A 108,907-nucleotide genomic window follows, 5' to 3' on the forward strand; every position below is an offset into this window, starting at 1 on the left:
TATAGAGTTTGGGATATATTCACCGTATAAGACTACCCCTCTTCCAACGCATCAAATTTGACTTTAAAAGCATCAAATTTGATTTCAATATAGTAATTATTATCCTATTACTTTTTCCTCCTTCTCTGACTCTAAGATCTCGCACATGCGCACCTGCTTCACTGCAGTCTTCAGGAGGGAGATCTGAGAGGCAGAGGAGGAGGTACGGTAATAGGATACAAGGGAGGGGCTGACAGGTAAAAGAGGTGTGTTTTTCTGGGCCCAGAGCCACTCTATCTCTTTTTTCCATACCCCGGGCGCCCCGGACACCTGCAGCTTGCTCCGCCCTTCACTTACACCTTCCCGGTGAGGCGCCCTTTCACCTCACCATTGGGACTGCATTAAGTCCACGAATCCTGTTGAATGGATTTTCTTCTACTGTACTTGTACAGTGTCGCCCTTAATGTTTTCATACAGTCACTGCATAGGCCAGGGACGCGGCCACTGCCATTTTTGAGCTCCCCTCACAAGATGCAGCAACCACAGATTCTCCAATCCGGATTGGAAGTTTCAGCACCGATGCTATAAGATGACTCCCAGCATATAAGATGACTCCTGCGTATAAGGCTACTCCCATATATAAGACGACTCCCACGTATAAGACAACCCCTGCCTTTTGCGAAGATTTTTTGGGTTAAATAGTAGTGTATAGATTACATGTAATGGTGTATATATTACATGTAATATTACTAATAATATTACAATGTAATGGTATAGTACAATATAGTAATATTTAATACTAATATTGTACTATGCTAATAATATAATATATTTATTATTTATTCATTTACAGTATTTGTATTATTATTATTATTAACTTTATTTGTACCCCGCTAACATCTCCCGAAGGACTCGATGCGGTTTACAAAGGCCAAGGCCTCAATAAAACAATAGCATAACAAATACTATTTGTATACCGCTTTTCTCACCCCGAAGGGGACTCAAAGCGGTTTCCACATAGATAATGGCAAAATTCAATGCCAGCACAACAATTACAATTATACAATTACAGTTAGACATAAATCAAATTAAAATACATCCATAAACAGTAGAACCATCATTAAAACAGTAAAACAGTCTCATCCATCGAATTGCTGTTCCAGTCATGGTCTTTCCGAAATGCTGCATAGATTTGCTTCTACTGCCCGAAGACCTGGTCCCAAAACCATGTTTTAAATTTTTTCCTAAAAGCCAGGAGGGAGGGAGTGGATCTTACCTCATTTGGGAGAGTGTCTCATAGGTGGGGGGCCACAGCTGAGAAGGCCCTGTCTATCGTCCTCACCAGGCGCATTTGCACTGTTGATGGGAGCAAGAGCAGGGCCTCCCCGGATGATCTTAGATTACAAGGTGGGACATAGGGGTAGATGCATTGGGACAAAATCTATCTATCTATCTATCTATCTATCTATCTATCTATCTTGTAAGCCACTCTGAGTCCCCTTCGGGGTGAGAAGAGCGGCATATAAATGTCGTAAATAAATAAATAAATATTACACCACTGTATATAACAGGACTTGAGTATACACATATTTTGCTATCCATAGATGATTCTAGAACCAAACTCCAATGGGTCCATAATTAGAAAGCTTGACTTATTAGAACCAGAGGACAAGTTCTGAGCATTTGTGTAATTTGTTTGTTTGTTTTTTGGACGCAAATATTTCTGTTTCAAAGGTTTTTGATTGTTTTTTTTAATGTGAGAAAATTCAAAAGAGACAAACATAATGCAAACAGGTTAAGAGGGACTCCAGGAACAGAAGAAAGTCCTTTTCCTGTCTCATAGTAAAATTGTAGGACTATGTGTCCTACAATTCACAAGAACAGTTGTTCCTGCCAACATTGAACTCAGTCTGAAAAGAGCTTCAGAGCACTGGTTATTTGAGAAGGAAGCAATTCTCAGGACAGCTGCAAATTTGAAAGGGAAATTCCTTGAACTTTCATAGGTTCACCAGTTTCCTGTAACCCCCCCCCCCCCCAACCTCTTGACCGGAATTATTTGTTCAGGTTTTCTATGGAAGCCTCTCCTTATTATACCTTGTTTTCAGAAGTATCTGAAATATATCCTATCGGTACTTGAGGAAGCTGGCATCCAAATAATGAGATGTGTACAAATGAGGGCATATGTGACACGGCAGTTCAACATAATTGATCAAAAGGAAATCTTATGTGAATTATTAAACTCTGTGGAGAATCAGCTCAGTAAAGTGATGAATACGTTATTCATTCAAGCATAAGGAAAGATCAGTAAAATAAACAGTAATTACCTTGCCTGCCCCTATCCCTCGCTCCACCAATATTTACCAGCTTTTTCCTGAATTGCAGCAGTCAGAATTTTTGCCCTCCAAATGGCTCCAAGTGGGAGATTTTTGTCAGGTTTTAGCCTCAGGTTAGATCTTTTTTTAATAAACAGTGAGCAGGCATCTATCCTGTTGTTTTAAATAGCCCAAAGCCTCCCAAAATTGGTTTAAATGTTTGCATGAACCTCTGTAAACACTTAGAATGATTGTTTTCATTTTTCTTTAATTGCTCAGGACTCTGGGAGCCAGAAAGACATGTACAGCAGGGCTCTACTATAACACCCATCACCCTGGACCACATAGCCTAGAGTGCGGCTTCTTAAACTTTTTCTACTTGTGGCCTCTTTTTACCCAAGAAACTTTTACATGACCCCAAATATAAGGATGCTTGCCATAGATGCAGGCGAAACGTCAGGAGAGAATGCCTCTAGACTAGGGGTCCTCAAACTAAGGCCCGAGGGCCAGATATGGCCCTCTAAGGTCATTTACCCGGCCCTCGCTCAGGGTTAATATAAGTCTGAAATGACTTGAAAGCGCACAACAACAACAACAACAGCCCTATCTCATCAGCCAAAATCAGGCCCACACTTCCCATTGAAATACTAATAAGTTTATATTTGTTAAAATTGTTCGTCATTTTAATTATTGTAATGTTTTTAAGTGGTTTTTTTTTTGCATTACAAATAAGATATGTGCAGTGTGCATAGGAATTCATTCATGTTTTTTTTCTAATCTGGCCCTCCCAACAGTTTGAGGGATTGGGACCCGGCCCTCTGCTTAAAAAGTTTGAGGACCCCTGCTCTAGACCATGGCCATATAGCCCGAAAAAAACCTACAACAACCCAATATTTTTAATGTATACATGGCAATTGACTAAGGTAGATAGGCATGTATTACACCTATACTAAAGTCACTCCACTGGTTGCCAATTAGTTTTTGGACAAAGCACAAAGTGTTGGTTTGAACATTTAAAGTCCTACATGGTTACTACAGGATCGCCTTCTCCCATACAATTCACCTCGCACACTGAGGTCCTCCCATACAATTCACCTCGCACACTGGGGGTAGTTACTGCAACCAGCTAGAACATGACTGGTGACCATCACCCAGACGACCTTTTCATCAGCTGCCCAAAGAAGACTGCGGGATGACCTGCCAGAAGAGCGCCAACAGTTGTTGGACTGTGTTGGAATTTAAAAACCATCTAAAGATCTATCTCTTCCAGAAGGCCTACCCAGGCAGTTTTCATCATGAGTTTTAAATTTGTGTCTGATGTTTAATTTTTGTTCTGTGTTCTTTAATATTTGTCAAAATATGTTTTAATATGTGTATTTTGTAGAATGTGGGTGTTTTAGAGATGTTTTACTACATCTCAAGATATGAGGCGAGGCATCTAAGAATTATTATTATCTATATAAATAAAAATGTAATGTTCGTTTGTAGGATTAACAGAACTCAAAAACCACTGGACGAATTGACACTAAATTTGGACACAAGACACCTATCAGACCAATGAGTGTCTGTCACCCCTAAAACACACACAAAAAACCCAGCAGAATCGACTTGAAACCTCCCAAAATAAACTATATATACATATACACATGCACACATATATACATACACACACACATATATATACACAAGCACACATAAATATATATACATACATATACACATATACACATTTACATATACATATGCACACATACACATATAGACATACACAAGCGCACACATATACACAATATACATATACACATATAAACACAGAAATACACAAATATATACACACATATACACTCATCTATATATATAAAAATGCTCTGTGCATAATGAGTACCTTAAAAACAAAAGAACCAATTAATGAAATCACACCAAATTTGGCCACAAAATGTCTCACAACACAAGGAGTGACCATCACTCAAAAAAATTGATTTTGTCATTTGGGAGTTGTAGTTGCTGGGATTTATAGTTCACCTACAATCACAGAGCATTCTGAACCCCACCAACGATGGAATTGGGGCAAGTCTCCTACACAGAAACCCCTTGTGGGCCACAGCAACGCATGGCAGGGGACTATATATAGACTATATAGTCTATATAAATAAAAATGTAAAGTTTGTTTGTGGGATTAGCATAACTCCAAAAACCACTAGGTGAATTGACACCCAATTTGGACACAATACACCTATCAGGCCAACAAGTGACTATCATTCATAAAAACACTGAAAAACACAGCAAAAGAGATGTTAAAAGCCAAAATATAAAAAATACATTACAACACATACACATAACCACATTGTTCCCCTGATAGAGTTGTGTCCAACTCTGGGAGTTGGTGTTTATCTCAATTTCTAAGCCAAAGAGCCGGAGTTGTCCATAGACACCTCCATGGCCAGCATGACTGCATGGAGCACTGTTACTTTCCCACCGGAGAGGTACCTATTAATCTACTCACATTGGCATGTTTTCGAATTGCTAGGGGCTGACAGCGGGAACTCATGCCGCTCCTCGGATTTGAACCTGCGACCTTTCAATCAGCAAGTTTAGCAGCTCAGCAGTTTAACCCACTGCGCCACCGGGGGCTCCGACATAACCACATGTGTATTTATGCATAACTACATAAATACACATATACACAAATACACACACATATACACATATATATACACACACAAAACACATATACACAGACTGGGCCACAGCAACGTTTGGCAGGGGACGGCTAATTATTAATATTATTATTAAACAACTATAAATATCAAAACTCATTTGAAAGAAAAAACTAAACTAAATATGCCAATATATATCTTGCTGGTGTTCAAAACTGCACAAAACTGCACAAACTTCTCCACCAAGCAGGCAAAGATAATAAAGTAGTAGGGGTGAAGCCATGTTTAGATCACAATGCTATGTTTTGTTGTGAGATAGCAAATAACAGCTGCTGAACATATTTATTACTACTATTGTTTCTTAAACACTGATAACATGTAACTGGGTGCCTACTGACAATGATTATGTAAAGAAAACCAGTAAGATAAGGTCGGCTGCATTCAAACACATTTTAAAGGGTTATATGATTATATATTTGTGCATCCTTCATTTCAAAAAGGATAGAAAAAAGAAAAGACGGAAGGACAGAAGAAAAAAGGCAGGAGGGAAAAATGGAAAGGAGAAAAGGAAAGGAAGCTTCAGAGTCCAAAATCTTTAACAATACATCTATTAAATAGATGTCTCTAGACCAAATGCACTATCATTCAGGTTAGGACATGGCAGACTTTTCATATCCCCCTGACTCCTTGATCTCATTGTCTTTATATACCTGTTAATATTTCTTTTTTCTTGCTGGAAACATACAATCCTGTTCTTACTTTTTTTTCTCCCTCTTGAATAATGCTTTAGTCCAGAGTGTCCACTATGTGACTTTATGTCTTTAGGGAGAAGGCTTCCAGAGACCCAAACATAGGTAAAGGTAAAGGTTTTCCCCTGACATTAAGTCCAGTCGTGTCCGACTTTGGGGGGGTGGTGCTCATCTCCATTTCTAAGCCGAAGAGCCAGCGTTGTCCATAGACACCTCCAAGGTCATGTGGCCGGTATGACTGCATGGAGCACCCTTACCTTCCCACCGGAGCACTACCTATTGATCTACTCACATTTGCATGTTTTCGAATAACAAGGTTGGCAGAAGCTAGGGCTGACAGCAGAAGCTCATGCCGCTCCCCGGATTCGAACCTGTGACCTTTCAGTCAACAATCTCAGCAGCTCAGTGCTTTAACCCATTGTGCCACCGGGGACTCCCAACAACACCAACAAATATTTTTGTTTAAAATTTGACAGTTATTCTAAAAGCATGATTTATCTTTAAACCTTGACTCACAACTCCTTGGGTATCTTACTTTAACTTTTGACAGGTGAAAAATGTGGGAAGGAGAGTTATGGAATCCCTCTATCACTCTGTTAATTCCACGAAGATCGAATTCTGGCTACTTCTGCGTTCAATTGGAAGGGTATGATATGGTCCATGCTGTCTACATCACTACTTCATAAACTGTGGATCCCAACCCCAAATTGGGTTCCATCAGCTCAATGTTGGGGTCATAAATAATTATAAACGTTTTCTGGACACCACACAGTTTCACAAATCTGTCAGCAACAATATGCAATGTTTACAGTGTATTCCGCAGAAAAAACTTCCACTGTACTACGCAAAGAGGAAATTCAGCCTGTTTAGTAAGCCTTGAAAATGTTGATTTATTATCGGTAAATGTTTGGTTTTTATACCTGTTTTATATATATGGGGTTGCATAAAAATTTGTCTAGCAGGAAGAGGGCATGTGTGGAAAAACCTTAAGAAACCCTGGTCGAGATAGGTACATTCATCTAACATCCCACACGGATAGATGTCTGAATGTTTATTTATTTATTTACCATATTTATATACTGCCATTCTCAGCCCGAGGGCGACTCAGGGAGGTTTACAAATGGCATGATTCGATGCCCGCAATAACATAAAAACATTTAGCATAAATAACATTTAATAAAATAATAAATGTTGGAGACCAGATTTGAATTCACACTTGGCCATGGAAAGACAAGGGGTGATTTTTCTCAAGCGAAGAGCGAGGCAGTGGCAATCCTTTTTTAAACAAATGTGGCCAGGAAAAACATATGATAGATTTGCTTAAGGTTTGCCATAAGTGGAAAATGACTTGAAGGCGCACAACAAAGAGTTGTTGCTTCCAAACACTGACATAATTGAAAACAACATTCTGCACATGTAGTTGTTGCATTTAATTCATTCATTCTGGCTCCCACTTTGAACAGCCAACTTAGCATAGTGGTTTGTGTGTTGGAATAAAATCCTAGATATCACGATTTGATTCCTCACCTGGCCATGGAAAACCACTGCATGATCTTGCACAAGTCACATTTTCTCAGTGTAAGAAGAAGGCAAAGGCAACCCCCCTCTGAAAAAACTCTTGTCAAGAAAAACCTTTACAATAGGTTCTGTAGCTTGTTAGAGAACTGCAGTTTTGTACAACTAAATATGCAATTGAATAATTACAAACAACCATGCAATATATTCGGCACTCAGGGAGCATACTACTCCTCTGTTGTGCCAGCTCCACTGGCTACCAGTTTGCTATCGGGCACAATTCAAAATGCTGGCTTTAGCCTGTAAAGCCCTAAACAGTTCTGGCCCTACTTACCTCTCTGAACGCATCTCCTCCTATGAACCGACTAGGACACTAAGATCATCTGGGGAGGCCCTGCTCTCGGTCCCGCCTGCATCACAGGCGCGCTTGGTGGGGACGAGAGACAGGGCCTTCTCAGTGGTGGCCCCTCGACTGTGGAACGCCCTGCCTGCAGATATCAGATTGGCCCCCTCCCTGCTGGCGTTTCGGAGGAAAGTGAAGACCTGGCTGTTCGAACAAGCATTTGATTAAACAGTGTAATTGAACATAGGAATACGGAATAATGGATGACGAGACTGGATTCTGATTTTACTGTTGAGGCGCTAATGACTGTTATACGGATGTTAATGATTTATGTGATAATTGTTTTTTATTGCCCTATACTTGTTTTGTGATATTTTGTACTGATGTTGTTCACCGCTTTGAGTTGCCTGAGGGTTGAGAAAAGCGGTATAGAAATAAAGTAAATAAATACATACATGATGAACAATTTCAAAAATATGAGAATAAAGAAATGGTTACAGAGAGTTCTCATGGGAATTGCTTTCCAACTGTGCTTCCATTTAGCCACCTGTATGTCCATGGCTCCATTTGTTTGCAGCCCTCATCAGCTTTTTCAGGATTTTAAAATGAGCACAAGCACTGTAGCAGTTCACACCAGCACATCAGAAAGAAGTCACGTGTTTTCCTTGAGTCCAGGGATGAGTGAATAATGAATGAATTGAATTGTTACAGTCACAGACCAAGGGTATATAAAATTTCAAAACTTTACAACACTGAAAAACATTTTTTTTAAATGTCAACGTTAAAACCAAAAATTCAAATCATTAACAGCAGAAAGTTTGTGGGTAGTAAAATGAGTAATAAAATGGGTAATAAAATTAGTAAGTTAAAACTTCATCTGCTAAATTCATGCATAAACTGTTTCCTTTTTTTTATAGCTGCCATAGGGATACACACTTATACAGTATGCAGTTTGCACATTTTTCAGTCAAAATCGGATTTTAAGTGCATCTTTTTAACACATGTTTTTGGTCATCGATGCGATCCAGCATGTGTTTTCAGCAAATGCCATTTAGCCATCCCTCTTTTATCCCAGATCCTTCTGCATTTAAGGACTGTGTAGAAGGGCCCTGAATGCATGTGTAACCAAAATGGTAACTTTTGTAGAAAGGGTGAGATTTTGGATTTATCTAGAGTGGTTGCTTAATCTGTGACCAGTCTGGAGCAGTAATACAGCCATGAAGATGGCCACACGTTCTGTTCCTAACCTGCAGCAGTGGCAGGACAGAGGAGCTTTTCCAGCTGGACTGAGATTTGTTTGGCCCCACCAGCCCTTAACATCCTTGTCACAGTCACCTCTGTCAGTGAGATGTATGGAACTCTGTTGTTTTCTGGCAATATCAGCATTGACAATATGTGCCCAATCCATCAGCTTTTCCCCAAGTGTATCAGTGCAGAGAAAGTGGGATGCTGACAGTGGCCAGCGTGGGAAAAACATCAGAGCATCTCCCAACTTTCTGTAATGCAGGGATTAACCCAGTTTACCCCACAATAAGCATTAAAAAAATCTCTGAATATCATTACGATAGTTAGGAGAGACTTGGCAAAGAAGGCTAAAAAATCTTGTGAAGCTACATCTCCCTTGGTTCTATAGCATAGAGCCATAACAGTGAGAGTGGTATCAAACTGCATTAATTCCAGTGTAGATATACCCATCATGTTACATTGGATTTCAATGTATTGTGGCGCAGTTGGCTGAGAGTCAGCTGCATTAAGATCACTCTGACCAAAAGGTCATGAGTTCGAAGCCAGCCCGGGTTGGAGTGAGTTTCCAACCAATTGTGTGTAGCCTGTTGTCGACCTTTGCAACCCGAAATACAGTTGCATCTGCCAAGTAGGAAAATAAGGTACTACCTTAAAGTGTGGGGAGGCTAAATTAACTGATTTATGAGGCCATAAAGAAGACTCCAGCAGAGCATTCCAGCGGGGGAGCATGCGGGAATGCGGAAGTGCTTCATCAGCGTCGCAGATGGACAATGAAAGCATCCCTGGCGGCCAGAAAAGTTAAAAAGCCTCTGTGTATGTCTGTATATGTTTGTATGTCAAAAATTGGCATTGAATATTTGCCATATATGTGTACACTGTAATCCACCCTGAGTCCCCTGCGGGGTGAGAAGGGCGGAATATAAAAGCTGTAAATAAATAAATATTCAGTTTTTAAAATGATTTTCAATAGTTTTCTGAGGTATGGGTATGAGAAAGGGGGAGAGCCCAAAATGTCATGTTTTGTGATGATTTGAGCCCCGTTCCGCCCAGAAGGAGTCCTCGGTGGCGTAGTGGTTTAAAGCACTGAGCTGCTAAACTTGTTGGCCGAAAGGTCACAGGTTTGAATCCAGAGAGCGGCACAAGCTTCCGCTGTCAGCCCCAGCTTCTGCCAATCTAGCTGTTCGGAAACATGCAAATGTGAGTAGATCAATAGGTACCGCTCTGTCGGGAAGGTAACAGCGCTCCATGCAGTCATGCTGGCCACATGACCTTGGAGGTGTCTACGGACAATACTGGTCTTCGGCTTAGAAATGGAGATGAACACCACACCCCAGAGTTGGACACGACTGGACTTAATGTCAGGGGAAAACCTTTACCTCCACCCATAATAAAAACAAAAGAAATCTAAAACTAATTCTTGGCAATTTTGGCAGTTTCAGAATTCCTGGAGAGCTCAAAAGGGCAGAAAATAGAAATGGGGTTTTTTTTTGGTGTGTGTGTGGGGTTACCACACAGTTTATTTGCCACACGGTAAGTGGATTTCATCAAGCTAGATTCACTATTGGGTGTTTGATGGTGGCTCCGCTTCTTTAGTACACTTCTGAAAGGAAAATGGCACAGCATATTGATTAGCAGATTAGCAGAGGATTTGAAAAAGGACAAAAGCATTATTCATCTGTTTTGACAGATGGAATGGGTTCTTCTGAAATTTCCTTATAGCTCAACCCAACCCCAACCCCCAACCACATACCGATTAAACATTAAACTCTTGCCAAAGGGTTTGGCTTAATAACAGGATGCTATAATAAAAACCGGAGTTGCAGCTCTCTCTGATACCTGGCCCTCCAGTTCACGATGGAGGGGTCTGCCCTCTGTTTGGTGGCTGCCCTCCTGGTCTGTTTCCCGATTTCTTCCCACAGTCAACTGTAAGTACATGATAGAATTCAGCAATCCTCTACATTTCCAGTTTGTATGCTAAACAAGATCATTGCTCTGACCAGCATTTTATTTTGTTCTCTCTCTAAAGTTAAACACTATGGAGAATCATTCACTTTAGGACTCTCCTTCCTCTAGAGCTGGTTTGGGGTGCACAAACACTAAATACCAGGATGTAATTTCAAGTAATCTGATGGGATCCCTTATGGGTATCTCAGGATTTTCATAGGGTTTTATTAGGGAACTTCATCTCATAGATGAGGTCCCTAATAAAACCCTATGAAAATCCTGAGATACCCATAGATGACGTCTAGATGAGGTCGAGTGTTGTGAAAGGAGATTCCATCTGAACATGAGGAAGAACTTCCTGACTTGTGAGAGCCGTTCAGCAGTGGAACTCTCTGCCCCGGAGTGTGGCGGAGGCTCCTTCTTTGGAAGCTTTTAAACAGAGGCTGGATGGCTATCTGTCGGGCGTGCTTTGAAAGCAATTTTCCTGCTTCTTGGCGGGGGGTTGGGCTGGATGGCCCACGAGGTCTCTTCCAACTCTGTGATTCTATGATTCACCAGCCTGTGACAAAATTGGGCGGCAGTGGTGCAATCCCAGTGTCCCAGCCACCAGCTGATGCTTCTCCATCTAACATGGGAAAAGGTTGCCACATAGCTTGAGTCCATGTTGGCAGATTATATGGCAGTGTAGGATGGTGGCAGCAGCGCCCCACTGTGCTGCTGCCCCAGTTCACCCACAGAGCTCCATCAGAAGTCATCCTACATCATCTGCTGAGCTTTGTGGGGCTCCATGGCAGAAGTGTCCTAGGATCTCTGAGGATGATTGCCATAGATGCAGGCGAAACGTCAGGAGAGAATGCCTCTAGACCATAGCCATATAGTCTGAAAAAACCTACAACAACCCAGTGATTCCGGCCATGAAAGTCTTCGACAATACATTGTCCTAGGATCCTTTTTTGCCCTGTGTGATAAGTCTGTAGGTAAAGAATTCACAGATGATTTTCCCAGTTCTTTCCTCTGAAATACAAGCTATAGTAACTAGGATTCATTAGTGGTCTCCCATTCAAGGAGTAACCAGAAATGCCCCAGCTTAACTACCAAGATCAGAAAGGGTCTGCTGTTTTTAGGTTTGCTTGCTTGCTTGCTTTTGCATTCTCAAGTCTACCCCAAAATATAAGTCTACCAGGGAATGCTAAAAATATTGATGACAGGAGGAAGGAGTCCAGGTATGTAGAATCTACAGTCACTGGCCCTTTCTGCAGTGCCGTTTAAAATCCAGATTATCTGCTTTGACCTGGATTATATGGCAGTGTAGGCTCATAAAATCCAATTCAAATCAGATAATGTGTATTGTCTGCTTTGATAGCCTGGATTATAAGGCAGTGTAGAAGGGGCTAGTGTTTTATTAGAAGAGCTGTGCAATTCCCACCTGTGCCTTAGAAAATAGAGACATGGGGCAGATCAGTGCTGGTGTGACTGAAGAAAAACAGCAGAACAACTAAGAGCTTGAAGAAGGGCAAGATGGATGTGACTGGAAGTTCCATCTGAATTTCTTTATGCAGCTTTTTAACTTTTAGCGTTTAACTTATTTGTTGTATGACTTTTCCAAATATTTAGTACTCTGTCATTTGGGTACTGCAAACTAACTCAGCACATAATGTTTTCTTCCTTTGTAGCTGCTCCATGGTTGTCCCCGGTGTCATGTGGCTAGAGACTGAAGAGCAGATTGTGGTGGAGGCTCATGGGCTCAATACTGCCACAGAGGTGACCGTCTCTGTCCATGATTTCCCACAGAAGAGGAACGTCTTGTACGAGATCAAAGCTACAATGAACCCAGACAATGGCATGATAGTGACTCCGATAATAAAGGTAGGTATGCAGTGATACTTACAGAGGGTGCTAACTGTGAATAGAAAAAGTCAGACTGCACTCCAATACATTTATCTGGGCAGAGTCTACACGGGCATGACAGACCTGGATTCACCCTGAGGGCTCTACTACACTGCCATATCATCTAGATCAGTGTTTCTCAACCTTCTTAATGTGGCGACCCCTTAATCCAGTTCCTCATGTTGTGGTGACCCCCAACCATAACATTATTTTTGTTGCTACATCATAACTTTAATTTGGCTACTGTTATGTATTGTAATGTAAATATCTGATATGCAGGACAGATTTTCATTCAAATTTGGCACAAATGCCCAATATGCCCAAATTTGAATACTGGTGGGGTTGGGGAGGGGGGGTTGATTTATATGTTTTAATTGTCTTATAATTTGATGTGTTATATTTATTATTTGTTGTATGATGCGGCATTGAATGTTGCCATAATCTGTAAGCCGCTCTGAGTCTCCTTCGGGGTTGAGAAGAGCGGGGTATAAATACAGTAAATAAATAAATAAATTGATTTTGTCATTTGAGAGTTGTAGTTGCTGGAATTTATAGATCACCTACAATCAAAGAACACTCTGAACCCCACCAATGATAAAATTGGGCCAAACCTGGCATACAGAACTCCAATGGCTAACAGAAAATAATGGAAGGGTTTGGTGGGCACTGACCTTGAGTTCTGGAGTTGTAATTCACCTACATCCAGAGAGCATTGTGGACTCAAACACAATGGACCAAACTTGGCTCACAGACTCAATATGCCCAAATGAGAACACAGATGGAATTTTGGAAAAATTGACCTTGACATTTGAGAGTTGTGATTGCTGGGATTTATAGTTCACCTACCATCAAAGAGCATTCTGAATCCCCCCAATGATAGAATTGGGCCAAACTTCCCACAGAGAACCCATGACCGACAGAAAATACTGTGTTTTCTGATGGCCTTTGATGACCCCTCTGACACCCCCGGCGACCCCTCTGGGGGTCCCGGCCCCCAGGTTGAGAAACACTGATCTAGATTATCAAAACAGATAATCCACATTATCTGTTTTGAACTGGAATACATTAGTCAACACTGCCATATAATCTAATTCAAAGCAAAAAATCTGGATTTTATGTTGCAGTGTAGACGGGGCCTGAGTTGGCTCCTGGCTGTCACCATGTTTTACTTCTGGTGAGTATGGAAAGCTATCCTGGGTTATAAGGACTCTGCCCTGCTTCATCCTAAGGCCAGATCTACACTGCCATATAATCTAGTATCTGATTCCACATTATTTGCTTTGAACTGAATTGTATGGCAGTGTATATTTATATAATACAAATCAATGCGGATAATCTGGATTATGCAGCATTGCAGATACATCCTACACTGCCATATAATCCAGTTCAAATCAGATAATCTGGATTTTACATGGCAGTTTAGATGGGGTCTATGTTGGGTGATACCTACAGCTTCAGGGCAGTGTTGACAGCTGAATCAGCTCCACTTTGGACCAGTCTGCTGACCACATGAGACACCACTGTCTTCTTCTTTTCCTCATGCTCATTGACATACAAAAATGATGGCATGTGGCCAAATTGCCATTCCCAGCCAGTAACAGAACTCCATACAAGCTCCTAGCCATCACAGGCACTTTGCTCTCATATCAACATGAGCACACAGAAGGAAGAAACTCTGGCTTCTCCTTCTGCATCATGGAAGCACTTCTGCAGATCAAAACGAGGCACTCTCAAGAACCTGGAGCTCACATGGAGATCTGTGATTAGCTGGGAACAATAATGGTGACATGGAAGTTGAGGTGACACTCCAGTGTTGCCAATGTGGTCTTGGCCCTCCTGGACCATGTCGATGCCATCCCACTGCTCCATGGCCAATTAGGGAAAATGTTGAGATATAAGCGGATGGGGAAGGAAAGAGGAGATCATCTGTTCAGCTAAGATCAGTAATACAAAAGGAAAATACGATGACAGTATGACTCCCTAACCACAGATTCAATACCCACTGTTTTAATTGCCCATGTTCTGTAAAATATTTCTCCCTGGAAATGTGATATTATTCATTTATCACCAAGACAGACTTTCAAATTCTTGAGGGGTCCTCAAACTAAGGCCCGGGGGCCGGATACGGCCCTCCAAGGTCATTTACCCGGCCCTCATTCAGGATCAACCTAAGTCTGAAATGACTTGATAGCACACAACAACAACAACAATCCTATCTCATCAGCCAAAAGCAGGCCTACACTTCTTATTGAAATACTAATAAGTTGAAATTTGAAATTGTTCGTCAATTTAATTATTGTATTATTTTAAAGTGTTTTTGCACTACAGATAAGATATATGCAGTGTGCAATGTGCGTAGGAATTAATTCATGTTTTTTCAAATTATAATTCGGCCCTCCAACAGTTTGAGGGACTGTGACCTGGCCCCCTGGTTTACGCTTACCAAGAAAGGAGAATATAAATCCCTCCTAGGAGAGGTGGAAGAAGCGTTCTTTAGCAGTCCCAGAGTTCGTGAAACCACTCTAGCTTAGTTTTTAGGCTTAATGCTATATACTGAATAATTTGAACTGAATACAAAGAAACTATGAAATAGTCTAATGTGGGTTTTAATGGAAGTCAGTATATATACATCTAGATATTTTATAATAAATGTTTGCAAGGAATGAGGAACACAATTACTACACTTCTCATTATTCTTCCACAAATGGAACCCATGGCAGATGGATCAGACTGGATTTGGATTGATGCAGAAGGAACCAAAGCAAGATCCAAATAGTTCAACCAAGCCGTATGTTAATTTTTAAAAGAAAAATATCGTCCATTGCCTAATTGTAGAATTGGGTTACTTGTTGTGAACTGTAGTTGTCACCATAAAGTTACCAGTACACAACATATATGGCAATGTTCACTCTGCTAGAAAGGACTAGGGCCCCTTCCACACAGCTGTGTGGACTCAGATAACCCAGTTCAAGGCAGATGTGGACTCAGCAGTGTGGACTCAGATAACCCAGTTCAAGGCAGATATTGTGGAATTTTCTGCCTTGATATTCTGGGTTTTATGGCTGTGTGGAAGGGCCCTGAGAGGGATTGGTTTTCTAATTCTTGATTTTTCCCAAACAGGTTCCTGCAAAAGGCCTAAATAAGAACTCCAAGAAAAACCAGTATGTTGTTGTCCAGGCTTCTTGTCTTCATTTCACACTTGAAAAGGTGGTTCTGGTTTCCTTCCAAAGTGGTTATATCTTCACCCAGACAGACAAAACCATCTACACACCTGGATCTTCAGGTAAAGCCTTCTGCAGGTTCCACTTGAAAACCAATGGGATACCATTTGGAGTATGAAAAGGATAACTTCAGAAAGAGTTGTCATTGATTTTAATGCTAGATCTTTATTCTCATGTTAATCTTCTTTGGAAATGGATCTAGAAACCAAGGTCATCCCCCCCCCCTCCTTTAGAGGCAGTTGATGTTTGTTTTTGTTTTTTTTTTGTTTTTTAAAAAAGTTGCCTCTTTTCTCAGGAAAATCTGTGCTACATGGGGTGGCTACTAGTCTACATAGAAAAGAGACCCATGTCTTTAAGCATTTTGTGAAAAAATAATTTCAAGAAGTAGAACTTCCATAAAAAAAATGAAATCTGCTAAAAATCTATGTTCTCACACTGTGGTTCTCCAGATGTATGAGACTTCAACTCCCATAATTCCTGTGTACTGACCATACCAACTGGAAATTCTAGGAGCTGAAGTCCAAAACATCTGGAAGATCAGAATTTGAGAAACACTATTCTATCCGTGTGGTCCTCAACCTCTGACCCCCTAGATCAGTAGTTCCCAACCTTTGGCGCTCCAAGTGTTTTGGACTTCAGTTCCCACAATTCCCAACATCTGGTAAAATGGTTGGGATTTCTGGGAGTTGAAGGCCAAAACACCTGGAGGACCAAAGGTTGGGAACCACTGTCCTAGATGCTTTCTACTTCAATTCACCTATAATTTCAAACAGCATAAGAATTGCTTTTCAGTCAAATGATTAAATATCCAGGGGACCTGCTTTCTTTTTCATAATAACTACCAAATTCTAAGGAATTTCAACATTTTCAAGCCAATTTAACTGCTGCAGCTCTCATTATATGGCAGTGTAGGCGGGGCCTTACTTTCCAATGATATCACTGTCTAAAGTGGTATGAATGACTTTGGAGTGCCTAAGGGCACATTTTGGTGCCTTGGGACTCTCTACAACCCTGAACAAGAAAAAAAAGATCAATAAAATAAATACCAGAATAAGTGGAAATCAATTGCTAGTTTAATATTTAGGCAGTGTTTGTCACCAATTTAAAGCTCAAAACTATTATTTCTGGATATCTCTCCCCATTATTTGGTTGTGGGGAATTCTGAAGAATGCGGGACGCTGGGTGTGCAAACAAAAGGCCACAGGGCTGCACTTTTGCATTGTCACATGAATTTGTAGGGATTATGAGAAGTGTCATCCAAAAAGTCTCATTTACAAAGGAATGGGGATGTTAAGTTATTTTCTAGGATGCCAGCATACATCTTAGTCACAAATAAATAATGCCTCTTCACTCTTCTTTTTTCAGTGCGGTACCGTGTCTTCTCTATGGGTCATGGCATGGAACGTTTGGACAAAAATGTGATTGTTCACTTTGAGGTGAGAATCTTATGGACAAGTGTGTAATGTGGACATGGGTAGTCAGTGATTCTTCCTTAGACATTCACATTAAATATTACAATGATACAAGTATAGTTCACATTGTGCTGGTACAGCTGTACCAGAAGCTCCAACTTTATTTGCTTTGTATTAAGTGTTTGCTTGCAGCCCAAGGCTTGGGATTCTGCAGAAGGGTGGCTTCCTGTTAAAGTTTGCAGTTATAGGGCAGGACTCCTATCCATCATTGTTAAGTTTGGTTCCGCCCCCTGTTCAGGACAATTGAGAAGGGAAGGGAGCCATTTTCAGTTAGTCTGAGCAAAGGAAGTCAATGTACAGGACGTGTACAGACTTTCTCCTGTACAAAGGCTTCAATCCTTAAGACCTCCCGAGGAAGAACAGTCTTAAGAGTAGAAGGATTCCCAAAGGTTCCCAGGGAAACAGCTTTACAGCCCCGAGGAATTTCGGAGGGAATAACAGCTTTAAACATCAAGAACTCCAGCTAAGTGACTACAGGCCTACTGGTAGGTTCACTCGGTTTTGAGATGCAGTTCAGCCCAGTAGTGGATCCACATCAGTTAGGTTTAGGTTCACAGTCAGCCTGGGAGAAGTTTGGAAAGGGATTTTCCTTTAGAGTAAAAGTAACAGTTAGAAACCACCAGTTGCACAAAAGCCTGGAAGCATTTGTTTAACCTTTTGAAGACAAAAGAAGTTTCTGTTGATTGTTCACCAATAAAAGACTTTCTTATATTTTACAAGCCCTCCAAAGACTTTATGGTGAAAACCCTTACGAATTTCTCTTCGGGTCCCCTGGCTTCCCGCTAGACTACAGTTGCATGTCCTGTTTTAAAAGCAATTCGTTTCAAGCCCAGCGCGCGACAGAACACACACCATGTTGTATAAAGTGGGGAGGGGGGTCTTTTTCTCTCTCCCCACTGGTTTCCTGGCATCATCAATATGGCTTACAGTCTTGGAAATTATTCAAATCACAGCATATTCTACACAGTCTGCACTTTGATCTACCCCTCCTTTTCTTTCTTCATATTTTTCACATACCTTCCATATTATAGTATGTTTCAAAGCTTCAAGGAAATGTGGAAATGTTGGCCATTAGCAACTGGAGACTGAAAGTGTTACACTAAAACTGGAACAAAGAAAATCTATTTCTTAAATGTATATCATGCCCCCCCCCCCCCCAAAAAAAAAGACCAGTGTAGCCTAACTTTTACCCTAAAAATAATTCTGTCTGGGTGAGCTTTATGGCCAAACTAGGATTTGAATTCAGCCATTGCTGGTTTGAATTCAGTGTTCTGATCTGCTATATCAGTTTTTATTTCCATAATGTGATTGTGCACAGTCTACATCCAATGGAAGGCTTTAAAACCTCAAATACAAATTTCCGAAATGCTTAGGACCAGGGCATTTTTTTTACATCTTGAAAGTTTTTGGCTTTTGGGTTGCTTGCATTTGCATTTGTAATGAAAGGGGGAAAGGGGGCTAGCTACATATCCAGTTCTCACTCCACCACTTTCAGAAATTTGATGTGGAAAAGAGGAGGGGGTGGGGGAAACTATGCACTACATCTTGACTCAGACAAAAACCCTGTAAAATGGAGACATCAGAGGAGACAAAATCTAAATGCATCCAACCATTGTGGACCTGAGGAATGTTGAAAAACTGTCAATCCGCATGCCCAATTTCCAGAGCTCCTGCTATGCCATGCACCCTAGGTAATTTTCAATGGTAAGCAAACAGTATTTTGCACCCCACCCCCAAACCAATCATTGATATATATTTTCTGTTCGTCGTGGGAGTTCTGTGTGCCATATTTGGTTCAAATCCATCATTGGTGGAGTTCAGAATGATATTTGATTGTAGGTGAACTATACATCCCAGTAACTACAACTCGCATATGTCAAGGTCTATTTTCCACCAAGAGCACCTCAAGAGCGCTCCTGGGCAAAATCAACTATACTGCGAATGCTTACTTTGCGTAGTGGGTTGAGCCGTCCCTGCATGCACCACTATTGTCCAAGTAGAAGGAGAGTGAAGCTCCTGAATTTCGGAATGGAGCAAGCACTCTTTAAGGAAAAAAATAATGGGCACAGGATATGTAGCTACTAGCTAGCCCCCTTTCCTGTTTTGTTTTCATTTGTTTTTGAAATTTTCAGATTTTAGATTTCTGGAAAAGGGAAACCCAAACTGTATGTCTAATACATCCAGGAATATTGTGTTCTTTGAACACCCTCATAAACATTTTTCTCTCTTTTTAGACACCAGAAGGTACTATTGTCAGCCAGAATACTTTTAATCCTGCAACTCCGCTGACCCAGTCATTTAATCTACCTGAGACTGTTAGGTAATTATGAGAATTGTCCTACAATAAGCATGTACAGAAACGAATCTGAAACAGCAATTCGTGGAGAAAGCATATGTGTGCGTGTGCATGCATATATATATATACATATATATATATATATAGAGAGAGAGAGATTATTTGTTCAGTCACTTCCAACTCGTCAAAACCTCATGGACAGCCCATGCCATAGCTCCCTGTCTGCCGAGGCCACCCCCAGGTTTCCTTCAAAGTCGAGCCAATCGCTTCAAGGATACCATCCATCTATCTTGCCCTTGGTCGGCCCCTCTTACTTTTTCCTTCTATTTTCCCCAGCATCATTAACTTCTCCAAGCTTTCCTGTCTTCTCATTATGCGACCAAAGTGTTTCATCTTTGCCTCTAATATCCTTCCCTCCATTGAGTAGTCAGTCTTTATTTTCTGGAGTATGGACTGGTTTGATCTTCTCACAGTCCCCATACAATCAAGAACTTGCCACAATTTATTATGATCCAAAGGCTTTAGAATAGTCAATAAAACAGAAATAGATGGGTTTTTAAAAACTCCCTGCCTTTTTCCATTTTCCAGCGGATGTTGGCAATTTGGTCTCTCATTCCTCTCCCTTTTCTAAACCCAGCTTGTACATCTGGCAACTCTCTCTCCATGTATTGCTGGAGTCGTCCTTGCAGGATCTTGAGTATTACCTTACTGGCGTAGGAAATAAGTGCCATTGTTTGAAAGTTTGAGTATTCTTTAGTGTTTCCCTTTTTTGGTATGGGGATTCAAGTTGATTTTTTTCCCAATCTAATGGCCATTCTTGGCATGTATCTGATGGCATATGGCATGTATCACCTTGACAGCATCCTCTTTCAAGATTTTAAACAGTTCAGCTGGGATCTCATCATCTCCTGCTGCCTTGTTGTTAGCAATGCTTCTTAAGGCCCATTCAACCTCACTCCTCAGGATGTCTGGTTCTAATTCACTCACCACACCGTCAAAACTATCCTCGATATTATTATCCTTCCTATACAGATCTTCTGTATAGTCTCACCACTTTCTCTTAATCTCTTCAGCTTCTGTTAGGTCCCTGCCATCTTTGTTTTTGATCATACCAATTTTTGCCTGAAATTTACCTCCAGTGTTTCTAATTTTCTGGAAGAGGTCTCTTGTCCTTCCTATTCTACTGTTTTCTTCCACTTCCATGCATTGCTTGTTTAAAAATAGTTCATTATCTATCCTGGCTAACCTCTGGTATTGTGCATTTAATTGGGCTTATCTCCTCCTATCAGTTTCCTTTTGCTTTCCTTCATTCTTGGGCTACTTCCAGTGTCTCAGCAGACAACCATCTTGTCTTCTTAATTTTCTTTTTCTTTGGGATGTATTTTCTTGTCCTTTATTCCTTGGGTGGGGGAATTCTGATTTCAAACTGAGTTATGGCTACATTAACCAATGTGACACAGATTTTATTGTTGAAATCATAGAGTTGCAAGAGACCTCGTGGGCCATCCAGTCCAACCCCCTGCCAAGAAGCAGGAAAATTGTATCCAAATTGTCAACTCCATTTTATTTCATTTTTTCCTAAAAATATTGGGATAGTGCATAAGAAGCATTACTTCATTTTACTTATTTTTTAAAAACCTGCAAAGTAGGGTAGATCAACAGTGAGAATGAAGAAATTTCTACCAAATTACCCATGAGTACCATGGGCAAGTGAGAATTTTAACTCAGGGTTTTGGAAAGTGTCCAGATTTCAGCTTCTTCATACCTAGGTCATAAAACCTTTAAGTCAGGCATCCTATTTGAATATTGAGTTTTCCCAACCACAGATGAAAGGCAAATATCATAAAATACATGCATGTTCGTTGTGACTCTTTAAGTGCCAGAAAAGGGATGTATGGTTGGCATTTTATCCTTGTCATGGATTAATAAAGCAAAACAGTGAGAAATTCTCCCATTTCCTTTCTCTAGTTTGGGAACCTGGAATGTTGTGACAAAATATCAAGACTCACCCCAGGAGACCTTCAAAACACCATTCGATGTCAAAGAATATGGTAAGAAGAGCAGCCTTCCCGGTTCAGAGTCTACTTGTCTGATCCATGGCTTCATCTTCTCTTCATTCTTCTGACTTATTTTGTATTTTATTAATGCTATTCCTATTTAGTCTGACTTATTTGAAATATTTAAGGACAACAATCTTCTCAAGATGACTTATATAATAAAGTCTCATGGAATCCAGAAGGCAAACTAGCATTCAAGCATGACAGACATAGTCCCGAGTTATTCACCCATCAAAAGCTTGTCGGAAGAGAAAGGTTTTACAGGCTTTCCAAAAACCAAGTAGGTCTCGGATAATTCGGGTTTCAACTGGCAAGGCATTCCATAAATAAGGGGCCACAATCGAGAAGGCTCTCTTCCTAATAGAGGACAGATGATAAGTCCGGATGTTGGGGACTTCAAGAAAATTTTGGTCTTCAGACTGAAGTAATCTCTGGGTTGGTAGGGGGATAAGTGGGCCCTCAGGTATGCCAGCCCCAGACCATATAAGGCCTTAAAGGTTAATACTAGCACCTTGAAAGTAACCCGGTACTCAATCAGTAGTCAGTACAGCTGTTGGAGAATTGGGGTGGTATGACACCTCGCCGGCACCCTGGCGAGAAGACGAGCCGCCGCTTTTTGCATCAGCTTCAGTGACAAAGGAAGGCCGATGTAGAGGGCATTACAGTAGTCAAGCCTTGAGATGACCGTCGCCTGGATCACCGTAGCCAGGTCGTTCCTAGATAGGTAGGGAGCCAGTCGCCTAGCCTGACGTAGATGGAAAAACGCAGTTCTGCTCACAGCAGAGACCTGGGCCTCCATTGTGAGCAGAGGGTCCAATAAGACACCAAGGCTTTTTACAGAAGGTGACGGACGTAGTGTCTCGCCATCCAGGGTAGGCAGATGGATCTCCCTCCCACCTGGATGTCCCAGCCAAAGGATCTCCGTCTTCGCTGGGTTCACCCTCAACCTGCTGGCACGCAACCATCCAGTAATGGCCTCAAGGCACTGATGGAAATTTTCAGGTACAGAGTCCGGCCGGCCCTCCATCCTCAGAATGAGCTGAGTGTCATCAGCGTGCTGGTGGCACTCAAGCCCAAAGCTCCACACCAGTTGGGCAAGCAGTCGCATATAGATGTGAAATAATAGAGGAGAGAGAATAGCTCTCTGCGGGACCTCACGAGTTAGTGGCAATCTCTCGGAAACCATCCCTCCCCTCACCACATGCTGTCCCCGATTCTGGAGGAAGGAGGACACCCATTTAAGGGGTATCCCCCTAACCCCAGTCATGGCTAGGTGGTGGGTCAATAGATTGTGATCAACCGTATCAAATGCTGCAGTGAGGTCCAATAACACAAGCAGCGCTGATCCGCCTTGATCTATCTGGCAGCGAAGCTGATCTATGATAGAGCAGCAGAAGTGCAGCTAGGTGGGATGATGAGCCTGTGCAGAAAGAGGAGCGTGGGGCCACATCTCTATATGAATATAGATAAACATGATATCAAGGGTGCTTATGCCAGTACTTAGCTGTGATCATTTGTCGTACAACTGCAGTGGAATAACAGCTTTGTGTGATCTCATTCAGGCCCCTGCTACACTGCCATATAAAATCCAGATTATCTTGTTTGAATTGGATGATATGGGAGTGTAGACTCATATAATCCAGTTCAAAGCAGATTGTGTGGATTATCTGTTTTGATAATCTGGATTATATGGCAGTGTAGAAGGGGCCATGGTAATAACTCCTTTCATTAAAGTTTGCTTCCTCTTGTTCTCCCTGTTGTTGTTTTTTTGTCCAGTATTGCCAAGCTTTGAAGTTGACATTGAACCAGCAGAGAAGTTTTATTATGTTGATGCCAACAGAAATTTCAAAGTGGAAATAGCTGCAAGGTGGGTGTATGTGCATTTGTGGGAACGTATGGGAAAACTACACTGATATCTGTTCAACTTCGGAAGAATGCAATGGCCTCATAACATTTAGAAAAATATAATTTGCATCCAGAATAAATTCTTGTTTTACAGTAGCCTTTCCTCCCTCACACAATTTTTCCAACAGGAAAGTAGGTTGTTCAGTGGGAAAAACATACCTTCAGTGTACAACTCTCCTGGTAAACACAGTTATTTTAAATGTGGTGTAGTGACTTCAATGGTTGACTGTGGGCGCATCTACACAGGATTGAAAATGTGTGCCCTCCCACGTTTTTACCTGGGGCATCCAAACAACACCTCAGGTAACAATAAATTCATAATTTGAGAGCTGGAAAGACCCAGGTCTTTCAAAACACTCGGGTCTTTCCAGCCGTAGGTGCTGTGTGGATTGGTCCTGGGGATTTCATTGCATGACTTCCAGTCCCAATCCACACATCTGTCTTGGGATTTTTTGGCTCCCAGAGCCTGAAAAACCCAATACAGCCCCCACCCTTTCCCAAAATCCCTTAGAAAAGCCTTTAAAAGAAAAAAATAACTTACCTGGCTGGCATTTTCCTGCTGCTGACCTTCTCCTGGCATGTAGAAATGATGCACCAGGAGAAAAGGGAAGGAAAATCGCTCCGCCACCCCTTCTCCTGGCGCGTCATTTCTATGAGCCAGGAGAGGGCCAGTAGCAGGGAAATGCAGGCCGGGTAAGTTATTTTTTTCTCTTCTTTTTAAGGCTTTTCTGGGGCTGGGGGAGGGTTCTTTTGTGTTTGGGTGCTCTTTTGGAAGGTCCTTTCATTATTGGCTGCAACTTCCCAACGGATGACAGGTGGTGCAATACTGGCTAAACAGTTTAATTTCTCCAGTGGTGTGGGGCGTAGACATCCTGTGATAATACAACATGTCTTTATTAAGAGCCATATCCACTGTTTTAAAGTGGTGAGATATGTTCCACACTGGACATGCATATTCAGCAGCACAGTAGCAAAGCATAAGGGCAAATGTCTTCACTGTGTCTGGTTGTGATCCCCAGGTTGTGCTAGTCAGATTTCGTATGATATTATTTCTAGTGCCCACTTTTTTGCTAGATAGTCAAGCAGTGTTTCTTGTAAGTCAGAGCACAGTCCAGGGTAACTCTCAGGTATTTGGGTGTGCTGCAGTGCTCCAGTGGAATTCCTTCCCAGGTAATCCTCAAAGTTTGAAATGCTTGTCTATTCTTAAGGTGAAAAGCACACATCTGCATCTTAGATGGATTAGGAATCAGCTGGTTTTCCCTCTAATAGGCAGTAAGCGCACCTAAAGCTTCAGACAGTTTTTGTTCAACCATTTCAGTGCTCCCTGCTTGAACGGTGATGGCACAATAGTCAGCATAGTATTTTTACTGTATTGAAATTTGCTGTTTGGGCTTGGCCTCATGTAAGCCGCCCCGAGTCTCCGTTGCGGGAGATGGTGGCGGGGTATAAATAAAGATTATTATTATTATTATTATTATTATTATTATTATCTTCAGGTATTAATCTGGACATTAAGGGAACTACATGCAGTCCCAAAATTAAGGGCAAAATAAGGTCTCTAAGCTTGTTCTTAAGTTGAATTTGCATGTAAGTCAGAACAGGTACATTTTTCAGTGTAATTCCAGCCAAATTCTTCTTTTTTAAAATTTTGGCTAGCACAAGGAAGGTTAGCATGCCTGTAACATTTGTTTTGCTGTCTGTGCCCCTGCTCTGAAGATTTCACCTCACTTTCAGGCCCTGTGACAATTGGATTTTGAAATTTTGGGTTGTTATGGAAGCAAGGATTGGTGATATAAAGCTTCAGTGGAGACACATTTTCCCCATAATAACTCTTTCAGAGTAAATTTCCCTTCCTAGGGGTACAGCCCAGAAACCGCACAACACTCCAGATTTTCTCTCACTTCCTGTTGTCTCCCCCTTGTTGTTAAGTATGAGTTGGAAGTAAGTCGGATGTCTGTAACTTGGAGACTGCCTGTATTGAGTTTCCCCCAACAGAAGACAACATGTGAGTGATGTTTAGCTACATTCACCTAGGCAGGCTCAATGCAAACTTCTTGGCACCACGTTCTGTCAGTGTAAGATTAATGTATAATGTGTGTTTAAATGTAATTTTATGTACAATGGCTGTGATTGTAACAGGATTGTATTGCCAGAGAGTATTCTGCTACAGAAAGGGTTAAACAGTAGAGTTAATAAGCTGTGAAGATGTGACCCTGAGCATTACCTTGAGCGAGTAGGGAGGATATAGAGATAAGTCCTTATAGCTTCAGTGAGTGTGTTCGTCATTCCTTCTTGTTCCTGTCTGTCTACTGATGGTGTATGCTGTATATTTGAGCTGCTTAGTAAAGCTAAATATCTGTTTTATACTGAAGTCTCAAGCATCCATTTCTTCAGAGCTTCAAAACCTTCTGCAGCACTCTGACATTAAGGTTATGGGCCCAGCACGCTTCCACTGTGCGGAGCAACATGTCTTGTTTCATTGTGTTGTTCCAGATACCTTTATGGAAAGAGAGTGGAAGGTGTTGCCTTTGTCCTCTTTGGAGTGAAAATTGATGATGAGAAAAAGAATATTCCAGACTCACTCAGGAGAATTCCAGTAAGACGATCCTTGTATTTGGGAGTGAAAGAGAGTGAGAGGGTGAGAGAAGTTTAGAAAGGTATACAGCTTTGATATCCTTTTTATATACTTTGTCTCCTTTCTAGATTCAAGATGGGGAAGGGGAGGCAGTGCTAACAAAAGAAATGCTTCAGACCCGATTTCGCAACCTTAATGAGCTTGTCGGGCACTCTCTCTACGTCTCTGTAACAGTGATGACAGAATCAGGTGAGTTGTGGCTCCTCTGAAGAAAAAATACATTCTAAAGATGAATCTTTCTACCCAGAGTACCTTAATAGTAAGACCCCCCTTTTGACTAATATCCAGATCTTTATCTACCTTCTGTCCACCTTTGCCTTTTAACTTCTGTGGAAAAAGCAAGGGCTCTTTGGGCCAAAAACAAGAATATTTGTGGTTCGGTTCTACACAGCCATCTAAACTGAGTCAGGAAGGGGGTTAAAGTGAACCAGTTTGCTGCAGAACACCTACACAGACACCTTAGGACCTGGTTGGAGACTGGGAGAGTAGCCACAGAGATCCATGAAACCCAGGATTATTTTTTATCTGGTTTGAACTGGATTATATGAGCCTACACTGCCATATAATCCAATTCAAAGCAGATGATTTTGCTTCAGATACTGAATTATATGGCATTACAGTTGGGTCTGACACCTTTTCTATTCAGTATGCTTGGTTTTGTGTTAGACAGTAGAAGTAAATATACACTTAATTCATTCATTATAATTATGGTGACATATATTTCTGCAGAAATGCCACCAAAGGAGGACTAATCCCAGGGAGAATTCCCCACACCCTCAATGTCTAACTTGACCATTCACTAACTCAGAATCCTATATAATGTACAAGAATTCTGTGGTGCCTCTGTCGTTTTTTGCTCACAATAATAGCGCAGTGGGTTGCAGGTTCAAATCCGGGGAGCGGCATGAGCTTCCGCTATTAGCCCCAGCTTCTGCCAACCTAGCAGTTTGAAAACATGCAACTGTGAGTAGATCAATAGGTACCACTCCAGCAGGAAGGTAACGGCGCTCCATACAGTTATGCCAGCCACATGACCTTGGAGGTGTTTACGGACAACGCCGGCTCTTTGGCTTTGAAACGGAGATTAGCACCAAACCCTGGAGTTGGACATGACTGGACTTAATGTCAGGGGACAACCCATACCTTTACCTAAGAATACATCTACACTGTAGAATTAATGAAGTTTGACACCAGTTTCACTGCCATGGCTCAATGCAATGGAATGATTTTAATTTTATAAGGTCTTTAAACTTCTCTGGATACTGCACAGATCTTATTTGTAATGCAAAAAACATGAAATAATAATAATAATAACAACAACAACAACAACAACAACAACACTTTATTTGTACCCCGCTACCATCGCCCCAAGGGACTCGGTGCGGCTTACATGAGGCCAAGCCCGCAATACAGCAATAAACAAAACATCAATAAAATAAAACATCAATACACAATCAATACAATATAAATCATACATCACATACAGAGAAGCCATTGAAATCCACAAGCATGTGGACAACTTCAACAGAAAGGAGGAAACCATGAAAATGAACAAAATCTGGCTACCAGTATTTAAAAAAACTCTAAAATTACAACAGCACAACAACAGAGAGGAAACAAACAAGGACATCTAATCACCTCTCAACAAACGTTTGCTCCAGGCACTGTCAGGCCATTATATGCTAATCATGGTGCTCAGTGGAAACATTCACACCTAGCTCCAGCAGGCAAGAGTCCTTTGTCCCACCCTGGTCATTCCACAGATATATAAACCCTTTTTCCTAGTTCCAACAGACCTCACTACCTCTGAGGATGCTTGCCGTAGATGCAGGTGAAACGTCAGGAGAGAATGCCTCTAGACCATGGCCTGAAAAAACCTACAACAACCCATAAATCACATAAACAAAATAGACAATAAGCAATCAACAGTTGGAAAGGGAGCTGGAAACAGTTGGAAACAACATAATATTGAAAATGAAGAACAATTTTAACCAACATAAACTTACCAGTATTTCAATGGGAATTGTGGACCTGCTTTTGGCTGATGGGACAGTCAAGTAAATTAGGATTGTTGTTGTTGTGTGTCTTCAAGCCATTTCAACCAAAAGTCTAAAGTTTAGGGTGGAGGCTGGTAAATGAATTGACCTTGGAGGTCCGCATCCAATCCTTGGGCCTTAGTTTGGGGACCGCAGGTCTAGATACATATGGTGTGAGCTGCCTATCTGTTAATTATTTGAGATTCCCTTTTTTGTATTATCAAATAATTTGTTTTATTACCTTTTCTGCATAAGCCCCTTATTATTGTGGGCTAACATCAGGGGCGGCTCAACCATTATGCAAAGTAAGCATTCGCAGTATAGTTGATTTTGCCCAGGGGCGCTCTTGGGGGAAAATAGACCTTGACATATGCGAGTTGTAGTTACTGGGATGTATAGTTCATCTAAAATCAAAGAGCATTCTGAACTCCACCAATGATGGAATTGAACCAAATATGGCACACAGAACTCCCAATACGAACAGAAAATATATATCAGTGATTGGTTGGGGGGGGGGGGGCAAAATACTATTTGCTTACCATTGAAAATTACCTAGGGCCGCCTCTGGCTAATATTTCTTTGTGATACATGTATTTCTATGTTTGGTTCAATTCAGGCTTTCTTTGGGAAGCAAACATATGTAGAAATGGAGATGGGAGATTTATAAATGGCATGAATTACAGTTGTATGTACTGCATGTATCCTCTTAACATTTTTCTCCCTTTCCAACAACTTAGTTTCATTTTTTTCCTCCTTGTTGTCCTTTCCCACTCCTCTTTTTCCAGGAAGCGATATGGTGGTGGCTGAGAAAGGCGGCATTAACATAGTGACATCTCCCTATCAGGTCTTCTTCACAAAAACCCCAAAGTACTTCAAGCCGGGGATGCCCTATGAACTGATGGTAATCTTAATTAAATTCTCCTTTCATCTTATAGTCCAGTTTCAGACATGCTAATACTGTCTTCAGATTAAGACACAGAATCTGTCTTTAGAAATCTTTCTAAATTTTGGATAACATGGGGATTTAGCCTCTGGAATAACTTCTACATTTCACATTCAGTCACATTTTTTGGAATTGCTTCACAGGTTTTTGTCACCAACCCTGATGGTTCCCCAGCTGCCCGCGTCCCTGTCATAGCCCATTTGATGCTACCAAAGTCCATTCAGTTTGAGGCAACCACCCAAAACGATGGGACAGCCAAGCTGATCCTGAACACAGCAACAAACGAACAAGAGCTAAGAATCATTGTGAGTCACCCTGAGATTATGTTACATTTTTTTCCAAAGCACAGTGAGTGAGGGGATGCCTTATTTCTAAGCACAGAACCAAAACAATTGGCACACTTTTAAGGTAAGACCTATCACTCAGTGGCAAAATGTATGCTTTGTGGTCAACTAACTGGCTGTTCTAGAGCTGTATTTTCATGTGGCTTTTTTTTTTTTTTTTTTTTTTGTGGATGTGGCGTACCTGGATTTTAGTAAGGCCTTCGACAAGGTCCCCCATGACCTTCTGGCAAACTAGTCCAATGTGGGCTAGGCAAAACTACGGTGAGGTGGATCTGTAATTGGTTAAATGGACGAACCGAGAGGGTGCTCACTAATGCTTCCTCTTCATCCTGGAAAGAAGCGATGAGCGGAGTGCCGCAGGGTCCCATCCTGGGCCCGGTCCTGTTCAACATCTTTAGTAATGACTTAGATGAAGGGCTAGAAGGCATGATCATCAAGTTTGCAGACGACACCAAATTGGGAGGGATAGCCAATACTCCAGGGGACAGGAGCAGGATTCAAAACGATCTTGACAGCTTAGAGAGATGGGCCAAAACTAACAAAATGAAGTTCAACAGTGACAAATGCAAGAAACTCCACTTTGGCAGGAAAAACGAAATGCAAAGATACAGAATGGGGGACAATGCCTGGCTCGAGAGCAGTACGTGTGAAAAAGATCTTGGAGTCCTCGTGGACAACAAGTTAAACATGAGCCAACAATGTGATGTGGCGGCAAAAAAAGCCAATGGGATTTTGGCCTGCATCAATAGGAGCATAGTGTCTAGATCTAGGGAAGTAATGCTACCCCTCTATTCTGCTCTGGTTAGACCACACCTGGAATAGTGTCCAATTCTGGGCACCACAATTCAAGAGAGATATTGACAAGCTGGAATGTGTCCAGAGGAGGGCGACTAAAATGATGAAGGGACTGGAGAACAAGCCCTATGAGGAGCGGCTTAAGGAGCTGGGCATGTTTAGCCTGAAGAAGAGAAGGCTGAGAGGAGATATGATAGCCATGTATAAATATGTGAGAGGAAGCCACAGGGAGGAGGGAGCAAGCTTGTTTTCTGCTTCCTTGGAGACTAGGACGCGGAACAATGGCTTCAAACTACAAGAGAGGAGATTCCATCTGAACATGAGGAAGAACTTCCTGACTGTGAGAGCCGTTCAGCAGTGGAACTCTCTTCCTCGGAGTGTGGTGGAGGCTCCTTCTTTGGAAGCTTTTAAACAGGGGCTGGATGGCCATCTGTCAGGGGTGATTTGAATGCAATATTCCTGCTTCTTGGCAGGGGGTTGGACTGGATGGCCCATGAGGTCTCTTCCAACTCTTTGATTCTATGATTCTATGATTCATGCAGCCCTTGTCCTGACCTCATACCAAGACCTTGCTGCATGTTTTCAGTTCAGTTCTTTGGCAACAGTGACCTCTCCCATCTGTGAAAAGATTATTCATAGGAAGGAAGGAAAGTGACTTTGCGGTGTGGGGGATGGCAGAAATGGGGAGGAGAAAAGAGATGATGAAAATCCAAATGGCCTCTGCAATTAATACCAGCTTCATCTCCACACAACCCCACCAATATTACGGTTAAACCCCTGAGCCGGCAAGACTGAAGACCGACAGGTCGCAGGTTCGAATCCGGGGAGAGGCGGATGAGCTCCGTCTATCTGCTCCAGCTCCTCATGTGGGGACATGAGAGAGGGATGATAAAACATCAAATCATCCGGCCGTCCCCTGGGCAACATCCTTGCAGACGGCCAATTCTCTCACAGTTTCTCAAGTCGCTCCTGACACGACAAAAAAAAAATCTCCACACAATAGATTAGCATTGAAAAAATATGGTCCTTGATGAGAACGTATTTTCAGCCTTTTTGAAGTATATTCCAAATTCACTCACAAGTGTTTCCATTGTCAAAGGGCTTCTCTACTGCTTTGTTGAGTTTCTCCACAACTGTGACATCCTACCCTTTATATTTACTATATTTACTGAAGTCATTTGCTGTTCTCATGATAGAAAGTAGTCCTTTCATCCCAATGGTCTATAGGCAATCACTTGTGGTCACTTGTGGTCATGTATGCTTGCCTCCCAAAGGTAGAATCTTGGTAGTGGGTTCTGATGATACATACTATGTCACATAGGTACAAAATACTTGCTATATTTTTTTCTCCCTTGGCTATTATGTCTTTCTTCCCTGTTTGCGCATTATGGATTGGTCAGTGGTTAAGTTAAATTTCTTTGAAATGTTATGTATCTTTCTCACCTCCTCTAGGCAAAAACCAACCAAGCAGGATTGCCAAATGAACGCCAGGCAAACAAGACCATGGTGGCTACAGCATATCAAACCCAGGGAAAACACGGAAACTATCTCCATTTATCGGTCTCAGCTACAGATCTCAAGGCTGGGGACAACTTATTAGTCAACTTCAACATAAAAAGCAACAATCCAGATATATTGGAAGGAATCCGTTATTTCACCTACATAGTAAGTGAAATAGAGCTGGGCACAATGGAAATCCATGGTCCATGTTGCTATTTGTTTGTTGACTTTGTGTTTGTTTTCAAAAGGAGGAAAACATCTTGTCATGTGCCAAGTCCTTGGGGAAAAGCTGGATCCAGGAATCTTTTCTATACTCGCAATCTTCTTTAAAACTCTCAGTGTAGAGCAGTTTCTAAATATAAGAAATTACTAAAATTACAACAGCAAAACAGCAGAGAGGAAACAATCTGGGACATCTAATCACCTCTCAACAAAAGATTGCCCCAGGCACTGCCAGGCCATCAAATGCTAATCAAGGTGGTCAGTTGAAACATTCACACCTAGCTCCAACAGACAAGAGTTCTTTGTCCCACCCTGGTCATTCCACAGATATATAAACCCTTTCCCTAGTTCCAACAGACCTCACTACCTCTGAGGATGCTTGCCATAGATGCAGGCAAAACGTCACGAGAGAATGCCTCTAGAACATGGCAATATAGCCCGAAAAAACCTGCAACAACCCAGAAATAAGAAAACCTTTTAATGTCATAGTGTTTTGTATGAATGAAAAACATATTTATTTTGCTTATAGTGTATATGTGATGTCAATGCCTTTTTCTTATCCTTGTCAGTCTCTCTTTTTTAAACCAAACCTTAACCTTCTTAATTAATCAATATGTCTTTTTATCATCAGATCTTGAGTAAAGGGAAAATAGTAAAGGTTGGGAGGCAACCCAGATCTGCCGGGCAGCATCTAGTGACTATGTCTCTGCCCATCACCCCCAGTCTCATCCCTTCTTTCCGAATTGTGGCTTACTACCAAGTGCAAAACAGTGAGATTGTGGCTGACTCTGTCTGGGTGGATGTGAAGGATACCTGCATGGGAACGGTAGGCCACCCTTTCTGCTGATACTATTTATCAATGTCAGTGCAAGGACCTCTCTTAGCGATACTGGAGCACAAGTGTACAAACTCTGCCATTTCTGAAACAGTGTGCCTGTTCTCCATTGTAGATTAAGCAATCTGTACTGAGGAAAGTATTTTGTCACAATGTTTGGCTTTGAGAGAAGGAAATTGGGTAGGGGACTTTAAGACCATTTTTCACTTCACTTCACTTTATTTCTTAATTAGTCGCTCTCCACCAAGGTGCTCCGAGCAACTTACAGTCTAAAATAGCATTTACACGATATAAAAACATTCAACATAAAAACATTCAACAGTGACTATTTGGCAAATTAGATCTGATTACTTAAATGCACAACCAAACAGCCAAGTCTTGAGTGCCTTTACAAAAGGTCGCAACTCCGACATTGCTCTAATGTATGGAGGCAATGAGTTCCACAGAATTGGAGCATAGGTCGAAAAAGCTCTACACCTTGTAGCTTCCAGGTGTACCTCCCTAGGGCCCGGTATGTATAGGAGATTTTCCTGGGTGGATCGAGGTGACCACTGATGGAGAAAAGGAATGAGGCAGTCCCTAAGATATAAAGGTCCTTGGCCATTTTGAGCTCTAAATGTCAGGATCAGTATCTTGTAAGAGATCCGATGTTCTATTGGTAGCCAATGCAGTTGTTGCAGAATCGGTGTAATATGGGATCTTATAGATGATCCCGCTAGCAGCCTGTCTGCCGCATTTTGGACCATCCGAATCTTCTGGGTTGCTGACTTCGGAAGGCCAGCATATTAAGGCGTTGCAATAGTCCAACCTCGCGGTGACTGTTGCGTGGATTACTGTTGCCAATGCTTCTACCGAAAGGTAGGATGCCAATTTCCTTGCCTGCCGAAGATGAAAAAAGGCCTGCATACTAGGGCTGGGCGGTTTTGTTCATTAATTTCGTAATTTGTTATTAATTTGTATTTAAATTAGCTTATGATCCGATATTGAGCCATGCAGGAGCAATTAAAAATCGAAACAAATTTTTCAATTTATTTCGTAATTGTTTCGAAATTGTTTCGAAATTGTTTCAAAATTGTTTCGTAATTGTTTCGAAATTGTTTCGAAATTATTTCCGTATGTCTGATGCAAATTTTAGGGTTGTTGTTTGTTTTATCAGTAATAAAAAATAAATTATCACACCAACAGTCAACAACAGAGGGAGAGGGAAGCTTCAGAAGTTCCCCCTGTCCCATTTGGAGGGTTTTTTTTTGCATATTGCGCAATCGCATCCGCCATTAACGAATCGATTCGTAATTGTTTCGTAATTGTTTCATAATTTACGAAATTTTGTAAATTTCGAACTTTTTTAAAGAAAAAATTCGGAATCCTTTTAAAAAACGAAACGCAAAAACCCCCTAAAAACGACTCGAGTTTAGAAACAAATTTTTCCGTGGTTACCCAGCCCTACTGCATACTTGTGGCAGTGATCTGGGCCTCCATCGTCTGCGATGAGTCTAACACAACCGCAAGGCTTTTAACAGTGGCAGACGGAACCAGAGCTTCCCCATCGAAATCAGGCAGAGACTGGATTAATTCTGCCGGCTGGCCGGGCCAGAGTATCTCAGTTTTAGCAAGATTCACTTTTAGTCTGCTCACTCGCAGCCAACTCATCACTGCTTCCAAACACAGTCTAAAGTTCTCAGGAATCGCGGTTGTCTCAGGTTCGAGATGCAACTTATTGAAAAGCTGTTCACAGGAAACGTACGCTTTTGTCAAAGTACACCAATCAATTTTCCATGTTTTCGTTGCTTTCCCCCAAACAGTTAGTTGTGAAAGGAGCAACTAAGGCTGACAATCAAATTCGCAAACCAGGAGATGCAATGAAAATCAAAGTAGAAGGGGATCCAAATGCTCGGGTTGGCCTTGTGGCTGTAGACAAAGCCGTCTATGTCCTGAACAAAAAGAATAAGATAAGTCAGACTAAGGTAAGGCCCAGGACTCCATGGAATTTGATACTCACAATGCTGAAGATTTTCCTGACTTGGAATTTGCTAAGTCTGTACATTGTTTCATGGAGCCTATTCTCTTCCAGATCTGGGACACAGTAGAAAAGAGTGACATTGGCTGTACTGCTGGCAGTGGTAGGAACAATGTGGGTGTGTTTGAAGATGCTGGGTTGGCCCTGGAGACCAACAACAAGCTTTCCACAAAACAGAGATCAGGTAGGATTTGGGCATGTCCACAGCATGAAATGTTGGAAAATTAATGAGATAACATTCAATATTAAACATCAGGAAAATTAATGCATTGACACTAATACTAATAATTGCAATCACGCTTCACCTGGAGTTCTGTGTTCTGTTCCCGGTGCCTAATTAGCTGGAGCAGGTTCAGAAAAGGGTAAAAAGGATTATTAGGAGTCCAGAGAACAAAACACATGGGACAGGTTGAAAGAGCTGTGCATCTTCAACTTGGTGAAGAGCAGATTGAAAGATGGCTTGACTGCACTCTTTAAAACCTCTCACAAGAGATGGCAAGCCTGTACCCTATTGCTGCAGAGGGTAGAACCAGTTCTAGTGATTTGAAAGTACATGAGAATAGATTTTAATTTAACATTAGAAGGAAGTTATTGACAGGAAAAGTAGTTCGGCAAAGGAATTGATTACCCAGAGAAGTGGTAGAGTATCATTCTCTGGATGTCTTCAAAATAAACTGTATAGCTCTCCTGATGCTGCTTTAACTGGAGACCTATACTGAGCAGGGGATTGCACTCGATGGCCCATGAGGCCCTTTGAAACTCTATGATTATTTAATGTATTCATTTGGATGGACAACTGGGGCAGCTCTTCAAATTCTACAACACTGCTGGTCACAGCTGACCTCCAGCTGGAGCGCTCAAGGGCCAGGGCTTCCCCGTTCTCAATGTCTATGCCAGAGTTTTTAAGGTTGGCTTTGAGCCCATCTTTAAATCTCTTTTCCTGCCCACCTACATTCCGTTTTCCATTCTTGAGTTCGGAGTAGAGCAACTGTTTTGGGAGAGGGTGGTCGGGCATCCGGACATGACCGGTCCAGTGGAGTTGATGATGGAGGACCATCGTTTCAATGCTGGTGGTCTTTGCTTCTTCCAGCATGCTGACATTTGGCCACTTGTCTTCCCAAGAGATTTGCAAGATTTTCCGGAGGCAGCGCTGATGGAATCGTTCTAGGAGTTGCATGTGACGTCTGTAGACAGTCCACATCTTGTAGGCATATAGCAGGGTTATGAGGACAATAGGTTTATAGACAAGCACCTTGGTATCCCTATGGATGTCCCGGTCCTCAAACACTCTTTGCTTCATTCAGAAGAATGCTGCACTCGCAGAGCTCAGGTGGTGTTGTATTTCAGTGTCAATGTTGACTTTGGTGGAAAGGTGGCTGCCAAGGTAGTGGAAATGGTCAACATTTTCTAATGTTACCCCATTAAGCTTTATCTCTGACATTGAAAAGGGATTAGCTGGTGACTGCTGAAAGAGCACTTTGGTTTTCTCGATGTTCAATGACAGGCTGAGCTTCTCATATGTTTCTGCGAAGGTGTTTAGAGTGGCTTGTAGGTCTTCTTCTGAATGAGCACAGACAACGTTGTCATCAGCATGCTGGAGTTTTATAACAGATGTTGTTGTAATCTTTGTTTTGGCTTTCAGGTTAAATAGCTTGCCATCTTTTCGATAGATTATTTCCATTCTGTGTAAACCCCCATGATTCCATAGTATTGAGTCCTGACTGTTAAAACACTGTCAAATTGAATGAATTCCAAAGTGTAGGTGCACAACCCCAAAAAGCAGTTTTGATTTTGATGTATCATGTCAGAAGCAAATTGAAATTACAATTATATATATATATATATATATATATATATATATATATATTAATCACAAACAATGTTAAAAATGTGGCATTATACTAAATTTCCTTTGACCAGAAGCTGGCCACTTCAAGTGCCTCTGGTGTCACTGCAAGAAGGTACTCCGTTGTGCATGTGGCAGAGCTCAGACTGCATTGTAATAGGTGATCTGTGGTTTGCTCTTCTCCACACTCACATGTTGTGGACTCCACTTTGTGGCCCCATTTCTAACGTTGACTCTGCATCTCATGGTCCCAGAGCACAGTTTGTTCAGCGCCTTCCAAGTCACCCAATCTTCTGTATGCCCAGGAGGAAGTTTTTCATCCAGTATCAGCCACTGATTGAGGTTCCGGGTTTTTGCCTGCCACTTTTGGACTCTTGCTTGTTGAGGTGTTTCTGCAAGTATCTCTGTAGATCTTAGGAAGCTGTTTCTTGATTTAAGATGTTGGCGTGCTGGTTTTCATTGCTGGCTGCTTTGCTGCGTTTTGATTATCTAGATCAGAGAAATATTAGATTAAACATGGCTTCATACTGCTTACCCTATACCTGCCCAACCAGCACCCAGTGTAAATTCTGTTGGATTGCGTTTGCTGCCATCAAGAGAGTAACAGATGGACACGTATCATGGAAAGGCTTAAAGTTACATTTCTGTTCTGTTATGGGAGTAAACCATGTTCACCTCTCAACAAATCTGCATAGGAACAGTTGAAACATGCACGAGATCGTAGAATTTAGTACTGTTTTCTTGTTTCATGTCAGGTCAATAATATCTTCTTTTTAAATTCTCCCACCCATTCAGATCTGAAGTGCCTCCAAGTTGCAAAGAGGAGACGCCGTCGCTCCATACAACTTCTGGAGTCTAAAACAGGCAAAGGTATGTGACAAGTGACAAAAAAACCCAGGGAACTTGGGTGTTTCAGCTTGAATGAATCATGTTGCAAAATATGCAATATAATAGAATGATATTCAAGTCACAAGGCTATAGAAGGGATTTTCTTTAGGGAGCTACTTCCAAACACTGTAGATGATACTGGGTTAGCTATCTGACTCAGCATATGAGGACATTGCTAAGTGACATTCCTTGGGCTCTCCAGAGAATATCAGGTCACTATGCTGATCGGATGGGTGACATAGACCAGTGGCCTAGGTCTAGTCCTTAGAAGGATCTCAAGTTGCAAAACTGGGAAAGATCTGTGTCTAAGATCTTGGGAAGGAGCTTCCAGCCATAGAGGGCAATGCCAGACTTAGATGGACAGGTGGCCTGACACATTCCCTATAATTTCAAGATTGGATGGTATAGAAACAGTGCTTGGGAAACTTCTTTTGTCATACTACAACTCCCAATAACCCCCAGACAACATGGCCAGTGACTGCTGACATGGAATTCCTGGGCATCCATTTTACAGAAAGCCTTTCTGTAAAATCTATATAAATAAAATGTAATGTTCGTTTGTGGGATTAACAGTACTCAAAAACCACTGGACGAATTGACACCAAATTTGGACACAAGACACCTAACAACCCAATGTATATCCACTAAAAAAAATGATTTTGTCATTTGGGAGTTGTAGCTGCTGGGATTTTGGTTCACCTACAATCAAAGAGCATTCTGGACCCCACCAACGATGGAATTGAACCAAACTTGGCACACAGTTCTCCCATGACCAACAGAAAATACTGGAAGGGTTTGGTGGGCAGTGTCCTTTGGTTTTTGGAGTTGTAGTTCACCTACATCCAGAGATCACTGTGGACTCAAACAATGATGTGTCTGGGCCAAACTCTATACGAATACTCAATATGCCCAGATGTTCACACACTGGTGGAGTTTGGGGAAAATAGAATCTTGACATTTGGCAGTTGTAGTTGCTGGGATTTGTAGTTCACCTACAATCACAGAGCATTCTGAACTCTACCAGCAATAGAATTGGGCCAAACCTCCCACACAGAACCCCCATGTGGGCCACAGTAACGTGTGGCAGGGGACGGCTAGTGTGAAATATAGAAGCATGTAGAGCAGTAGCCTTAAGAACTATTGGAGCAATCCTTAGATATATTTTTTTTCAATGCTGCAGGGGCACCTGGTTGTCCCAGTACTGAAAATATTCCAGAGAAAGGTCATTTCCCAGATTCTGTATCGTGCTGCTCTCTGGGAATGGGATGATTCTTAGGGCCCTTCCACACAGCCATATAACCCAGGATATCAAGGCAGATAATCCACAATATCTGCTTTGAACTGGGTTATCTGAGTCCACACTACCATATAACCCAGTTCAAAGCAAATAATATGGGATTTTATACAGCTGTGTGGAAGGGGCCTCAGGAGGCTGGATGGAGATAATCCATGCTGTTGTTGCATCCCGAATAGATTACTGCAATGCAGTCTACATAAGTTCCCTTATGTAATTTTATGTAATTTATATAATGTAATTGGTATTTTAATGTTGTGTATTATGTTTTACATTTTCAGTGTTAGCATTGAATCTTTGCAGTTAGCCAGTCTGAGTCCCTCTGTAGAGGTAGAGAAGACTGGGATATAAAAGTTTTAAATAAATAAATAAATAAATATTATGCCCAGGCAGAAAGGTCAGTAACTGTGTTGACATGAAATTCTTTGAGGTATAGACCATATAGCCCAATATGGGATCCCCCCCCCCCCCGATGGCACAGTGAGTTAAAACGCTGAGCTGACCAAAAGGTCGTAGGTTCAAATCTGGGAAGCGGCGTGAGCTTCCGCTATCAGCCCCAGCTTTTGCCAACCTAGCAGTTCGAAAACATGCAAAATGTGAGTAGATCAATAGGTACTGCTGGAGTGGGAAGGTAAGGGTGCTCCATGCAGTCATGCCGGCCACATGACTTTGGAGGTGTCTACGGACAATGCCGGTTCTTCAGCTTAGAAATGGAGATGAGCACCACACCCCAGAATCGGACACGACTGGACTTCATGTCAGAGGGAAACCTTTACCTTATAGACAATATACAACTGCCCTCTACATTTGTGTGTCTGATTTATGCAACTTCATGGATTTGAAATGTTCTCACAGAATCTTGAGTTCCTCCATCATGGCTCTCTGGTCAGTTTCTGCCAGAAGATGAACACAGAGTTACACTGGAGGACCATGAGATTTTCAGAGAAACTATCTCTCTAGGATTTTTAGTTGCACTTCCACATAGCCCTGTAACTCAGAATATCAAGGCAGGAAATCCCACAATATCTGCTTTGAACTTGGGGTGGATCTAGACAGCCCTTTATTGCAAAAACTTCCGCAATAAAAATGGGGCTGTCCAGTCAACATTCTGGCCTACCCAGAATTATTTCGCCACAAACCAGTAAAACCCTGGTTTGTGGCGAATTAATTTGATAGTGGGTTTATTCTGCACCTTCTTGGAAGGCGTGGGATACTTCCGGTGTCTCACGGTTTTCTGGAAAAAAATTAAGGGAACATTTTCTGATGTTTAATCAAAGTTACATATTTCAGCGGCCCAGTATCCTGACAAAAGACTGAGAAAATGCTGTGAAGATGGCATGTTTGAAAATCCCATGGGTTACAGCTGTGAAAAGCGTGCTGAATATATAGACGATCAAAAGGAGTGCAAGACTGTTTTCCTTGAATGTTGCAATTTTATCAAAGACATACGGGATCAGAATCAACGAGAGAAAGAACTGCAACTGGCAAGAAGCAAGTAGAACCTCATTTTTTTTCTTTGCAAAATTCTCTGCAAGATGATATCATGTCGGCATGTAAAATAGGAATGGAAAATGATTATCTCTTTTGGAAAATGACTAAAAATGGTGGTTTTCCATAATGTATATATGGGATCAGATTATGACAATGGAGTGAGGGATTTGAGGTGAGCAGAGTCTTGGTTAAGGCCTTATATAGACATGCGGAAGAATATTCTGAGATGGTTAAAATGCGTGACCGCATTTCTGTATACGAACCCACACGATCTCTTCGATCATCTGGAGAGGCCCTGCTCGTGCTCCCACCTGCATCACAATCGCCATTGGTGGGGACGAGAGAAGGGGCCTTTTCGATGGTGGCCCCTCGACTCTGGAACTCACTTCCTAAGGACATCACGAATGCCCCAACTCTGGCAGTCTTTAGGAGGAGCTTGAAGACGTGGTTGTTCCAGTGTGCCCTCCCAGAATAATGATCCCATAGCACTTTGTCCTCCAAAGCACTTTATATTGTTTTAGGTCTGCTTGTATGTTTCCACAAACACCCCATCACTTTTTCGCCCATGTCCAGCATTATTTTTAAATTTTAGTTATATTTGGCCTACCCATAGATTTTAAAGTGTGTTGTCCTATTGTTAATGCTTATGTTATTGTTTTATTGTCTTGTTTGATTTTAATTGCTTGTATTGTTGTTGTTATTGCTTGTATTGTTGTATTCTGGGCTCGGCCTCATGTAAGCCGCACCAAGTCCCCTGGGGAGATGGTAGCGGGGTATAAATAAAGATTATTATTATTATTATTATTATTATTATTATTCTCCATGAGCATTGTCTAAGGACATTGTTTAAGGATGGGTCTGCCTTTGTGAAAAGGTGAAACCATTGTGTTTGTGGCAATGTCTGTTTATCAGTGAATTTATGAATTATGAACCTCAATTATTCTGTTACAGTCTATCTATATCAACTAGGCCTGGGTAACAACGGAAAAATTTGTTTCTAAAATCGATTCGTTTTTTGCGTTTCGATATTTAAAAGAATTCCGAAATTTTCCTTAAAAAAAGTTCGATATTTACGAAATTTCGTAAATGGTAAAAAAATTACGAAACAATAACGAAACAATAACGAATCGATTCGTTAATGGCGGCCGCGATCGCGCAATACGCTAAAAAAACTTCTGAAGCTTCCCTCTCCCTCTGTTGTTGACTGTTGGTGTGATATTATAATTTTTTTTCACTAATTAAACAAAAAACAACTATAAAACTTGCCCCAGACATGCGGAAATAATAACGAAACGACCTCAAACCAATAACGAAACGAATACATAACAAAATACGAAGCATTTACGAAACGAATTGAAAAATTCATTTCGTTTTTAAGTTGCTCCAGAATGGTTCGTTATCGCTTTGTTAACAAAAAAAATAACGAATTTTTAACGAATTACGAATTAACGAAACGAAACCGCCCAGCCCTAATATCAACCTATGGTTGCAGATAATATGGACGCCACAAAGATCATAAACAGTGGTTGCCAAAGCATAGTACAATGATGTCCATTTTTCCCCTAGACCACAACTTTATTCTTTGCACAAGATAGTCTCCAAAAAAACTGATTTTTGAATCTATATCACACACTAAAGGAGAAATCCCAATACCAGGATAATCACAACCATATCTGTGTCATGTTTTCCTAGGTGACAATGACGAATTTATCATAGATGAGGATGAGATTGTCTCCAGGACTGAATTTCCAGAGAGTTGGCTATGGGAAACAAAAGTACTGACAGAACCTCCTAACCATCAAGGGTATTGCTGTTCTAGATCCTTCTCTCTTTAGCAGCCTACCTTTCAGTCTGGAGGCAAATTGAATTCACCTACAGAACTCACCCAGGGATACAAAATCAGTTTTGACTGTAGACCACTAAGAGTGTTGCTACAATGTGTTGTCGAAGGCTTTTCATGGCAGGAATCACTGGGTTGCTGTGAGTTTTCCAGGCTGTATGGCCATGTTCCAGAAGCATTCTCTCCTGACGTTTTGCCCACATCTATGGCAGGCATCCTCAGAGGTTGTTTGGTCTGTTGGAAACAAGGCAAGGGAGGTTTATATATCTGTGAAAGGTCCAGGGTGGGAGAAAGAACTCTTGTCTGTTGGAGGCAAGTGTTAATGTTGCAATTAATCACCTTGATGTGCTATGCAAAGCCTTGCAGCTTCAAAATCTGGCAGATTCCTGCTTGGGGAAATTTATTTATTTATTTATTTACAGTATTTGTGGACCGCTTTTCTCACCCGGGGGGGGGGGGGGGGCTCAAAGCGGTTTACACAAAAGTAATGGCAAAATTGCCAGTACAAACAATTACAATTTTTTAAAATCCTTTTTACTCCACTGGGATAGATGGATGAAATAAGAATATTGAGCATGAAGGGTAGGAAATAATAAGATATTATATAGAAACAAACTAGGAGCCCCCGGTGGCGCAGTGGGTTGAACCCCTGTGCCGGCAGGACCTGTCGGTACAGGTCACAGGTTCGAATCTGGGGAGAGCGTGGATGAGCTCCCTCTATCAGCTCCAGCTCCTCATATGGGGACATGAGAGAAGCCTCCCACAAGGATGATAAAACATCAAAACATCCAGGCATCCCCTGGGCAACATCCTTGCAGACGGCCAATTCTCTCACACCAGAAGCGACTTGCAGTTTCTCAACTCACTCCTGACACGAGGAACAAAAAGAAACAAACTGTTGAAATATAGTAAGATCAATTTAAATTAAAGGAAAACTGGAAGGGAGATATTGAAATGATGAATAGAATAGGAAATTACAAGAACTGAAATAGGTGACTATGACTTTAATGAGGTCAAACCAGAGCAGGACATTGTGCACTGGAGCTGGGGATCAGGCCTCATGCTGATTTAGTCTGAAAGTTGGAGCCCCCAATGGCGCAATGGGTTAAACCCTTGTGCGGGCAGGACTGCTGACCAAAAGGTCGGAGGTTCGAATCCAGGGAGCGGGGTAAGCTCCCCTCTGTCAGCTCCAGCTTCTCGTGCAGGGACATGGGAGAAGCCTCCCACAGGATGGTAAACCATCCGGGCGTCCTCTCGGCAATGTCCTTGCAGACGGCCAATTCTTTCACACCAGAAGCGACTTGCAGTTTCTCAAGTTGCTCCTGACACAAAAAAGTCTCAAAGTTATAAAATCCAGGCAATAACATTGCTTGCCTCATGAAGAAACCAGTAGTAGTTTGATAGCTTGCATGATGTATTTTGGTTTGCCGAATAAAGATATTGCTATTTTGTTGGCCATTTAGTAAAATACAATACTACAAATCCACAAAATAGCAATACTGGAATTGGATGTTCTGCTGTGGTTGTAGCTGTTTCTGGAAACAGAAAACACAAATACAGCTGCTGCCACCCATCTTTAATGTGTGGATACTTTTTGTGGGGGGGGGGGGTGCCTGGGGAAGTTTACCTATGTGCTGGTGTGTTAAGTGTTTCCCATTGCCACTCCATTTCACTGCTGTCCACTGGCAGGAATAAAAAGAAAGTTTCCATATAAGCACATAGAGAAGTTGCCCATATAATGAGCACATCTACTTCCCACTTACTTTGCATACTGTAACCACTGCTTTCAAATATGACATGATTATCTTTCTTCTTGTACTTAGGATCTCATCCAAGATAGTGTCTTTTTACCTGAAGGATTCCATCACAACCTGGGAGGTGTTGGCTGTGAGCATTTCAGAAACAAAAGGTAAAGCCATGCTCTGGTTACATCCCGTATAGGCTACTGCAACACGCTCTACGTGGGGCTGCCTTTGAAGACTGTTCAGAAGCTTCAAATAGTCCAACGGACAGCAGCCAGGTTGTTAACAGGAGTGGCACTCAGGGAACACACAACTCCTATGTTGCGCCAGCTCCACTCGTTGCTTGTTGGCTACCGGGCACAATTCAAAGTGCTGGCTTTAGACTTTAAAGCTCTAAACGGATCTGGAGCAGCTTACCTGTCCAAACGCAACTCTCCCTATGAACCATCTAGGTGCTTAAGATCGTCTGGTGAGGCCCTGCTCTCGGTCCGGCCTCTTCACAGATGCGATTGGTGGGAACGAGAGACAGGGCCTTCTCAGCGGTGGCCCCTCGGCTATGGAACAGCCTCCCTAGGAATATTAGATCGGCTCCCTCCCTTCTAACATTTTGAAAGAGAGTCAAAACCTGGCTGTTTGAGCAGGCATTTGCAGATACAGTGTGACAGACTAATTTAGATCTACAAAATGATTGTACGATGCGACAGAAAAACGATTCTACTGATGAGATGCTGAGGACTTGTGTTTTATGGTTTTTATTGTTTTATTGCTTTTATTTGGTTTATATTTTATGTAATGTTTTAAACTGTATTTATGTTGTTTGGGGGCATGGACTGCCGACTGTAAACCACCTCAAGTTACCTCCGGGTTGAGAGGGGCAGTATATAAATATGGTAAATAAATAAATAAAGCATCCTAGGTGGTCCCAAGAGTGAACTATTATGCTAGGCTGCAACAAGCATACCTTGCAAACCCTAAGAAATGCTTACAAGACAGAGGTCCCATGTATGAATGCTTTTGATCCTTTGATTTTCCTTACAGGCATCTGTGTGGCTGATCCTTATGAAATAACGGTCATGCAGGACTTCTTCATTGACCTAAGGCTGCCTTACTCAGTAGTCAGGAATGAGCAGGTGGAAGTTCGGGCTATCCTCTACAACTATGGAATGAGTGATATCAAGGTAGGCTTTGAAATCTGGACAGATCTTTGTAACCTCTAATAGTAAGGAGCAAGTAAGGTTGGGGGGAGGGGAAGCAGGGAGAAATAGAGACAACACAAACACTGAGAAGAAACAACGTATCTTTATTGGCTGCAGTCCCATTGTAACACTTTGGTCTTCATAGGGACTGAACCCCATGAATGGATTCGTGCATTGGCTAAACAATGTCCTGCCCAATCAACCTAGTGCACAAACTGGGATTGTGGTTATTTGTCGATACATCACACAGTCCTAGACACTTGGGAAGTGTCTGACGTGTGATCCAATTCAACAGCCAGCAGAGTGCCTGTTGTTGTGTTTCTGATGATGATGATGATGATGATGTATTTGTATTCCACTCTATCTCCTCAAAGGGACTCATAGCGCTCATTTTTACGTACCTGAGAGACTGAATGTGACTTCACCACTTGGATAGAGATAGAGCTAAATGTGGAGGCTGGAACGGAATCTAAGTTAGGTAGCTGCTTGAGGGAAAGCAAAACAGCCATGGTGTTGATCCAAGGGGAGGAACTGCCTTCTCCCTTGGTCATGTTTCTTACATTGTGTTCGAAGATCTTTTCCTTCTGTCTTTTGTCTCCAGGTACGAGTGGAGCTGATTCACAACCCAGCCTTCTGCAGTGCTTCCACTGCCAAGCAGCGCTACAGGCACAATGTCAATATTAGGAAACAGTCCTCTGTGGCAATCCCATTTGTCTTGGTCCCACTCGAACTGGGATTCCATGACGTCGAAGTCAAAGCGGCTGTCTGGAATGTGGTGGTGTCTGATGGAGTGAAGAAGAAGCTCCGGGTTGTGGTAGGTGTTGCACTAGACCCTCCCATTAAATCAGCAGAAAGAGAGGTTGTGTCCAGGACGGTCTTGTCCTTCAGGCAGCCTAAGGCTGAAGGAGTAACATGGGCGGGTGTGTTATCATTGTGGCACAAAACATATGCCAGGTTGGGCAAAGCTTCTCCTGTTTGTCCTTATGGCACACTGGAATGCAAAGGAACAATAAAAATGTCTTATTACCGGGATTGTGGCGCAGCTGGCTGAGTGTCAGCTGCATTAAGATCACTCTGACCAAAAGTTCATGAGTTCGAAGCCAGCCCGGGTTGGAGTGGGTTTCCAACCAATTGTGTGTAGCCTGCTGTCAACCTTTACAACCAGAAAGACAGTTGCATCTGTTAAGTAGGAAAATTAGGTACCACCTTAAAGTGTGGGGAGGCTAAATTAACTAATTTATGAGGCCATAAAGAAGATTCCAGCAGAGCATTCCAGCGGGGAAGCATGCGGGGAATGCAGAAGTACTTCATCAGCGTCGCAGATGGACGATGAAAGCGACAGCTCCCCTGGCAGCCAGGAAAGGTTAAATAGCCTCTGTGTATGTCTGTATATGTTTGTATGTCAAAAAGTGCCACTGAATGTTTGCCATATGTGTACACTGTAATCCGCCCTGAGTCCCCTGCGGGGTGTGAAGAGCGGAATATAAAAGCTGTAAATAAATAAATGAATAAATAATGCTGAAGGTGCCTGTGTAGAATGAATACAGTTGGACACCACTTTAATCTTTGTGCTTCAATGCTGTGAAATGATGGGACTCATAGTATTACAATATCTTTAGGTTCCTCCACCAAAGAGTGGTTTTGCCTTGCCAAAAAACAGCTCTTATGTTTGCATAGCATTGAGCCATGCCACTTAAAATGGTATCAAACTATGCTTTGATGCAGCCTGAGTGGGTTTTTAAAGGCTAGTGGGAATTTCAGTGTGTTGAGGTTCAGAGTCAGAGGATCCTTTCCTACAATCCATGTGTAGCAGTACAATTCCACTTTAGCTGCCATGGCTGTGTCCTGTGGAATTCTAGGCTTGGTAGTTTGGGAAGATTTGGAGCTCAATAGCACAAAATTCAAAATATCTTGTGGAAGTACCAACAACAAGACTCCATAGGATGGAGCCATGAGGTTAAAGTGGAATCCTAGTGCTGTGATTGTATGATGTGAAAGACTCCAAGGTTCATAACTAAGAATACAATGTATACTTTTTGTCCAGAGAGAATTCCAACATGTCTCCAGTCCCCAATGCAGTGATAGAAAATTTAACTCCTCTGCTCATCCATGCAGACCCACTTGGTGACTTTGGTCAAGCCACACTCTCTCAGTCTAAGCCAGTGGTTCCCAATCTTTTTTGGCCATGCCCCACCTAAACATTTCTAACCCCCCCCCCCTAATGACACATAATTTTTATTATTCAAAAAGAGAACTCCTTTTCACGTGGAGGAAGCCTAAAAGTCTGTTAAACCAGTGGTTCCAAACCTGTGGTCCATGGACCACCAGTGGTCCACAAGAACTAAAATATGGTCCACGGCCTCACCACTACTGCACCATTGCAACGAGAGAGACTGGTCTCACAAAACCATCTTATAGTGCCGACACTTATTAAATATGATTTTCTGTGGGCGAGCAGGTGGCGACTACTGGATGGCATATGTTCTGTATCAGAAGCTAGAGCTGATGTGTTCTATCCTATGCAATTTTCTGAATCAGCACCCCAAATAACCAAACTGAATCTAAACTTGACCAAACACTAATATTGGTACGTACCAATATTGGAGAGTGGTCCCTGGTCAAAGTGGTCCCTGGTAAAAAAAAAAAAAAGGGGGGGGGGAGCTTCTGGTCTAAACAATCTTCCCAAGAACAAGGCACTTCTTAATAAATTTTGCCAAGAACACTACATGATAGCTTTCATGGCTTAATGTTCTAGAATCATGGTAGTTGTAATTTAACAAAGTGAGACATTCTCAGTGATTTTTGGACTTTCTTTCTTGCCAGCCTGAAGGGATACGGCAATCACTTGTGAGCACTATTGAACTGGAACCCTCTAAAAAAGGAAAAGGTGAGTAAACACCATTATTCAGCTGTGTTATCTTTTTTTAAAAAAAATATTGAGTCCTGAGAAGAACTCTTTCTTGCTTAAACCATTCATCCATCTTTTTTCAATGTTTCCGGACAAAGCAGATTTCAATGTGTCTGGATAAAATAATGATAGGAATTATTTCTGTTCAGGGAGATGGCTGAAGGCATGTAAATAGATGAAGATGATTGCAGATTGAGACAATGTTTTGGACAGTCCTGAATTAATTCACTACAAACCAGGAAAACCCTGGTTTGTAGAAAATTAATTTGATAGTGGATTTATTTCACGCTAAATAAGGCCGGTAAACTGTGGGAATACCCACCCCCTCCCCCAAGCCCCCAGACCCCTTAGAAAAGTAATAAAAACTTACGTGGTGTCCATTCGGAACCTCGGCCAGCTCTCCTGGCATGTAGAAATGACTGGTAGTATGTTGTATTCCTTTCTGTCTCATACATTTTCTGGGGGCCTTCCTTCCTTTCTTCTTTTGTGTGTTATGTGTGCCATGTGCTACTTCCTCCTCCTCTCCTTCTTTCCATCCATGGTTGAGAAGACAGTTGCCCTCCAACTCTCCAACTCCAGGCAGTCTTGGATGACACACTCTTCCTTAGCCCATTTCAAATCAGCTTTAGAACAGGATACAGAGTTGAGACTGCTATGGTCACCTTAGTGGATGATCTCTTTAGTAGTTTAAACTTGAAAAGCTGGTGTGATAAGGTGTTTTGTCCCCGGATTTATTGTCCAATTCACAAGGTCTACACTACACTGGCCACTTCATGTATGTAAAGATTAGTAATCTGGGTACAGATATATTGGGAGTCTAAGCACCAACAGACCTACTGAATCAACTGAGTTTATCTATTGCTTCAATGGATCTAGTTGCTATTACCAACATGATTCAGGCTACTGTACTATGTACACTGAATGTGAGGTGAATATGTCTTTGCTTTGGAATACAAATCTTTGTGAGTCCTCATTTTAATTCCACTTGGAGCTCATTATCAAAAATAATGCCAAAAGGCTTGAATGCGGGTAACATATAGTGGTATTTCTTGGTAATTTTCCTCTTTTTTTGTCTTTTTCTTTCCCCAGATGGAGAGCAGACTGAGCTGGTGAAAGCTCGTCGTTTAGATGATATTGTTCCTAGAACTGAAGTTGAAACGAAAATTAGCATCCAAGGCAAGAACTTGATTTAATACCGAACTTTAGGACTGTAAAAATGAACAGGGCCAGAATCCCTTCCAGCCCAATCCCTTGCTGGAACCCAACAGCAGCAGGAATGCACCCAGTACACTTTTAGCCATATATCAGGGTTTAATCTCAGGCTTGATTTCAGCTAGCATAAGCATGTACAAAACAATTCTCATCAGGTTTCCAGAGCAGTGAGGCAATAATTCTGTTTGAAGTGATCCAAAGAACTAAGTCTATGTTCAGCACCATAGACAGCTCATTTAAAGTTTAAATTGAAACTGAGATCCGTTTCTTCATCCTTCTGACACAAAAATCACAATATCTCATAGGGAAATGGCTGTATCCTGTATAACAAGATATAGTAGACTTACATTAGGTCAGAAAACTGAAATTATACCAGCTTTTGCTGTCCTGTGAGTGACTTTTTTCCAGGGTAGGAGAAGAGAGATTCAGGAGGGCTCAATCCACAAAGGGTTGTTGTAGGTTTTTTCGGACTATATAGCCATAGTCTACAGGCATTCTCTCCTGACGTTACACCTGCATCTATGGCAAGCATCCTCAGAGGTAGTGAGGATGCTTGCCATAGTTGCAGGCGAAACGTCAGGAGAGAATGCCTCTAGAACATGGCCATATGGCCCGAAAAATCCTACAACAACCCAGTGATTCCGGCCATGAAAGCCTTCAACAATACACCAATCCACAAAGTTCCCAAGGCTGTCCTCGGAGATTAACATGAGTTTTGTGTGTGTGGATAGGAGACCCTGTGGCTCAAATGGTTGAAGAGACCATTGATGGAAGCAATTTGAAACATCTCATCATAACACCAGCCGGCTGTGGAGAGCAGAACATGATCACCATGACACCATCGGTTATTGCCACCCACTACCTTGACACCACAGAACAATGGGAGAAGATTGGGGTGAATCGCAGGGCAGATGCCATCAAACAGATCCTGCAAGGTAAAGCAAGCAAGCATCTCTGGATTTGTTCTTCCACCAGTGAATGTGGTGATTTTCTAGACTGATTCATTCAAACCCTGGCTAGATTTCAGACAATTTCAGGGTTGTTCATTTTTGTTTGTTTGTTTTGCATAGGGAGCTACCTAGATAAGGGAACTGATTCCCTTGCAGTGGTGTGTTTGTGTCTGAATCTTAAATCAGATGACCTGGGTGCCAATTTTCACACTCAAGACCACCCATAGAGCATGTCCAGCCTGGAAATGCATTTCTTAAAAAAATCCAAATCAGAAAGTTCTGAGAGCAGCTTCTGGTTTTTGTTTATTCGTTGTTGCTGAAATTCTGGGTAAAAGCTCTCAAGGTTTGGCGGGCGCTTATTTATTTTATTTATCGTGTCAAGGCAACCAGTCGATTATATTACATTTCTAACAGAACAAAGCAAACAAAAAGACAAAATACAAAATTTGTGAGTTTGGTAGTTGATTAAATGTCCTTTGACCAGTATCTGGCCACTTGGAGTGCTTTTGATGTTGCTGCAAGAAGGTCCTCCATTGTGCATGTAGCAGGGCTCAGGTTGCATTGCAGCAGGTGGCCAGTGGTTTGCTCTTCTCCACACTTGCATGTCGAGGATTCCACTTTGTAGCCCCATTTCTGAAGGCATCTCGTGGTGCCAGAGCACCAGAGGTGTTCAACGCCTTCCAAGTCGCCCAGTCCTCTGTGTGCCCAAGGGGGAGTCTCTCATTTGGTATCAGCCATTGGTTGAGTTTCTAGGTTTGAGCCTGCCACTTTTGGACTCTCGCTTGCTGAGGTGTTCCAGCGAGTGTCTCTGTAGATCTTAGAAAACTATTTCTAGATTTAAGTCGTTGACATGCTGGCTGATACCCAAACGGGATGAGCTGGAGATGTCTCTGCCTTGGTCCTTTCACTATTGGCTGCTACTTCCCGGCGGATGTCAGGTGGTGCAATATCGGCTAAGCAGTGTAATTTCTCCAGTGGTGTAGGGTGTAGACATCCCATGATAATGCGGCATGTCTCATTAAGAGCCACATCCACTGTTTTAGCGTGGTGAGATGTGTTGCACACTGGGCATGCATACTCAGCAGCAGCGCAAGGGCAAATGTCTTCACTGTATCTGGTTGTGATCCCCAGGTTGTGCCAGTCAGCTTTCGTATGATATTGTTTCTAGCACCCACTTTTTGCTTGATGTTCAGGCAGTGCTTCTTGTAGGTACGGTTCATTTAGCAGGCGCTAAGAACTATTTATACAGAAAACCACAACTGATGTAGATATCCAAGACTGGGAAACAAGTTTCAAAAGAAATTTTTTTTCTGTTGTTTGAGGGGAATTCAGGGTGTTTTGGGTCCTCTTGTGGTCCACAACCACACTTCATTCACTGATGGCCTAAATGCTGGCAGTTTTTTAAAAAGCAAATCTCACATTATTCTGATGGGAAAAATATTGTAGTCATGCACTGTCAAAAATATGTTGTTCAATTCTCAAGAAGAATCCAGGATTTACAAGATTTTTGCAGGTCCGACTTTATTCTACAAAAAAATGTGTTTTAACCCCCAAAGGAGAATAACATTTTCACTCTAGAGAATAGCATATTCCATGCTGAAAATAATGTAGTTTGTGTATTGTCGAAAGCTTTCCTGGCCAGAATCACTGGGTTGTTGTAGGTTTTTTTCGGGCTATATGGCCATGGTCTAGAGGCATTCTCTCCTGACATTTCACCTGCTTGCCATAGATGCAGGCGAAATGTCAGGAGAGAATGCCTCTAGACCAGGGGTCTTCAAACCTTTTAAACAGAGGGCCAGATCATAGGCCCTCAAACTGTTGGAGAGCCGGATTATAATTTGAAAAAAAACATGAATGAATTCCTATGCACACTGCACATATCTTATTTGTAGTACAAAAACACTTAAAAACAATACAATAATTAAAATGAAGAACAATTTTAACAAATATAAACTTATTAATATTTCAATGGGAAATGTTGGCTTGCTTTTGGCTGATGAGATAGGATTGTTGTTGTTGTGTGCTTTCGAGTTGTTTCAGATTTAGGTTGACCCTGAGCGAGGGCCGGGTAAATGACCTTGGAGGGCCGCATCTGGCCCCCGGGCCTTAGTTTGAGGACCCCTGCTCTAGACCATGGCCATATATCCCAAAAAAAACCCTACAACAACCCAATGTATTTCGTGCAGAATTTTATTTGTAGAAAATTATGTTTTCTGTACCCAAAACCAAACTCCATGTGTGAGTTTTGCTGGGAGTAAGTCTTCACTGCAGCATTTTCTACACAGGAAAGAACATTTCTTGCATGCACAAAAATCTTTAGAGAAATATTATTTTCTATTCTGAAAAAGCTGTTCTCTGTGCAAAATAACAACACAATACAAAAAACAAACATAAGAATTTTGTGTAGAAAAAGTCACAAATTGCAAATAGTTTTTGTAAACTATTTGCAATTTGAGACTTATTGCTAAAATTACATGTTGCTTTCTTTGCAAATGAAATTAGTGAAGAATTACTCGTATTTACTCGAGTCTGATGCACTATCAACACTAATGCACACCTCAATTTTCAAAACCCCATAACAAAAAAAAATTGCTGGTGAATGTAATGTGCAGTGGCAAAAAGTGCATGCTTCATAATTTGGACAAAAAACCCTGCAGATTACAGTGGTTGCATGCTTATAATGTCTTCTTTTAAAACACTACTATGAGAACACCAAAGGTTTCAGCAATGGAAAAGAAAACCTTGGGGTGCTACAAAATGAATCAACTTTAACTTTAATAGGAGCTCCAGGCACTCCTGAAGTAGCTTCCCCTTTTTGCTTTGGCTCAGCACTAAGATTTCCATATTACATACCCTAATGCATACCCTAATTTTGGGAAGGTGAGCATTAAATTTGAATAAATACAATATATGGTTATAAGGAAGGGAATTATCCTCTGTTTTTGAAAAAGCTGATTCTAGAAAATAATCTGATACTGAGATGCCAACTGACTTTCCATTTTTAAAAAGAACTAGCCGTCCCCTGCCACACATTGCTGTGGCCCAGACTGGTGATCTGGAAAATAAAGTAATTGGTTTCTCATATATATAATTTGTTTATGCTTGTGAGTAAACATTATTTCTTGCTATGTCTTTGTCAGTGTTGATGTGGAGATTGTTTTGTTTGCCTACTCTGGAAGATGCAACATATCATTGTCCTTTAGGGGTCCCTTTCAAATCTATGATACTATATGTTTGTGTGATTCATATCTATCTATCTATCTATCTATCTATCTATCTATCTATATCTATGGCTGGATGGCTCTTTGTCAGGAGGGCTTTGATTACATTTTCTTGCCCTGGTGAAGGGAGTTGGAGTCGATGTCCTTAAGTATTTTCTATTGGTCATGGGGGTTCTGTGTGGGAAGTTCCCCCAATTCTGTCGTTCATAGAATCATAGAATCAAAGAATTGGAAGAGACCTCATGGGCCATCCAGTCCAACCCCCTGCCAAGAAGCAGGAATATTGCATTCAAATCACCCCTGACAGATGGCCATCCAGCCTCTGTTTCAAAGCTTCCAAAGAAGAAGTCTCTACCATGCTCCAGGACAGAGAGTTCCACTGCTGAAAGGTTCTCACAGTCAAGAAGTTCTTCCTCATGTTCATTGGTAGGGTTCAGAATGCTCTTTAATTGTAGGTAACTACAACTCCCAATTTTCAAGGTCTATTTTCCCCAAACTCCATCTGTGTTCATATTTGGGCATATGGAGTATCTGTGCCAAGTTTGGTCCAGATCCATCATTATTTGAGTCCACAGTGCTCTCTGGATGGAGGTGAACTACAACTTCTAAACTCAAGGTCAATGCCCACCAAACCCTTCTAGTGTTTTCTGTTGGTCATGGGAGTTCTGTGTGCCACATTTGGTTCAGTTCCATCATTGGTGGAGTTTAGAATGCTCTTTGATTGTAGGTTAACTACAAATCCCAGGACGGCAACTCCCACATTACAAGATCATTTTTTAATGAGTGATGGTCACTCCTCGGGTTAGTAGGTGTCTTGTGGCCAAATTTGTTGTCAATCCATCCAGTGGTTTTTGAGTTATGTTAATCTCATAAATGAACATTACATTTTTATTCATATAGATTTAAAAAATCAAGCTCGAAGAGAGTACATTCTCTCATCTTTAGCCACTTCTTAATGAAATCTTGTGGGTGGGCTGGTGATGAGTTCAGCTTTGGTCTGGAATGGAAGTTGTGTGACAGAGAAAAAGGGGGAAAGAAACCAAAATCAAGTGAATGAGTAAAAGAAAAACAGCACAGATGAGGAAGTGCCGCACAAGAAAGGGAGGAAGCACAGGACATTTTTCTGCTGGATTTGTGCGGCTGATGACTGTTTGCCTCGATACATATGCTGGACTAGCACCTTATTTACTGCTCTTTTTCTTCCTGCTTCTCTTGTGTTTTCAGGTTATGCCCAGCAAATGGCATACAAGAAACCAGACCACTCCTATGCTGCCTGGATACATCGCCCATCTAGCACTTGGTAGGAGTAATACAGCTGTAGGACTGCACTTAAATCTGTGATAGGCTTGCCAGAATCTTTTATCTCCCGTCACACTGACTTTTGAATGTTTTCATTGTCTTAGGACGTTTTTACTTTGGTGCCGTTTTGTCAGCAGTTGCCGGGGAAATGGCAGCTGCCAGGATGCTTCCCTCCTTCTCCATCACATGGTGGGGATGAGGAAAGGCACGTTGCTCCTAATATGGAGGAAAGGGCAAACAAATTCAGGTAGCACCATCAGAGCTACCCAACATAATACTTTCCTCTCTGTCATGGCAGAGGAAGTGTCTTCAATGCTTCCCCTCCACTTCAGGAGGAATGGGGCAGGACCAAATCAGCTGTTGTCTGATGGCTCTCAGCAGACCCCATCCTGAAGAGTGAAAACAGGCCATAAAAACCCTGTGTGAAGAGGTCCCTTGCTTTCTTGTTCTATTACTCTTTGTTATTTTTTGAGAGATCTTCTTCCTTAAGAGCAAGTGAGGCTCATACATTGTTGTTATCTGCTGACAGGCTGACTTTGACTTATGGTGACCCCATGAATGAGAGACGTCTAAGGACAAAACAAGGAAATGAAACAGAGGAGGGGAAAAAGCTAGGCCAAGACATCATACTTAGTAGTCTATGGTATCTGTTGAACCCTTCTCCAGCACCGCATTTTAGTCCCCAAGGAAATAGAATTAAATGTTTAATTCCATACTTGGTGAAAGATATGACGATGACTAAATTAATTCCTGTTTCCTTTTCCTTGCTCAATTCTACTGCTTATTATTCAACTCTGAGACTCTAGTCTAGTATGAGAAAACTGTAGCCCTAGGATTGTATATAGTATTTTTTTAAAATAATTTGAAGTCCCACCCCATGTTTTACATTGATTATAAAAACCATACATTGAATTATAGGACTCTGCCACTCTGCACAAATAATTCATTCTCATTCCATTTCCGTGGCCATTCCATGGAATCCTGTAATTTGCAGTTTAAAGAGAGAACTTGAAAATCTTTAGCCAATGGACCTCTTCACATGGGGAAAAATAGCCCCGATTTGTCACTTTTGGCTGAGGCTTCGACAAGGCATGCTGAGTTCCATCAGATGACACATGGCAGGCACCACCCACATTTCTCCTGAAGTGGAGGTGAAGTGCCAGAAGGTGCTTCCTCCACCACCATGGGGAGAAATGCGTTTTTTGGTAGCTCCAATGGAGCAACCCATACTTTCCTCCCCTTTTCCTCATACAATGGGAGAAAGGGCAGTGCTGCGCATTACGGCACTTTCTCCCATCTGATGGGTGCCAATAAAGGAAGGAAAGAGGCCGCGCCTTGCCTTTTGCCGACGACTGCAGGCACAACAGTACAGCCCAAGTGGGCCATGTGAAGTCCAAGGAGCTGCTCAGGAGCTTCTAACAAATCTACAAATCCCAAGTTTTCAAAGGACACAGCTATTTCACATCAAGTAGAATTGCGTCATTATTTTGGGTTATATGGAAGAATGCCTAGCATAGGGTTGTTGTAGGTTTTTTCGGGCTATATGGCCATGTTCTAGAGGCATTTCTCCTGATATTTCGCCTGCATCTATGGCAAGCATCCTCAGAGGTAGTGAGGTCTATTGGAACTAGGAAAATGGGTTTATATATCTGTGGAATGACCAGGGTGGGACAAAGGACTCTTGTCTGCTGGAGGTAGGCGTGAATGTTTCAACTGACCACCTTGATTAGCATTTGATTGCCTGGCAGTGCCTGGAGCAATCTTTTGTTGAGAGGTGATTAGATGTCCTTGTTTGTTTCCTCTCTGTTGTTGTGCTGTTCTAATTTTAGAGTTTTTTAATACTGGTAGCCAGATTTTGTTCATTTTCATAGTTTCCTCCTTTCTGTTGAAATTGTCCACATGCTTGTGGATTTCAATGGCTTCTCTGTGTAGTCTGACATGGTGGTTGTTGGAGTGATCCAGCATATCTGGTTTTCTTTTGTAATAGGTATTTTTCCCCCATTTTTGAGAGGCCATTTTTGTGTGTATGTTTTTCTTTTATAAGGTACGAGGTCTTTCTTGCTTTAACTTTTCCAATAAAGGCATGTTTCCCTTTTGGATCACACTTTTCAGGAAATTGGCAAACATTGTTTTAAAGCTTCAAACCATTATAAGGCAATTTCCAGCCAACAACAAAACAAAGTAAACTCTTAACTTGTCGATGGACAGAATTCATTCTTTGAAAATCCCAATTTTGGCCCATACACAAATAAATTGGCCAAAACACTTTTGGCTTTTTAAAGAATACATTCAGTCTGTCTACATTTTCATGGACATGATTCTCTTTTTTCTGCAGATTTATTGCATGTACTCTCTAGCCTCTAGTCTCTGACTTTTATATAATTTTTATAATGTGTGCTAATATTTTTAATTGTGTTTCATGACTGTTGTGGCATCGAATTGCTGCCAATTTGTAAACTGCCTTGAGTCGCCTTCAGGCTGAGAAAGACGGCATAGAAATACCGTAAATAATAATAATATTCTTACTACCATTAAATAAATCTCAGCTGATGTATGTTGTTTATCTTGCAGGCTAACAGCGTATGTAGTGAAGGTCTTTTCCTTGGCTTCCAAAATTGTATCGACTATTGATGACCGGGTTGTCTGTGGAGGTGTGAAGTGGCTGATTCTGGAAAGGCAAAAGCCAGATGGGATTTTCAGTGAAGATGCCCCTGTGATTCATGGAGAAATGGTGGTATGCTTTCTTTTTGCTATTTCTGCAGTCCAGGGGATTTTATATCCAGAAGAACATAAAACTGATATTAAGTAACTGGCTGTGTTGTACCAGATAGACATAATGGGTCAAAAAAGGAAATAAAAGTAGTAATAGAATCTGATGGGAAAATGGAGACAACGTATGAGTAATTTATGTACAGTTAAGATAAGGTAGCTTTCAGAGGAATTGAAAAAGGAAATTGAATCACCAGAAAACTGAAGGCTGTTTCAGGTGTAGACAAGAGAAGAGCAGGAAAGAGGCAGAGGAGAATTAAAACATAATACTGAAAATGTTCTACACAAGAGTAGTCAAGAATGTCGAAAAAGTTAAAGCAGTGGATATATCCAATGGAGAAGAAGTGGGGATTTTTGACTAAGACGCCTAGGACTGTGAAGTTCATTTAACCTAGCGCAAATATCTAGTTTCAGCACTGGCTGTTGGAGGATTCTGTGGGCCCTTCCACACAGCCCTATATCCCAGAATATCAAGACAGGAAATCCCACATTATCTGAGTGTGGACTCAGATAACCCAGTTCAAAGCAGATATTGTGGGATTTTCTGTCTTGATATTCTGGGATATAGGAGTGTGTGGAAGGGCCCTGTGTCAATGAAATGTTCACTCTAACTATCAAAAGGGCTGAATTTATTTAGGAGCTCCATTAAAGTCTGTCACCTGCATTGGATTTGTGCTTTCTTTTGTCTTCTGCTTCCTTTTAGGGAGGCTATAAGGGTGCTGAACCAGAGGTGTCATTAACAGCTTTCGTCCTGGTTGCATTGATGGAATCCAGAAGCCTCTGTGAGAGACATGTCAATGTAAGTACATCTGTAGCAAGAAAGATCACAAGAGGTGGCAATTTATTATAAACTAGCCATCCCCAGCCACGCGTTGCTGTGGCCCAGTCTGGTGATCTGGAAAATAAAGTAATGAGAAAGTGTTGGTTTCTAATATATGTAATTTCTTTCTGCTTGTGGGTAAACAGTATTTCTTGTTGTTTCTCTGTCAGTGTTGATGTGGAGATTGTCTGGTTTGCCTACTCTGGAACATGCGACATATAATTGTCCTTCTTTCAAATCTATGATACTATATCTGTCCTATACATGTGTGTGTGTGTGTGAATCATCTATATCTATCTATGGCTGGATGGCTCTTTGTCAGGAGGGCTTTGATTATGTTTTCTTGCCCTGGTGAAGCAAGTTGGACTGGATGGCCTTAAGGTGGCATTTTTCAATCTGGGGGTCGAGACCCCTGGGAGGGGGTCACAAGGGGGTATCAGAAGGGTTACGAAAGACCACCAGAAAACATAGTATTTTCTGTTGGTCATGGGGGTTCTATGTTGGAAGTTTGGCCCAATTCTATTGTTGGTGGGGTTTGATTGTAGGTGAACTATAAATCCCAATAACTACAACTCCCAAATGTCAAGGTCTATTTTCCCCAAATTCCATCTGTGTTCATATTTGGGCATATTGAATATTTGTACCAAGTTTGGTCCAGATCCCTCATTGTCTGAGTCCACAGTACTTTCTGGATGTAGGTGAACTACAATTCCCAAACTCAAGATCAATGTCCACCAAACCCTTCTAGTGTTTTTTGTTAGTCATGGGAGTCCTGTGTGCCAAGTTTGGTTGGATTCCATTATTGGTGGAGTTCAGAATGCTCTTTGATTGTAGATGAACTATACATCCCAGCAACTACAACTCCCAAATCACAAAATAATTTTTTTGAGTGAAGGACATACATTGGGTTGTTAGGTGTCTTGTGTCCAAATTTTGTGTCAATTCGTCCAGTGGTTTTTGAGTTCTGTTAATCCCACAAACGAACATTACATTTTTATTTATATAGATAGATACCTTATTCGTTCCCATTTTGTTCCTTTTTTAATCAATACATTAGTTTGTCTTCAACATTACAGTCTCTCAAGAGCCATGACCAACCCAACTCACTGCATTCTCAATCCAAAGCCAGGAAATGAATCATGTAGCCATCCAGAAGTTGTTGGACCATAACTCCCAGCATTCCTTGCCATTGGCTTTTCCTGCTCGGAACTACAGTCCAACTACATCTGGAAGGTCACATGGTTCCCATCCCACAGTAACGTGAGTGTTTTTGCTTTTTAATCTGTTACACAAATAGTTATATACTCTATGAATTATTCACCAATTATTTGGAATGGGTCAAAAGAAAAGGATAGATAACAGACAGGAATGATGCCCACGTGAACTTTGATGAAACATCTTAGAGAAGTCTTATGATTGTATTACTTTCTGCTTTTGTTTTGATGAAGGTGCAGATTTATTTCCCCCCCCCCCTCTAATTTTTTCCATATGTAGTCTTAGATGCATCATTTTGCAAGAAAATTAAAAACCAACACCTGGCACCCATGGGGAGAAATACAATGTGGCCAAGAGTGTGCTCAAATTGTGTTGCTATTGTGTGCCTTCAGGTCATTTTCAACCAATAACAACTCTAACACAAACTTAACACAGGGTTTTCTTCTCAAGATTTGTTCTGTGGGGGTTTATCTTTGTCTTCCTAGGAGGCTGAAAGAGCATGAGTCACCCAATGGGTTTCGATGCCTAAGAGGAAATTCGAACTCTGGCCTCCAGAGACATAGTCCAAAGCTTAAAACACTATACCACACTGATTCTCATAAGTTCATCTTCTTGTACGCAGGGTTCTTCTTCTATTTCACTTTCCGCAAATGAGGTTGCCAAATGGGAAAGCATATTGTAGTTTGTTAAACAGGGTTAAAGTAATGTAACCTACAGCCTTCACTATAAATCTGTCCATGTTACAGATATATAGAGCCTTTTCACACTACACAGTTACATCACTGTGATTCCCCTTTGATTGCCATGGCTGCATCCCATAGAATCCTGGAGTTTGCAGTTTATGGAGGACATTGACAATTTCCCAGCCAGAGAAAGTCTCTGGTCTCTCTCACCAAATTACCAGTCTCAGGGTTGCATTTATTTATTTATTTACTTTACTTTACTTTACTTTACTTATATACCGCTGTTCTCAGCCCAAAGGCGACTCACAGTCGTGTACAACAAACAAGACAGCAAAAATTCAATAGTACAATATAAAAACAGTTAATAACCTAACACTATGCACAATTAATAAACAATTACTACAATAACCATTCAATATCATCTCATCAACAAAAACATAGTCCAGAATCGTCGTTCATTGTCATATTCCTATGTTCATTACCAATCATTGCACTAATTATTCGAACGTCTGCTCAAATAGCCAGGTCTTCACTTTTTTTATGGAATACCATTAGAGATGGTGCAAGTCTAATGTCCATGGGAAGGGCGTTCCACAGCCTAGGGGCCACCACTGAGAAGGCCCTATCTCTCGTTGCACTGGATCTTAATTTAATTAAACCCAAACTCTTCATGTTGTTCACATCCAAGTGAGCCCAGTAGAGCTGCCTCTAAACTTCTTTCCTCTCAGAAGTGAAAGCCTTAAGATACTGTACCGGCCAGACATAAAAACTGATCAGTGCAGTTGGTGTTGGAACTGATCAGAGAAAGAAAATGTTAGCATATGGATAATGCAGCCGATACTATTGTCATCTAGTGATGAATCATGGGTGTGTGTGAGAGAAAGGAGAACAAGGGGGATGTTACAAATTTCAAAACCTTTTTTTAAAAGAAATTTTATTAAATTTTATATAGAATACAACGAAAGAGTGAGAACAATAAAGTATAGAAAAGTGAAGAAAAGAGAAAAGAGAAAAGTAGAAAACATCCTAGATAAAACCCTTAAGAAACCCTTAAAAATATAAACTACAAAAATACACACACACACACACAAGATGACTTCTATTCCATCTTCTTGGATAATGTTTTCTTATTACTCAAAAATACAAAAAGAGTTTTTGAGCATAATAAAATTGTCTCTCTTGTTTTTTTCTTTTCCCAAATTATCCAGATAGTCACGGAGATTATCCCAATTCATTCTTTTTATTATCTTGCCTGTATTTTTCTTCAACAAAAAAGTCAATTCGTCCATGTCCTTTATTTCTTTGATTTTCTCCATCCATTCCTGTATGGGTGGAACTGAGCCTTGCTTCCATTCTCTAGCAAAGACAATTCTAGCGGTGGTCGTAATATATGTAAAGAGTTTGTCCTCTTATTCCGTCAGTTGTAAATCTAAATCTGTGAAACCTAACAAATAGTACTCTGGTTTTCTTATAAAAGTTCTTTTTAAAATCTTTTGTGTCTCTTCATGAATTACCCTCCAAAACTTTACTGCTTCTTTACAAGTCCACCACATATGGTAGAAGGAGCCAACTTGTTCTGAACATTTCCAACACTTATCAGAAACCGTTTTATACATTTTAGAACAGGTAAAAAACTGTATGATAAAATGGGCCCAAAATCTAAGAAAACCAATTCAAATGAGGGAGTGGGAGCAGATGTGGAACAAAAAATTAAAATATACATATGCAACAGATTTAAAAGAAAATTGGATAAAAATGTTCCACAGATGGTATACCACACCTAAGCAACTTGCTAAAATGTACAAATTTCAAAACCTTAAACAGAGGCTGGATGGCCATCTGTCAGGGGTGCTTTGAATGCAATTTTCCTGCTTCTTGGCAGGGGGTTGGACTGGATGGCCCATGAGGTCTCTTCCAACTCTATGTTTCTCTGATTATTCAGACAAGCTTTGCTCTGAAAGAACTGGGTGGATAACTTTAAAGCATAGGTTCTTTTTATTGTAATTTTCCAGTATGAGAAAGTGTATCAAAACTTTTACACAAAGAACAACGTTGGACATACAGACATACAGATTCTATGTAACTACATTGAATCCACAACCTACAAATTACATTGGCTAACAAACAAAAGGGAATTACATTTTTGCTCATGATTGAAATATGCTTCCTAAATTGCCCTAACACATGAATACCATCTTTCTCTTCTCCCCACTGCAACTTTCAATGTAGGTTCTAAATAACAGCATCAATAAAGCTGCTAATTATTTACTGAAGAAATATAAAACACTGCAAAGGCCTTATACCACAGCGCTGACAGCCTACGCTTTGGCCCTGGCAGGGAGATTGAAAGATGACAGAGTCCTCATGGCAGCATCAACAGGTACCTTTGGAGCAAGACCCTGAACAGAATGAAAAGGACAGGCAGTTTCTGTTAGGAGCTGAATGAAAGACTAGTGAAACTAGTCATGGCTGTTGTGTGAGCAGCAGCCAAGCCAAAGGCTGCCCATGTCAAGTGGAAATTTGCATTCTAAAATTTCTTCTCAAGATAATGTGTGCAAATCACTCTAAGGCTCTGAATCACTTAATCATTTGTCTAATAGACTGCAGTTTATTTATTTGTTTTCCTTCTGCTCTGGGTGCCTATACAAAGTTGCATTGATATCCTTGACTCAGAGAATTCTGCTAAACTCCTGGGCAGATCCATTGAAAATTATGTGAAATACCTTATATCTAATTTATTATTATTTATTTACATTATTTCTATCCCGCCCATTTCAGCCCGAAGGCGACTCAGGGCGGTATACACAGTTGGCACAATTTGATGCCGAAACAAAATACATACATTGATAAAGCAAAAACATTAAGTGCAATTAAACATAAACCTCAGTGCATAATAACAATTTAAAAAGAAACTATGTCCTCTCATTCAAATCTTCATCTGTTACATTGTCTTGGTTGTTCCTGGGTCAATTTCCAACTCTAGTTTGTCTGTTTACTACAGGGTTCCGAATGCTTGCTCGAAAAGCCAAGTTTTTACTCTTTTTCGGAAAGTCAGGAGGGAGGGGGCTGATCTAATATCCCTGGGGAGAGAGTTCCATAGCCAGGGGGCCACCACAGAGAAGGCCCTGTCTCTTGTCCCTGCCAGACGTGCCTGCGAAGCAGGCGGGATCGAGAGCAGGACCTCCCCAGACGATCTTAGGTTCTGGGGGGTTTGTAGGGAGAGATGCGTTTAGATAGATAGACTGGGCCAGAACCATTTAGGGCTTGATAGGCTAAAGCCAGCACTTTGAATTGAGCCCAGTAGCAGACTGGCAGCCAGTGGAGCTGATTCGACAGGGGAGTTGTATGCTCCCTGAGCCCAGCTCCTGTTAGCAACCTGGCTGCCGCACGCTGGACCATTTGAAGCTTCCGGGCCGTCTTCAAAGGCAGCCCCATGTAGAGTGCGTTGCAGTAGTCTATATGGGATGTAACCAGAGCATGGACCACCGTAGCCAAGTCAGACTTCCCAAGGTACGGGCGCAGCTGACGCACAAGTTTTAATTGTGCAAATGCTCCCCTGGTCACCACCGAAACCTGAAGATCCAGGCTCATTAATGCATGGTTTTCTTAAGTAGTGCCCATGTTACCATTAGCAGAAAAGATTGAAAACAGCTCATTCCCCCCTTAATTACCATGACATTTTTGGAATGATTCAGATATCTCAGAGTATACATGTGTATATTTCAATATCTATAGCTAACTCTATCAGCATTGTAGAAGCATTTCAATGGCTAGGTAGTAGTTGGAGAGAAAGGGACTTTAAAATCCAGAGGTAGGTGACAGTCTGTTTCTTATGGGGAATGATGGTATTTCAAGGGCATTGAGAAGTTTAGGACTATGAGTTCATATGCCCTGAAGAGCTGTTCAGCCAATATCTCTTTCTATATATTTAGGCAATAACAGGTGGGAAGAATATAATGCCCGAACCTACAACATTGAAGGCACCTCCTATGCCTTGCTGGCTTTGCTGAAAATGCACAGGACTGGGGGCACTGGCAATATTGTTAAATGGCTGACGGAGCAGAGATTTTATGGAGGAACATACGGACAAACCCAGGCAAGCATTTCACTTCTGTTGTTCTGTGACTGGCATTTTCCTATTAAAAACTAACTTTCATTTCAGGCTGCTATCTGGTCTCTATCCGGTCCTTCCACTTTAGTCTGCAGTTGGGGCTTCCATACAGAACAATTCCCTGCATATATAAAACTAGCATGTAATTAAGGCAGTATTTAAGATGGAGTATTCTCTGACATACCATATGGAGAGATTTTTTTCATACACCTGCAGTTTCAAGTGGTACAGCCCAATTACAGGGATTGCTAAACCTGAGTGAGGGCAATCTCAGCCACCCATAGCATGAGCTTTCTTGCCTTGGGAAGGGAGTTATGCAGAAAAGAAAGAATACAATAAAGTCCTCCCTGCCCATTATCATAGAAATACTTGCATGTTTCAATCTGAAAGTTGAATAAGTAGTAAGTTTGGAAAAGAAAGTAGCTTGTCAAAAATAGGAATGGTTCAGCCTCTCTTCAGTGTTGAAGTCTGAGTCCAAAACCATGCTGTCAACTCTGGAGCTGCAGTCATAAGTACATTAAAGAAAATGTGACCAGAAGTGTGGGACTGCTATGCTTGTCCTACAAGCCCCCGGTAACCCCCTAGCCAGAGGTTTAGCACAGCTGGCAAATTACCAGCACCTATAAGATCTGTCAACTGAAAGCTTGCATGTTTGAAGCCCCGGGTCAACATGAGCTGCTGACTGTCAGCCCTGCTCACTGTTTACCTAAGCAGTCTAAAAAAGCTTTAGCTGTAATTAGAGAAATTAGTTACCACTAAAAGCGGGAGAGGTATTGTACGACTCCATAAAGAAAGAATATCAGAAAATGCTGGGCGACCAAAAGGAAGGAGGAAATCCTGATGGTTGTCATAGAGGAAGGAGCGACAGCACCCCCTGTGGCTGTAAATACCTTCAGTGGCACCAAAAGCAGCTGGACACCGAGTTGAAACAACAACATCCTTTCTGTTCTGTGTATTGTCCATACAAAGCAGCATTGAATGTTTGCCGTGTCTGTGTACTGTGATCCACCCTGAGTCCCCTTCAGAGTGAGAAGGGTGGAATATAAATAAAGTGTTGTTGTTGTTGTTGTTAGCACCAGACTTTGGCTTCCTATTCTCTTCAAGGTGAACTGACTCCCCTTTCTTCCTGCCATTTCAGGCAACCATCATGGTGTTCCAAGCTCTTGCCCAGTACGAGATTGACATACCTTCTCATGAGAAATTGAACCTGAAGGTTGCCATCAAATTGCCAGAACGTCAAGATCCAATTAGTTATGTAATCGACAATGAAGGTGCCCTTCTGACCAGGACAGCAGAGGTATAGCACTTTTGGAGCAAGTATAATTTATTTATTTTACCTATGAGCAGGCTATATACATTATTTCCGCTCCGGAAATAGTTGTTCATGTTTTATTTAAATTTCTTATCCACTTATTGGAAGGGCTGAAGTCCGGTTAAATTCTGCTGTCTATGGTTTCATTTGCAAGTGTCCTGCATATCTCCACCAAAGTGCAGTTGGCTTAATGCTACTATTAATAAAGTTCTTGCTTTTCCAAGAAATATTCTATATTTGGTGAATTATCCTGAAGGTGTTTATAATATAGCTGTAAACAGCCCATAATATTAGCGGGATGTAGTTCTGATATGACTCCTCCCTGTTTTCATGGTACATGGAAGGTAAACCCAAGAAGGCAGTCTTGTAGGCACTTGCTAACTATTGCATGGAGTTCAGGATCAGGATCAACCACCTAGGGCAATGGTAGACCTGTGTATTTAAAAATGGATTGGCTACAATTTTCTATAAAGCAGGGCATGTGTGTTTGAGGAAGATTTAAACATATTGTTTTAAAGCAGGGTACTAGAATAATATCATCTCTGTAATAATAACACTATTAGATAAAATCAAACAATTTGTGAGAATCCATTAGAAGGGGATACTAACTCTGGTTGTTTTTCAGACCAAGCTCAATGAAGATTTCACTGTTCGTGCCTCCGGCCAAGGAAAAGCAACAATGACAGTTGTGACACTGTATAATGCACAGATGAAAGAAGATGCAGCTCAATGCAAGAAATTCACCCTTGATGTTAGTGTTGAACCCCTTGAACTGAGTAAGTTGGAGTGGTAACTCATTTTTGATCAAAACTGTAGCTTCTAATGAATGCTAGATTTGGCCCTCTAGTTCAAATGTAGCACAATCCATAAATCTTAGTGTTCTGTCGCGCACTGGGCCTGTAAAGAATTGTCTTTAAAATAGGACGTGCAGCCTTTGCCCAGCGGGAAGGCAGGGGGCCCAAAGAGAAATTCTCAGAGGTTTTCACCACAAACAGTCTTTAGATGGCTTGAGAAGTACAACGAAGTCTTTTATTAATGAACAATCAAACAGAGACTTCTCTTGTCTTCAGTAAAGTTAAGCAAATGATTCCAGGCTTTTATGCAACTGGTAGCTTCCTAAACTTGCCCACGAAGGACAGGCAACTGTCTTCAATAACTTCTTTACTTTAAATGGAAAGTCCCCTTTATAATTTCTCCCAGGCTGACTGTAATCTAACCCTTACTGATGTGGGCTCCGCTGCTGGGTTGAACTGCTTCTCGAACACCGAGTGGACCTACCAGCAAGGCAGTAGATGTTCTCCAGCTGGAGTTCTTTGGTCTTTAGGGCTGTTTTCCTGGAAATTCTTCAAAGCTTTGGGGATGCTTCCCTGGAAATTCTTTCCCTGGAAATTCTTAAAGGTTGAAGCTTTTGTACAGGGGAAGTTTACACATGTCCTGTACATTGGTTAACCTTGCTGAGACTAACTAAAAAATGGCTCCCTTCCCTTTCCAATTGCCCTGAGCAAGGGGCAGGACCAAACTTAATGATGATGGACAGGTGACTTGCCCTATGACTGCAACCAAAGGAAACCACCTATCTGCAGAATCCCAGGAACCTTGGGCTGCAAGCAAACATTTTATACAAAGCAAATAAAATTGGAGCTCATGGTACAGCTGTACCAGAATACTTAGTGACAGTGTTTTCAAATTGTTGATCTGGAGGATGTATACGCATGTTGAACAAGACACACCAGTTCCCCGTTTTCCTGTTTGATTGTTTTCAATTTCAGATTTGTCTTTTGGGTTTTTATTATTCTCTTTAGAGCATTGCAGGCTAAGATTGAAAAATCTAATCGACTAATGAAAGGGACTCCCATAATGAAACAGAATTGTTTATTTTCCATTTGAAAAAAGAATATAGGGGCTTATAGGGATAACAATACGAGCGCAGTTGTACAAATTCACAATTTAAACCAGGGGTCCCCAAACTAAAGCCCGAGGGCTGGATACGGCCCTCCAAGGTCATTTACCTGGCCCTCGCTCAAGGTCAACCTAAGTCTGAAATAACTTGAAAGCATACAACAACAACAACCCTATCCCATCAGCCAAAAGCAGGCCACCCTTCCCATTGAAATACTAATAATAATTGTATTGTTTTAAAGGTTTTTTTTTTGCACTACAAATAAAATATGTGCAGTCTGCATAGGAATTCATTCATTTTTTTTTTCAAATTATAATCCAGCCCTACAACAGTTTGAGGGACTGTGACCTGGCCCTCTGTTTAAAAAGTTTGACGACCCCTGATTTAAACACTTAGCTAGGACAGCAAGAGGACAAAAGAGAGGCATATGACACAGAGTAAATGAGAACAAAAATGAGACAGGAGAGCCAAAATAGTTCAGAAAATAAAGGAATGGTACAATGCCAACAAAGGATAACACCAGGATTTATTCTAGACCAAACTTTCATGCAAGTATCCTTTTCGTGAATTAGAACACAAATTAGAATGTAGACCTTTAACAGATCTTGGGGTACTTTGTGAAAATCTGCCAATGAGGATAGAAGAAGCCTATTATTGGGTTGTCAGAAAAGGAGGGAGTGGGTGACAGATGAATACTTTTTTCATGGAGACCATTTCTTCTAGGACAATCAAGGATTTTCATTGGAACACATGGCCCCATTTAATGCTGTGGGGAGGTTTTTTTATTTTGTATCAAAAGCATTGCATAAATTAGTATAAAACCAATAAAAATAGAAGGAGCACAGGTGACTAAACATCTTTTGACCAAAAACTGGCAACAGCAATGGCATTGTCTGTAGCCTCCAACAATTCTTCCTCTGTACATGAGGGCACAGTGGACAAGCATACAGATGTGGAGTTGTCTGTTCTGCTCCACAGTCACATAAGGTGTGGGATTCTTTTAGGTAGTGCCATTTTGCCAGGTTGTCTTTTGATCTGCCCACTCCACTTCTGAGTCTGTTCAGGGACTTCCAAGTTGCCCATTCTTGGTTTGCCCCTGGAGGAAGACCCTCCTGGGTGGGGGGGGGGCATCCAGTTGGGATTTCCTGGTTTAGCTGCCCAGAGGGATACCCTTGCTGTTGCTGGGGGGACGCCAAGAGGAGTGGTAGTTCTCATAAAGCTTTTCCTTGAGTTGAATCTACTGAGAGGAAGCTGGTAGCCATGTAGTGGGTGGCTTTCACAGTGTTCAACCTCATTTCTCTCACATTTAGCAGCAACTTCCCATCGCACATCAGGGGGGGCAATGCCAACTAGCTTGTAGAGTTTATCAACAGGTGTAGGTTTAAGACATCCTGTGATTATTCTGCATGTTTCATTCAATGCTGTGTTCACCTGCTTTGCATGGGCAGACCTATGCCAAACAGGGCAGGCATACTCGGCAGTTGAGTAAGACAAGACTAAGGCTGATGTTCTTACTAATTTTGGGTCTGCACCCCATGTGCTGCCAGTAAGTTTCTACAGGATGTTATTGCGTGCAGCTACTTTGTGCTTGGTGTTCAAGCAGTGTTTCCTATATGTTAGTGTTCGATCTAAGGTGGCACCGAGATATTTAGGATGGAAACAATGTTCAAGTTCTTGACCTTCCCAGGTGACTTTCAATTTCCTGTCGGCTTCACGGTTGCGTAGGTAGAAAGCACACACTTGCGTCTTGGCAGGGTTAGGCTTCAGCGGGTTATCTTTGTAGTAGCTGGGAGGTTATATGAACACTAATTCTTTCCCTCTTTGTCTTAACAATTTCTAGGTCAGAAGGAGCTAAAGGGATCCCTCCAGATGGTCAAGATGAAAATCTGCACCAGGTAAGAGTGCCAGAGATTTAGCTGAAGGAAAAGAAAGTACTGCTTTACAAGGAACATGTCCCTAAAGGTTCTCTGTTTTCACAAGTTCAAGATATCTCATTTGCAAAGCAGTTGAATATATCCTACTCCCAGCCCAAACTGGTTGGAGAAGAGAAGAACGCATTAGAAACTAAAGGGCAGCACTTGGAAAAAAGATTCACTGAAGTTGATAAACTGTCACCTTTGCCTTCTATGTGCAAGATTACACCATTTTGCCTTGAATGGAGAAAAAATGTTTATTTATCCCTCCAGATGTTGACAAACTGCAGTCCTTGTCATCTCTACTCATTGAACTTTATGCTTAAGGCTGAAGGGAACTGCAGTCTCCTGCATCTGGATGACTGGGGTTCTTCACCTTGGCCTATAACAGGCCCGTAGCCAGGATTTCGTTTCGGGGGGGGGGGGGGTGAATTTTTTTCAGGGGGGTTTCGGGGGGGGCTGAGTTTTGGGGGGGCTGAGTCTGAGTGAAAGAGGGTCTAGCCTAGCAAACCTTTTGTATCATTACCCCAATACCCCCATGCATATGGGATATATTGAGTATGGTGATCAGATCATGATATGAATAAACATAACAGCCTAAATAATGCACCAGTAAGGCCTTTTCGTGAACCACCATGAGAATTTCGGGGGGGGGGGGGGCTGAAGCCCCTCGAGCCCCCCCCCCCCCCCCCCCCCCCGGTTACATGCCTGGCCTATAATGAATGGAGAAAGTGAGGACAGCAATTGATTTTAAGTGCTGCAGATTTTCAAATGTGATGTGATTCCCAATTGATGATTGGCAATAGACAACTACATAAAAGCCAGCCAAATGCTTCTTGTGCATTTAGGCAAGCTGTTCACCTTATACAAATAATGATCCTTAATGATAATCTATATAAATAAAAATGTAATGTTCGTTTGTGCTATTCACAGAACTCAGAAACCACTGGGGCAATTGACACCAAATTTGGACACTATGTCCCTAACAACCCAATGTATGTTCTCCACTCAAAAAACAATGAGAAAAAAAGCAGAAAGAACTTCTAAACTGCATGTCCACAAAGGAGAAACTGCATGTCTACCGAGACCCATGGCCATGCCCCCTCTTCCCCCTCGCAGGGAAACAGTGGCCGTTAAAGCCAGGCACACGTGCATGGCCACACACACACACACACACACACAAGCGAGTGGAGTGGAGGTAGAGGCTTGCCACATGCAGCCCCTTCTCTTCCCCTCCTATGTCAGGAGAGCAGTCTCCTCCCCCTTTCCCTGTTGGAAAGTGCCAGCAGCAGCAATGGAGTGCTCCACGCAAGGAAGAAGGGGAGGAGGAGGAGGAGGCAAAGAAGGTCCATGGTGCTTGAATGAAGAACCTTCCTTCTCTCCCTCCCTTCCCTTCTTTCATCCCTTTCCCTTCTTTCCTTTTCTTCTTTCCTTCTCCTTCCTTCCCTTCTTTCCCTCCTTCCCTTCCTTCCTGTCCCTCCTTCCTTTTTCCTTTCCTTCCTTTCCTCCCTCCCTTTCCTCCTTCTTTCCCTTTCTTCATTTCCTTCCCCTTCATTTCCTTTCCTCCCTCCTTTCTTCATTCCCCTCCTTTCTTTCTTTCCCTCCTTCCTTCCTCCTTCCTTCCTTCTCCTTCCTTCCTCCCTCCCTTCCTGTCCCTCCTTCTTTCTTTTCCTTCCTTCTCTTCTTTCCGTCCCTCCCTTCCTTTTTCCTCCCTTCCTGTCCCTCCTTCCTTCCTTCCTTCCTTCTTCCTTTCCTTCTTTCTATGTAAGATATAAATACAATATTAAATGGAAGGGACAGTCAAGAAGTAACGAGAGAAGGAGGGAAAGAGGGAAGGAAGGAAGGAAGGAAGGAAGGAAGGAAGGAAGGAAGGAAGGAAGGAAGGAAGGAAGGAAGGATGTAACCAAAGAGCAAAGAAAGGGAGGAAAGAAACAGGTAGAGATGGAAGAAAGATGAGATATAGGGAAAGAAAAAGAGGAAAGGAGGGAAAGAGGGAGGGAAGGTTGGTCACAGCAACGTGTGGCGGGTACAGCTAATAATAATAATTTTTATTTATTTATTTATTTATAATTCGTCAGCATCTCCCCAAGGGGACTCGGGGCGGCTTACATGAAGCCAAGCCCAGCAAAACAATACATCAATATAAAAATAATACAGCAATAAAATGTAAGAAAATAAAGTACTATTCCATTATAAATAACACTTTAACACTATAAAATCACAATGTTTACAACACAAAAGTCAATCACTGTGGTCAGGTCCAATCTAATAGATAAAAAGATTAAAAACACTGGGTGGGACTGTCATGAATGACTTTTCAATGACTTTGAAACATAGGTTCTTTTTATAGCAATTTCCAGTGTGAGAGGGTATATCAGATTACAGAAAGACATTTAAACAAAGAATTGACATTGGACATACAGATTCTATGCAATTATATTGGATTTACAATTACACTGGTTAACAAACAAACAAAGGGAAATTACATTTTCACTCAACATTCACACACATGTACATGCATTCATCCACATGCATCCCAATATTACCATATCCTTTCTCCCTCCTTGGAGAAGCACCTGTTAGACCAGACCTTGTGTTCCTGCAGCCTGCCAACATACAGTTCCCAAACTTCCATAATGCCATAACTTAATCACACTGAAATGCCAAAACTTCTTTCCTAAGAAAAATGCCAAGGACCAGATCCCTGTTTCCCATACTGCAGAACCTGACTCCCTGCACAAAATCTAAGACTCCAAAGGTGCACTTCTTCCTCTTCCCTTAAGAAAGAAGCCCCAAAGTGACCAGACTGCTCCCGTGCAGATCTGCCACTATCCATAGGTATTCTATCTTTTTCCTTCCCATGGAGCAGAGCATAGTGGGTGAACCAGACTCCTCAGGTCGGTCACAATTTGAGCATTATTAGACTGAGTCTTTTATAGGAATATTCTGCTGATGTAGTCCCAAAGTTGCAAAGTTGTATTCTGCTGATGTAGTCCCAAAGTTGAATGATAGGCGTCTTCCATCCTGGCTCCATCTCAGTTTCCTGGCCAGATGTTGATCTGCTTGATTGGTGTTGATCTTATGTTGACTTCCTTCTTAACATAAGGAATGTTGCAAACATTTCTGTTATCACTGTCCCAATTCTTATCAGAGTTTACTCTTCAGATCTCATTAACAGGTTTTAATCACATGCCAGAAAGCAGGTAGTTAGTTATTGCAGGCCTTAATATTATACTGGTGTTTCCAAAATTATTAACTCCATCCATACAACTTCCATTCTTCCATTCATTCCCACACATCATATTAAATCCATATTTGTCAAATCTGCACATTGGCATTCTTGTGACAAGACGGCAGTGTAATGTATCTGGACATGTGCACAGGTTTGGACAGAAGTGCACAGGTTTGGACATTTTATAAGTCTTTACCAGAATTATTTTGTTCATCAAGTGCAGATGTCTTGGTGAGTCCATGGGCATTCATCAATAAACATGTGCTAGATCTCACTTTTCACTTTTCTAACAGTGTGCTGGTATGTCTGTACCAGGAGCTCCAACTTTATTTTCTTTCTATTAAGTGTTTGCATGCATTCCAAAGTTTCAGGGATTCTGCAAAAAAAAGGTGGCTTCCTTTGGTTTGCAGTCATAGGGCAAGCCACCTGTCTATCATTGTTAAGTTTGGATCCGCCCCTTCTCCTAGGGAGATGGGAAGGGAAGAGGGGGCCATTTTTAGTTAGTCTTAGTGAGGAAAGCTAAGTTAGAGGACGTGGACAAGCTTCACCTGCAGAAAAGCTTCATTTCACAAGACATTCTGGGGGGAAATTCCCAAAGCTCTGGCTGGGAGCTTGCAGCCTTTCAGCCTTACAGCATCTGAGGGAAACAGCCCTAAAGTCTTAAAGAAATTCCAGAGGGAAAACAGCTTTACAGACCCAAAAAACTCCAGCTAGAGAATCTACAAGCTTTGTCTGGTAGGTTTACTCGGTTCCAAGATGCAGTTTGGAATCAGTAGTAGATCCCACACCGTCAAAACTTAGATAACAGACAGCCTGGGAGAGGTTAAAAAAGGGTTTTCCTCTCAAAGTATAAGAACAATTAACGAAGGCAGTTGCCTGTCCCTTGTGGACAAGATTAAGGAAGCCACCAGTTGATTTAAAGCCTTGAAGCATTTGTTTGACTCATTGAAGATTTGAGAAATATCTGTTTAATTTGTTCAATAATAAAGGATTTTGTTTAACCTTTCAAGCCATCTAAAGACCATTTCTTGAGGAAAATCCTTGAGGGCCTCTTTCGTGGGGTCCTGGCTTCCCGCTGGGCACAAGGTGCACGTCCTATTTCAAAAGACAATTATTACAGGCCCAGTGCGTGACAGAACAGACAGAATCACTTTGAAAATATGAAAAACCGGTCTTACTGGCCTGAAAGCAAATCCAGTGCTAAAATCTTTCTGTGCCATTTTTATCTGCTCCTGATTTTAGGTATCTTGGTAAAGTTGATGCCACAATGTCCATCATTGATGTCTCCATGCTCACTGGTTTTGCACCTGATCTTAGTGACCTTAATAGGGTAAGTAAGTCTTGTCATATGCAAGAAATGACTGCTTAACTTTGCACTCAATAAAAGCTTTTGAATATGAAAATTGCACCTGCAGAAAGAGTTTGAGATAAAATATAAAAACCACAATTTCTCAGGGTTAGTTCTTTTCCCCAGAGATAATTCTGTACAGTTATATTTTATTTTTAAAAAATCTTATCCTTTTTATTGTACTATAGATGGGCCCCAGCCAGCAGGGAACATTCAGTGGAAAATTAACCATGAACGAGAGGAGGGAAAAGAGGAAGGAGTGAAGAAATGGCATAATTGGTTGGATGAATGGGATCAATTAAGTTAAATATAATTGAAACTGTTGGGAATGTGGACTAAAAATCCTGGGAAAATGTGGCATTTTAAGAAGGAACTGACATGTGTAGTTGGCGTGTACATTTTCATTCTAAAAAGAATGAATCTTCTCATTATTCTAAGAAAGTCATCAAAACTGGCATAGTTTTGCAAGATTATTCACAGTGTGGCAGCTATCCTTTGTGAATCGTTTTGCACAGAAGATAGCATTTTGGTGCAAAATTTGCAATATAACATTTTCTGTGCAGAAAACAAGTTTCTCACACAAAAAGCAGCACATAAAAAGCTGGTAAGTTGCTGAGCCAAATTCAAGGTGCAGGTTATGACCTATAAAGCATAAATGGTTCAGGCCCCACTTATCTCCGTGAACGCATCTCCTTCTATGAACTCTAAAATCCATCAGGGAGGCCCTATTCTCACTCCCGTCACCGTCCCAAGCATGGTTGGTGAGGATGAGAGAGGGGGCCTTCTTGGTGGTGGCCTCTGGAACACCCTTCCCAGGGAGATAAGACAGGCTCCATCACTCTCTTTTCATAAGAACTTGAAGACTTAGTGGATTCATGAGGCCTTTCACAATGATTAGTTACAAGTCCCAGGCCCTGGCCATTAGTTAGGACCTATTACCCCGGACCAGATCTTTTATAGTTCTCTAATAGGCCCTTGAAATGAGTAGTCCCAGGCCCCACTATGGCCATCGTTGGGACCTGGTCATTGCACTTTACCCATTTTCCCGGTCCCCCATGTTGTCTTTGCACTATCTTCAGTCATCGAGGTTCTGTTCCAAACCCGGTAAAACAAGAGAAATAACTTTGAATTTTTGCTGTGTATGAAATGAAAATCCAATTCTGTTCTTGTGAGATGGAGTATACCATGTATCAACAATGTCTTTTGTACTTTTTTCCAATGTTTAGCTTCTGAAGGAGTCGACAGATTTATCGCCAAATATGAAATTAACAAAGATACTCTGAAAGAGGAAATTTTGTTATTTACTTGGACAAGGTAAAGCTGGAGTAGATAAATTATAAAAACAGCTAGACAGGATCTGGTGTGTTGCAGTAAAGATTGTAAATTAAGGCAATGGAATGAATTTGAATGGAGGGAATGGGGGGAGATTAGAGTTTAGGGCCTATAAAGCCCTAAACGGTTCTGGCCCAACTTACCTGTACGAACGTATCTCCCCTTATGAACCATCAAGGACCTTGAGATCGTTCGGTGAGGCACTGCTCTCGGTCCCGCCTTCGTCTCAGGTACATTTGGCAGGGATGAGAGACAGGGCCTTCTCAGCAGTGGCCCCCGGCTATGGAATGCCCTCCCTAGAGAGATTAGGGAGGAAAGAAACAGGTAGAGATGGAAGAAAGAAGAAGATAAATAGGAAAGAAAAGAAAAAGAGAGGAAAGGAAGGAGAGAAAGAGGGAGGGAAGGTTGGCCACAGCAACGCGTGGCGGGTACAGCTAGTCTATATATATATCTATATATATATATATATATATATATATATATATATATATAATCCCATTTTCTCTTAGATTGATATTTGTTCCTCTATTTTCATAGTGTGGCTGCTTAACATTAAGGAAACATTCTGATATTTCTCTATAAACATTGGGTGGAACACAATATATGCCCAAAGTGCCAGGCCCTGCATTTCTCCCTGTGATTGATAGGTTCCTATTGGCGAGGCTGAATGTACAGATCATTTTGATCTATTAGTGTTTCTCAGAAGTGCATGACCCATTCTTCTTATGTCTTTGAGGCTGATGAACTTTTGATCCCATTTAAAACAATGACATTATGGAAGCACTCCCAGTCAAATCCTCCCCTCAAACAAAATTTCCTCAAGATAGCTCAGGAAATCTGTAGGGGAAAAGCTTCAGTTGGCAGGATGGTACCCAAAAATTTATTTTACCTTTTCTCTCCCCATCACAGGTCTCTCACTTAAATGATGAATGTGTTCAATTCAAAGCTCACCAGTTTTTCGAAGTTGGTCTCATTCAGCCAGCATCCGTGAAGGTGTACAACTATTATAATCTAGGTAATGGCTATCACACTTCTTTCAGTGGATTCAGCACAAGGAAGGCCAGCTATACACTTAAGCCACTTGAGATGTTTCTGGCAGTCTCTTCTCCCACCCCCACCCTTGATCCTGGAGAGAGGCAGATGAGCTCCCTCTATCAGCTCCAGCTCCTAGGCCTGTCGGTTTCGTTTCGTTAATTCGTTATTTCGTATTAAAATCGTTATTTTTTGCATATCCGAAGCGATATCAAAACATATTTTTAAACCCGGAAGGGTTTAAAAAATATCGAAGCAGCAGCCCCATGTATTTTACGAGCTGAAGCTCCGCTCGTTAATGGCATGGGAGGCTGCTGCTGAGCGCGCCATCCGGCTCTGGCTCCTCCTCTTCCTCCGGAGCCCATTGGATGGCGCGCGGCGCGCTTCACAAGCGGCCTCCGCGCGCCATCCGGCTCTGGCTCCTGCGCCCCCCCCCTCCTCCTCCTCCTCCTCGAGCCAGAGCCGAGATGGCGCGCGGAGGCCGCTTGTGAGCCCGCGCGCGCCATCCAATGGGCTCCGGCTCCTGCGCCCCCCCCCTCCTCCTCCTCCTCCTCCTCCTCCTCCTCCTCCTCCTCCTCCCAGCTGGGAGGAAGAGGAGGAGGAGGAGGAGGAGGAGGGGGGGCGCAGGAGCCAGAGCCGGATGGCGCGCGGAGGCCGCTTGTGAGCGCGCGCGCGCCATCCAATGGGCTCCGGAGGAAGAGGAGGAGCCAGAGCCGGATGGCGCGCGGAGGCCGCTTGTGAGCCCGCGCGCGCCATCCAATGGGCTCCGGCTCCTGCGCCCCCCTCCTCCTCCTCCTCCTCCTCCTCAGCTGGGAGGAAGAGGAGGAGGAGAGGAGGAGGGGGGCGCAGGAGCCAGAGCCCATTGGATGGCGCGCGCGGGCCTCACAAGCGGCCTCCGTGCGCCATCCGGCTCTGGCTCCTCCTCTTCCTCCGGAGCCCATTGGATGGCGCGCGCGCGCTCACAAGCGGCCTCTCGCGCGCCATCCGGCTTGTGTGACTTTTCAGGGCTGTATGACCATGTTCCAGAAGCATTCTCTCCTGACATTTTGCCCACATCTATGGCAGGCATCCTCAGAGGTCTAGGCAAATGGTGAGTTATATATCATCTAATATTATCTATGGAATGTCCAGGGTGGGAGAAAGCCATTCAATGCTAATCAAGGTGACCATTACTGCAACATTCACACTTAGCCTGTTTGATCAAGAAAAATTTTTTTTCTAAAATGTTTTGTAAATAATAACGAAAATTCGTAAATAACAAAACATTTTTTGGAAAGTTTTGTAAATATTTTAAATATCGAAACAAAAAAACACCCCAATTAAGAATCGAATTTAGAAACAAATTTTTTCTTGATCAAACAGGCCTACCAGCTCCTCATGCGGGGACATGAGAGAAGCCTCCCACAAGGATGATAAAAAGATCAAATCATCCAGGCGTCCCCTGGGCAACGTCCTTGCAGACGGCCAATTCTCTCACACCAGAAGCAACTTGCAGGTTTCTCAAGTCACTCCTGACACGACAAAAAAAAATCCTTGATCTATGAATTCAGAAATTAAAGTGATTCTTAAAAGAGCACCATGACCCACTCAGGAGCCCCCGGTGGTGCAGTGGTTTTAAAGCGCTGAGCTGCTGAGCTTGTTGACCGAAAGGTCGCAGGTTCGAATTCGGGGAGCAGCGTGAGCTTCCGCTGTCACCCCCAGCTTCTGCCAACCTAGCAGTTTGAAAGCATGCAAATGTGAGTAGATCAACAGGCCACATGACCTTGGAGGTGTCTACGGACAACGCCGGCTCTTCAACTTAGAAATGGAGATGAGCACCACACTCCAGAGTCTGACACGACTGGACTTCATATCAGGGGAAAACTTTACCCTTTACCTTTATCTATGACCCACTCTGGTTAAGGACCCTGCTTAACTCTTCAAACATCAGGTTGTTGTAAGTTTTTTCGGGCTCTATGGCCATCTTCTAGAGGCATTCTCTCCTGACATTTCGCCTGCATCTATGGCAATGCCTCTAGAACATGGCCATTTAGCCCGAAAAAACCTACAACAACCCAGTGATTCTGGCCATGAAAGCCTTAGACAATACATCTTCAAACATCTTCCATAAAAAGAAGTATGTTGACCTAATACGCCAGATGCAAATCGCTATCTGAGGGAAAGTCATAAAACCAAGACTTCCTCTTCTTTAGCAAAGTTTTTTTTTTTTTGCAAACACAAATAAAAGAGTTGAAAGAGACCACAAGGGCCATCTATTCCAACCCACTACCATGCAAAAATGCACAATCCAAAAATTGGATTTCTGATACATAAAGTCTGAGTGATGTGTTATTAACATTTATATGGGGAGCAGTAAGTTGTCTCAGCGATATTCTATGTATTCCCTAAGTTGCTCCTTTCTTAAAGTGTACTCCATTTGAACTAAAGGGCATCTTTTTTTCATTCCTCTTTTTCAGATGAGCAGTGTATCAAGTTCTACCATCTTCCCAAAGAAAGTGGTCTCTTAAGTAAGATATGCCATGGGGATGTTTGCCGATGCGCAGAAGGTAAGAAGGGGTCGAAAGATGGTACTTCTACTCACCCAGAAGCAAGATTTTTTTTTCCAGAGTGAATATAAGAAAATTGGAATGTTGTGTTTTCTGATATAGAGATTGTGATTCTGGATATATCAATAGCAGTACTCCCAGAACCAGGCCCGTAGCCAGGATTTCGTTTCGGGGGGGGGGGGGGCTGAGTTTTTTTTCAGGGGGGGTTTCGGGGGGGCTGAGTTTGGGGGGGGGGCTGAGTCTGAGTGAAAGAGGATCTAGCCTAGCAAACTTTTTGTATTGTTACCCCAATACCCCATGCATATGGGATATATTGAGTATGGTGATCAGATCATGATATGAATAAACATAACAGTTTAAATAATGCACCAGTAAGGCCTTTTCGTGAACCACCATGCAAATTTCGGGGGGGGGGGGCTGAAGCCCCCCGAGCCCCCCCCCCCCCCCCCCCGGCTACATGCCTGCCCAGAACTGACCCCTTCCAGATGTTTTGAACTACATTGCACTCACCCTGCACATTTGACCATGCTGAGTTGAAAATGTGTTGAAGGATTGATACTAGGGAAGGCCATTCTTTGAGTTATGTGTAAGTAATGACAAAAAACCAGCAAAATAACCTAAACCGAATTAATGTTTTGCTGGTACTCCAGTAGTAGGAATCCTTAATTTTTGGGGAGGGAGACAGACGAGTTCATTAAATGTATGAAAGATAAGCTCAGAGGGAGGAGAGAGAAATAGAAAGAAGGAAAAGGGGGTTGAGAGTAGGGGTATGCAATTTGGCAAATCCTCTGCCCAGTTTTTGGATGCCCCCCTCTTCTGTTTTAGGGAATTTCCCAAATTTGGGAGAGGTTTCGGTTTTCATGCCGGAAAGATTCAGTCCATTGGCTCCAATGGGGAAACTTTAGAGGCCCAGTTCTCCATTATTTTTAAGTCTATCAGCATGAAACTCGCCTTACCTGTAGGCCATATTTACTCCTCAAGCCTACCAAGTTTCAGAACATTTCACCAATCCACTAATTTTTTGGAATTTTTACCATAACTTTTTAAAAAATAATGGTTTTAAAAGCTCACAATGCTTGCGCTGCACAAAGTGCTGCTGGGAAAGCGGGTTCCCATTTGCCTCAAGCTGGAGTGGGAGGAGGGCCTTCGGGGATGGAGGAGGCTGCGGGGGAAGAAAGCAAAGGAGGAGCCTCAGCTTTCCTGGTTTGCTAGACTGCTCTGCCCACAGGCTGCGGGGTATAAATAAGGCTTCAGTTTCCATGTACCTGGCTAGTTTTCATGTATTCGGCAACCAAATCCACCAAATTCTCTGAATATGGTACACAAAAACTAAATTGTACACACCCCTAGTTGAGAGTACTGTAGAATCATAGAATCAGGCATGTAGCCGGGGGGGGGGGGGGGGGGGAGGGGCTTGGTGTGCTTGAGCCCCCCCTGGCCTTACTGGTACATTATTTTAACTGTTATGTTTATTCATACCCATGATCTGATCACTATGCTCAATATATCTCTTATGTATGGGGGTATTGGGGTAACAAAACAAAAGGTTTGCTAGGGTAGACCCTCTTTCACCCAGACTCAGCCCCCCCCCCCAAATCAAACTTAGCCCCCCCCCCCCCCCGAATCGAAATCCTGGCTACGGGCCTGTGTGGGAAGAAATGTCCTTGTGCGCTGTCACTTCCATTTCTTCAAAGAGTCAGTACTCCCCATTCTGACTTACTCACAGGCACTTTGAGAATAGTACCATAACACCAAATTTCTGGGAGGATCTTCATGGGCCATCTAGTTCAACCACTGCTCAGTGCAGGATCTTCAGAAATAGCATCCCCAGCAGGTGGCTATCTGTCCTCTTTTTGAGGACTTCTAGAGAAGCAGATCCCACACCTTTTAAGGAAAAATACTAAACTGCTCTTATTTTAAAGAAAATTCTTTAATGTTCAATTGAAATTTACTCTCATGTAACATAAAAACATTACACCTAACCCTACTCTCTGGAGCAACCAAAAACAGGGATCATGTGTTGTACTTTCTGTTGTCTTCCTTCCTTTGTGTTCTTCCCTCAAAGAAAGCTGCTCCCTTGCTCAACAATGTAAAGGAAGATATCGATCTGAATCTACGAGTTCAACTGGCCTGCAAACCAGGAGTAGATTACGGTGAGTGTATTATTATTATTATTATTATTATTATTATTATTATTATTGGAGCCCCCGGTGGCGCAGTGGGTTAAATCCCTGTGCCGGCAGGACTGAAGACCAACAGGTCGCAGGTTCGAATCCGGGGAGAGGCAGGTGAGCTCCCTCTATCAGCTCCAGCTCCTAATGCGGAGACACAAGAGAAGCCTCCCACAAGGATGGTAAAACATCAAAAAAAACATCCGGGCGTCCCCTGGGGCAACGTCCTTGCAGACATCCAATTCTCTCACACCAGAAGCGACTTGCAGTTTCTCTTTTTTTAAATGATATTTTTTATTATTTTATCATGATTCAGTACATTTGTTATACATTGTTTGTTTTATAGCAGATACATATTATTCAATACAACCTACCATGCTTTAACTTTTGGCATCTAATGTTATTTTTCTGCTTATACATATTATCTATCCCTCACCACTGTGCTCCCCTCCCCCCTCCCAAGCCACAGCTTTTACAGATCATCTGTTCAAAATTTCAATTCTTCTTGTGGAGGTAACTTTTCTTCTTTATTTTTTAATCCTTTTTCAATAAATTTTCTCCATACATCATCAAAATCACTTTGTTTCCATATAACTCTTTTAACTTTTAATATACATGTCAACTTATCATTTATTGCCAATTTCCAAACTTCCTTGTACCTCTATTCCTCTATTTGTATATTTATTTCTTTTTCCAGTTCCTTGCTATAAACAGTCTTGCTATTGTTAATAAATTTGTTATCGCATCTTTATCCTCTTTTTTCAATTGTTTATTATTATATAATGATAATAAAGCTATACTAGGACTTCTTTCTATTTTAATATTATTATAATTTCTATTTCTCTAAATACTTTCCCCCCAAAATTATTTACATATTTACATTGCCACCACATATGTATATATGTTTCTGATTCTTGACATCCTCTCCAGCAATTTTTTGAATAGTTTTTATTTATATTTGCTATTCTTACTGGTGTTAGGTACCATTTCCATATTAACTTATAATAGTTTTATTTAATAACACCCTCAAGGAGGTCTGGGAAGAAGATTTAGGGATAAAAATAAATGAAACAGAGTGGCAACAACTATGGAGACAAAGACATCTAAAAAATGTATCATACGACTTGCAGTTTCTCAAGTCGCTCCTGACACAAACAAATTCTTCTTCTTCTTCTTCTTCTTCTTCTTCTTATTATTATTATTATTATTATTATATTATTATTATTATTATTATCTTGATAATAATAATAATAATAATAATCTTACCTTTCTCCATGAGGGGACTTAAGGCAGCTTACTTTCACACACTTAAGTCAATTTAAAACAAAGTGAATATAAAAATTTAAAAACATTAAATAATGTGTGTGTGATTAAAAATACAGTTAAAACATAAGAAGTACAATTAAAATGCATTTTAAACACACATTCTCCCCCCCCCCCCCTAAAAAATCCTACCCACAACCTCCCCAGCAGCGTGCCTATTATCCTTCTCCAAATGCCTGCTGGCATAGAAAACTCTTGACCTGCTTGCAGAAGGCCAGCAGAAATGGGACCATCCTGGTCTGTCTTGCGAGGGAGCTCCATAGCTTTGAAGCAGCCACCAAAAAGACCTTGTCTCACATCTCTGAATGAGGCAGTAGCCTAACTAGAATGCTATTATTATACTTTATTTATACCCCGCTACCATCTCCCCAAGGGACTCGGTGCTGCTTACATGAGGCCGAGCCCACAATACATCAATACAAGCAATAACAACAACAATACAAGCAATTAAAATAAATCACATACACAATAGCATAAACATTAACAATAGCACAACACACCTTTAAAATCTGTGGCTAGGCCAAATGTCATTGAAATTAAAAAAAATAAGGCTGGACATGGACAAAATAAGAAAGTGGGGCATTAGTGGAGAAATACAAGCAGGCCTAAATCAGTATAAAGTGCTTTAGAGGACAAAGTGGCCGGGGTGGTCCATGTCTTGGTCACCTCTAGATTGGACTACTGTAATGTGCTCTACGTGGGGCTGCCCTTGAAAACAGCTCGGAAATTTCAGTTAGTCCAACGGGCGGCCGCCAGGATGTTAACTGATGCTCCTTACAGAGAGAGGTCAACCCTCCTGTTCAAGGAGCTCCACTGTCTGCCGTTCATTTTCCGGTCCCAATTCAAGGTGCAGGTGCTCACCTACAAAGCCCTAAACGGTTTGGGACCTGCCTACCTGTGTGACCGCATCTCCGTCTATGAACCCATGCGTTCTCTTCATTCATCTGGATAGGCCCTGCTCGCGATCCCACCTGCGTCGCAGGCGCGTCTGGTGGAGACGAGGGACAGGGCCTTTTCTGTGGTCCCCCGACTTTGGAACACCCTCCCCAAGGACATCAGACAAGCCCCTACATTGGCAGTCTTTAGGAAGAGTTTGAAGACCTGGCTGTTCTGGTGTGCCTTTCCAGAATAGGAAACTCCAGCAATATGTCCCAGAAGCCCTTTAGTATAGATTTAAGATTGTTTGCACATTGCACTTACCCTACTTTTCACCTGTCATACTCAGCACTTTTTAATCTGTACCTATTACATTTGGCCCGGACCTAGTTTTATCGTGTTATGGTATATTGTCTTATTGTTTACTGTTATTGCTTAACGTTTTGATTTGCTTGAAATGTTGTGTGTATTGTTATGCTGTTGTTTTTATTGAGGCCTTGGCCTTTGTAAGCCGCATCGAGTCCTTCGGGAGATGTTAGCGGGATACAAATAAAGTTAATAAATGATAAATAAAATAAAGTGCTAAGGATTCATTATTCTGGGAAGGCACACTGGAACAACCAAGCTTTCAAGCTCCTCCTAAAGACTGCCAGAGTTGGGGCATGCCTGATGCCCTTAGGGAGTGAGTTCCAGAGTTGAGGAGCCACCACCAAAAAGGCCCTCTCTCTCGTCCCCACCAATCGCGCCTGCGATGCAGGTGGAAACGTGAGCAGGGCCTCTCCAGATGATCGAAGGGATTGTGTGGGTTCGTACACAGAAATACAGTCACGTAGGTAGGAGGGTTCCAAACCCAAAACAGTCAGCACACAATAGCTCAGGTCCAGCATTTGGGGCAGCTGCTGGTTACCTTGTTAATGGTTGCTTCTTGGTGTGTTTGGGGCCTCTTGTTAACAAAGCAAATCTTGTACATGATAGTTAAATCTGGCTATCAATTATTTCCCACCAATTGCTAAAAAAAAGTTGAGGTCTCTGTGAAGAAAATCATCTTAATATTTTAAATTTTCTTTGTTTTAAGTATACAAAGCCAAGTTGGTTCGAATAGAAGAGGAAAATGGTTATGACAACTACTTCATGCAAGTTCTGGAAACAATTAAAGAAGGTAAAGAGGGTATCTTGTAATAAATGGCATACTGTATATAAGGTGGTGATGTTTTCTGTAAACAGTAGGCCTGGGTAACAACGCAAAAATTTGTTTCTAAAATCGATTTGTATTTGGGGGGTTTTTGCGTTTTGATATTTAAAATAATTACAAAATTTTCCTTTTAAAAAGTTCGATGTTTACGAAATTTCGTAAATGTGAAAAAAATTACAAAACATTAACGAATCGATTTCCGAAACAATAACGAATCGATTCGTTAATGGCGGACGCGACCGCGAAATATGCTAAAAAACCTCCAAAAACTTCTGAAGCTTCCCTCTCCCTCTGTTGTTGACTGTTGGTGTGATATTATAATTTTTTTTCACTAATTAAACAAAAAACCTGCCCCAGACATGCGGAAATAATAACGAAACGACCTCAGAACAATAACGAAACGAATACAATAACGAAATACGAAGCATTTACAAAACGCGTTTAAAAATTCGTTTTTTAAAAAAATTGCTCCAGAATGGTTTGTTATCGTTTTGTAATTGAAAAAATTAACGAATTATTAACGAATTACGAATTAACGAAACGAAACCGCCCAGCCCTAGTAAACAGCTATTGCTTTGCAACCTTGTATTTGATGTTGTTCTTTGCTATCAAGTCAACTTTGACTTCTGGCATCTCTATCAATGAGAGACCTCCAAGAGCCCTGATCAACAGCTATCTAGCTCAGGTCTTACAAGCTTAGAAGTAAAGATTCCTTAACCGAGAGAAAAAGCAAATGCAGGAAATGTTTTTGCTGTTTCTGTGGTTCAGGTTCTCAGAAGTTTTGAAATCAATGATGTTTTCCTTTCCATGACATTATGATTCCACTATGAGACGAAGCAGATTTTTAGTGTAGTTTTGTAATTGTTATGTAGTTTATATGTTGTTGTAATTGCTCTTTGTAAATTGTCTTTTACATGTGTGTACACCGCCATGAGTCGCCCTAAAGGGCTGAGAATGGCGGTTAATAAATGCATCAAATAAATAAATAAATAAAATCAAATAAATATTGTTATATATCTTCAAGGTATGGTGACCCTGTGATGACACTACGGGAGTTTCTTGGCAAGATTGTTCAGAGGGGGTTTGTCTTTGCCAAATACCCCATGGGAGACAAAAGGGAGCATTTTACCATGTCATTTTTTTTACTTCTTGCTCCCTTCTGTTCCAAAAATATCTGTCTTGAGTCTAAAGTGGGTCAGTGTGGGGCCCAAGATATACTAGAAATTGCCTTCTCACTTTGTTGTTCATTCGTTCAGTCGTCTCCGACTCTTCGTGACCTCATGGACCAGCCCACGCCAGAGCTCCCTGTCGGCTGTCACCACCCCCAGCTCCTTCAAGGTCAGTCCAGTCACTTCAAGGATGCCATCCATCCATCTTGCCCTTGGTCGGCCCCTTTTCCTTTTGCCTTCCACTTTCCCCAGCATAATTGTCTTCTCTAGGCTTTGCTGTCTCCTCATGATGTGGCCAAAGTACTTCAACTTTGTCTTTAGTATCCTTCCCTCCAATGAGCAGCCGTGCTTTATTTCCTGGAGGATGGACTGGTTGGATCTTCTCGCAGTCCAAGGCACTCTCAGAACTTTCCTCCAACACCACAGTTCAAAAGCATCGATCTTCCTTCACTCAGCCTTCCCTAAGGTCCAGCTCTCACATCCGTAGGTTACTACAGGGAATACCATGGCTTTGACTAGGCGGATCTTTGTTGCCAGTCTGATGTCTCTTGCCTTCTCACTAGCTACATGGTAAAGCTACCAGAGGATGTTTGTGGCGGTTTTCTGAGTGTTTGTAAGGAAACTGTGGGCCCCTCGAGGCTAGGAAGGAGGCTCGGAATGGCTGTGCTCTCCCCGCTCCTTTTCTGAGGGGTTCGGGCTCTTGGCCTTGCTTCCTTGGCTTTCTCTCCCTCGCAGAAAAGGCTTGGGCCTAGGAGTAGGAAGCGGCGGCGGTGGCAAGATGACAGTGGAGTCTTGCGTTACTCAGGAGGAGATCAAGAAAGAGCCCGAAAAGCCCATCGACCGCGAGAAGACCTGTCCCCTCTTGCTGAGGTTTTCACCACCAACAATGGACGCCATCACCGAATGGATGAGTTTGCCTGTGGAAACGTACCCTCCAGTGAACTGCAGATTTGCACTTGGATGAATGCAACTCTAAAGGAACTCACCAGTTTAGTGAAAGAAGTCTATCCAGAAGCAAGAAAGAAAGGCACACATTTCAACTTTGCTATAGTTTATCCAGATCTTAAAAGGCTTGGTTACAGGGTGAAGGAAATTGGTAGCACAATGTCGGGAAGAAAGGGCACAGAAGACTCCATGACGCTTCAGTCTCAGAAGTTCCATATAGGGGATTACCTCGACACAGCGATTACTCCTCCAAATAGAGCACCGCCTCCATCTGGTTGCATGAGACCTTATTAATTTTTGCATTTCTCTCAGTGCCACACCACCTGAAGCCTGGGAAATGCTGATCATCTTTTATAGTGTTACTGTATTTTTAAATGGTTGAAAATGGGACTCCGCAGTGTTTGTGAAGAATACAAAGCATTGCTGCAGCAGCCATTAATAAGTGTGCAGTTTTAAAATTAGCGTGGAATGGATTTGTATGACCAAGTGTTAATATGTCTGGAGAAATTAAAGAAATCGATGTATTTCATAAATACACTGTTCATATTTCCTTTGAAAAATATTGGTCAATCAAAACACTTAATTGGCTCACAGTTCTTATCCAAATATTTTCTTTGTTTTGTCTGATTTCTCCAGGGAGTGATCCAAATCCAGTAGTCAGTCCTCGCAAGTTTATCAGCCAGATGAAGTGCCGGGAATCTCTGAATCTGCAGGAGAATAAGGACTATCTGATCTGGGGTGTCAGCAATGACCTGTGGCCTGCAAATAATGAGTATGCATTTCATTTCATTTAATATGTTTTGCTTTAGTTTGTTTATTTTCTTTCTCCCGGGACAGTCCAGAAATATGTACACTCTGCTTGCTTAATTTCCAACAAACCTCTGAACAAACCTCTGCGGATGCCTGCCATAGATGCAGGTGAAAGTCAGGAGAGAATATTACTGGAACATGGCCATACAGCCATAGCAATCCATTTATTTTATTATTCACTAGCCGTCCCCTGCCACGCCTTGCTGTGGCCCACTCTGGTGGTCATGGGGGTTCTGTGTGGGAAGTTTGGCTCAATTCTGTCGTTGGTGGGGTTCAGAATGCTCTGTGATTGTAAGTTAACTATAAATCCCAGCAACTACAACATATGTCAAGATTGTATTTTCCGCAGACTCCACCAGTGTTCACATTTGGGCATATTGAGTATTCGTGTAGTTTGGTCCAGATCCGTCATTTGAGTCCACAGTGCTCTCTGGATGTAGGTGAACTACAACTCCAAAACCAAAGGACACTGCCCACCAAACCCTCCCAGTATTTTCTGTTGCTCATGGGAGAACTGTCTCCCAAGTTTGATTCAATTCCATCGTTGGTGGGGTTCAGAATGCTCTGTGATTGTAGTTGAACTATAAATCCCAGCAACTACAACTCCCAAATGAGAAAATCAATCTTTTTGAGTGAAGGACATACATTGGGTTGTTAGGTGTCTTGTGTCCAAATTTGGTGTCAATTCCCCCAGTGGTTATTGAGTTATGTTAATCCCTCAAGCGAACATTACATTTTTATTTATATAGATTATTACTGCCTTTCCATCAATGGTGCGTCAAGGCACCTTAGAGTGTATCGAAAACTCCAAGTTTGAAAACCACTATTATCAAACAAGAAAAGATGCAATTTTTCTACTGAGGTCCCTTTGTGTTTTTCTGAGAACTTATAGATGCATAGCAACATGAAATGTTTGGAAAGCTCGGATCTACAGTGTTATCAGAGAGCACTTTAAATGGCATGGCTCAATTATATGGAATAATGAGAGGTACAGTTTGGCGAGATATTGGCATTCTTAGGCAGAGAAGGACTTGTAAAACTACAGCTCCCATAATTCCATAGCATTGAGCTATGGTATTTAAAATGGAGTCAAACTGCATTGCTTCTACAGTGTAGATGCACCCATAAATGGGATTATAAAGTAGTCTTAGGCTTGATTTTAACTAGGCTAAAAGCAGAGGTCCCAACTTTCTCACAAAGTATATATTGTCATCCACTGATTTATCCTTTTTGCCTTCAAAATCTTCTCCTGGACTTAACCTCCTAACAGAAGTTATGTGTTTTCTCGGGGCACTTCCACACATGACCTAAACCCACTCTGAAGTGGGTTTACATCTCCACAGGTTCCCAAAAGAAGCAGACTTTCCCAGGCACACCCAACCCCCCTCCTTCCAAGCCTTAAAAATGAATAAAAACTTACCGGGTCGCCATGAGGCTGCTCTGGCAGCCCTTCTGTTGTTTAAAAATTATGCGCCAGGAGGCAATCCCCCCCCCCCCCCGTCTCCTGCCACATCATCTTTACACCTATCTCCTGAAATTATTCATAAAAGTAGAAGAAAAAACTTCTTCTACCATGTGATATTATTTTAAGAGATCAGTTTCAACCATGTCTCTCTCAGGAAGCAAGTTCACCAATACTGAATCTCTCCAATAACACAAGCAGCTGGAGTTCCCATTAAATAATTTTTTTCCGTCTTCTTAGGAAGGGGAGATTCATTAATAGACAATATACAATTGACTTCCTAATTGAGAAAAAAATGCTATCTCTGATCACTGACAGGAAACAGCAATGGGAGTATACTAGGCTTGGTTGATCAAGAAAAAAATGGTTCTAAACTCGTTTCGTATATAGGGGGCAATGGCGTTTCGATTTTAAAATTATTTCTGAACTTTTCGTGAAAAAAAGATCAGAAATAGCAAAAATCTGAATAGCTTCGTTTACTTTGTTAATGGAAGGTGCCCCTACCCCTGTTAGTTTAAAATCTCGCAGTTTCCCTGGCCTCCCTGGCGACAAGCGACAATGCGGAAGGGCGAGATGGGCGTGGGTAAGCCCAGTTCTTTCTGAAGGCCACGCCCCCAGTGGCCATCAAGAAGAGCTGGGCGTAGCCATGCCCACCTCATTCCCCTGGCTCGAAATTGTTTCAAAGTCAATTTAATACGAATTTATTCCGATTTTAGAAGCTTCTGAACAAAATCGACCAAGCCTAGAGTATACCCCCACCTCACCCTTCCAATGAGTAGGTGAAAGATTTCCATTGTATACCCCTCCCTGTCTGATGGGACAGAAGAAGTGCCAATGGACACATTGAAGAATCAGGGTCAGATCGCTTCATGTAAAAAAAGAGGGGGGTGGAATTGTGCCTCACTCCCTGACTGAACAGTTTACCAGAGTCTGTCTGATTCAACCAATAAAACAATACCCTCCTATAAGACCACTAAGGCACCCCAAAATACAGTCAAAATACATTTGGCCATTTCAAGGAGTGCAAAATGGCTGAGGAATGGTTCTTACTCATTTCAGTCCAGCCTTAGTAGGTTCTTCCAGAGATCTGTTAACCAGTTTGCCTGTGTGACAAAGTTTCAGAATCTTCTCTTTTGGTTTTTTCCAGTGTCTTCTACCTCATAAGCAAAGATACCTGGATCGAGAGGTGGCCAAGTGAGGATGAATGCCAAGATGAAGAATTGCAGGACCTCTGCAATGACCTTGATCGGTTTTCCAATACGTTGGCGTTTTTTGGCTGCCAGGTCTAACTAGAGTTGCTTGTTGTCTGTTATTCACGGAAGGCTGACTTTTGAGGTAATGTTCAGAAGTCACATTCCCTCCTGAGGTTTTAATTTTATCTATCTTTTTATTTTTGCTCTTCTTTCCACCACGTCAAAATGATTATGTATAAAATAAAGGCCTGATTTCTTAGATGTTGTTGTGTTCCTTGTTAGTACTATGCCTGGTATTTTTTGATCAGTCAAACTGGTGTCATCAGAATCTACAGTATTTTGCAGAGAGAACAGGATTGTGTCCCAAGGAGTGCATAAGAAAAAGGGGACAGGAAAAACAGAGAAATCACCTCTCAACAAACATCTAACAATCATTTAATCACCTCTCAACAAAAGATTGCTCCAGGCACTGCCAGGCAATCAAATGCTAATCAAGGTGGTCAGTTGAAACATTCACACCTGGTTCCAGCAGACAAGAGTCCTTTGTCCCACCCTGGTCATTCCACAGATATATAACCCTTTTTCCTAGTTCCAACAGACCTCATTACCTCTGAGGATGCTTACCATAGATGATAATAATAATAATAATAATCATCATCATCATCATCATCATCATCCTTATTTATACTCCACCATCTCCCCGAAGGGCCAAGCCCAAAATTACAACATAACAAAATAAAATACAAACAAGCAAATAATAACATCAAAATAAAACAGAAAATAACAGAAAATGCAAATTTAGTCAACTCATACCACCCCACTTGCACACAGATTGAAACACAATTACATGGCAATATTCCTAATATTCTGAACCTTGCAATCTGCAAATACATAAAGGTCAGTAGACATAAAATGCATTATTTTAAAGCATTGTATACATTTGGAAATGTGCATTTAAATGTAGAGTTATAAACTGCAATACAAATACAATAAAAATACAAATGTCAGGAGAAACGTTCACAAAATGCATAGCCACGTTTATCATAAAAGCTGTCCTAAATAGTGCAGGCATTGGCAAACTAAGGGCCTCCAAATATTTTAGAGCTTAACCCCTGGAAAACTCAGCCAACCTACTAGCTGTTAGGAATTGTGGGAGTTGAAGTCCAAAACTCCTGGAGGGCGAAGGTTGGCCTGTGCCTGTAATAGTGGGATGGATATCTGTATAACTTACCTATATCTACTGTTGTGTGAATGACTTTGTGTTCAAACAGTGGGACATCCTCCCACCCTCTCGTGCCTCTCAATGGGTTCTCCAAAGCCTCTGGGGAGGATCTGGAGGGGTTTCAGGGAGCAACAGACAGAAGACATTCTGCCCTAAATGTCCGTTCTGCTTCAGGAAGTAAATGAAGACAAATAAAATCTTAGCTAGATCTCCAACACAATATTTTATGTAATGGGGATGCCTTTAACTTAGACATGCTTGCGGGTTTATTGGGGGAATCCAAATTGATGTGTCTTGTCTAACACCGAAACATGTTTCATCAAAGCCTCAAAAATCACGGCGCAAAGTAGATGTTCTACAGAAAGTTGTTGATGATATTATTACTTATATGCCACTTTATATCTATAAAGACTCAAAAGTGTATTCAATGCTAAAAGCAATACAATGAACAAATTAATATCTAAAACATATAAATACCTGTGGTGTTGGAGAAAAGTTCTGAGAGTGCCTTGGACTGCGAGAAGATCCAACCAGTCCATCCTCCAGGAAATAAAGTCCGACTGCTCATTGGAGGGAAGGATACTAGAGACAAAGTTGAAGTACTTTGGCCGCATCATGAGGAGACAGCAAAGCCTAGAGAAGACAATTATGCTGGGGAAAGTGGAAGGCAAAAGGAAGAGGGGCCGACCAAGGGCAAGATGGATGGATGGCATCCTTGAAGTGACTGGACTGACCTTGAAGGAGCTGGGGGTGGTGACGGCCGACAGGGAGCTCTGGCATGGGCTGGTCCATGAGGTCACGAAGAGTCGGAGATGACTGAACGAATGAACAACATAAATACCTAAAATATAAATACCAATTTAAAGTGCAGGTTATTACCTATAAAGCCCTATATGCTTTGGGTCCAACTTATCTTCGAGACCACATCTCTTTCTATGAACTGGCATGGGCACTAAGATCTATCGGAGAGGCCCTACTCTTGGTCCCACCCCCACCTCAAGTGCAGTTGGTGGGTATGGGAGAGAGGGCCTTCTCGGTGGTGGAATACCTTCCTGAGGGAGGTCAGACTAGCCGCTACTCTCCAAGCTACACTATTGAAAACATGGTTTTTTTCAAGAAGCCTTCAACCACATTTAGACTCCTTTAATGAATATATGTGAGGACCCATAGATTTTGCATCAACCACTTTACAGGACTGAAACAGACCACTGCTGTTTTTATCTGCAACTATTGCTGTATTTTATTGATTGTAACCATGAGGCACTGTGAAGTTGTGATGTTTATGTTGTTTGTTTGTTATTCTATGTTGTTTTTACACTTTCTGTATTTTGTGTGGTTGCGCCTTTGAGTGATTTGTGAGCTGCCCCGAGTCCCTCTAAGAGATGGTGGCAGGGTGCAAATAAAGTTTATCATTATTATGTATTGAATTGGTATTAAACATAAGAGTATTAAAAATGAATTCTTAAAACCAAAAACAAAAGCAACAACCCACATTAAAATGTATTAAAATACATAAAACACTACACAGCACTCCGTGGCTTGGTCTTAAAAATCTGCCTGAATAAAAAGATAAGAAGCACAGCAGGGAGGGGGTCTTTCTGACTTCCCTAGGCAGGGTGTTTCAGCGTCGGGGGCAGCCACCAAGAACACCTTCTCTCAGGACCCCAACAACCCTGCTTGCGATGGTAATAAGACTGAGAGAAGGGCTTTTTCTGAAGGTCCCAGAAAAACGGCCCTAAATGGTTTGGGACCCACCTACCTGTGTGACCACATCTCTGTGTACGAACCCATGCAATCTCTTCGATCATCCGGAGAGGGCCTGCAAACGCTCCCACCACCGTCGCAAGCGCGATTGGTGGGGACGAGGGAGAGGGCCTTCTTGGTGGTGGCCCCTCGACTCTGGAACTCACTCCCCAGGGACATTAGGCAAGCCCCAACTCTGGCAGTCTTTAGGAGGAGCCTGAAAACATGGTTGTTTCAGTGTGCCTTCCCAGAATAAGGAAACTCCCTGCAAGATGTCCTTAAATACACTTTAATAATAACTTTAGATTGTCTGCACATTTCCTAAATCTCCAAAACCTCTATCCCAATTACATGTTGCCTGTTTTTGCCCAGCATTATTTTTTTAAAAATTAATTATTACATTTGGCCCAGCCATAGGTTTTTAAAGGCGTCGTGTTATTGTTATTGTTTTTTGCTTATTTTGCTTATGAGTTTATGTATTATTTTGTATTATTGCTGCTATTGTTTATTGTTGTGTTGTGGGCTCGGCCTCATGTAAGCCGCACCGAGTCCCTCAGGAAATGGTAGCGGGGTACAAATAAAGTATTATTATTATTATTATTATTATTATTATTATTATTATATCCAGGATCTGATCCCAGATTATCTTCTTATGGCAGATTATCTGGCCGTGTAGACTCATATAATCCAGTAAAAAGCAGATAATCTGGGATCAGATCCTGGGATATAGGGCAGTGTAGAAGGGGCCTCATGACCAGTGCACATTTGTACTTATCAATGCAATCTGCCAAATAGCCTGAACCTGAGTTGTATAGGGCTTTATAGCTCATAACTATAAACTAGCAGCCAGTAGAGCCATGGCAAAGGGAGGGGGTGTCATGAATGACTTTTCAATAACATTGAAGCATAGGTTCTTTTTATTGCAATTTCCAGTGTGAGAGGATATATCAGATTACAGAAAACATTTAGCCAAAGAATGACATTAGACATACAGATTCTATGCAACTACATTGGATTTACAATTACATTGGTTAACAAACAAAGGGGAATTACATTTTCACTCAACATTCACACGACATGTACAAGCATTCATCCTCAGGCATTCAAGTATTACCATATCATTTTCTCCCTCCTTGGAGAAGCACCTGTTACACCAGACCCTGATTTCTTGCAGCCTGCCAATGCATAGTTCCAAAACTTCCATAACGCCAAAACTTCAAAACGCTGAAATGCCAAAACTTCTTTCCCTAAGAACAATGCCAAAGACCAGATCTCTGTTTTCCATACAGCAGAACCTGACTCCCTGCACAAAATCCAAGACTCCAAAAGCGTACTTCTTCCTCTTCCCTTGAGAAAGAAGCCCCAAAGTGTTCAGAATCATGCTTTCCCATAGCATATATGACAATTTCCGAATATACCATCTTTCTCCTTTCCATGGAGTAGAGCATGGCGGGTGAACAGACACCTCAGAACTGCCACACTTTGAGCATTATTAGACTGAGTCTTTTATAGGAATATTCTGCTGATGTCGTCCCAAAGTTGTAAATGAATGATAGACGTCTTCCATCCTGGCTCCATCTCAGTTTCCTGGCCAGATGTTGATCGTCTTGATTGGTGTTGACAAACACAAGGCTTGTGTTGACTTCCTTCTTAACATGAGGAATGTTTCAAACATTTCTGTTATCACTGTCCCAGTTCTTATCACAGCTTACTTTTAATTCTTGCTAGCAGGTTTTAATCACAGTCCAGAGAGCAGGTAGTTAGTCATTGCAGGCCTGGTGTTTCCAAAATTATTAACTCCAACCACACATCCTTCCAGTCCTCCATTCATTCCCACACATCATATTAAATTCATATTTGTCAAATCTGCACATTGAATTTCTTGTGACAGGAGGAGTTCATTCCTTCTAGCCAGCCTCATTTAGAAATCTCTCGACAGCTCTTTGGGTCAGCCAAAGTTTCTGAACATACTTCAAATGCAGCCCCATGTAGAACACATTACAGTAATCCAAACGAGGTTGTAGCCATGGCCCTTCTGTTCTGCCCCTATCAGTAGACAATACATTCCCTCCATGCCTGCACTCGTGAAGTCACCAGAAAATGTCTTTGAATCGAGTTGCTTCTTCCTCTCTTTGTGTCTTTTGTATTGTTCTTATGGCTGCTCCATGTATCCAAGCTTCATGGTGCTCCTGAAGCAGCAGCTTCTTTTCCTTTGGCTCAACACTAAGATTATCACAATACCCGAAACTAATATGCACCGTAATTTTGGTGGTGTAATTTAGCCAAAAAAGATGTGCATTAGACTCAAGTGAAAATGGTATACTATCCAAAAATCCACAACTGTATGTGCAACAGTTACAATTGTGGAATTTCACTTATACATTATGCTGAATAAGAATGTTGCAGTATGTCTGAAAAAGTACAACTATATGGATAAGGGAACTTACATATGCATAAAACACCAATGGGGTGCTAACCAAGGACTATGATGGCATGCTAATATGCTAATATTAATAAATTGTATGTTAACATTGGTTATCTATATAAATAAAAATGTAATGTTTGTTTGTGGGATTAACATAACTCAAAAACCACTGGACGAATTGACGCCAAATTTAGACATAATGCACCTACCAGGCTAACAAGTGACCATCACTCATAAAAACACTGAAAACACAGTGGAAGAGAATTAAAAAGCCAAAAAACAAAAAAAATACATTATGACACATGCACAAAACCACGTATACGATATATGCAAACAGACACATATACATTAGGGCTGGGCAACCACGGAAAAATTTGTTTCTAAAATCGATTCGTTTTTAGGGGGTTTTTGCGTTTCGTTTTTTAAAAGAATTCCGAAATTTTTCTTTAAAATCACTTCAAGTATGCCATCCTTCCATCTTGCCCTTGGTCGACCCCTCTTCCTTTTTCCTTCTATTTTCCCCAGCATCATTGTATTCTCTAAGCTTTCCTTTCTTCTCATCATGTGGTCAATCTTTGTCTCTAGTATCCTTCCCTCCAATGAGCAGTCGGGCTTTGTTTCCTGGAGGATGGACAGGTTGGATCTTCTCATGGTCCAAGGCACTCTCAGAACTTTCCTCCAACACTACAGTTCAAAAGCATCTATCTTCATTCGCTCAGCCTTACTTATGGTCCAGTTCTCACATCCGCAGGTTACTACGGGGAATACCATTGCTTTGACTATGCGGATCTTTGTTGCCAGTGTGATGTCTCTACTCTTCATTATTTTATCACTATTTTATCTTCACTATTTTATTCTTTTATTACTGTGGATAATTACTGTTGTCAATGAACAGATGGAGTTGATGCTCATGCGGTTATGTAGTGGTTGTGCAATGTTGTCTTGTTAGTGAATTGTGATGTTATAAAACTTAATTAAAACCCCAATACATGTGTGCATCTGTGTTAAGAATGTGTGATGTGCAATTGTGTGCAATGTACAGTCACCTGACACTTTGAGCTAAATACAACATTCAAATATAGCAACAGAATGGAGGATATTACTGGATAAAGAACAATGTTTAAATTTAGAAGGCTTTGACTTGCGAGTGGGATGGCACGCATATGTCTGGTATAATAGAGAATCTAAAGAAAAGAATTTTGGTAATCACTTTGTAAGATCATCTTTATTGCGTGTATGGCAGAAATACAAAGACTACTTATACAAAAAGACACCACAATGGGTCTCCCCAATGGAAGCACACCAAAGAAGACTACTGGGTTGGAGAGAATGGCCCACCTATAGAGACATATTAATTAATGAGACACAGGAGATTAAACAATACGAACAACTAAAAGAAAAGTATAAAAACCTTACTTGGCTTCACTATCTGCAATTGAAAGATTATTATAAGCAAGATAGGAAAATAAATTTTGAACTAGAAGAAACTTTTTGGGATAAAATATTAAATATGAAAAAGAAAATAATAACAGCTGTGTATAGAAAACTATTGTCTTGGGCAACAGAAACGGAGCAAGTTAAAAATTGCATGATCAGGTGGGCGGAGAATTTAAGAAGACCTATCCACTTCAGAGAGTGGGAACAAATGTGGAACAGGAAGCTAAAATATACATATGCGTCGGATTTGAAAGAGAATTGGATAAAGATGTTCCACAGATGGTATACTACACCTGAAAAATTGGCCCAAATGTATGGGAATATGTCAAACAAGTGTTGGAAGGGATGTCAACAGATAGGCTCCTTTTACCACATGTGGTGGACTTGTAAGGAATCTACGAGATATTGGTCTCAAATACATGTGGAAGTACAAAAAATATTGAAGAAATCTTTTAAAAAGAAACCTGAATATTATTTATTGGGCTTTACCGACCAAGAATTAAAGCTTAACGAAAATGAAGATAGGTTGTTTACATATATAACAACAGCAGCAAGAATAACTTTTGCTAGTGTTTGGAAACAGGAAAAAATCCCGGAAATGGATTCATGGGTGGAGAAGATAAGAGAAATAAGAGATATGGATACGCTGACTTTTTACTTGAAAAAGAATACGGGCAAGTTGATAAAGAGGACCGATTGGGCCCTCTTTTGTGAATATGACAAAAGAAGAAGAGAATAAGAGCAATTATAGATAGTATAAGGGTAATAATGGACTCTAAAGAACCGAAGTGTGAAATGGAAGTCAATTTTATTTAGGGTGATGTTTTTAGTTTAGGGTTGTGTTGTGTGTGTGGTTTTTTTTTCTCTTTACTCTTTTTCTGAACTTTTCTAAATTCTTTTGTTCTCACTCTTTCGATGTATATGTTAGAAAATTAATAAAAAATATATATTTTTAAAAAATTTATTTATTTATTTATTTATTTAATACGCTTGTATACCGCCGATATCTCAGCCTAAAACGGCGACTCATCGCGGTTTACAACAACAATAATAAAACGACAATATTCCAGTTAAAATATAAAAACACAACATGTACATTTCACAGTATTGGGCCACCAATACAGACCAATGCATCTCTTAGTTTAGCCATGATCCTGATTCGTTGTCGGTAATTGCCGGTCCTAGGTCGAGAATTCCTTGCATCGGGTTAATTGAAAGCTTGCTCGAACATCCAAGTTTTCAGTTTTTTACGAAATACCATCAGTGAAGAGGCTGTTCGTATCTCTATAGGGAGGGCATTCCAAAGCCGAGGGGCCACCACAGAAAAGGCCCTATCTCTCGTTCCCGCCAACCGCACCTGTGAAGCAGGCGGGATTGAGAGAAGGGCCTCTCCTGAAGATCTTAGGGTCCTGGTGGGCTGATAGGTCGAGATACGTTCGGATAGATATGTTGGGCCAGAACCGTTTAGGGCTTTAAAGGCCAAAGCCAGCACTTTGAATTGGGTCCGGTAGCTAATCGGCAGCCAGTGGAGCTGGTACAGCAGAGGAGTTGTATGCTCCCTGCGCCCTGCTCCTGTTAGTACCATGGCTGCCGCCCGTTGGACTAGTTGGAGCTTCCGGGCCGTCTTCAAAGGCAACCCCACGTAGAGAGCGTTGCAGTAGTCGAGGCGGGATGTAACCAGAGCGTGGACTACCGTGGCCAAGTCAGACTTCCCAAGGTACGGTCGCAGTTGGCGCACGAGTCTTAACTGTGCGAATGCTCCCCTGGTCACCGCCGAAACCTGGGGATCCAGGCTCAGCGATGAGTCCAGGATCACACCCAAACTGCGAACCTGTGTCTTCAGGGGGAGTGCGACCCCGTCTAACACAGGCTGTAACCCTATACCCTGTTCGGCCCTGCGACTAACCAGGAGTACCTCTGTCTTGTCTGGATTCAGTTTCAATTTGTTCGCCCCCATCCAGACCGTCACAGCAGCCAAGCACCGGTTCAGGACTTCGACAGCCACCTTAGTAGCAGGTGGGAAGGAGTGACAGAGTTGGACATCATCTGCGTACAGATGACACCGCACCCCGAAACTCCGGATGATCTCGCCCAACGGCTTCATGTAGATGTTAAACAACATGGGGGACAGTATTGAACCCTGAGGAACCCCACAAGACAAAGGCTGTGGGGTTGAACAGGAGTCCCCCAGTAACACCATCTGAGACCGACCCTCGAGGAATGACCGGAGCCACTGCAAAGCAGTACCTCCGAGTCCCATTCCCGCGAGGCGTCCCAGAAGGATACCGTGGTCGACGGTATCGAAGGCCGCTGAGAGGTCGAGTAGCACCAACAAGGACACACTCCCCCTGTCGAGCTCCCGACGGAGATCATCTACTAAGGCGACCAAGGCTGTCTCAGTACCATGCCCCGGCCTGAAGCCAGACTGTGCCGGATCCAGATAATCCGTGTCTACCAAGAATGCCTGGAGTTGTGAGGCCACCACACGTTCCATGACTTTGCCCAAAAAGGGGAGATTGGAAACAGGCCGATAGTTAACCAATTGAGTGGGGTCCAGTGATGGTTTCTTCAACAGCGGTTTTATCACAGCTTGCTTTAAGCTGGCTGGAAATATGCCTTCCCGAAGGGAGGCATTAACCACCACCTTAACCCACTCGGCCAATCCCCCTCTGGCCTCCTTTAGAAGCCAGGATGGGCAGGGGTCTAGGATGCATGTGGTAGCTCTCATTCCTCCGAGCACCTTGTCCACATCCTCGGTTTGAACCAATTGAAATGAATCCATCAAAATTGGACAAGCAGATGCTCGTGTTACATCCTCAGAGACTGCCGTTAATATGGTGTCCAGTCCAGAGCGGATCAAAGCGACTTTGTCTGCAAAGAACTGAGCAAAGGCTTCACAGCGAGCCGCCGAGTCATCAGGGCACCCATCCTGAATGGTGGGTTTTAACAGGCCTCTGACAACTCGGAACAGTTCAGCCGGACGGTTCTTTGCAGACGCAATAGTGGCCGCAAAGAAAGTTTTCTTTGCGGCTCTTATTGCCGCGGCGTATGACCTTAAAAAGGCCACAAACCGTGTTCGATTTGGCTCGCTCGGATCCGAACGCCACACGCCCTCTAGTTCCCTCTTCTTTCGCTTCAACGCTGCCAGCTCCTCAGTAAACCAAGGAGCTGGTTTAGTTCGGCTACTTGAGAGGGGACGTTCTGGAGCGATCGTGTCTATTGCTCTGGTCATCTCCCCATTCCAGAGAGCGACCAGGGCATCAACAGGATCGCCAACCGAGGTGGCGGGGAATTCCCCAAGAGCCATCAGGAATCCCTCCGGATCCATAAGCCTCCTGGGGCGGACCATTTTAATAGGTCCTCCACCTCTGCGGAGGTTAGGGGGTGCAGTAAGTCTAAAGCTGACCAGATGGTGGTCGGTCCATGGCAACGGAGAGATGGATAACTCCTCGACACCGCCGCCTTCCTCCCATCCCTGACAGAAAACTAAGTCCAATGTATGTCCAGCACAGTGGGTGGGGCCAGATATTTGTTGGGACAGCCCCATGGTTGCCATGGTAGACATGAAGTCCTGAGCCGCTCCCGTTAGGGCAGCCTCGGCATGGACATTGAAGTCCCCCAGCACAAGTAGCCGCTGGGACTCCAATGCCAGGTCCGAGACTACCCCTGCTAGCTCAGGTAGGGAGACTGTAGTGCAGCGAGGTGGACGGTACACTAGCAGAATCCCTAATCTGTCCCGGTCACCCACCCTCAGGTGGACGCATTCAAAATTTGTTGACTGCGGGATGGGGGTCCTGGTCAGAAGAATGGAATCTCTATAGACTACTGCAACCCCGCCTCCCCGCCCTCCGGATCTCGGTTGGTGCTGCACAGAGAACCCGGGTGGACAGAGCTGGGTCAAATTTACACCTCCCGCTTCATCCAGCCAGGTCTCTGTGATGCACGCCAGATCTGCCCGTTCATCCAGGATTAAATCCTGGATAAAAGTTGTTTTACCGTTGACAGATCTGGCGTTCAACAGCACCACCTTCAATCCGGAGGGACCGCCAACCTGGTTACACCAACTTACCGTATCAGGAGACCGATTTGGGATTACTAATGTTGTTCCACGTTCCCTAGGCCGAATTAAAGGTCTCCCTTTCCCGTATCTCCCCTTCCCCACCACGACTTCTATGGGGGCTCCTCGACTAACGGAAGCCTCTCCCTCCTCCATGACGCGTTCAACATCCATAATAGTAAGCCAAGAATCATTATAGACTGTTTGATAGAGTACAATTCCAGTTTGCCAAGGCTTTACCCTCCAATCGTCTCCTGCTCCTATTATGTTATAATCAAGTCCCCCGGAGCTATTCCATTTTCTTTGTCCCCCACATGCAGTTAGTAACCAAGTTAACAATTGCAAGAAGTTAAATAATAGCATGGATAACAGTTGATTATACAGTCAGGGGGTTTGGTTAAAGCTCTTAAAGTGCAATTGGGAATTATGTCAACAATTAAAATGCAGTGACTAACAATTAATCTCAAGGTGCCTAATGCGATGCGTCATGGAGGCCTGATTCAACGCTGATGTATCGAGTCAATTAAAGTGCTAGGATTGATTAGAGTGTCCCCGAGATAGAAAGTTTAAAGTGCTAATAAGATAAGATAAAGTGCTAAGCTTATGAAGTTGCTAAAGTGCTCTGTGCAACCGTACTGAATTTAGTCCGTACAGTTGAAAGGTGGTTGCGCAACCAAAGTTAATTAGCACCATCAAGGAGGTCAATACAATAACAATATCAGCACCAAATAAGATAGAGGTCAATCCAACCAAAGTTGGTCAGCACACTTGAAAAAATGGATTGCAATCAAAAAGGATCGGCAAAGACAATTAGAATTAACAACAATTGACAACGATCAGCGATAATACAGTTCGTTACAGTCCAAAAGTGGATCAGTGAGATGTAAAGATAAAAAAGATAAAAAAGATAAAAAAAAAAAAAAGAATGGAAATTATAACTGTGGTCACTCCATCAGCTAATTTTCTGAAATATCTCAGTTTTAATCCAATATTGGCATATTGAGAGTGAAGATTGGGAACTGTCCACCTGGCCATGGTGGGGATAAAGGGAGACCTCTGTACAGCTCTGAGAATATGTAGAGAATTCTTGCATCTTTATTTCCACCATATTGCATTGGGCAATGGGATTTCCAACTAACACATCATCACAATAGAGGTTATAAAGTCTCCTTATACACAGGAGTTCTCTGCTGATCATATGAGAAGGGAGAATCAGTAGGGTGTTTAAGAGAGGCAGAGAGAGAATTTTGGCTGAGGCCCTGCATTAACTGCATATCTGAAGACCTGGATGTTTGTGCAGGCGTTTAAGTAATTTAGTGCAATCTGGTAATGGAACATAGGAATGGAACAATGGACGACGAACCTGGACTACGCTTGGATGATGAGAAGATTGGGTACGGTTGTTTTTTGTAATAACTGTGCATTGTAATTGCTTATTGGTAATTTATGGATAATGTGTTAAGTCAATTGTTATATGTTGTATGGAACCACTGCTGTTTCTACTGTTTTTACTGTTTGTGAACCGCTGTGAGTCGCCTTTGGGCTTGAGATACAGCGGTATATAAGCAAAGTAAGTAAATAAATAAATAAATAAATAATATCTTCTCCTCTGCTTTTGTTGACTGAGTACCGCATAGTGAAATATGGTCTACTTGCCAGTCCTGTCAATATCTGTACACATAATAGAGGGGAGACAGTGTTGTCTGTCTCCTCATGTTTTGCTTGCGTGGTGATAAAGATGGTGGGAGAAGGGCTCCCTAATCTGCAACCAATTTAGGCACTTGATGCATTTTAGGGCCCTTCTACACTGCCATCTAATCCAGAGTATCAAATCAGATAATCCAGGTTATCTGCTTTGAACTTGATTATCAGTCTACACTGCTATATAATCCAGTTCAAAGCTGATAATCTGGATTTTATATGGTTTACTGAAGCGTCTCCTGTGGGATTCAAGATGCCCAAGCACTTTCCAGATGGAAAGTTAACTAGAGGACTTCACAGGTCCCTTCCACACAGCTGTAAAAAAATCCACATTACATCTAACTGGATTACATGGCAGTGTGGACTCCAATAATCCAGTTAAAAGCGGATATTGTGGATTATCTGCCTTGATATTTTGGGTTATATGGCTATGTGGGAAGGCCCACAGTATCGGGGGGGGGGGGGGAAATACTGCTCATTGCCAACTGGAAGGCGCTGGAAGGGTGCCTGAGAGTACAGACACAATAGGTTCTTTGCCGGTGTGATTCATCTCAGGGAAAACAAGGAAATATTCATCAAGGTATTTCAGAGACAGGTGGTATGCACTAGGGACAAGACAAGGTTGTATTTCCGCACTTAAATGATCATAAGGAGAGCAAATGGAAGGTAGACAGTGAATTCTGTTGACAAACAAGAACATCTTTCTAATATCCCTATGATAACCCATAGCCTGTTCTGATAGCTTGACCCTTTTTCAAATATAACAGGAGACAGATGTAGGTGAACTACAACTCCCAAACTCAAGGTCAATGCCCACCAAACCTTTCTAGTGTTTTCTGATGGTCATGGGAGTTCTGTGTGCCAAGTTTGTTTCAATTCCATCGTTGGTGGAGTTCTGAATGCTCTTTGATTATAGGTGAACTATAAATCCCAACAACTACAATTCCCAAATGACAAAATCATAATTTTTGAGTGATGGTCACTCCTTGTGTTGTGAGACATTTTGTTGGCAAATTTGGTGTGATTTCGTTCATTGGTTCTTTTGTTTTTAAGGTACTCATTACGCACCTCTTGGACTGATTATGCCTTTTGTCACCTCTTGGACTGAGAAGATATAAATGGTCTGGAGATGAAGAACATTTAATGATGAAACAAAATTAGTTTTATTGCTTCTAGATGGCAAGATACAAGATGGCAGTGTGTGCTTAATTAAGTGTGCCTTAATGTTTCAGGCCTGTTTCTAATCTTCCTGCCTCTTACTAGTTCCCTTTAAATCAGTGGTTCTCAACCTGTGAGTCCCCAGGTGTTTTGACCTACAACTCCCAGAAATTCTAGCCAATTTACCAAGTGTTAGGATTTCTGGGAGTTGAAGGTCAAAACATTTGGGGACCCACAGGTTGAGAACTACTGCTTTAGATTGATTTTCCAGTTCTCTGACGGGAATAAAGATTCCTTTCCTGTATGGGATGGCCAGCTCTAATAGTGAGGATGAAGCATTGCTAAAAGGGCCAGCAGAGGAGGAGGAGGTCAGCAGCTCCCAGCAGTCATAGTATCATAGAATCATAGAGTTGGAAGAGACCTCATGGGTCATCCAGTCCAACCCCATTCTGCCAAGAAGCAGGAATATTGCATTCAAAGCACCCCTGACAGATGGCCATCCAGCCTCTGTTTAAAAGCTTCCAAAGAAGGAGCCTCCACCATACTCCAGGGCAGAGAGTTATCCCAAGCCTAGCCCAGCCATTGCTGAAGACACGCCTTCAGCAGTAGCAATCACTCTCTAGCAGTTTGAGCAAAACTGAAGCAGGTATTTCTGAAAGGGCTACAGAAGGATTAAACATTGAGTAATTTCAACTCCCAGTGGTGCAGTGGGTTAAACCCCTGTGCTGGCAAGACTGAAGACTGACAGGTCGCAGGTTCGAATCCGGGGAGAGCATGGATGAGCTCCTTTGATCAGCTCCAGCTCCTCATGTGGGGACATGAGAGAAGCCTCCCACAAGGATGATAAAACATCCTGGCTTCCCCTGGGCAATGTCCTTGCAGACGGCCAATTCTCTCACACCAGAAGCAACTTGCAGTTTCTCAAGTCGCTCCTGACATGACAAAAATAAAAGCTCCAAAAGAACCCTGGGTTTGGAAGCCCAGCGTGTTAAGCTACCCAAAAGACTGAATAAGTTTTGTTTTGTATCCCCGAATATCACTGCTTTGCAAGGTTCTTATTCTGCCTTGGTTAGACCACACCTGGAATATTGTGTCCAATTCTGGGCACCACAATTCAAGAGAGATATTGACAAGCTGGAATGTGTCCAGAGGAGGGTGACTAAAATGATCAAGGGTCTGGAGAACAAGCCCTATGAGGAGCTGCTTAAAGAGCTGGGCATGTTTAGCCTGAAGAAGAGAAGGCTGAGAGGAGATATAATAGCCATGTATAAATATGTGAGAGGAAGTCACAGGGAGGAGGGAACAAGCTTGTTTTCTGCTTCCTGGGAGACTAGGACGCGGAACAATGGCTTCAAACTACAAGAAAGGAGATTCCATCTGAATATGAGGAAGAATTTCCTGACTGTGAGAGCCGTTCAGCAGTGGAACTCTCTGCCCCGGAGTGTGGTGGAGGCTCCTTCTTTGGAGGCTTTTAAACAGAGGCTGGATGGCCATCTGTCAGGGGTGCTTTGAATGCAATATTCCTGCTTCTTGGTAGGGGTTGGACTGGATGGCCCATGAGGTGTCTTCCAACTCTATGATTCTATTATTCTAAGTGTGAGAAAATGAAAAGAGACCATGAGTCCAACATTATGCAAACAAGAGGAGAGGGGATTCTGAGAACAGAGTCCCATTGTAATTCACCACAGCAGATGTAGCTGCCTTTGAGTTCAGCCTGAAAAGATCATCAGGATACCGGTAATTTCAGAAGGAAGAATTTGAAGATCAGCCTAGGGGAAATCCCTGCTGTATTTGTAGGCTCACCCTTTTCCCTATCATCTTACCTCCACAACCACTTGATTAGAATAGTTTATTTATGGCTTTGTTTTGGAAGCCTCTCCTTATTAGCCCTTGTTAAGTGAAGTATCTGAGCCTTAACTGTACAAAAAAGCTCTCACATCAATATTGAGAAGATGGCATGCAAATGACCAGGACTGTGTACAGTTGAGGGCATATGTGAAATGACATTTCAACAAAAGGAAGTGTTTCTGTGAATTATTACAGTAAAGTGATGAATGGGTCATTCATTGATCCATAAGGAAATACCAGTAAAATAAATAGTAATAACCTGGAGTGTTTCCCTACCCTCAACATATGTTTAGTTGCTTTTTTTCTTGAATTGCAGTAGCTTTGCTGTAATGTTCTTTTATTTTTATTGGGAGGGGGTCACAAATTGCAAAGATGAATTGATCATGAGTCACTTCCCAAATGTCACTGTTGCTTACCAGAATGCTGGCAAGTTTGGTCATGGATAGTCTAAACCAGGGGTCCTCAAACTAAGGCCCGGGGGCCGGATACGGCCCTCCAAGGTAATTTACCTGGCCCTCGCTCAGTATCAACCTAAGTCTGAAACGACTTGAAAGCCCAAAACAAACAAAGAATAAATTATATTAACTTAATTGATAAAAAGACAAGAGGTAGCCTAGGTTTTCCTGATTTGAAAACTTACCACGAGGCGTGTGCATTGTTTTGGGTAAGAGATTGGATGATTTTGAAAAAAGAGAAATGCTTGAACTTAGAAGGCTATGATCTGAGGGTAGGCTGGCATACCTACATATGGTATGATAGGGAAACTAAACAGAAAAACTTTGGAAATCACTTTGTCCGAGCTGCACTATTAAGAACTTGGTTGAGATATTAAAAACTATTCCACAAAACAACGCTATTGTGGATTTCCGCAATGGAGGCACACCAAAGGAGACTTTTAGGCTGGAGAACATGGCCAAGATATAAAGACATTCTAATTCAAGATAAAATAGAGATCAAAACTTTTGCACAATTAAAGAATAGCTATGAAAATTTAACATGGCTTCATTAAATACAAATTAAAGAATATTATAAACAAGATAAAAAATAGGATTTGACTGGGAGGAAAATACATGGGATAAAATTCTAAGAATGGAAAAGAAAAATGTAACAACAATTTATAATAAATTACTAGTGTGGTTAACTGAAACAGAACAGGTCAAATCATGTATGATCAAATGGACTGAAAACCTAAGAAGGCCGATTCAATTTAGAGAATGGGAACAAATGTGGAACAAAAAGTTGAAATATACTTATGCAATGGATTTGAAGGAAAATTGGATTAAAATGTTCCACAGATGGTATACTATTCCAAAAAAATTAAGCCATATGTATAAAAATACATCTGATAAATGCTGGAAGTGTAGCGACCAGATAGGTACATTTTACCACATGTGGTGGTCATGTAAGGAAACATCCAAATATTGGTCACTAATACATGAGGAAACACAAAAAATTCTTAAGAGAAAGTTTAAGAAAAAAACAGAATATTATTTGTTAGGCTTCACAGACCTGGAACTACAACTCGAAGAGAACGAACAGCAGCTAGAATTAGCTTTGCAGGACATTGGAAAAAAGAACAAATTCTCATTATTGATGAATGGTTAGACAAACTTAAAGAAATAAGAGACATGGACGAACTTACTTTTTTGTTGAAAAAAAATTCCAGGAAATCTGTAAAAAGGACAGATTGGACCCTTTTTTTTACTATGAAAAAAATAGAAAAATAGTACAGACTAAGAAGATATAAATAAGATGAAGAAATAACTGAAAAAGATCCTGGGATTTGAGTGGAAGTCATTTTAGCTTAGGTTTTGTTTTTTGTATATATTTTTCTTTTTCTTTTTTTGCATCTTTTTTTTTTTTGCAAGAATTTCTGGTGTTAGGTACCACCTATAAAAGATCTTATACCAACTCTCCTTAAGGTCCGTTGCATAGGTATACTTTATTTTCTTTTGCCAAATCTCTTCCCAGTTCATTAAGAGTATGGATCGGCCTATATATTTCGACCAATTTATCATGTTATCTTTTATTTGTTCAGTTTCTGTGGTCCATGTTAGTAGTTGATTGTATATTTTTCTTATTAATTTTGTATCTGTGTTTAGTATTTTGTCCCAGAAAGTTTCTTTAGTTTCAAAGCCTATTACACTATCTATTTTGAAGTTTTCTTTAATTTGATGGTATTGACGATGTTTTTGTATATTGCCGGATTGTGAATTGTTTTTATACTGTGTCTTGAATTTTGTTTTTCCTATGTTGTACACCGCTGTGAGTCGCCCCCAGGCTGAGACCAGCGGTATAGAAGCAAAGTAAATAAATAAATAATAAATAAATATTGGAACCATGAGATGGTGGGATCTATTAATACAAGTTCTTCTTGTGATTTAAGTATTTTTTCTTGCCCTTTAATCTTGACCAATTGTTTATAGGTCAACCACTTCTCCCTGGGCAATTCTCTTTTATGATAGGTTTCGTTGGGGGAGAACCACATTGGCGTCTTTTGGTGAAATCTATCCTTGTACTTGTTCCAGGTCTGGATAAGTACTGCTCGTATCGGGTGGTTTCTAAAGTTCTTTTCTTTTCTTTTTCCTTCCCTCTCCACAGATAGGCGTGCCAGCCCTGAGCAATATCGAAACCCTCCAGAGCTAGGATTTTCTTTGTTTTCAATGTTCCCCAATCTCTTATCCAGCTTAGAGCGGCTGCTTCGTAGTAATTCTGGTAGTGCAAAGCCTCCTCTTTTTTAATCATCAATTAGATTTTTTGCACTTATCAATCAATTAGATTTTTTGCACTTATCCTGTGTTTTTTCCCTCTCCATCCCTATAGAATTTAAAGATAATGTAAAAAAATAGATTTGCATTTTCAAGCCTAATTGACCAGAGCCAGAAGATGAATGCAAAAAGACACTGTCTGCAGCAAAAACTAAAGAGAAGCTTCAATGAATGACAGACAAACTTCTTTAAGTACAGATAAAAAGAAGGAATAAAAGGTGGCAAAAATTCTGGGCCAGAATCCTGAATGCAATGTTCAATGACTTACACACAGGGACAAAAAGAACTACTATGATAACCATTGCATCAACTTCTTGTACCCTCAACCCGGTGCTGCAGTTTTCTATGAGCACTTCTATAGATTTCTTCAAGCTAAAATATATCAGGTTCATGCCAAT

General features: G+C 41.8%; 1 protein-coding gene and 1 pseudogene across 1 annotated transcript; both read left to right on the forward strand.

Moving 5' to 3' along the window:
• The first annotated feature begins 10,654 nt into the window (after window positions 1-10,654).
• Window positions 10,655-90,390, forward strand: LOC132768036 (A.superbus venom factor 1-like). Its single transcript, XM_067464014.1, is given in 42 exon segments — window positions 10,655-10,725; window positions 12,418-12,610; window positions 15,752-15,914; window positions 17,218-17,288; window positions 19,559-19,644; window positions 21,589-21,671; window positions 23,454-23,544; window positions 26,076-26,178; window positions 26,286-26,406; window positions 29,039-29,154; window positions 29,340-29,501; window positions 31,788-32,000; window positions 32,689-32,883; window positions 34,695-34,856; window positions 34,964-35,093; window positions 37,551-37,625; window positions 40,228-40,428; window positions 42,121-42,232; window positions 44,092-44,177; window positions 45,049-45,188; window positions 45,808-46,020; window positions 48,030-48,093; window positions 49,204-49,290; window positions 50,058-50,261; window positions 54,722-54,797; window positions 57,368-57,530; window positions 58,269-58,364; window positions 62,513-62,663; window positions 64,216-64,379; window positions 65,533-65,691; window positions 66,332-66,482; window positions 69,447-69,501; window positions 73,994-74,085; window positions 75,326-75,370; window positions 75,373-75,413; window positions 76,341-76,446; window positions 78,920-79,009; window positions 81,075-81,085; window positions 81,087-81,162; window positions 84,455-84,538; window positions 87,322-87,457; window positions 90,105-90,390. Coding segments are annotated over 42 exon segments (4,980 nt in total). The 3' UTR covers window positions 90,247-90,390.
• On the forward strand, window positions 86,393-87,005 carry LOC132768039 (histone deacetylase complex subunit SAP18 pseudogene; annotated as a pseudogene).
• Window positions 90,391-108,907: the final 18,517 nt, after the last annotated feature.

Source organism: Anolis sagrei, chromosome 2, assembly GCF_037176765.1.
Source record: "Anolis sagrei isolate rAnoSag1 chromosome 2, rAnoSag1.mat, whole genome shotgun sequence".
Classification (NCBI taxonomy): domain Eukaryota; kingdom Metazoa; phylum Chordata; class Lepidosauria; order Squamata; family Dactyloidae; genus Anolis; species Anolis sagrei.